Here is a 144,179-nt window from a genome sequence, read left to right as displayed (position 1 = left end):
GTACAGGCTACCAATTATTTGCTTCTCTTGTATTTGGGGTAAGAAAAATCGTTGTTATCTTTTACTAAGTAAATACTGAAAACATTATGAATTTTCTAGAATAAGAGACGTCTTAAGCAGTTGTCTGGCTTGGATTTTGCTTCTTTATGAGCAACCCTACTGTACTATCAGGATTTCCAAAATTGTGTGTGAATCCAATCCCCCAATGTTATTAAGTGAGGTGAAAGATGCCATCTACAGGCTCAAAAATAACAAATCACCTGCCCTTGACGGTATACCTGCGGAACTACTTACATTTGGTTTTGCAATGCTAGAGAAAATATTTTATGATGTGATTGTTGCTATTTAAACAACAGGCCATTTACCAAAAACATGGGCAAAAGCGGCAATAATACCGTTCCATAAGATAGGCCGATTCATTAGCCTCACCAGTCACCCAGATAAAAATTCTAACAAAAATTCTCCTCAACCAAATCGAGCGATCACAGACCACATCATCACTGATTGTCAGACCAGTTTCTGCCGTGGAAGATCTTCCACGGATAAGACTTTTGCAGTGAGACAATTTGGGGGAAAGTATCTCGAGTTCGGAAGAGACATCCAACAATGAATTGATCTAAAGCAGGCCTTTGATTTTTTTTGTGGTAAAACGGGCTATGGCACATTCTGGCACACTATGGTATGACCGAAAATTTAACCAATATTATCCAAAATATGTACAATAACCACCGCAGCTACGTTCGGAAACCAGAAGGCCAAACAAAAGAGTTTGCAACAGTTTCAAGTGTGCTTCAGGGTGACATTCTTTCTCCCCCAATTATTCAAGCTGTTCTTGCACACTATCCTAACCCTATTATAAAACAAAGTAGGCCTGAACATTAGCAGTCTCAATAAAAACCCCAGTTTATGCAGAAAACGTCAATATGCTTGCTAAAATTGTACTAAGATTACAGGGCCAAGCTAATGAACTAGTATCCATAGCAAATAGATTCAGCATGACCATTATTCTGAAGAAGACGAAAGTCGTGTGCACAACGAGAGATCCCATCCCATCTCCCGTTCATGACACAATAAGAGACGAAAATTGAATTAGTCATCCAATTTGTATAACTAGGTAGCCTACTAAAATCGGATAAAGTTGCAATGAAAACACAAAAAGGAAAGACTTGCATTAGGAAGCACACAAGCTCCAATGAGGCTGCCCCGCCTCTTCAAAAATAAACATTTACCAATACAAATAAAGCAACAACTTTCGATTCTTTGATCGTTCCTGTTGCCCTATACGCCTGCGAGACGTGGACTCTGAAACTGAAGGACGAGCGAAAATTTCAGCAATCGAAACAAAATATGTTCGCTGTATAGCCGCTATAACATACCTCGACGTAGTCTCTAACCAAGAACTTTGGGAACAGTCAAAGCAGAAACAGCAATAATCCAGGAGAGTGCGCCTACAACAACTTGGATATCTGGGCCGCGTCCACGAGATGGAGGATTTGCGACTCTCGAAAGTTATTTTTGACTGTAGAGTACACAGCAGCCACCACCCCAGCAGACCAAGTAAGAGATGGCAAGACAACTTGGGAAACAACCTCCAGTAACTTTGAAATCAAGCAGATGACCGCACATCTTACAGAGAGAGAGGTGACCCGTCAACGTGCAAAGAAGATGAACCTAATGCAACTCAAGCAGATGTCCGGGACATAATTTAATTTCTAGCTGTCTGATCTCTTCCGAATATTTCAGCCTGGAAAACTGTAGCGAAAAGTAGGCTGACATATTATACGTGTCTAACACTCTCTAGATTCTATTTAAATTCCATAGCATTTGAACATGATTTCAGGCTCATATTTATACGTTAAATATTTTATAAGAAGTTTAATAATTAAGCCTGGTTCAATCATGTAGCCTACATAATTATAATTAATTAGAAAAGACTTATTGAAACCATAATTATTGTGCTCTATCTACCACTATTCAAGCATCAAAATGAATTTCTTTCAAAAAAAATTGAAACCAACAAAAATATTATTAGCTTACTGGTAAATATAGTGCATCAATAAATTATTTTCTGTAAAAGGTGGAAATATAGCATATTCGGCCCCAAAAGGCAAATAATTGATTTATATGACTTTTTTTTTGAACACAATTCAATACTAGAACATGCATATTGAATACCAAAGACACCACAATCAATTGCAATTAGCCTACCTTAGGCCTATTGCAAGGAGGATGTCAGAAGAAATCATTAACTCAGTTCAGGAACGACGTTTTGGATGTTTTCTTCAAAGAAAAGAGCTTTGCTAAATTTGATATTTATTTGAAACCTTCACTTTTAGAGGTAAAGAATACAAAGCCTAAGAAAGGGCCAAAAAGAGAAGGCATACAAGAACTTGCTTATGCCTGAATGGTAGGCCTACTCTTCAACAACTTATCTTGCACACTTTTAGGTATGGAAGTTCAAAGCACAATTTTTATGTTCTGCAGTAATCAAGAAAATAACACCTTCTATATCTTTTCAATGCCATTTTCCTCTAAAATAATTCTTATTTTTGAACTTAGCATCTGCTATAATCAAAACTCCATAACTGAAAATGGAGGTATTTTTCATTAAAAATTTAATTCATATTTTTTTTCCTAAGTTTTCTAGGGTACATACGATTGCACAAGCCTTCAATTAACGAAGTAAAACAATTGGATTTGAATTTTACTGAGATACTCTAAGGCTTAAAATTTGAACAATGCTCAAGTATGTAAAATATCTAAAATCTAAAATCAATAAAATATCTAAAAATCAATAAATTGCAAGCAGGACACATAATTATCACAGTCGTCATACATGATTTTGTCAACAAGTATAATTTATATTGTGGCAAGCATTATTTTCATTGCAACACATTTTCTTCTGCCAATTACTTTATACCTTGAGTGGATCTTAGAAAGGGAGGCCAAGCAATATCACATTTTTAAAACCTCACCAGTTCTCCTTGACAAAACTTCATGGCAGTAAAAATAAAGCTTTGAATCTGCACCACATTGGTTATCAAGTATGAAGCTCTGAGCATCAGAAAGAACAAAACATTTTGATTCACAAGAAGGTAAAATATCTGTTCTTAGAGTCGGAGAGTATATGCAAAGACAAACTTCTGTGACACGTACAGGAACGGGTGGGGGGGGGGTCTGCATCTGTGTCAGCTTTCAGTTTCATTTCTAAGAAGTTTATCAAAAAAAGAATCAAATTTCCATCAAAATAAATCCTTTTTGAGAAAACATGTACCATACAAAAAGAAAATACAAAAATGAATATGATGAAAAATGTTCAATACAGCAATCCCAAAAACTCGAGATTGCTCCTTATATATGTCTGAAACCTGACTTCCCTTGATCTAACCTCCCTTTAAAACAGCACAATATTTTGCAGCAATTCTGGCTGGCTGGAACAACATTATAAAGAGAAAATTGTTTAGCAAGGGATGATAGTCAACCTTCAACTTCAAGTCATTCACTGAATATCTGTACTATGTTTTAAATCCTTCTGAAGACTCAATAGAAGTAGCAGGTTTATTTGTGGCCTGCAAATCCCTTAAAAATCATATTTTGAGTCCAAATTTTTGAACTTCAGCATCAGTTCTTTTACATATTATTGAGAGGAAGTTTGAACTGCAGTGAGGACTGAACATTTTTTTTACACTAAAAATATATGGCTGACTAGATCCACATTTAAAGAGAAAATTATTTAGCAAGGGATAATAGCACACTTTCAATCATTCTCTGAAAATCTCTATCAGGTTAAGATCCTTCTAAGAACTCAATAGATGTAGCAGGTTTATTTCTAGCCTCCAAATGCCTTAAAACCGTATATTTTTAGCCAACAATTTCTGACTTTAGCAAAAATCCATTCACATATTACTGAGGGAAAACCCCAAATTGCAGGAAGGAAGAATTTACATTCCTTTCCTCTAGGCATGCATTTTTACCGAGTGGAACTTAAAAAAAAACACTCACCTTACAAGGGATGGCAGGCAACCTTCAATTTCCGTAACTTCATTGAAAATCCTTTCCAGGATTCCAGGAGGCAACTGGGTGGCCCATGGACTTTGCTGGCTTAAACGCACTTTTTCAGAGGCTTCTGAAGGCACATTACAAGGAACATGTTTACCTGAACCCTGCAAATCCTTTAAAGACCAATCTTCAAATTCACTTTCACTTGAATCAGGCTTTCTTTTTTTTGCTCTTTTCTTTCTAGATACTCTCTTCTGTTTCTCTTTAACTAGAGGTTTTTTTAGAAAGTCTGGTTTCATCAGACTATAATCAGGATGAGGTCTTGATTTTGGTTCAGTTTTCAGATTAGGTTGATGTTTTGAATTTGTCTCATTGAGGATTACTTGAGGATCAGGTATAGGTGGTATAAAAGATTCACTAGCAGTAGATCTTGATATTTTGAGCTTAATGCCCACCTTATCTGAACACACTTCACTTTTGAAATGTAAACTATTTTCACGCTTTCGTTTCTTTCTGTGCTTCCTTCTTGAAAAATGCTCCTGACAAAGAATACAAGAACATGTTTTAACTCTTTGATTCACATCACCTTCATTTGAGGAAGGAGATAGCATTGCACTAGAAGATTGATCTGTTTTGTTTTCATTTTGCACCAGTTTACTCCTATCACAAGGAACCGATAATAAATCACAGGGAGAAGAACTAGTACTTGGTGGGGTTTGGAATACATCCATTATACAATTAGTAGTAGGTTTTGTTTTGACCGGAAGTTTAGAGCTGTTATGCAATGCTTCCAACTTGCGCTCAACCTCATCAATAGGATCAAGACATGTTGTTACTTTCTCCTCATTTCTGAAAAGCTCTTCAAGTTTTTCGTCCACTGAACACCTTGTTTTAGATAAATCTTCTGGCTCTGAAGGAGAAGGAATTGCATCTTCTGGTTCTACATTTGTCTTTCCTTCAGTAATAGTTTTACCAGGGCTAGTAGCATGCAAAGAACTAAGAGACTCATGAATAATCATATCACACTCAACAGACTTATTGCACTCATCTGTTTTATTGCATTCATCAGGTGTTGTAGAGCAGAAACTGTCATTTAAAGTCTCAGCAGTGAAATTTTCGACTTGTTTGTTGATCAAATGTGTTATATCATCAACCACTGGATCTGCTTCAGATGCTCCAAAATTATCACTAAGATTATTTTCTAGTATTTCTAAGGGAGTTTTGGGATTGTTAGGAATACGAGAGGGACTACTAGAAATATATACTGAACTTCCAGGAGTAGCTGATGAGAAGTCTAACAGTCCCATGTTTGTTTCACACTGAAAATTACTTAATTCAACATTCTTTGTTAACAAGTCTATTGACTTGTCAGTTCCTTCAGAAGGAAGCATATTGTAACTTAATGAACTTTGCAAGCTGAAACTAGTATCTAATGGATGATTAGAGATATTGGGCAGTTCATTAGATCTAGACAATCTGTGAGGACTTCCTATAAGTTTGCCACATAGAATAGGATTCTCTGCTGATTGAGGCATACTGTATGGACTGTCTACTGACTGACTCAATACAGCTTGGCTTTCAGCTGATCTAGGAAAGCTATATGGGCTCTCAGCTGGCTTTGAGAATGGACTTTCAATAGGTCTTGAAAACGGACTTTCAATAGATCTAGAAAATGGACTTTCAATAGGTCTTGAAAAAGGGCTTTCTACCGATTTTGAAAATGGACTTTCAACTGACTTTGAAAAAGGGCTTTCAACTGATTTTGAAAATGAACCCTCAACAGTCTTTGGAAAAGCAGTCTCAGCTGGTTTCCCACACTGGTAAACTGTATCCAATTTATGCATAAGATCAAAACCATAGGGGCTGCTCTTTTGTCCACAATAAGGGCTTCCTACAGGCTTGACTGGATTGTATGGACTTTCTTGAGTCAAAGTGTAAGCATTATTACTAGGAACCCCTATGTTACATGGACTTTCCACTGGCTTTGCTAGTCCATATGGACTCCCAACTGATTTGTTCATGCTATATGGACTTTCCAGTGGTTTATTTAAGCTATAGGGGCTACCAACAGGTTTAGTTACTCCAAAAGAAGGTTCAACTTGCTTCCCTGCACTATATGGGCTTTCTATTGCCTTATATGAGCTGTCAGATTTCACTGATCCATATGGACTTTCTAATTGTTTTGTATATGGGCTTTCAGGAAGTGCTGATATGGGTTGATATGGACTGCTAGTAGGTTGTTGGTAGGGGCTACTCTTCTTTGAATATTGTTGAGTAATGGGTTGGCTTTGGAAGTTATTTAAACTGTAGGGGCTACCAACAGGTTTAGTTGCTCCAAAAGAAGACTCAATTTGCTTCCCTGTACTATAGGGGCTTTCTATTGCTTTATATGAGCTGTCAGACTTCACTGATCCATATGGACTTTCTAATTGTTTTGTATATGGGCTTTCAGGAAGTGCTGCTAGGGGTTGATATGGACTGCTATTAGGCTGCTGGTAGGGACTACTCTTCTTTGAAAAATGCTGAGTTATAGGCTGGCTTTGGAAGTTGTTACCATGTTTAGTGCTAAAACTACCTAAATCTGGTTTAGATGTAAAACCAGCACTTAAACTTAGAATATTAGGACTTGTCAAGCTCAGAGGAGTATCATTTTTGTAAAATCTACCAGATTCTTGGTATTTGCTGAAGGTATTGAATTTTGGCAATTCTTGTGTAAACTGCAATGACAATTCACTCTCCTTGTGAGCCTTGCTTTTCAAGTAGTTTTTTTCAATCTCATCAACAGAGCTATTTAACAACTGACTGTTGTGTTGAAGTGTTGGAGTCACAACTGGTATTTCATTTTGTTCACCAGTATGGTCATCACCAAGAAGCTGTTGAAAATCAAAGTCCCATGTAGATGCATCTTGAGCACCTTCTTCATTGTTAAACTGAGAAGTATCATTGGTTGGATAATCACAACCATTTCCAAAGAACAGATCATGAAATTCTGATGCATCCATCTGTTCAAACCATACCAATCTCTTTGGATACCTAGAAAATAATAAATCTCAACATTAATGTTTATTTTTCCTTTTAATGTTATCATTCTTCCTTGTTTTTTTCTTTTTTAGCCTAAAATATTGTTAAAATGCTAAGGGGTTGGTGACGTCTGACCTAAAAATGTTTCCAGGAGTTTTCTAAAACTTACAACAATCTACAGCCTCCCATCACATGCACACACACATTATATCATCTTCATTTAGAAATGCATATTAATCTTTAACATGATGATTGTTTATCAAACAAAACTGTTTCAAACATTGTCAAACTGCCCTAATATCTAAACTACAATTAAACTACCTAGACTATTAAACCAAATCTGTAAGTTGCAGTTACAATTATCCAAAATCAAAATACTTTCCCTGTGAACAGTTCTGATGTAAATCAAGTGACTAGCATTGAGGTGTTCTGGGGTAAAACAAGTAAATAACTACATAAATAATCTGAGACAAATTCAAATCATTACTCTTCATCGCACAAATGCTGGCAAAATATACATAAAATCTAGTTCTCAGGCAAATAAAAGTAATTATTCCTTCTATAGCATTGATAAAGCACCAGATAATGCTAATGTGTGTTCCTCTTTTTAGAAAAAAAGGATATATGTATATATTGGCAAATGTAGAAATGTAGCAGACACAGACATGGAATGTAGAAACATTTCTTCAGCAAAAGAGTCATCAATCTGTGGAATCAACAGTCTGAGGAAACAGTTTTTGTAACTTCAACCAACACGTTCTAGTCCCACCTTGATAAGGAATGGCTCTGCCAGGAATTCCTTTACAATTGAGAAGCTGCAGAATCCTCCACAAGAGTTTAGATCACCACAAACTACACCAAATGATTTTTTTTATCACTGGAGCATCACAAGGATGGAAAATCCTTCCATGCTGCAATTTAAGGTAACTATTATTCTATATTATATATTCTATATATTATTATTCTATATTATATTATTATTCCATATTATATTATTATTCTATATTATATGAACATTCAGAGCATTTTATATTCAATATTTCCTTTATTTATTAAAGAAATGGATTATAAGAAAGTGTTGTAATGTTGTCCTGTTTTTAAATAAAGGATAGACCAATGGCTTGCTTGAAGTAACTTGAGTCTCACTACATTTAGATACCATTCAAGGCTACATCTATGTGAACATCATGTGTATGCATAGTGTATAGATGTACATCTAAATGTACAAATTTTTGGTAGCTAAAACATACCTGTCATTAAACTTTATACCAGCTCCTGTCTGTTGAGTAAAAATTTGACTTCTATTAATTAAATCAAGCTTGGCATATGATTTGCTAATAAAAACAACAAAGCAGATGTAATTAATCAAATGCTTGGCCAGCCTCTTGAAGACACCCACAGACATTGCAAACACTTAACTTAGCTTTGTTAAGTGATACTAAAAAATAATAAGCCAATGAATACATATTTTCTCTTTCTTTGCTACACTAAATTTAGTATTTGACATGGGCTAAGTGTTGGTTTCCCTTGTCTGAAAACCCACCCTATTAATTCTTTCTGATTATGTTTGCATAATTTTGTCTTTTAATAATGTAAAAAATAATTCCTATTTTTTGATCACCAATTGCATCAAATACATCATGATTCTGGAAAGCCAGTGAATATATTGCTAAAGCTCAATATCAGTTAAACTGGATTTAAAAATGACAACTAAATTTTTCTTGACAGAAATGAGGAATAATATGATTGTTTTTCAGCTGTGTTTTACATGAATAAACTAATGAATGTCTTTATTCTCTTTGATTAAACTACATATCCTTGTCAAAAGATGTATTAGACATCTATGCACTGTGCAAAAAGTGGTTTAGCAATGCTACTAGACAGTTTTCAAATTTATTGGCAGATTTTATCTAAAAATACCATTTGCACATAGGAAAATAATTTATGCTCAAAGAAAAGCTGTCAAAACACTAGTTGTGCAGCTAAAGTGTTGGCAGCTTTTGGAATTCTGCTATGGGCAGCTTTGGAAGTTCTCCATATCTGGTAGCAACATTTTGCTGACTTAAGAACTCTGATATAACTCTTCCATCTTCAGTTTTTTTTTTCTGTGTGAACAGCTGATCAACAATTATTTGGTTTATATGCAACTGTGGATCATGGATACTTTACAAACATGTGAAATTTTACATTGTTAGAAAAAATGCCAACATTATTGATCACTTCAACATTGGTTTGTTATTTTCTATTGGACTTCTTTTTACTTTGGTAGTTTTTATACTCTAATGCTCCTTTCAAAAAGAGTAGTTTTTAAGAGTAAAGTCATTTACTCTTTGGAGGCGTACTGAAAGGTGTTTTAAAATAGTGCCTTCTAGCATTTTATCTAAGACAAAACACATAGCAAATAAAAAATATACCAACCCTTGTCCTGTGGTGGCACAGTGGGTTTGACCTTAGCTTGGTAATACAGGACCCAGAGGTCAAATCATGCTGCAGCAATGCACTGCATGGCCAACACAGGGACCTTAGTAGACAAGAAGCATTGTTAATCTGACACAATACAATATACCAACCATTATGACAACCCATATAATATTTTGCCTTGAAATGTACAGTTTAATTTGACAAACAAGTTTTACAAACAACAATTTTAATTGTTACTTTTATTAACACTGTTTGTCAACAAAAACGTTTGTTGGTCACTGGAACATAACCACTGATCAATGATGTCTTGACTCAACAGGAGAGGTTGTTGATCATCTACACATCCAGAAAACAACTAGTCATAGCATGTCAGCTATCTTAAAGCTACACTCACAATTGAGGAATTATCAAATATATTACACTGGAAGAGTAGTAAATGGCTGGAACCAAACTATCTGAACTCCAAAGGACAAAACTGTGCACTATATTCACCCAGCATTTGAACTGTGCACTATATTCACCCAGCATTTGAAATACAACCTTGACAAGCATTGGGGAAAGAAACAATAGAGAGCTATAACTAGAAGGGACTACAAGCATGGATTACTTTAAAGTTTTCAATTATTAGCATGATTAAGGAAGGTGATTCCAGGTCATCAATGATTCAAAGTCAATCCAATCATTTAATTTCCCATATTCAACATTAAGGCACTTTAGTCATTCAGTATTCAACATAGAACACCATTGAATGCCAATCTGGTTAAACATATTAGATACTTTAAACTTTCTAGAAAGCAATCTTTTTATTACATACTTATAATAAAAATAGAAAGATTCAGTAAAATTATAGTTTATGGCTTCTTGCTATCTAGGAAAGTAGTTGAGGTATGTAAACAAAACTTTCAGGAATAAATTCAGAACTAAAAATATACCCTGAGAAGATATTGTCAAGATACTATGTCTACTCTTCAGTTTTTTCAACATTTTAGAAGATTATATACAAGTTCCATCAGTAAAAAAAACAACTTAATTTTGAATTTTCAAGCTCTTTTTTTCACTTTAGTTTCTTTATTGTGATTGAGTCATTGTAGTAAAATTTTGAGCACAATCAAGACTTTTAACCTATATTTAAGAAATTGAATTTATATAAAGGAAAGTAGCAATATTGGTAACTTTGCAAATTTGGAAGAAGAAGAAGCATGCTGAATATACTAACTGTGTTTATTGTTTTAAATTAAAACTTAAACACAGAGCAAACAAAAGCTGATCCCTATGAGAATAGAAAATTGAATAGCACCAGCTTCAAAGTCCATGTTACTGTTAATGTCAAAAATCTGATTAATGATAACATTCACTGGTGAATGTTCAAAATTCCTTCTCCTCAGCTTGGATTTAATGATCTTTGCAAGTTAGCTTTTCAGTCTTATGCAAGCTATGATGGTAAAAGTTAAAGTCAGATTAGATTAAATTTGGTTCTAAATATCAGAAATGGGTTAAGAATCTAACTTAAGCTAACCTAGCCCAGCCTAACCATACATAATCTAACCTAGCCTGTAATCATCAAAACTTGCATTAAATTGAAAATGTTGACTTGCAATGCTGACAAAATCCAATGAGAAAAAAAAGTATTTTAAAAAGTATTAAAAAAAAATGAAAAAAAAGTAACAGTGAATGTTGACATTCACCAATTTGTAGACATTCACGGTAACATATACACTATCTTTATAACTAACCAATAATTGTGTATGTATTTTTTTTAAATGGCTCCATATTTTTTCAACAAAATTGGCATCTTGAGATATTCTGGACAAAGAATGATCTAGATAGGTCACAATTTTGAGAAAACTTGTTATATTGGTTTAAAACTTACTTATATTACAAATCCACTTTGTTAAGTTACATAATCCATAGGCATTGATTCATATGGATAAAAGAAAATAAGAATTATTTTTCTTATGCTTTTAGTAAAATTCTAGGCTGTTTCTGTAAAATTGTATTATATTAGACGCAATGTCATAAACAGTATTTTGTAATAGAATAAAAAGCCTAACAGAAAAAGAATGCATAACATGGCAAAATTGATTTCAATTTTTTTTTATCTGACTGAATTGTGAAAAACAATGTTTATAGAGGATGTAACTTTGAAAAAATGGATTTATAGTCAAATAGTGTTTAACCATTGCTTTAACCTTTTTCAATGCTCAAAAAAATATTTCATCATCTTCAAGGGCTTAAAATTGGATTTCTAACTAGTGATTTTTAGCCTACATTTGGAAAAAGCATAAAAAAGGCATCCATTGGTATGTTCATCTAATTTGTAGGTCAATAATAGAAAGATCTCTCCCTTTGCCAAAACTACATCACTTTAGACCTTTTATAATACATCAGTTTGAAAATTTGTAGATCAATAACTTGTCAAAAATGACAAGAATAGCTTATGGAGGTATTTCAGCATCTTCAACTTGAGTGCTATCAACTGACTTTACTTAATCAACTCAACTACTTTCTCAGATCAATAGGAGCTTGTTATATAGACCTTTATCAAAGTTGTAAAATATCAAAAAAATAAGAAGTAAGCCTAAGCTAGTTAAGATTAATACAGTAGGCTAAGTTTGATTCTAAAAAGAAATCATTTTAAGGGTTATGTTTGTGGTTTTTTTAAACACAAGGAAAGCATCATCTAGCCAATGGCATGGTGTAGGGGATATTTCAGTATCTTTAACTCAAAGGCTATGTTACCATTAAATAGCCTATCTTTGCTCATTTAATTCATCTAAATTCTAATACAGAAAGAAGTCTCTCATCTGGACCCTTCCTAAACTTAAAGCCTACAAGAGAGCATGCATACACCATTAGCTAGGCTCAACATAGCCTAATTTAGTTTTGTAGCCTATAATGTAGACTAGTGTCTTTCAAAGGTGTTGACTTTTGACCTTGATGTAAACAAAGGAACAAAATTTCTTACATTTCTTTAATAGAAATATAACGTTAACACAGGTAATTGAGTCAAACAAATGTTTCCATGTTTTGTGAGGCCTAGGCAGCATCATACTTGACCAGATGATTTTTTTTATAATTAACATTTTGCAAGTCTAGTGATATATTAGATCACAATACAGGCAATGCACCCAAGCTTTAATATAATTTTTCAAGTTTGACTAACTGTTTTTTGTATTGGACATCATATAGCTTAGAATAAGTGCACTAATGAAGTAAAGCAGTCCAGGACAAATAGAGGAGTCAATGGCCTCAAGAATCATTATTCCTGAAATAAAGAGAGGCAGAACCATTTAGTGTTACAAAGACAATTAATATCTAATATAATTCGAAGTGAATGAATCATACCTACAGTGAGTAAAAAAAAAATCTAAATTAGGTCAAGAAATTTCACATTTCCTCCATTATAACTTTTGATGATAATAGCGAAAGATGAGCGTACCATCTATAAGTTATTGTTATAAAATTTTAATTTACGCTGAGCCTACCCTTTAAACTTTGTAATTTTTGTTTTTCTTTTTCTAATTTGTTTACAAGTTGCGTCGTTGAGGGGAAGGGGGTATTTGCCCCAGATAATTTTGAAAAAATGGTAATTAAGTTTTGTAATTCAGTTAATTTGTTAAGTAGCTTTAAAATTGTTGCTCGTTTTAAGTGTAAAATTTACTCTTTACTTTGAACAGATATGTTTTCTTTAGATTAATCCATGGTCGTTTTTAACATGCGGAAAACAAGAAAAATAGCGGTCCATTACAATTCATAATATGTTCCACATTTATAATTTTGCAAATATACTATCTTTGAAACCTTATCGTCAAGTAAATAAGTGCAACTAGTTAATGGCAAAATTGAATAATGTTCTAAGATTCCTGATTCTGCTCATTTGCTCAGGTCATTTTCCCCTTATATTTAAGGCTTTTAATTCCTAAAATCCATCAGTTCAAGATTAAATTCAACTTGTTTTAAATCTTTTAAAAGTGGAAATGAGTACAAACTCTTCATCTACAAATAGGACAGAAATGAAATTATTGGAGAATGAGAAGGTAGATATACAGTGAATATAATTACCTAAATAAAAAGGAAATAACACTTAGTGCTTTTTATAATAATATTCGTACATTAACTAGATAGGCAAAATCGGTTGTAGTTTGGTCATGGAATTTTGCAGAGGGTGATTCACTCCAAGAACCATTCGATTGTATTAATTTTTATTTCCAGTATTTAATCGAAAATCCAATATACCTCCAAATTCTCTTATTTCTAATTGGAATTCCTAACAAATGCTGATAACTTCCAATTTACAGGTTTCGGATTCACAAAGTAACTCATCAATGCAGAACTCTCTCTATGTATAATACGATGCTGACTTCTTGCTATTTTCGCTTTTCTAAACATTTGTTTTCACCAGCTCAAAAAAGACATGAATTTGTTAAAAAAATATAACTGAAATTATTCGTATTTTGCGCAACGCCATCGTTACTAGTGAGAGATTTATTTCTGCACCAGAATGTTTTACGAAATGTCTGCTGGGAATTTAAACAAAACGTGAACATTCTTCTGACTATTTAGAAACTTGTGTGTATGTATCAGCAGTACTTTTTTACGTAATTTTTTATAGAATTCATTTTTTAAGCAAAGATATAAAGGGGAATGGATAAGTTATCCATTGGGACTGTAGTCCAATGGATAAGTTAATGATTCTAATTTTAGTTTTCGAATAATTTCATATAGTTACAGTCCTTGTTTAAATGTGGGGAATATGTCAGAATATATTGATATACAATCGGTGGTAATACTTTGACTTATTTTGTATGTGTGTATATATTTATTTATAACCCATCATACAAAATAATGAAGTGATGGAGTACATTGAAAAAAAAGGAAAAAAAGAAGAAGGAAACAACATATCATAATTACGTTCTAAAATACAAACACAAATAATTCCACGGCAAAAAACAACATTTTGCCATTCATGGCCGGTTTGCTTATTGCACATTTTGTATATTTACTTCCACAACGCTATTACGCTGCCAATAATTTTTGGATAGGCTTTGTGTTACCCACTTATATGAATGCTATTTATCAATTTAAATCGGCAATCCGCAAATAGATCAATAAATCGCGTATACTAAAAGTTCGGTGCAACAAATTAAATCTTACAGAGTCAAAATCCATTCAAAATTATGAGCAAATGAACAGCCCCATATCCAGGGCTATTAGAATAGAGCTTGGTTCAATTATGATAATGAGTATCTTGTGTTGGTCGTGGAGGAAGTGAAGATGGGACATGTACTGCAGCAAGAGTCATGAATATGAGTGTGTACGACATTCACCTTTGCCCACCCAAAAGCATGTTTATGTTTTATTACTGTCGTCTGCAGCAGGTCATTGCTAACAATTTTAGTAAAAGCCAGTAGATGACTGTAGTTAATATATATATATATATATATATATATATATATATATATATATATATATATATATATATATTGAGGAGGGGCAAAAGGATTTTTCGGTGGGGGTACAAAAAACTGTAAAGACGAATAAGCATTTTGTTTCTTTTCATTTTTGTTGGAATTTTTACAAGTTGAACAAACATTTGGGTGGGGGGGGGCAAACCTTTTATCCCTCCCGGGATACAGCCTTGATTATTTAATATTTTTTAAATTCACTAAGGATTGTGTTTGTTAAATAGTTTCTTTTCCTCCCTTCCAGTTGAATAGCACCTACTTCAAAATTAACCTCTATCCCCCCCCCCAATGAAAATAGTGAAGCCAAGTCACTGTTGTTTACTAAAGATTGGAGCTCACATAGTAGTTTTTGTGTCTTATGGATGCAATTTAAAAACAAAGTTAGACGGTTACTCCTTATTTGTAGAATTTAGAGATACTGCAGAAAATTTTTAAGATTGGTTTTAAAAAGAAGAGAGGATATCTTGGCCAGATATTCACTTTTAGATTAATAATCGAGAAGTGTGTGAGTTATCTAACCCCTTTTGTTCTCAGTTATATAGCTTATGAGCAAGTGTTTGATTCAGTCGATAAAAGAGCTTTAGCAAAGATGCAATCCAAATATGGCATACTAGATGTTTATATTAAGGTGATTAACGGTATATACGAAAACAATATTGCTGCGGTTAAGGGAAGAAAGGAAATTAGTAGCTTGTTTCTGATTGCATAAGGAGCTGATTAAAATTGCCGCTCTCCTTTGGAAAGTAGTAGCAGTGCTAAAATTGCGTGCTAGGTAGCAATTTTTAGTGTCACAGTATAAGAAAGTCTACTTGTCATGGCTTGCGCCGAGACTCGCATATGGTCCGTTTTAGTGTCCTTGGATTAGTTTTGGTTGATTTTTAGTCTTTATGTGTCTGGTTATTTCAACCTTAGTGTCAATCTTCCGACACGAACAGGCCAAAAAGACAGTCTTGGCTATATCAAACTTGGCGCCAATTTTCCGAAACAAATACTGAAAAAAAAAATTGTAGCATGGAAGTGATACAAATTTCTAGCACGAAAGCTTTACTGTTTTTTCTTTCAATTTAGCACGGCTACGGTGCTATGCATGATAAAATAGTGCTAAAATAACGCTTTCATGTTTCATGTTAGGCAAGCCTGAGCATAGCTGGTCGATAAAAACATATTTTAATGAATATGGCACCCGACTAACACGCTGACGAAAACATTTTTCTTTTTTTCTGAAGTGGATATGGATGTATAACAAGTATGCAATTTAGTTATTGTCAAGTAGAAAGAAAAAAAGTATGATATTTTTTTCTAGCTGGGATTGATTCTGCAACAGCTTGTAGTTATTATGGACTAACTGCAACTAGTTGATTCTTATTTGAGCAATTGAAGATCTTTTAGCGGTGGCAACCCGAGCCGTCGTTGAGAAGTGAAGCTGTATTGCTCGTTGCCGGCAGACCAAGAACCATTCGTGCAAGAACTGTCATTACAGGGACGGATGTCTTTGATACTTACAGAATATGCAAGGGTTTTCATTTGAAGACAGCTATTTAATATTCATTTCATTTCATTCATGAATATTTCATTGAAAAACATTCATTTCAATTCAATTCATTTGAAGACAGCTATATTTTTTTTTTAAATCTATTAGCTCTTGAAGCTTTGCTTGTGAAAGTTAGTTACAAGTCACATTATTTTCTAACAGTTTCATTGCATATATAGCCCATCAAATATTGACATAATGGTCCCCTCATATACGTAATAATTTCTTTTTGTTTTAAGGTTTAATGTCTCTCCTTGCTTTCAGTTGAATTCAATATCTAGGGTACAATTTTTATTTCTTTTTCTTTGTTTTTCCAATCTTTTGTCAATATTATATATTGCCAATAACATTTTGTTAAGTTTATATACAACAAACATATACCTCAAATTGTATATTTTCAATCTGTAAAAAAAAGTCGCAACACATAAGATTTTTTTTCATGGCCTGATGGTATTTTTGGAAGCAAAAAAAAGATCTAAGCCTTTGACTCGAAATGCATCTTTCACTATGTATTATGCAGAATTATCAAGTACCAAAAATAGTTTAAAGAGAGGTATTTTTTGGATTTATTTTTATTCTTATCCAGCCAAAGAGGTTGAACTTTTGAGTATTTTTGCCATTCTATTAGTTTTTAAAGAAAAATTACTAAAGTGTTTGATTAGCGGAGAAGTAGGTCGAAAAGTCAAACAAGGATCATTTTAAGCAACACTTTTTCAGGTTGTTTGATCTTTTTATCCAATATGCAGATTATTTCAATTAATGTAATCTACCAATTATTTTTTTCGATCCGCTTAAAGTTACCCCTTAAAGCTCTTCAGGAAAAATAATCTTTATGTATAAAACATATGCTATGGGTAGAGCCCCCCCCCCCAAAAAAAAAATAAGACCAAACTGTAAAAGAGGTTCTGGTTAAGAATGTGGGAAATTTCGTTGCACAATACCTTGAAACAAATTCATGTTCTACTTTATGTTTAGCTGATTAACGCTTTTTAAGTTAGAAATTTAAGAAAAATTTCAATTTGACTGGAAACTGAGGGTTCTCACAGCCTTTTCAAGAGTCAAAAGGGATCTTGGAAAGTTCTGAGTTCTGAGTTCTTTATTTAAAAATAAGTTCATAAATAAAAAAAACTACTTCAACACAATCTCCCCTATAAGGCTCCATGGCCGAGAAAGAACAGGGGAGAAAAAATACCAACATACAAAATTCCAACAAATCCAGTCGCCCACCTTAATAATTGCCAAAATCCCCAAGACCAGCCCCCTTCCTGTTTTTCCTATTTATAAGCTTTTTTAACCTGCAATGACATAGAATGAAAGTTTTGAGAGGTATAGCCTATTGTTCAAAATAGTAAAAGTGTACAGTGCATATATCTTTGAGGGTAAGACAGCCCCCAAAAGTCCTCACAGGGCTAGGTCCGTAAATACTGCTGATTGACTGTTTTTGAAACTTTGGAATGGTATGAGGGGGGCTGTTGAACTACTTCAAGGGTCGTAAACCTGAAAAAAGTAATATATGTCTATTGATTATTGTCTATTGATTATTGAGACATATTTATATTGAGATTGATATTCAGTAAAGGATCAATTCATTACTTTGGAATTAACATTGGGCGATATTGAGTATCGATACTGATGTACCAAATATCAATATCTAAAATTGAAATGTAAATATCGATATCGAAAACGATATTATTTTGGCTTTTTTTGTATTAATTGGTGAACAGCCGGCAGAAAAGATCTAAAAGAGAAAAAATTGTTTCGTAAATGGTCAAAAAGAAGAATAATGTCCGGTATTCGTTTGACTGACTCATATATGCTGATACACAGCATGTACAGAAGTATCTAGAAGTTGGCATAACCCATTTGCAAACTAAGTTTAGAGAGTTTGGACTCTCAAATGTTGCTGAAAACCTCCGAAAGATTTGGCTAGATATAATCAAACAGTTCGTGGTAACGAACTGTAGTAAGGAGCAACCCGGCTCAATAGTAACCAACACTCAAAAAAATGAAATTTTGGTACCAATAGCTACATCAAAAGAATCGCATTTTAATGCTGATTTCAAATATATAAGTTTCATCAAGTTTAGTCTTACCCATCAAAAGTTACGAGCCTGAGAAAATTTGCGTTATTTTAGAAAATAGGGGGAAACACCCCCTAAAAGTCATAGAATCTTAACGAAAATCACACCATCAGATTCAGCGGATCAGAGAACCCTACTGTAGAAGTTTCAAGCTCCTTTCTACAAAAATGTGGAATTTTATATTTTTTGTCAGAAGGCAGATCACGGATGCGTGTTTATTTGTTCGTTTGTTTTGTTTTTTTTTCCCAGGGGTGATCGTATCGACCCAGTTGTCCTAGAATGTTGCGAGAGGACTCATTCTAACGGAAATGAAAAGTTCTAGTGCCCTTTTTGAGTGACCAAAAAATTGGAGGGCACCCAGGCCCCCTCCCACGCTAATTATTTTCCCAAAGTCAACGGATCAAAATTCTGAGATAGCCATTTTATTCAGCGTAGTCGAAAACCCTTATAACTATGTCTTTGGGGACGACTTACGCCCCCACAGTCCCCGTGGGAGGGGTTACAAGTTCAAAACTTTGACCAGTGCTTACATATAGTGATGGTTATTGGAACGTGTACAGGCGTTTTCAGGAGGATTTTTTGGTTGGAGGCAGGGGTTGAGAAGAGGGGGATATGCTGGGGGAACTTTCCATCGAGGAATTTGTCATGGGGGAAGAAAATTTCCATGAAGGGAGCGCAGGATTTACTAGCATTACTTAAAAAAAAACAATGAAAAAATAAATATGAAAAAGTTTTTTTTTTCAGCTGGAAGTAAGCAGCAGCATTAAAACTTAAAACGAACAGAAATTATTACCCATATGAGGGGCTCACCTCCTCCTAATACCTCGCTCTTTACGCTAAAGTATTTTTAGTAATTTCAACTATTTATTCTGCGGCTTTTGTGATTCAGGGGTCATTTTTAATGAATTGGGACAAAATTTAAGCTTTAGTGTAAAGAGCGAGGTACTGACGAGGGGGCGAACCCCCTCATATATGTAATAAAAACATCAGAATACAAAAGTTCTTTACGTAAGCTAATTTATAAGTTACGTTTAAGCGCTTCGGTGTAGACTTGAGAAGATATGTTGGTCCCCATCCTGCACTGGTATCCGGGATCACTGCTTTTCTTGAGGCCAAAATAATTTCAAAGATTTAAAGAACATGAAAATTGGAACTTGGAATGTTACGACGTTAAAAAATGACTATCGCATCGACATTTTGACTGACGAATTCAGACGGTTTGAACTGGATTTATTAGGAGTTTCAGAAACTCATATCCCAGGGGTAGGAAGCATGAAATTAGGTGACATAGAATTTGTTTACTCAGGAAGGAAGGATGGGGTACATAGACAGGGAGTAGGGCTCATGATGAATAAGGAAGCTGCTAAGTCTTGTTTAGGCTGGGAAGGTATTAATAATAGAATACTAATTGCTCATTTTATGACTAAAAAGTTTAGGGTATCAGTTATAGTAGTATATGCCCCCATTGAACCAACTGATGGAGATACTAGTGACTCAGATGAATTTTACTTACAGTTACAGGAGCAAATAGACAGGGTACCAGGTAGAAATATGGTGTTTTTGCTAGGAGATTTTAATGCCCAGGTTGGTAGAAATAGGGATAGATGGTATCCTAGCCTAGGTAATTTTGGTGTAGGAAAAGAAAACAGTAATGGCTATAGGCTTTTGCAATTTTGTAGGTATAACAACCTAGTTATAACCAATACGGTGTTTGGTCACAAAATGGCCCATAAGTTGACATGGTATTCACGTGATGGTAAGACAGCAAACCTTATTGATTATGTTATTGTAAACAGAAGACTAGCAGGATCAATACAAGATACTAGGGTGTATAGGAGTGCCGTTATTGATGTTAAAAGTAAAGATCACCATCTAGTAGTGTCTAAGGTTAATTGAAAGCTGAAATTTCGGAAGAGTAACTCCCTCCCGGGAAGTTATGATGTTGGTAGACTTCAGGATGAAAATTTGAGAAAAAAATTCCAGGAACAGTTGAGTACTAAACTTGAGGGTTTAAAATTTGACAATGTGGAAGATGGATGGAATAATTTCAGAAAAACAATTTGTGAAGTTGCTGATGGTGTCCTAGGGAAGAGTGCTAAGACAGCAACTAGGAATATTAGTGAAAAAGCTTTAGGTTTAATAGAGAGTAGAAGGGGTTTGTATAAGAATTATCTGAGCGATAGGTCGTATGAAAACAAAAGGAATGTAAAGAAAGTGGAGAAAGCATTAAAATATGAACTAAGGAGATGTGAAATGGAGGCGATGGATAAAATTGCTGAGGATCTGGAAGATGCGGCTAGACGGCATAATAGTAAAATATTATACTGGCATGTTAAAAAAATTGAAAGGGAGTAGCCGACCCGGACTAGTCCCAGTTAAAGATAGAAATGGGGTCACAATTAGTGATAAGGAAAAAGTTAAAGAAAGATGGGTGGAACATTTTGAGAATGTGCTAAACCGAGATACAGTTGCAGGAAAAGATATAGATGAAAATGAAAAAGTTTGTGATACCTTGGATGTGAAGGAAGATTTGTTTAGTGAGGAAGAATTAGCGACAGTACTAGAAGGATTAAAAAATAATAAGGCCCCAGGTGCTGATAGTATGATTAATGAGTTCCTTAAATATGGTGGCTCTGAGGTTAGGAATAAGCTACTGAAGATTATGAACATGATTTTTGAAAAAGGGGAAGTACCCAATGATTTTAGGAAAACCTTAATTAAACCACTGTATAAGAAAGGTGACAAGAGTGAATGTCGGAATTATCGAGGCATTAGTCTGGTCTCTGTAGGTAGCAAATTACTGAGTAATATGATACTTTTTAGACTTAGACATGCTGTAGACAAAGTTTTAAGGGAAGAACAATGCGGTTTTAGAAAAGGTAGAGGATGTGTCGACCATGTTTTCACTCTTAGGTTAATAATTGAGAAGTCCCTTCGTTGTCAAACACCTTTGGTCCTTAGTTTTATCGATTATGAGCAAGCTTTCGATTCTGTTGATAGAACAGCGTTAACAAAGGTCTTATCGTTATATGGTATACCAGAAAAATACATTAAAGTGATTTGCGCTATGTACGAGAATAATACTGCTGCGGTTAAGGTAGGAAATGAGGTTAGCAACTGGTTTTGTATTAAATCAGGAGTTAAGCAGGGTTGTGTTCTATCCCCCTTTATATGGATCATTTTGATGGACTTCGTCTTAAGGAGCACAGGAAAGGCAATTGGAGACCATGGAATCAAATGGGGAGGAAGAACGCTCCTGGACTTAGATTATGCTGATGATTTAAGCATATTAGATGAAAGTGTGAGCAAAATGAATGAATTTTTAGAGGTTTTACGAGTTCAGGGTGCTAAAATAGGCTTGAAAATTAATGTTAAGAAGACTAAGTCACTAAGGTTAGGAATAAGTGAAGATGAACAGGTGACCTTAGGTAACGAAAAGATTGATCAGGTTGGGAGCTTCAGTTACCTTGGTAGTATTATTAGTAAAGATGGTGGGAGCAGTGAAGATGTTAAAAGTAGAATAGCTAAAGCTCAGGGTGTTTTTTCACAGTTAAAAAAAGTTTGGAAGAATAGAAAGATAAGCCTACAAACCAAGATTAGAATATTGGAAGCTACAGTGATGACAGTGGTCAAATATGGCTCTGAAGCATGGACACTCCGAAAAGCAGATGAAAATTTACTAGATGTTTTCCAGAGAAATTGCCTACGGATTGTTCTGGGTACCCGGCTGACTGACCGTATTTCAAACAGTAGGTTGTACGAAAAGTGTGGTTCAATCCCGCTTTCTGGGGCTATAATGAAAGAAAGGTTGAGATGGCTAGGCCACGTTCTACGGATGAAGGATGACAGATTACCGAAGATTGTCCTTTTTGGCCAACCGTCTGGGGCTACACGGAAAGCAGGTCGTCCTTGTCTGGGTTGGGAGGATGTCATAAATAAGGATTTAAAGGAAATGGGAACTTCCTGGGAGGGTGTAAAGAGGGAGGCTTTAAATAGATTAGGTTGGAGGAGGAGCGTGCGTAGCTGTGTTGGCCTCAGGCGGCTTGGTGCTGCAGTGAGTTATTATTATTAGTAGTAGTAGTAGTAGTAGTATATCTTTTACTTATAAAAAGATTCGTAAAAAATTAAAAGTTCTAGTTGCCTTTTTTAATTAACCGAAAATCGGAGGGCAACTAGGCTTCCTCCCCCGCTCTTTATTTCTCAAAATCATTCGATCAAAATTATGAGAAAGCCATTTAGCTAAAAAAAAAAAAAAATGCAAATTTCGTTTTAATTATTCCTCTGCGGAGAGCCAAAATCAAAACATGCATTGATTCAAAAGCGTTCAGAAATTAAATAAAAAAAAAACAAGTTTTTTAAATGAAAGTAAGGAGCGACATTAAAACTTAAAACGAACAGAAATTACTCCGTATATGAAAGGGGCTTTTCCTTCTCAACGCCCCGCTCTTTATGCTAAAGTTTTTTACTGTTTCAAAATGTAGAGTTAAGAGAAAGAGTCAAACTTTAGCGTAAAGAGCGGGGCGTTGAGAAGGAAAAGCCCCTTTCATATACAGAGTAATTTCTGTTCGTTTTAAGTTTTAATGTCGCTCCTTACTTTCATTTAAAAAACTTTTTTTTTATTCAATACCTTTTAGGGTTGTAGTCGTTGTTTAGATCACACTCGTCGCGATTGTCACATACTTCAATTCACGTTTGATCTTCTCCAAGTTGAGGGTAAAATAGCAAGAGACATGGATTTGGCCTTACTGGAATCTGTATCAACAAATGCAACTGTCATGGCAGTCCCAATGATTCAGCCACTAGGGAATCAAGTCAGTTTGTGGGATTCCATGACGAAGTTTCACTAGTCAATGTAAGGCGAGTTTTTTCAGCTGCTGCATATGTTATAGATTTTCGAATTTTCAGCAGGGAGTCTTTAGTTCCAAGGAAAACAGATCTACTCAAGTAATGGAAGTCTTTTATAACGGGTCTCAAAAATACCTACGTAACTTTATCATAAGATTAATCTCCATGTCCATGAAATTTAGATTAATCTAAATTTCTCATTATTTTTCAAAGCATACCGAAAATCCCACCAGCGTTTAAAGTTCTTCATGGAAATCTCCCCCGTCCAAATGGAAAGCTTCTGTCTTAGAAAATTCCTCCATAGAGAATGTATCCCGCTTAACCCTCCCATTGAAAAATCCCCTAGAAAATTTTGATCCCGCTGACAATTTCCTATCCCCAGCCCTACAATTCCTCCTGACGGCAAAGTTAATTCCTGATAAACAAATAAAGGTTGACAAAAACTAAAAGAAAGGAAAATAAAATTGTGCCCTAGACATTGAAAAATTCTTTTTGTCTCTTACCCCACTCCCTCCCTCCAAGCTATTATTTACAATTTGAACAGCTGCAGTGACAAATTACATGATAAATAGATAGATATAAAAATCTTGTTTTACTTTGGCACATCAGGGACTGTTCAATACACATAATCTTAATTTACAAATAAATTTTTGAAACACTCAGTTAATTATTATACCATTTGTTATAACATTTTAAAAAAGTTTGTTATGCGACATAATAAAGATTTTATGAATTGGAGAAAACGTAATTAAAGTTGATTTAATGATTTACATTCAGAATTATATTGTGTCTTTAAAATTTTTTTGACAAAATTTTCTTAGAAAAAATACATACACCTAGAGAATTTACTATAAAGCACAAGCCATATAGACACCAGTTGCGCGGAATCGTATCTTGCCCACAGAAGGATTTCAACACATATCTTTAGACTAGGTGTTAGCCCTCGGCACTCTTACAGCGAATCAGCGCGGAAAGATCTTGGCTCTATTCCAGGAGTTAATACAGAAATTTCTGTTGTGACCACCGAGGGTGCAAAGTGTTATCAGAAGAAAGCAGTGAAGGTCTCACAATTATTACAAAAGGAATAAATGTGGAAAAATGCATTATAAAGCGTGGTGTTTGTTGTATTTTCTACGACAGTTATCCAAAACGTCCAGCCATTCTATGGTAATCGACTCAAATACCGGTCATCATACTTACCTAATGATAAATGTGTTGCAGTACTATTATTCAATATACTAATATTCCTATATGTAATAATTTTCTACGAATGTATTCCGAAATATAATATTCAGGACCCTTTCTGATAACTTTTATCATTTGGGATCAGCCAGGAATCGCTAGATCGTTCACAAGTCGAGACGCTGCTTTCTTCATAAAGTCTGTGACAATATTTATCGGTCATCGCAAAAAAATCATATACTTTTCGAAACTTAGGAGTCCATATGATGCATTTTGACGCCGCACATGTTGCCTGCTCGGAATCTAGTTTCCAACTCCGAGAGTGTCTGGTTTTGACGCAGTGCAAATTAATGTCGCGACGATAATTATGTGTCACTCTTGAAAAATGTTGGCGCAACTGATGTCTATATAGGCTGTGCTATATAGACACCAGTAGCGCGAGTCGTATCTTGCCCATAAAAGGATTTCAATACGCATCTTTAGACTAGGCGTTAACCTCCTTCGCTCCCACAGCCAATCAGCGCAGAAAGATCTTGGTTCTATTCCTGGAGTGAAAACAGAAATTTCCTATTCGGAATCCAGTTTCCAACTGCGAGAGTGCCTGGTTTTGACGCAGCGGCAAGTGATGCTGTAACGATCGCTATGTGTTACTTTTGGAAAACGTTTGTGCAACTGGTCTCTATATAGGCTGTGCTATGAAGTCCGTGGAAAGAAAATTATAATACTGTGGCTTTGGTTGCTTGTCAACCATTTTTGGAAAGATTTGAAATACAGGGTCCAATTCCATGAAAGTGCTCCTATTAGTATTATTTTAGTACTGTTATAGTCAATTTTTTACTATAGCACCGAAAATCAATGTGTAGTACGCAAATTTGGGCGATTGGATCACTTTAGGAACTGACTGTGGAGGTAACCCTACTGAAACTGAGGTCCGATTAATCGGACCTCTCTAAATTGGAGTTCAGAAATATTGTCATATAACTAGGCTTCATTCAGTCCATTGAATTAAAGGACATTGTCCCCCCTATAATATGCATTTTTTTTTAGTAAGGAGCTTAATCTTGAGCGAATTTCCTGTTCCAAGAATCCTCTTGTTTCAAACCATATGACTGTAAATTCAATCATTGCTGTGGAAAACATGAAAGGGGAAAACACATTGGAAACATACAATTTAGGAAATATATTTGCTATATAAGAACTGCCTTCGTAACCACTCCATAAGTGAATCTGTCAGTTTTCTGGGCTGCCTTAAGAATGAAAAAGAATGTCAACCGCTGAAAACCTCCCCCGAACAATTTCTCTCGACAGCAATTATTATTGGGAAAACAAATACAGATTGAAAAATAATGGAAAAAAAAATAGAAAACAAGAATTAACAACTGTAGAATATTTGTTATGGAGTTTGAAAAAAGTAAAGTATCTCCTCCTCCTTAGGCCGCTAATGATTCTTGAAGAGCTTAGAAATTGAGGTCTGGTTAATTCTGACCTCTCTAAACCGGAGCTTCGAAGTATAGCTTTAATAAACGGTTTTCGATATTGTGAATATCATCCCTTAATTTATGTTTCCAGCAAAGAGCTTCTCAGTCATAAGCGACTCGAATAAAAAAAAAAGAAGTTTTTTTAACTGAAAGTAAGGAGACATTAAAGCAAACAGAAATTATCACGCATATAAATGGGGTCGCCTCCTCCTCAACACCTCACTCTTTACGCTGAGGCTTTGTTAGTACTTTTGAAAAAATCTTCTTATTGTTTAAACTAAAGACCCTTGTGTTTTAGAAGATGTTCTTAGAGAATTGGATAAAATTCAAAGTTTAACTTAAAGAGGGTGGTGTTGAAGGGGAGGCAATCCCCTTTATATGCTTAATAATGTCTGTTCGTTTTAAGTTTTACTGTTGCTCCTTACTTTCGGTTGAAAAAACTTGTTTTTATTTAATTTCTGGGCGTTTTTAAATAGTCCCAGGCAATCTGCCCCCCCCCTCCACGAAGAAATATTCTCCACACGGGAATATCCTCTAGAGTCTAGACAATTCTATCCCGGTGCAAATTTACCTAGGACAATTACCCTTAACAAATCCACGTGTAAAATTTAGACGGAAAAGAGAAAGAAAGAAATACAAAAAAAATCGTATAGTAATTCTGAAAAAGACCCCCCCCCCATGTATAATTTCCTCTCATAAGTTCAGCCCTTAGACGCTTTCCTCCCCATGGAAAGGTCCCCCGTGAAGAAACGCCCAGCAAAAAATCCGTCTTCAAATGAAATTCGTCTTAAAATGTATGGATGCTTCCCAATAACAAATACTCTGCGAAAATAATGGTCATTTTTTAAATTTAAAGACCTTTACCCCGGAGATCTGAGGGGTGGGGGCGTCATTTTATCTCCAAAGACATAGGTATTGTGCTATTTAACTATGACAAACAAAATGGCTATCTTGAAAGTTTAATCGGACGATTTTTTGGGAAAAACAGGTGGAAGAGGGGGTCAATTTGCCCTCCAATCTTTTTGGTCATTCGAAAAGGGCACTAGAACTTTTAATTTCCGTTCGAATGAGACATCCAACGATTTTCTAGGACCACTGTGTCGATACGATCACCCCTGAAAAAAGAAACTAATACGCATCCGTGATCTTTCTTCATTTCCGTTCGAATGAGACATCCAACGATTTTCTAAGACCACTGTGTCGATACGATCACCCCTGAAAAAAGAAAAATAAACACACATCCGTGATCTTTCTTCAGGCAAAAAAAAAATATAAAATCCCACATTTTTGCGGATAAAAGCTTGAAACTTCTATCAAACGGTTCTCTGATACGCTAAATCTGATGGTACGGTTTTCGGTAAAAATTTTCAAATGTTCTCAGGCTCGTAATCTTTGATGGGTAAGACTATACTTAATAAAATTTATATATTTGATATCAGTATAAAATACAATTCTATCTGATGCATCTGTTGGTATCACAATTCCGTTTTTTAGCAATTACAATTGAGCTGGGTCGCTCCTTATTTACAGTTCTTTACCATAAACTGTCTGATTTCTGTGTTAAGAATATTTTTCTCTCTGTCTTCATAATAAACTGACGGGATAATGTCTCAAACTCGAATTGTTTAGACTTTCTAAGTTTGTAGCCCAAAGAATTGAATTTTAATTTTCAACTACTAAATTTGCTAAAATTAAACTACTGAAGCGAATCTGTCATTTTCCTGGGCCGGGTTAAAAAATGGGAATGCCAGAAAAAAAAGGATACAAGGATTTTTTTTTTGCTTTCATGCTGACGTTTAGTGAACTGCCAAACTCTTCGGCAGTTGCAGAGGGAATGTTTCACACTCCTTGGTGACATTCAGACAAAATGCCAAAACTGTCTTTTTATGCTAATAATTAAATAAAAAAAACAAGTTTTTTAACTGAAAGTAAGGAGCGGCATTAAAACTTAAAACGAACAGAAATTACTTCGTATATGAAAGGGGCTGCTTCCTCAGCAACGCCCCTCTCTTTGCGCTAAAGTTTGACTCTTTCTCTCAACTCTTATTTTTATAAAATTAGAATATTTTAGCGTAAAGAGTGGGGCGTTGATGAGGAAGCAGCCCCTTTCATATACGAAGTAATTTCTGTTCATTTTAAGTTTTAATGTCGCTCCTTACTTTCAGTTAAACAACTTGTTTTTTTTATTTAATTTCTGAACGTTTTTGAATCAATGTATGTTTCTCCGCAGAGGAGTAATTAAAACGAAACTTGCATATTTATTTTTTTGGCTAAATGGCTTTCTCATAGTTTTGATCGAATGATTTTGAGAAAAATAGGAGCGGGGGAGGAAGCCTAGTTGCCCACCGATTTTTTGGTTACTTCAAAAGGCAACTAGAACTTTTAATTTTTTACGAATCTTTTTATTAGCAAAAGATATACGTAACTTATAAATTAGCCTACGTAACGAACTTTTGTATTCTCATGTTTTTATTACATATATGAGGGGTTCACCCCCTCTTCAGTACCTCGCTCTTTACACTAAAGCTTAAATTTTGTCCCAATTCATTAAAAATGACCCCTGAATCACAAAAGCCGTAGATTAAATAGTTGAAATTACTAAAAGTACTTTAGCGTAAAGAGCGAGGTATTAGGAGGAGGTGAGCCCCTCATATACCTAATAATTTCTGTTCGTTTTAAGTTTTAATACTGCTCCTTACTTCCAGTTGAAAAAACTTTTTCATATTTATTTTTTCATTGTTTTTCTTTTTTCAATAGTGCTAGAAAATCCTGCGTTCTCTTCACGGAAATTTCCTTCCCCCATGACAAATTCCTCGATAGAAAGTTCCCCCAACATATCCTCCTCTTCTCAACCCCTCCCCCAATAAAAAAATCCCCCTGAAAACGTCTGTACACTTCCCATTAATCATTGCTATATGTAAGCACTGCTCAAAGTTTGTAACTTCTAGCCCCTCCCACGGGGATTGTAGGGGAGTAAGTCGTCCCCAAAGACATAGTTATAAGGTTTTTCGACTGCTCTGAATAAAATGGCTATCTCAGAATTTTGATCTGTTGACTTTGGGAGAATAATTAGCGTGGGAGGGGGCCTAGGTGCCCTCCAATTTTTTAGTCACTTAAAAAGTGCGCTAGAACTTTTCATTTCCGTTAGAATGAGCCCTCTCTCAATATTCTAGGACCACTGGGTCGATACGATCACCCCTGGAGAAAGAAAAAAAAAATAAACACGCATCCCTGAGCTGCCTTCTGGCAAGAAATACAAAATTCTACATTTTTGTAGAATGGAGCTTGAAACTTCTACAATAGGGTTTTCTGATACGCTGAATGTGACGGTGTGATTTTCGTTAAGATTCTATGACTTTTAGTGGGCGTTTCCCCCTATTTTCTAAAATGAAGCAAATTTTCTCAGGCTCGTAACTTTTGATGTGTATAACTGGTCTTGATGAAACTTATATATTTAAAATCAGTATTAAAATGCGATTCTTTTGATTAACTATTGGTATCAAAATTCAATTTTATAGAGTTTCGTTCACTATTGAGCCGGGTCGCTCCCTTACTGCAGTTCGTTACCACGAACTGTTTGACTAGTTGTTTGATGCATGTCAACCAACTTATCTGGCGGTCTGTAACATAGCTGGATTTCTGGATTGGATATTATGACAAGCGCGTGAAGTAAACTGATTGGTAAAAAGCTGCGAAAAGAAAGGAAAATGCTGACCCTCATGCCAACCATACAGGGTTGCCAAATTGCACACTTTTGGTGTGAAATGTATTCTTTTTTAACTCAGAGGGAAAGCGTAAGAGTAAAAATTACCTTTTTGTGAGTTAGTTTTCATTCACTCTGAATGTCGGAAGTGTAATTAATCCAAGAAACAAGGTTACCAATTTGAACTTTTTTATTTGAACCGTACTCTTTTATACCTCAGAGGTGAGGCGCAAGCTTTGGCCGCCGTGCGCGTGCAAATTTTTTGACTTTACTCTTTTCCAGCAAAAGTAACTGTTTTTGGGCCTTCATTTGGACTCTTTTAGGAGTTCAGTGGTTGGCCACCTTGCAGTCATACCTCCTCTCAGGGGAAATTCTCATTGGAAGATATATACCTTTTAAAATCCACCTTGCTCTATAAGTTTTGTATCAGATTGAAGGCGTTTTAGGATAGATTGAAGATGTGCTCTAGAATATCCTCATTCTCAAACAAGGGCCAAAAGTATTTTCTCAGCGAATTTTAAGTCGAACAACAATAGCAAACATGCAAGTCTGCCATTGTGACGAAAAATTGGAGAAAGGAATTGGTCCTAAAGGTACTAAGAACCTTCTTTCGGGCTAAAATGGTACAAATAAAAAATGATGAAAAGATACGCCTTTGTATTGGAACAAGCCTATTCTCAGCTTTTAGGAGATTGAAATCGGTGCATGATTTTTTTTTTTTTTTTTAAAGACTCAATCTGCCCACATTTCTAGTAAAGAGTTTTGAATTGCAAAGGCTGAGGACAGAGTGTTCAAGGATCTAAGAGCCAGCTTGTGCCTTTATCAATGCAGATTAAAACTACTCGCATCATTTCACTTCAAACTAGGTACAATATACTTAAATTTTTGACAAAAATCAGTTGAGGAGAAAAGAAGGAGGGAGAGTGCATACCCACTGAAAAACGAACGGAACATGGCTTTTCTTATATACAAAGAAAAGAGTAAAAGAGGCTATATAACGGACCAACAGCACACCTCGTGTTTTATACTAATCCCAACTCAATTTTCAATTCGAATTCAATTTAATAACGGGGTTTATTCAAGAAAATACGCAAAAGAAAACACTGAAAACAATACAACGGATCCAAGTAAGCTTTTGCTTACTTGGAGTAACCTTTTGAAAATAGGGATAGAATTTAAAAAAAAAGAAGAAGAGAAAAGAAAGAAAGGGAAAAAAGAAAGTAGATGAAAAAAAAATCTATATTTGCCTAATTTCTGGCCGCAACAACTTTTCCGAACAACAACACATTCCACCTACTAACAAATTAAAAAAAACCTGTTTCTGTAAAAAAAAAAAAAAAAAAAATGAATTTTTATTTGCATTAAACGTTGTTTTTTGGTGGAGATTTGAGAACGAAAAAGTTCAATTTAACTATTCTTCAAAAATCATGCAACTGAAGAGAAAATGTTTAAGATCTTTGCGTAAATGGAACACGTTTGTCGACTTTTTCAAAAGTTCGGGCAAATTGTTCCAGACATTTGGCCTTATATACCGCATTGAAAACAAATATCTAGTTCTAACGACTTTAGGTGTCCTTACTTTATTAGTATATCGTGTAAGATAATCGTGAATTTTTTCACAAGAAGTAAATAAATTTAGGAAGCACTTAGGAACTAATTTGGAATAATAATTATGCATGCACAGGAAATAAAAGAAAAAATAAACGGAATGCTTGATCTAAGGATTATAGAACCATCGAACTCAGATTGCTCAGCGTCAGTCGTATTAGTCAAACAGTTCGTGGTAACGAACTGTAGTAAGGAGCGACCCGGCTCAATAGTAAACGAAACTCTAAAAAACGGAATTTCGATACTAAAAGATATATCAAGAGAATCGGATTTTTATGCTGATTTTAAATATATAAGTTTCATCAAATTTAGTTTTTGTCATCAAAAGTTACGAGCCTGAGAAAATTTGCCTTATTTTCGAAAATAGGGGGTAACACCCCCTAAAAGTCATAGGATCTTAACAAAAATTACACCATCGCATTCAGCGTATCAGAGAACCCAATACACAAAATTCCAAGGTCCAATCTACAAAAATGTGGAATTTCGTATTTTTTGCCAGAAGACAAATCACGGGTGCGTGTTTATTTGTTTTTTGTTTGTTGTGTTTTTTTTTTCCCAGGGGTCATCGTATCGACCAAGTGGTCCTAGAGTGTTGCAAGAGGGCTCATTCTAACGGAAATGAAAAGTTCTAGTGCCCTTTTTAAGTGACCAAAAAAATTGGAGGGCACCTAGGCCCCCTCCTACGCTCATTTTTTCCCAAAGTCAACGGATCAAAATTTTGAGATCTCCATTTTGTTCCGCATAGTCGAAAACCATAATAAACATGTCTTTGGGGATGACTTACCCCCCACAGTCCCTGGGGGAGGGGCTGCAAGTTACAAACTTTGACCAATGTTTACATACAGTAATGGTTACTGTGAAGTGTACCGATGTTATCAGGGGGATTTTTTTGGTTTGGGTGTGGGGTTCAGGGGAGGGGGCTATATGGGAGGATCTTTCCTTGGAAGAGTATTTCATGGGGGAAGAGAAATTCAATGAAAAGGGCGCAGGACTTTCTAGCATTACTATAAAAAAAAACAATGAAAATATAAACATGAAAAAGTTTTTTCAATTGAAAGTAAGGAGAAGTATTAAAACTTAAAACGAGCAGAGATTATTACGCATATGAAGGGTTCTAAAAATACTTTAGCATAAAGAGCGAGGTATTTAGGAGGAGATAAATACTTCGCTCTTTATGCTAAAATTTTTTTTAATAATTTCAACTATTTATTCTACGGCCTTTCTGATTCAGGGGTCATTCTTAAAGAATTGGAATAAAACGTAACGTAAGTTACGTAAGTTATGTACGTTTGTTACGCAAGTTAATTCTTAAGTTACGTTTTTTTTTACTAATAAAAACGTTCGTTAAAAATTAAAAGATCTAGTTGCCTTTTTGAGTAACCGAAAAATTGGAAGGCAACTAGACCTCCTTCCCCACCCCTTATTTCTCAAAATCGTCTGATCAAAACTAAGAGAAAGCCATTTAGCCAAAAAAAGAATTAATATGCAAATTTCATTTTAGTAATTTATGTACGGAGAGCCAAAATCAGACATGCATTAATTCAAAAACTTTCAGAAATTAAATAAAAAAACAAGTTTTTTTTAAATGAAAGTAAGGAGCGACATTAAAACTTAAAACGAACAGAAATTACTCCGTATATGAAAGGGGCTTTTCCTCCTCGACACCCCGCTCCTTGCGCTAAAGTTTGATTCTTTCTCGCAACTCTACTTTTTAAAACAATAAAAAACTTTAGCATAAGGAGCGGGGTGTCGAGGAGAAAAGCCCCTTTCATATACGGAGTAATTTCTGTTCGTTTTAAGTTTTAATGTCGCTCCTTACTTTCATTTAAAAAAACTTGTTTTTTTATTTAATCCCAAAAAAGAATGGCTCCATTCTATTTTGCGTAGACTACAGAAAACCTAATAGTATTTTCGAATCAAAAGCTTATCAAATACCAAGAATAGACGAAACACTGGAGTCAGTAGCATAATCTCCTCAAAATTTTTATTGATTTTTGACTTGAAAAGGGGATATTGGCAAATAAAAATGTATCCAGAAGATTCGGCAAAAACTGCTTTCATTACGCCGTTTGGGTTATACCAGTTTAGGTATATGGCTTTTGGACTAAAAGGGATGCCAGCTAAGTTAAAATTTGACGTGGGATCCCCGTATGAGATGAGTTTTGAACAGGCTCAGGAGAGCGGGATTGACTTTAGATGTGGATAAAATGTAGATTGGTATAGTCACAAACATAGTACCTTGGAAACAAAATATGGAACAGTATTATAACCCCATTATGGGAGAAATTAGAAACGCAAATATGGAAAATTTGGAAACAAAATATTGAACAGTATTATAGCCCCATTATGGGAGATATTAGAAACGCAAACAGAAAAAAATTAGAAACGCAGCGGTCCTAAATACAAAGAGCAAGTTCGGTCATTTTTGGGACTGGCGGGATATTAAAAATTAATACCAAATTTTGCAATGATTGTTAAACCTTGGACGGAGTTAACAAAAAAAGTGTCTTAGATCCATTAAAATTGACTGAAATTGAAAAAATGGAGTTGATACGCATAAAAACACTTTTTGTTTCAAAAGAATACTGAGAAATCCAGATTTTTCATTACCATTTGTGCTTCAAACTGAAAGCTCAGATTACGGACAAGGGGCAGTTTTTATCCCAAGAAATTGAGGATGGGGAACATTCAATCATATTTATATCCAGAAAATTGTCAAAAACAGAGCAAAGTTGTAGTACAATTGAAAGCGAATGGCTTGCAATAGTATATGCGCTTAAAACATTTGACTATTATGTATATGGGCGAAAATTTAAAATAATGACTTTTAAATAATTGGCAACCTTGCAGTCATACCTCTCAAGGGAAATTCTCATTGGAAGATATATACCTTTTAAAATCCACCTTGCCCCAAAAGTTTTTATCAGATTGAAGGTGTTTTAGGATAGATTGAATATGTGCTCTGGAATATCCTCATTCTCAAACAAGGGCCGAAAGTATTTTCTCAGCGAATTTTAAGTTGAACAACAAAAGCAAACATGCAAGTCTGCCATTGTGACGAAAAATTGGAAAAAGGAGTTGGTCCTAAAGGTAGGAATTTCTTATGTACAAAGAAAAGAGTAAAAGAGGCTATATAAGGGACCAACAGAACACCTCGTGTTTTATACTAATCCCAACTCAATTTTCAGTTCGATTTTAATTTAATAACGGATTTTCTTTAAGAAAATTTGAAATGATAACGGATCAAAACCCATAAAGATGATAAAATATTGTGAAACCAGATAACCGACGACTGGCACGGTAGGCCCTGTGCTTACAAGAATATGGTTTCGGAATAAAATCAAGAGCAAAGAAAGATAACGGGAATGTTGACGAGACCAACAAGTCTGAAACCAGCGCAGCAGCACAAGGTCCTCTATAATCCTAATCTATTCAAAGCCTCCCTTTTTCATCCTCCTAGATAGTTCCCATTTTCCTTGAAAGCATCTTAATCTTTTCGTTACCCAGCGTCACCTTTTCATCTTTGCTTATTCCTACCCTTTGCCACTTAATCTTCTTAACATTAATTTTCATTTCTATTCTAGTAACCTGAAATCATAAAAATTAAAAAGTTAATTCGATTCGCTCAAAATTTCATGTAGGATGTTTAAATCATCAGTATAATCAAAGTTTAGGTTCCAACAAGGACTTCTCCGGTACCTTTTCCATCTTTGGGCACATCATGGTTGCACACAGAGGCACGTCAAAATTTTTCGACCAGTTCAAGTTGAATTTCGAAATTAAGAAGAAAACGAACGAGTCCTCAAAGATAGTATAAATCGTTCAGCCTTAAGGTTTATAGGATCAGTAATTAAAAATTGTTTATTTAACACACAAAAAATCGGAAGTTAACTTTCGAAGAAAAGCTATTGGATTTAGGGCTTACTGACTCAAGACTTTGCTCAGTTTAGGAAAATTAAGCGTTAATATTTTTTTTTAACAACCAGCAATTATGCAAAAAGCAATGGTTATAAAAGTTGCATAAGGCCAACAGAATATGAATCATTGGTTTTCAAAGATCTAAATAAATTAATTTTCTTAACTCTGCTTAAGTTATAATTTAATTCTGTTAAAATAAATTTAAATTAAAAATTAAATCAAGCATCGGGGTGAAAATTTGAATAGAACTGTAGAGAGCTTTCCTGTTTTAATTTTGTGTACAAACTGACATAATGTTTAAAAGAAAGGAAAGGGTGATGCCTATTTTGGAGGTTGCAGCAGGAAATTTTCATACAATTCAACTAATCGTAACAAATCAAATTTAGTCTGTATCTCATTTTATTTATTCGACATATGCCCCTCGTTAGCAGGATATTGTCGAAGGGGAGGAAAGGGATGCTCAAACAATCATCTTCCATTATCCGGTTTCAGAGTAGTATCCCCCTAACAATTTAGAATGACACATAGCTGCTACTCTTTTCTTCTTTTACTGATTTAAAATGATGGTGAAGTTTAACGGCGATTCACTCAAGTCTTATGTACATGTTATGTAATAGAGAATTTTTCTACAAGATATATACCTTTGAAAATCCACCTGCTCTAATCCCTTTTGCTGAAATAACTTACCCCATAAGTTTTAATCAGATTAAAGGCGCTTTAGGATAAATTGAAGATGTGCTCTAGGATATCCTCATTCTCAAAGAAGGGCAGAAAGTATTTTCTCAGTGAATTTTAAGTCGAACAACAATAGCAACCATGCAAGTCAGCTATTGTGACGAAAAATTGGAGAAAGGAGTTGGTCCTAAAGGTACTAAGTGCCTTCTTTCGGGATAAAATGGTAAAAATAAAAAAAATGATGAAAAGATACGCCTTTGTGTTGGAAAAAGTCTATTCTCAGCTTTTAGTACATTGAAATCGGTGCACAATTTTTTTTGAAGAGACTCAGTTGTTCAATTTACAAGAAAATGCCTGAAAAATGCCATATGTTCAGTAATTCTTGCCAAAGGGTACCGTTTATCGGCCAATGAGTGTCACATGCTGTGAATTACCCTGGATTAATACGTTCTACAGCTTAAAGTTAATCTAGGAGGTGTTAAAGAATTTTCAGGGGGAGGGGACTGAAATAAATAATTTAATCAAAGAAGCGGGGCAATTTCAGTAAATACTAAATATTTTCACTGAATGAAACTGAATGCAAAAAGTGTGTCTTTTTTCTTTGTTTGCGTGTTTGTATTTTCAAAATGTGATTATGATATTATCGAGATTTAAATTGATGGAATGTAACAAACAGGCGTATCTAATAGAGCAATAAAAACGAAGCATTTTCATTACAACATTTCAGAAATATCTCTTAATGGGGCTTCATTTTACCCCTGATAAAAACCCTCCTCCTCTGGAATTGCTTACTAGGATGAGCTAGCCTTATACTGCCATGATGGCGTGAATATACATAGTTTTGACTCAAAGAAACTTGGCATTTTCATTAAAATCTCTCAGAAATAGCCGAATGCCTAAACTGTATTTCCTTCGTTTGCGTGAAAGAGGCTTCTGCTGTAAAATGCGCAATACTTAAGGATCATTCCAAATGTAGTTCTGCTAGTACAAAGATTCAAATTAATGGAATTTTGCAGGGAGGTGTATCTAATAGTGCAATAGAAACGATTACCTTACCTTACCTTAGACCTTAGATCCTCCCGTGCCTCCAGAGGCGCCCAGGGCATCAACGAGAAACCGCCAGTCATTCTTCATGTGCGCCGCAGCAAGGACATCTTCTCACGCCGGTTGAAAGGAAGCATTTATGTTTCGCAAGTCCATCTGATAGGTGTGCCGCAGTGTACTTCGCAGCCTGCCTCTTCTTCTTCTTCCTTCTGGTTGCCTCTGGAATGTCGCTTTCGGGATCCGGGAATCGTCTATACGAAGTACATGCCCCAAGTATTTCCACCGACGTGTCCTAATGACATCTGCCACTATGGGTTGTCCGGTCATCCGTCTCACCTTCTCATTAGAGATTCATTTTACGATAAAATTTTATGTACAAAAATATGTGTCCTTTAGATTTTTTGTTCCAGGATGAATCATCAATAAGTAATCTTATACACAATGAAATATCTATAGGCAATTATAAGTAACATTTTACTATTCAATAGCTAACTTAGCCTGTCTAGGTCACGTTACAATATTAATAACGCTGTAACAGGCAGGTGCATCTAATACAGTAAATCAATTGTATTGGGATGCTATGCTCTCATGTGGAAGGGTGGGAAACTTGCGAGCCATATAATTATTCTAGTAATCTGGACAGAAGATTCTCATTACTTGCAATAGGTGAATAAGTAGAAAGTATTACCCGGACATTAATTAGAAAGGTTTTCATAATCCAGCAATCTAGCGCTCCATTCCATTGAGGGGAAATCTCTTCTAAATCCTCTTAATAAAACCTCTTAAAGTTTTTTATAACAACCCGCGTGTTCATCGTCATTACGAAACACCCTACTTGTGTGTCCTTCACAGTTACAAGTGGGATCCCCCAAGATCCCCCGATGTCTAGCTTTTCACGCGAGATTGCAGTATCTTTGACATTAGTAAACATTTCCCTATTACATAAAAACCTAAGGAATTCTGAAAAAAGTCTTTAAAAAAATGTCTTGAAATGTCTTTAAATGCCTTGGAAAACTGTCTTAAAAACGTTTTAAAATGTCATGAAACGGCATGAAAAATGCCTTTTCGGTGATACTGGCTGCTAAGGGGGCCCCCTATGGAATTGATTGCTAAGGCCTCCGTTGGAATTGACTTGAATTTGTTGCTAGAGTTTCCCGTTTCCCCTCCCACACCCGTTGAAATTGTCTGCTAGGGTCCCCCGTTGGAATTGGATGCTTGTGTTCTGCTGGAATTGGTTTCTATGGAGTTTGAAAAAATTGGGTGCAAAGATCCCGTTGGAATTAGATATTAGGGCTAATTGGAATTGACTACTAGGGGATCTGATGGAATTGGATGCTAGGGGCCCAGCTCTTCCTGTAAAATTGAATGCTAGGTATCCCCGGTGGTTAGGTTATGTAAGGTTAGGGTCTTGGTGAAATTGGTGATATTGGATGCTGGGGGACCAGGTAGAATTGACTTCTAGGGCCTCCCGTGCGAATCGGTTGCTAGGGTCCCTGTTTGAATTGACTGCTAGGGACCCCTTTGGAATTAGTTGACTAGGACCTCATTGAATTGGATGCCAGAGCCTCTCGTTGGAATTCGTTGCTAGGTTCCCAGTTGAAATTGGATGCTAGCCCACCGCCCTCTGTTTAAAATGACTGCTAGGACCCCTGATGGAATATATTAATAGGCTAGGTTAGGGTCTCTCGGTTCGGTTAAGTTAGGGTTCCTGGAGGAAAAGGTTGCTAAGATTACAGTGGAATCGCTCACCAGAGCTCCGCGTGTTAAGGTCCCCCCACTAGCGAGCCCAGAAGGTTTTTTCTGGTCTCGTAGGTTTTTAATTATAAACTCTCTATTATGTAACAACCAAATCTTATTACTTAACATCCAAAGAGATCTGGATTTGGTGTGACCCTGAAGGTTTCTCCAAACAACTTTAGGTTTTTAAGCAATTAACAAATCCACCGTTTAGAAAATATTCCCAATTACGTAATTAACCCTTGCATATTGTAGAAAAATTATCTATTACATAACAAGCGCCTATGTCTTGAGGAAATCTCCATTAAACTTCACCATCATCTTAAATCATTAAAAGAAGAAAATAGTAGCAATTATGTGTCATTCTAAATTGTTAGGGGGGTACTAATCTTAAACCTGATAATAGAAGATGATTGTTTGAGCATCCCTCCCCCTCCCCTTCGACAATATCCTGCTAAGAAGGGGGATATGTCGAATAAATAAAATGAGATACAGACTAAATTTGATTTAGTTACGATTAGTTGAATTTTATGAAAATTTCCTGCTGCAACTTCCAAAATAGACATCACCCTTTCCTTTCTTTTAAAAATTGTGTCAGTTTGTACACAAAATTAGAACAGGAAAGCTCTCGACGGTTCTACTCAAATTTTCACCCCGATGCTTGAATTATTTTTTAACTTAAATTTATTTTAACAGAATTAAATTATAACTTAAGCAGAGTTAAGAAAATTAATTTATTTAGATTCGTTTTATTCTTTATTTCAAAATCCAACTTGAACTAGTCGAAAATTTTGACGTGACTTTGTGAGCAACCGTGATGGGCCCAAAGATGGAAAAGGTACTGGAGAAGTCCTTGTTGGAACCTAAACTTTGATTATACTGATTATTTAATCATCCTACATGAAAGTTTGAGCGAAATGAATTAACTTTAAAATTTTTATGATTTCAGGTTACTAGAATAGGCATGAAAATTAATGTTAAGAAGATTAAGTGGCAAAGGGTAGGAATAAGTGAAGATGAAAAGGTGACACTGGATAACGAAAAGATTAAGATACTTTCAAGGAAAATGGGAACTATCTAGGAGGATGTAAAAAGGGAGGCTTTGAATAGACTAGGATTATAGAGGACCAAGTGTTGCTGGGCTGGTTTCAGACTTGTTGGTCTTGTCAACATTCCTGTTATTTGTCCCAGCTCTTGATTTTATTCCGGAATCAAATTCTAATAAGCACAGGGCCCACCGTGCCAGTCGTCGGTTATCTGGTTTAATTATATTTTGCCATCTATATGGGTTTTGATCCGTTATTATTTTTAACTTTCTTGAAGAAACCTCGTTATTAAGTTGAAATTGAATTGAATATTGAGTTGGGATTAGTATAAAACACGAGGTGTGCTGTTGGTCCCTCATATAGCCTCTTTTACTCTTTTCTTTGTATATAAGAAAAGCCATGTTCTGTCCTTTTTTCAGTGGTTATGCACCCTCCCTCCTTCTTTTCTCCTCAAATGATTTTTGTTAAAAATTTAAGTATATTTTACCTAGTTTTAAGTGAAATGATGCGAGTACTTTTAATCTGCATTGATAAAGGCACGAGCTTTTTCTTAGATCCTTAAACACCCTGTCCTCAGCCTTTGCAATTCAAAACTCTTTACTAGAAATGTTGCCAGATTGAGTCTCTTCAAAAAAACTCATGCACCAATTTCAATCTCCTAAAAGCTGAGAATAGGCTTTTTCCAATACAAAGGCGTATCTTTTCATCATTTTTTTATTTGTATCATTTTACCCCGAAAGAAGGCCCTTAGTACCTTTAGGACCAACTCCTTTCTCCAATTTTTCGTCACAATAGCAGACTGGCATATCTGCTATTGTTATTATACTTAAAATTTACTGAGAAATTACTTTCGGCCCTTGTTTGAGAATGAGGATATTCTAGAGCACATCTTCAATCTATCCTAAAACGCCTTCAATCTGATTAAAACTTATGTGGCAAGTTATTTCAGCAAAAGGGATTAGAGCTGGTGGATTTTCAAAGGTATCAATATTTTAGAAAAAATATCTATTACATAACATGTACCTAGGTGAATCGCCGTTAAACTGCACTATCATCTTGAATCATTAAAAGAAGAAAGGAGTAGCAGCTATGTGCCATTCTAAATTGTTAGGGGGATACTACTCTGAAACCGGATAACAGAAGATGTTTGTTTGAGCATCCCTCCCCCTCCCGTCGACAATATCCTGCTAAGGAGGGGCATATGTCGAATAAACAAAATGAGATACAGACCAAATTTGATTTAGTTACGATTAGTTGAATTGTATGAAAATTTCCTGCTGCAACTTCCAAACTAGACACCACCCTTTACTTTCTTTTAAACATTATGTCAGTTTTTAAACACCTAGTTGGTGGGGGCGCTTCGCGCCCCCCCCCCAAGCCCCCCGCGCGCGTAAGTTGTTTCACGCCATATTAGTTACGCGCCATTGTAGTTGTGTCCTTGTGTCCCACCTGTGAATATAGATATATATATATATATATATATATATATATATATATATATATATATATATATATATATATATATATATATATATATATATATATATATATATATATATATATATATATATATATATATATATATATATATATATATATATATATATATATATATATATTAACTACGTAAAACTTGCGAATATACAACATTCTTTGCTGTCCCATTCTCTGTCCATATAAATAGATTGGCAGGTTTACCAACTCTTGAACATGCAACATAATAATTGTCCATGGGTAAACAATCCGGATTCATATTTATACCGCATTTTTCTAACGATTGCCCTTGAGCTTTGTTGATGGTGATTGCTAATCGAACATTTCCTGTGTCCCCGTCTTCATTTATATATCCCCCTGTACCCCCGGAGTCCCCGTTGTAGGTGTGTCCCTTTGTCCTGGTTGTCATTTATATTTCCTGTGTCCCGGTCGTCATTTGTGTCCCGGTATCCCAGTCTGTAATTTCTCTTTGAGTGTCCCGGTCGTCATTTATATTCCCTCTGTCCCGATGTCCCGGTCGTCATTTGTGTCCCGGTGTCCCGGTCTGTAATTTCTCTTTAAGTGTCCCGGTCGTCATTTATATTCCCTGTGTCCCGGTCGTCATTTGTGTCCCGGTTTGTAGTGTCATTTTATAATGACGTCATATACAAAGCCTTATATACTCATAATGACGTCAAATGCAAACCCAAAAACAAACTAACATGCATATATACAACTGATTTACATATATATATATATATATATATATATATATATATATATATATATATATACATATATATATATATATATATATATATATATATATATATATATATATATATATAGTTTCTTTTTTAGTTATTTACTGTTTTAGTTTTTTCTTTTCTTAGTTTTTTTCCTTTTTATTTTTAGTTTTTCTTTTTTTAGTTTCTTCTTTTTATTCATTTTCTTCAATTTGTCAATGTTCATTCTAACATTGACATTTGGAAAAATCTTTACGTGCCAAGCATGCTAAAGCTCAACAATTTATAATGAACCTCAAACTTTTGGGTATCTATTTTAAGGTTTTCGAATTACTTTAATCTATTGTCAAAATACATTGAAATATTTGTGCAATTCCCAGTTTTTTTCTAGTGTTTCTTTTTTTTAGTTTTTAGCTTTTTAATAGTTTATTTTTTCTTTTTAGTTTTTGACCTTTTTTTATTTTTTAGGTTTTTTCTTTTTAGGTTTTTTCTTTTTTTAATTTTTTCTATTTTTTAGTTTTTTCTTTTTTAGTTTTTTCTTTCTAGTCTTTTTTTAGTTTTTTACCTTTTTTTCTTTTTTCAGTTTTATTTTTTCAGTTGGTGACATTCTATCCTTTTCAATGTTTTTCAATTTATCAATCTTCATTCTAACATTGACAGTTGGAAAAATCTTCACGTGCCAAGCATGCTAAAGCTCAACAATTCATAATAAACCTCAAATTTTAAGTATCTGTTTTAAGGTTTTCAAATTAATTTAATCTATTGTCAAAATATTTTGAAATATTTATGCAATTCCGAGTTTTTACATTTTTAGTTTCAGTTTTCTTTTTCTTCTTTATTTCTCAGACGTAAATACATATCGCCGAACCTTTGTTCTTTTAACTAAAATCTGGTAGGCATTGATGAACTTATCCAAGTCAAAATCCCAAACCCAATCATCATCGCTATCATTTTCAATTTTGATACGTTTTGACTCTCGCTGACCAGGTTGATCTTCATCTAACAGCGCGGTTTTGCGTTCTTTAGCCGTAAGCCTTTTGGCATTAACTCTTTGAGCAGCTTTCTCGGCTGTTTCTTCCGCCATTGTAGGATTTGGTAACATTCTATCTTTTTCAATGTTTTTCAATTTGTCAATGTTCATTCTAACATTGACAGCTGGAAAATCTTCACGTGCCGAGCATGCTAAAGCTTAACAATTTATAATAAACCTTAAATTTTTTAAGTATCTGTTATAAGGTTTTCGAATTACTTTAATCTATTGTCAAAATATATTGAAATATTTATGCAATTCCCAGTTTTTACATTTTTAGTTTCAGTTTTCTTTTTCTTCTTTATTTCTCAGACGTAAATACATATCGCCGAACCTTTGTTTTTATAACTAAAATCTGGTAGGCATTGATGACCATATCCAAGTCAAAATCCCGAACCCAATCATCATCGCTATCATTTTCAGTTTTGATGCGTTTTGACTCTCGCTGTCCTGGTTGATCTTCATCTAACTGCACGGTTTTGCGTTCTTTAGCCGCAAGCCTTTTGGCTTTAACTCCTTGAGCAGCTTCCTCGGCTGTTTCTTCTGCCATTGTAGGATTTGGTAACAATCTATCTTTTTCAATGTTTTTCAGTTTGTCAGTGTTCATTCTAACATTGACAGTTGGAGAAATCTCCACGTGCCAAGCTTGCGAAAGCTCAAAAATTTATAATAAACCTCAAAATTTTAAGTATCTTTTTTAAGATTTTCAAATTACATTAATCTATTGTCAAAATATTTCGAAATATTTATGCAATTCCCAGTTTTTACATTTAAACCCCCAACACAAAAATTCATACAACTTATATATATATATATATATATATATATATATATATATATATATATATATATATATATATATATATATATATATATATATATATATATATATATATATATATATATATATATATATAGAAGATATAATCTGGCGCAACAGACAAAGTGTAACAGACATAACCCACAGACAAGTTATTTATATATATAGATTAGAACCTAAAGTAGAAAGAGGTCCCCTATTTTTGACGGAACTGCTCCCGTTTCTGTTCCGTTTTTTTTTAATATATATATATATATATATATATATATATATATATATATATATATATACTTATATATATATATATATATATATATATATATATATATATATATATATATATATATATATATATATATATATATATATATATATATATATATATAGAAGATATAATCTGGCGCAACAGACAAAGTGTAACAGACATAACCCACAGACAAGTTATTTATATATATATAGATTAGAACAGGAAAGCTCTCTACAGTTCTATTCAAATTTTCACCCCGATGCTTGAATTATTTTTAATTTAACTTTATTTTAACAGAATTAATTATAACTTAAGCAGAGTTAAGAAAATTAATTTATTTAGATCTTTTAAAACTAATGATTCATGTTCTGTTGGCCTTATGCAACTTTTATAACCATTGCTTTTTGCATAATTGCTGGTTGTTAAAAAAGATGTTAACTGTTATTGAATTACTTGGGTTACGTAAGCGTTTGGCAGATAATGGTGTGGAATGCTGGGTACCTCCTTCCCTACCACCCAGCATCTCTGTTAAAAAGGACAACCTGTTATTAAAGTGCCTTGGTACAATGCTAAGTGTTTGTTGGATTCTTAGATTTTTTGTTGTTGTTGCAGTTGTTAGAATTAGTGAGTGTTTATTTTTTATTGAAAAGATCAATTAAAAATAATAATAACAAAATTTAATAAAAAATAAAACTTGCTATTTTGTCGCAATAATTATGGTTGTGTGATTGTGGGAATTAGTAGCCGTTGTATTTGGTAACTTGTACATGGATTCGTTACGGGTTAACGAAATACGGCCTGTTTCTTTTTGTGTTTGTTTTTTTCTGAGATGGAAAGTGTCATTCTTTTGTTGTTTGTTATATTCTATTTTGTTCTTGTTTAGTTCTTTTTCTTTTCTTTTTTGTTTTGTTGTGGAAATGAGGCCATATTACTTTGTTGTAAAACTGTATGAATATGGTTGATGGTAATCGTTGCACCCTGGGCAACAGCCGTCTTAAAATTTTGGAAGCTTCATTTGTTGATTTTGGTAGTATGTTTACGGAACAGCTCCACCGGAATTATGATATTGGGATTGCTGGTCAATATGTTTCCTGTTATTCAAAGTACCTATTTAAGGATGGTTTGAGGTCCGGGAATGGTGGTGGTGATTCTAAAGATCTCAGAATTTTCCATCTTAACTGCCAGGGTTTGAATTCATCTTTTAATTTTATAAGCGAGATATGTGAACTTTCCATTTTCCGGATTATTGGTCTCACAGAAACATGGCTAAATGAGCATAACTCTGCTCTCTTGGATATTCCAGGGTATACATTGTATCATAGGAATCGTCAATTTCGTCAACATGGAGGTATTGGAGCTTCTATACGGAGCGATATATCGAGGTTTTGGTAAGAAGTGATCTAGTGTTGTTCCACGAGATGTTATTTGAGCCATTGATCCTTCAGCGTGGGCTTAAGCCAAAAGATGTTTATGTTGTTGTACTATATATCGACCACCATCTGGGTCTATACCGGCCTTTTTGGATGTTTTGGAGGAGCAGTTGGATAAACTACCTACTGGTTCGCACCCATTCTTCATGCTTGGGGACATTAATATTGACCTTAACGATATGAATTCGAATACTCCTATGAACTTCCTACAGCTTTGCATGTCATATAGTTTATTTCCCTCTATTAATATTTGTACGCGTGTTACCACTTTAATGGCAAAGCTACTTGATAATAATTTTTCTAATTCTAAATTTTCAGATCCAGGGTTATTGTTACTGATGTTTCTGACCATTTTGGGATTTCGGCAAGTTTTAAAGTTTGTTTCCCGAGGCAGCAAGGTTCTAGACTGAAAATGAGTATGTTACCTGTGCTCAACCTGTGTTCTAGACTGAAAATGAGTATGTTACCTGTGCTCAACCAGGGTAACATAGAAAAGTTTAAACAAGAGATTTCTAATGTTGATTGGAATAATAAAGTTGAAAATCTAGATGATATAAATATAAGTTTTCAAAGATTTTATGATACATTGATCTCTATTTTTAGTAAAACTTGTCTAGTGAATCGGACAAGGTCAAGGAAAAAGATGCCCAAAAAGCCGTGGGTGTCACCTAGTCTTCTGCGGTGCATAAATAAGAAAGACCAGTTATATAGGGATTCAATAAGGAATGAAAACGATCCAGTTTGCACAAGAGTTTATAAAAATTATAGAAATGCTCTTAATAAACTTTTGAGAAACGCGAAGAAAAAATATTTTGAGTGTAAATTTAAAGATGCTTGTGGTAACCCAGCTAAAACTTGGAAAATTATTAAAGTGTTATATCTTCAACAGATCCGGTTCTGCCTGATGAAGTTACTACAAGTGATGGGTTAAAATCGAATGAGCCTGCTGTAATTTGTAATGCCCTTTCGGAACATTTTGCAACTGTTGGGGCTCGTGTTTCTCGTACTACAGTAGCTTCTGATAATGATCCTCCCGCTTGAGACTTTTATGGGTACTTCTGTCGATGTATCAATGTATCTAAGACCTGTTACTCATGATGAAGTTCGTAAGATTATCTTTGAGATGAAAAGTTCTTCGGCTGGGAGTGATTCCATTAACCTTCTTGTTTTAAAAGCCGTGTTTCCAAGCATTTCACATATATTAACGTCCCTTATTAATGCTTGCTTTAAGCAAGGGAAGTTCCCCAATTGTCTTAAAATTGCAAGAATAACTCCTGTGTTTAAGGGTGGCAATAAAAATGATCTGGGGAATTATAGACCAATTTCATTATTACCTGTTGTTTCACGAGTCTTAGAAAAATGTATTAATATTAGAATTTATGAGCATTTGGAGCGTCATAAACTTCTACACACAAATCAGTTTGGTTTCAGGAAGGGCAGAACAACAGAAATGGCGATTTCATTTATTACAACTGCAATTAATGATGCTCTTAATCCCATTAAGACAATCGACGAGCTCAGCGCTATTTCAAACAAAAACTGTTTGAATTAGAGAGGATATTATTTGTAATTCATTTTGGGAGGTGGAGTTCGAGCACAACGTCCATTTTAGAGTTAGGTGGTGTGAACTAATAGTAGGTAAATTACAAACCATGACAAACTGTCAAAAGACAGATGTTTTGGGTAATTCTCCAGCCACTCCAAGCAAAGGCGCCCGGAACCACTACCCCTGTTGCCCCCCCCCCCCAAAAAAAATTGGCATTTTAATGATAAGCTATTGGGGGCAGATAAACAAGTTAAAGTAAGCCTCAACTAAATTATTTGTTTCATAATTTTTACATTGAATATATTTTGTATGCACAATGTTGGTCAATGGGGCGTATTTCATTGGCTTCTCACGAGTATAATAATAATAACATAAAATATATAGAAGGAAAGGGTTTTGAAAATGAGGGATTGGAAAGCAATCTGACGGTTCAGAATTTTTTACGTTTCAAAATCAAACTATATCATGGGAGAATTTTGTAGCACAGTATACGTCTTCTAATCGCTAATATTTGCGAGGTTAATGGGATACCAGTTGACCTCTATTCAACAAACAAATGGAAGATTCAAACGACAAACAACTTGTTTTAACATGATTTTAGTTTGATTTCCAACAGCCGAATTATTTAAAGAGGAAATCTTAAGCCAAGCTAATTTAACATATAGGCTAAAATCGATCAACGGATAAACTTGCTTTTAAAACAGACTGAAAGAGAGGGGTGTCTCCTCTACATCTTTTTTTCGCTGGTATGTACATAGGAATCAGCGCCATCTCTACATCTCTTTTATTTTTGGAAAATAAATCCGATCAACGGATAAACTTGCTTTTAAAACAGACTGAAAGAGAGGGGTGTCTCCTCTACGTCTTTTTTTCGCTGGTATGTACATAGGAATCAGCGCCATATACGAAACTTTTACACGAAATCAGTTGAAGTGGAAAATAATTTGGTTCTACAAGTTAAACAACTCGTATTTTCAGCATTAAATCCGAGAGGACAAAAGTACAAAAAATAAAAAGTTAGTAGTTGGGGCCGAAAGAGACATTTGTATTGCTGCATATAGTTGCATCAACATATATTTACAAATATTTTTGTCCCGGATATTTTGACACATAGCTTATCTATAGAAATACAACATAACCCAAGGCTTTGACATTTTCAAGCAGAAATCAATTGTAGATATACAATGACTTCGCAATTATAACTACCAGGGATCTGGAGATTATGAAATGTCAAAAATGAATATCAGTCATAATTTTAGGGTTTTTCACGTCCTCTAGATAATTGTAGTTCTCGTAGAGCTCCTGTCCCCATTGCTTCTCTTCAGGTGGGTATACGATTGCAGGATAAGCAAATCAAGAAATTTTGTAAAATCTCGGTATTCACTTTTTCCATGAATTTCATAAATTGTACTCCGGTTATTACAGGTTGGCACCAACACTCGCAAATTATTAAAAAGAATATTCTATAATCAAATATTATCTTGCTAGATGTGATGATTCTATTGCGAAAAATTAATTCACTTGTCAAAGATATACAAATTTTTTTGCAAAAAAACTATTTCTGCTTTAATTTGATGTTTTCAGAACTAAGGAATTAGCTTAGCAGCTCCCCCACATCCCTTATGTTGCAAAATAGACGTATTAGTGCTAATTATAAGGTATACATTTTAGTCGGTAAAACACATAACTTTTTTTGCAATGCAAAGCTTCTAAGCATAGCAAATTATTGATTTAATTGCCTTCCATGCAACGCCCCACGGACTTGGTTCCGGAGTTGCAGTCCCACCTCTGGAATTTTGAATTATTATAAGTTTGCTTCCATCAAATTTGAAAAAAGAAGATATGTCCATATTATCGATAAATACTGTCAGGCGATATTATATATACCCCTACCCAATACACACCTTTTTATTGTTTTGAACACAGTAAATGGTATATTCAGTCACCGCAAGTCCATATTGAATCAAATAAAACGTCATACTAAGAAACGCTCTATAATATTCATAAAAATACTCGGTAGCTGAGGCCAGCGTTTTATTTGGAATGAATTGAATTTCAAATCCATCAATTTAGAATTTGTCTTTAATATAGTTCACTTTTTGAACACACCATCTACAACAATCCACAAATGGCGATTATCTCGTCTAGATTCAACTGGCTTTCTTATATATCACTACATCCATGGCTGTAGCAAGAGTGTCATCACAGCTATTATTGTTTTACTAGCTTATTTTGAAGACCTGACATTTGTTTAATCGTAATTTTCGGTACCCTTACACCTGACCACAGGAATAATAATAGAGCCTGGGCGTATAAGGGCAAGGGCTTAGAGCCCCAGCCTTCTACCCAGTTTGAGTATGATCCTATTTTTATAATGCTTTTAGTCACCCTTATTCTTAAATGATAAAACCGCAGGAAAGTAATTCCAAATTTACGTATAGGTTAATTTATAATTGTTCCTATTTTGATATCTGGTCCCAAGGATAAATTTGTTGCTCAAATTAGGTTAGTTTCAATAGGTCTGCACAGTTAGTTGTACAGTCTTTTAGTTGTTGTTATTGTGGGTTAAACCAAGGTGCTTAAAGATAAAACGCACTTGAGAACTAGAAAAATTTCTTCGAAGTGTAGTTTGGCGAAGGCCCAAGTTTACCCTTGGAGAGGCCCTTGCGTATGTCTCTGCTCTTAACGAATTATACTTTTTGTCTTTGTTCACTTTTCGTTTGATTTTGTTTTGTTCACTTTTCTACTTTTAATTTTACTTTTACTGTTGAAAAGGTTATAACATCAACTGCAAAATAACCAAAGAAAGATAAAAAAAAGTTGTTTTTTTTAACAGACATAAAACGAGAGAAGAAAAGTTCTAAGTATCGAAGAAGAAAAAAAGAAGAAGAAAGAAGTAAAGAAGAAAAGTATCGAAGGTGAAAGTGATAAGAAGAGAATATCACTGTATATCAATAAATAACTAGTCGACAAATATAGAAATTAATGATCATAGATCTAACAATAATGGTAAAGCAAATCCCAATGGAACGTGCTTATTAGTAACTGCTTATTAGTTCTATTTTTAATTGCTTGATACCTATAAATCAGGTAAAACTGGTTCATGAAGAAATAATTGAACAAGAAAATGAATTACGCAAAACATCACAGTTTTTTACCTCGTGAAAAATATATGAAACACTTGAAATTAAATGGTTATAAATATTTTGTAAGGTCTGCAGATTTTAAAACATAAATAAGACCTGCGTCATATATTCCCATTATGATACTGGTTTCCTGGGTGAATGATCGGAAGGAAGTCTTTTATTATACTCCAATTTTACATTAAACAAGAATTAAATATTTATTGCTTCAAAATGAACGAAAATATTTTTTGAAATTGCAATTTTACTGGGTGGGTCCGCAGAAAAAACATGTACAGCTCATTATCCTCTTTCAAAGCCATTTACAGAACTGTATGTTTTTCAACAATGCTATAACAGCTTTTCCCGCAAAATACTAGTCCAGGAATCATGCACTAAGTAATATAAACCTATATATCTTTTAACGGTTGAAACAGCGTATTTTTTCTGTTGAACTGACTCTAGTCTCAGGAGTTATGGTTTTTTATGGCACTTAGTATTAACCAAGTGACATATAGCAATCGCCAATTCTGTCGGTCTGTCTGTCTGTCGGTCCCGGTTTTGCTGCTTTAGGTGCTTCCAGGTAAGCTAAGACGATGAAATTTGGCAAGCGTATCAGCGATCGGACCAGGTTAAATTAGAAATGGTCGTTTTCCCGATTTGACCATCTGGGGGGGGGGGGGAGTGGGAGGCCGGTTAATTCGCAAAAAATGGAAAAAATGAAGTATTTTTAACTTATGAGCGGGTGATTGGATCTTCATGAAATTTGATGTTTGGAATGATACTGTATCTCAGAGCTCTTGTTTTAAATTCCGACCGGTTCTGATGACAGTGGGGGGAGTTGGAGGGGGGAACCTAAAGTCCCGGTTTTACTACTTTAGGCACTTCCAGGTAAGCTAGGACGATGAAATTTGGCAAGCGTATATGGGACTGAATCAGATTAAATTAAAATAATCATTTTCCCGAATTTGACCATCTGGGGGGGAGTGGGGGACCGGTTAATTCGAAAAAAATAGAAAAAATGAAGTATTTTTAACTTATGAGCGGGTGATTGGATCTTAATGAAATTTGATGTTTGGAATGATATTGTGTCTCAGAGCTCTTATTTTAAATCCCGACCGGATCTGATGACATTGGAGAGAGTTGGAGGCGGGGGAACCTAAAATCTTGGAAAACACTTAGAGTGGAGGGATCCGGATGAAACTTGATGGGAAAAATAAGCGCAAGTCCCAGTTACATGATTGACATAATCGAAACTGATTCGCTCTTTTGATCAGATCTCAATGAAATTTGATGTTTAGAAGGATATTGCGGCTCAGAGCTCTTATTTTAAATCCCGACAAGATCTGGTGATAGGGGTGGGGAGTTGGGAGGGGGAAACCTAAAACTTGGAAAACACTTAGAGTGGAGGGGTCGGGATGAAACATGGAGGGAAAAATAAACACGAGTCCTAGATAGATGACTGACATAAACGGAACGGATCCGCTCTCTTTGGGATAGTTGGGGGGGGCGGGTATTTCTGAAAAATTAAAAAAAATGAGTATTTTTAACTTACGAACGGGTGATCAGATCTCAATGAAATTTGATATTTAGAAGAATAACGTGCTCAGAGCTCTTATTTTAAACCTTACCGGATCTGGTGACATTGGGGGGGGGGAGTTGGGAGGGGAAACCTAAAATTTGGAAAACACTTAGAGTGGAGGGATCGGGATGAAACTTGGTGAAAAAAAAACACGAGTCCTAGATACATGATTGACATAACCAGAACGGATCCACTCTCTTTGGGGTAGTTGGGGGGGGGGTTAATTCTGAAAAATTAGAAAAAATGAGGTATTTTTAACTTACGAACGGGTGATTGGATCTCCATGAAATTTGTTATTTAGAAGGATATCGTGTCTCAAAGCTCTTATTTTAAATCCTGACTGGATCTGGTGACATTGGGGGAAGTTTGGGGTGGGGAAACCTAAAATGATGGAAAATGCTTAGATTGGAGGGATTGGAATGAAACTTGGTTGGAAAAATAAGCAGAAGTCTTGCTTACGTGATTTAAATAATTGGAACGGGTCCGCTCAATTGGAGGGGTGGGGGGTAATTCTGAAAAATAAGAAAAAATGACGTATTTTTAACTTACGAAGGAGTGATTGGATCTTTATGAAACTTCATATTTAGAAGGACCTCGTAACTCAGATATCTTATTTTAAATCTCAACCGGATCAAGCCGAATTGGGGGGGGGGCAGTTGGGGGGACCGGAAATCTTAGAAAATACTTAAAGCGGTGAGATCAGGATGAAACTGGATGGGAAGAATAGAAACCTGTCTAAGATACGTGACTGACATAACCGGACCGGATCTGCTCTCTTTGGTGGAATTGGGGGGAGGGGTAATTTTGAAAATTGAGGTATTTGTAACTTACGAAAGGGTGACCAGATCTTAATGAAATTTGACATTTAGAAGGATCTTGTACTTTAAAGTTGTAATTTCAAATTCCGATTTGATCCTGTGACGTTCGGGGGAGTTGGAGGGGGAAACCGGAATTCATGGAAAACATGAAAATTGGGGTATTTTTATCTTACGAATAGATGATCGGATCGTAATGAAATTTGATTTTTAGAAGGAATTCATGTCTCAGAGCTCTTATTTCAAAGCCCGACCAGATCTTTTGACATTGGGGGGAGTTGGAGGGGGAAATCTTGGAAACACACTTGGAGTGGAGGAATCGGGATGAAGCTTGGTGGATAGAATAAACAAATGCTCTTGATACATGATTGACAGAATCGTACTGGATTCGCTCTCTTTGGGGGAGTTGGGGGAGGGGTTTAGTGATTTGGCGAGTTCGGTGCTTCTGGACGTGCTAGGGCGATGAAAATTGGTAGGCGTGTCAGGGAGCTGCACATTTTGACTTGATAAAGTCGTTTTCCCAGATTCGACCATCTGGGGGGCAAAAGGGAGAGGAAAAATTTGAAAAAATTAGGGATTTATAATTTACGAGTGGGTGATCGGATCTTAATGAATTTTGATATTTAGAAGGACTTTGTGACTCAGAGCTCTTATTTTAAATCTTGACCGGCATTAAGCATCTTATTTTCCTTTTTAAATCAATCTATTGATTCATAGAATTTTATAAGAGCTCATACCATATGATCTCTTGGTTCTGAGCTCTTTTCGCCTCGTCACAAGTGCCATATGAGCTCTTAGCTCTTGTTATTTATTGTATAGGATAGGATCGTCTCTTAATAGATTACTAGCTGCCGCTACAACCCGGATCAACAAGGTACCTTACCTTAGAAAAGTTTAACGATTATAAGGCTGCAATTAATCCTAAGGCTACTACTTAATTAATATTTCAGTTACTATGAGCTAGCGTTTTTTTTTATTACAAGAATGTGATAAATTCTGAAAAATAAATAGTTTTTCTTAAAAAAAACTATTAGATTTAAATTTTTTAAAATTTGGTTTCAGCTATATACGATAAAAGTTACAAAGTCCCCATTTATAATAAACTAAATCGATCTTCTATATAAATTGCTCTTTAAAGTAAACAGATACATTTAATTTTAATTTTTGGCGTATTTTGGGCTAAAGTTCATTCCTTACTATTAATTTCATCTTTATCCGATGAAACTTGCATTGTTCCCATTTAAAATAGTATGTATATACATTGTTAAAATAATATGCTAAATCTATCCTTTATATAATTATGAACAGAAAAAAAGCCTATGTTTTCTTGTTAGTTGGAATAATAAGAGTCAATCGTTTGTATGGCACCATACCCCTGAAAAGTGATTTTTCAAAAGATTATTGCATTATCTTAATATAAGCTAACAAAGGCTATTAACTATAACATGAGTTATTACAATAAGCTATAACAATTATAATTATAATTATAAGTTATTAAAGTGTTATAGTTAAATACAGTTTTTCATAAGAAAATTGATTATATTTAAAAATCAAAAAATTAGATTTGAGCTATATTCGATGAAACTTAAATAGTCCCCATTTTAATTGAACTACATCAATCCTCCATGTAAATCCCTCATTATAAAAAACAAATCACCTTCCTAATAACCCTATATAGGACACTCAAAATTCCTTTGCATCAACTGCCTCGACGGCATTATTATTTTCCGTTTTCCCTTTTCTGCATATACCAGGGTACTCAAAATCATAAGGATCTTTTATATTCCAGTTATTATGGGCTACATCTCGTTCCTTGCAATTAATTCCAGCTCTATTCAATGGATTTTACATACTTCCAATTTATAATGAACTTTTCAAAAGATGATTGTATTATCTTAACTTCTATTTATTATACGCCGTGCTTTTTTTTCTTTTCTAGGCCTCATTTTTACCCGAAGAAAATTACATTGTTCCCATTTATAATGAACAATATCGATAAGAAAAATTAAGCGTTCAAATAGCCTTGATGGTGACGGCCTTTCTTACCGATTTTTTTGCTTATGACTGTCCTGCTCTACTTAACCATCTACAAATATTTTTACAGTTTTGTTTAGCGCAGTTGCTTGTTCCTGATAGTTTCTTTTGTGGCCCTGTAACGTCTATCCAAAAGCGAGGCAAGGATCCCACGTCTTGTGTAAATTATCGTCCCATTACAGTATCGTATTTTTTAAGTAAGTTCCTTGAACATTTGCTACTGCCAGATATTGAGTCGAATTGCGATTTTACACCTTTTTAATTTGGTTTTCGAAAATAGTTTCGGTTGCTCCCATGCACATCATGTTTTAAGCCGACTCATGAAAGATGCCGTAAAAACTAAAATGTTTTTATACTGTCTTACTGTGGATATTTCTGGAGCTTTCAACAATATTGTGCACTCTCAGGCTCTATTTTCCCTCGCGTCTTCAGATGTTAATCCTTCCGTACTAAGTTGATTATCTTCTTGGTATTCAAAGTCTAAAATTCAAGTTACCTGGAATGGTCAAACATCTGACCCGGTAAAAATTAATAAGGGAGTTCGGCAAGGTGCCGTATTGTCTCCTAGTATATTTAAATGCGTGGTTGCATTGTGTGCCTGCGTCCCCCTAGTCTTTTACAGTAATATTGGTTTGTCTTCTATTGCATAAGCAGATGACGTTCTTCTTGTTACCTGGACTCGCCTTGGATTGCTTTCTAGTTTTACTATATTAACCAATGAACTATCTAAGATTGGACTCTCAGTTAATGCGTCTAAATGCGAGTTCATTTGTTTTAATATCCCTCATGCGGTTGCTCCATTCCTTGCTGGAACTGCAGTTCTACCATGTTCTTCTTTAGCTAGTTGGCTTGTTTTGTGTTTCGGCCCAACACTTTCCACTACCTTTCCATCCCTAGTGAATCAAGCCGTGAAAAACCTACGCGTCGCTTACGGAAAAATATCCCCAAACAAAAGCCGTTACAACCGCAACTGTTTGTGCATGATTTTTAACGCTTATTGCGCCCCTGTGCTTTTGTTTTTATCAGGCATTGCTCATCTGTTTTGTAAGAAAGATCGCCATACTCTACGTGCACGTTATTTCAGATATTGCAAATTCCTCCTCACCGCTACGCTCTTAGAATATTCTTTCAATCACTAAATCAATTATCTTATGCTAGAAACTCTTAATGCTACTACTCCTTGTGGAGTGGTTCAGAAGTATTTATGAAATTTTTCAAGTTTTCATTGCTTAGATAGCTCAGTATTTGTTCAGCACATTCATGTGGTAACTCAGCAAATCTGTTAAAGAGAGAATTGAAACTTCTATTGGCTAGTTCAAGCAGCACTTTCCTTTCTATGCTGTTTCTGAAACGGCTTTTTATTATTGTGTTATACATTGAAAATTTTGTTTCCCAGTTTGATGATTTCAGTAAACCTTTCAAAGAATTTTCATTCATCGTGTATAGTTCTATTGAGCTTATTCCTTTGATAAAAATGTCATAGAACGTTATATTACAAAATATTGTCTCACTCCTCATTTGTTGTAGTTCTCTTACAAATTGATCCTTGAGCTCATTTGCAGGATAACTTGTCTGAGTCTTGTCTGAGAGCCTTATGTTTCTTTCACTTACATATAAATTTGCCACTCTCAGTTTTAATACATGGCTTGCAAAATAAACAGCAGTATCATCAACAGCTACATCAAAAGCTGTAAGGTCATTTTTACAAGTAATATCTATGTCAGATCCATGCTCCAGGAGAGTTGCAACACACTCTTTATCTCCACTCCTACTAGCATAATGAAGCGCTGTCATTCCATGATTGTCCTTAGAGTTAACATAGGCTCCATATTTGAGAAGACATTTACATGTTTGTAAAAATGAAAAATATCCAGAACATGATAAATGCAGTGGACTTGAGAAAGAACATGATAAATGAAGTGGACTTGCACCATCCTCAGTTTTTGCATTAACATCAGCGCCATACTTTAAAAGACATTCAACAGTCTGTGTGTTTCCACTCAAAGCTGCAAAATCAAGCGGACTTGTACCATTCTCATTTTTTACATTAACATCAGCACCAAACTGTAAAAGACATTCAACAGTCTGTGTGTTTCTATTCAAAGCTGCTAAATGAAGTGGACTTGTACCATTCTCATGTTTTACATTAACATCAGCGCCAGACTGTAAAAGACATTCAACTGTCTGTGTGTTTCCATTCATAGCTGCAAAATGAAGTGGTCTTGTACCATTCTCATTTTTTACATTAACATCAGCGCCAAACTGTAAAAGACATTCAACAGTCTGTGTGTTTCCATTCAAAGCTGCAAAATGAAGTAGTCTTGTACCATTCTCATATTTTACATTAACATCAGCGCCAGACTGTAAAAGACATTCAACAGTCTGTGTGTGTCCTTTCCAAGCTGCGAAATGAAGTGGACTTGTACCATTCTCATCTTTTACATTAACATCAGCGCCATACTGTAAAAGATATTCAACAGTCTGTGTGTTTCCATTCAAAGCTGCATTATGAAGTGGAAATCTTTTTGAAGCTGCTAAATAAAGTGATCTTTTGGACATGGTATTTTATTATGTTTCCGTAATTTAAATGGATATGAACCACCCTTCTCATATCATTACTATATATAGGTATGATTACGTCATGATTCCTGTATTCGTATGATGTACATACCCTCCGTAATGATTTTAATTAAAATTACGTCATTAGCCTAGGTTACAGGTAACACAAGAGTAATACATCATACCATTTCAATTGATCAACAAACTATTATTGCTGTATTGAGCACTATTGTCACATATCAGTCTTCTCATTAAAATTCCTATTAGTTTTGATGAATTTGCTAATAATTATGATCTGGAATGTGAGGTTTTCTCATGGAAATACTTTTTCCAAGATATTTAAATTAGGAATTTTGAGATGTTGCATTTGAAATTCACTACTCTGACCGTAGCGACTTTTAAAACCTTGCTTTAGAGTTTGGAACTCAGTTCAATTTAATTTGGAAGTAATCAAAGTCTCTAAATAATCAAGTCACATTGCTTATATTGGGCTAACGGCTCTGATGCTTAAACTTAGTAGATTCGGAAAGGAACAGAAGTTAAACTTTTTTTTTATTTAAATAAAAGCTTTCCGAAAAAGTAGTTTTTGTTCATTTTGAAACCTGAAATGGAGAAATGTTAAAATAATCAATCATAGCAAATATAAAGTTAACTAGTACAAAAATAGATATATAAATGATTCTTAAAACGAATAAAAATTAAATTTGTTAATTAGGTCAAACTTGAATTAAACAAAAGCCACCACAAACAATATTTTGTCTACTTTCTCCTTACCCTTTTCCTATCCATAAAAGTCTTAGGCCTATTGTGTCGCTTGCGTTTCATCTATATATAAAAAAATGTAGTGTCCGTTACACTATCTTTACCGATACACCGTAACACGTTATTCCCATTATGGGAGCTTAAGAAATTGAGACTCTTTTTAAATTTTATTAAATTGCTTAAAATGTAAAAAACTGATGATTGCACAAATATTTCAATATATTTTGACAATGGATTAAAGCAACTCGAAAACCTTAAAACAGAAAACCAAAAGTTTGAAGTTTTGTAGAAATTGTTGAAGTTTAAAATGCTTACTGCTCAAAGAAAATTTGTCAAAGTGTCATTTAACGTCAAACAGAAATCATTATTAAATTGCTTAAAATGTAAAAAACTGATGATTGTACAAATATTTCTATATACTTTGACAATGGATTAAAGCAATTCTAAAACCTTAAAACAGAAAACTAAACCAATTTACTTCATCAATTCGATCAAAAAATGACAGAGCATTGCCAGGACCCAGAACACAAGGGACAATGAGAATCCATATATAGATGCCATGCTGGGGCCCGCAAAGACCGGTGGCAAAGCAGCCGGGACCAAGCACTGTCTGTGGTTAGAGCACAAGGGACAATGAGAATCCATATATAGAAGGCTGCCACGTGCCATTATGGGGTCCGTGGGGACCAGTGGCAAAGCCGCCGGGACCCAGCACTGTCTGTGGTTGGAACACAAGGGACAATGAGTATCCATATATAGAAGCCTGCCACATGCCATGCTTGGGCCCAGCGGCGAAGCCGCTGTGACCCTGCTTGTTAACTATATGTATCTTTAACAGTGTATTTTTTTTTAAATAACGTCGGCAAATAAAACAAATTACTATAAAAATTTAAATAAAGGATGAATTATGACTCAACTATGAACTTGTTTTTCATTCATTCCTAGACAGTTGATCAGCAAAAACGATCTTCATCCTTTATCTGTAGAACCTGTAAACTATTTCTCTGAGACTCCTTTTGTTTCCCGTAACTCTACTCTTCAGAACCATACCTGACCCTAGTTATTACTAATCCTGGTGAGCAAGGATATCTTCGGTATTCATCCAAACTTGATTCAACTGTAAGAAAAGTTTCGATTTTCAAAGGGCAAATGTGAAGTCTATATTAGTGTTAAAAGTTATTTGATTGTAACAAGCTCAAGCTCAAGTTCAAGTTCTAATTATTTTCATAAAATAATATCCCAAAGGGCTCAATGGCCCGTTATTTGGGAAACGGCAAACAATAAATAAAGAATAATAAAACTTGTCATAAACATACTAACCAGCATCTAAATATAAATATACTAGCGGTTGGGGTGGCGCTTCGCGCCACCCCAACACCTAGTTGGTGGGGGTGCTTCGCGCCCCCCAAGCCCCCCCCGCGCGTGTAAGTCGTTACGCGCCATATTAGTTAAGCGCCATTGTAGTTGTGTCCCTGTGTCCCACCTGTGAATATAGATAGAAGAGAAAAGATTTTTCTTTTCGTTATAGATATATACGCGCCATTATTGTGTCCCTGTGTCCCACCTGTGAATACAGATCGATATATATATATATGTTTTTAACTACGTAAAATTTGCGAATATACAACATTCTTCGCTGTTCCATTGTCTGTACATATAAATAGATTGTCAGGTTTACCGACTCATTCAACATATAGTTGTCCATGGGAAAAACAATCCGTATTCAGATCTATACCTCATTATTCTAATGATCGCCCTTGAGCTTTGTTGATGGTGATTGCTAATCAAACATTCCCTGTGTCCCCGTCGTCATTTATATATCCCCCTGTGCCCCCGGCGTCCCCGTTGTAGTTATGTCCCTGTGTCCTGGTCGTCATTTATATTCCCTGTGTCCCGGTCGTCATTTGTGTCCCAGTATCCCAATCTTTTTTCTTTTTTAGTTTTTCTTTTTTTTAGTTTCTTCTTTTTATTGATTTGTTTTCTTCAATTTGTCAATGTTCATTCTAACATTGACACTTGGAAAAATCTTTATGTGCCAAGCATGCTAAAGCTCAACAATTTATAATAAACCTAAAAATTTTGGGTATCTGTTTTAAGGTTCTCGAATTACTTTAATCTATTGTTAAAATATATTGAAATATTTGTGAAATTCTCAGTTTTTTTTAGTTTTTTAGTTTTTTACCTTTTTTAGTTTTTTTTAGGTTTTTTCTTTTTTTAATTTTTTTTCTTTTTTTTTTCTTTTTTTAGTTTTTTTCTTTTTAGTTTTTTTTTAGTTTTTTACCTTTTTTCTTTTTTCAGTTTTATTTTTTCAGTTGGTGATATTCTATCTTTTTCAATGTTTTTCAATTTATCAATGTTCAATCTAACATTGACAGTTGGGAAAGTCTTCACGTGCCAAGCATGCTAAAGCTCAACAAATTATAATAAACCTCAAAATTTTAAGTATATGTTTTAAGGTTTTCAAATTACTTTAATCATTGTCAAAATATTTTGAAATATTTATAAAATTCCCAGTTTTTACATTTTTAGTTTCAGTTTTCTTTTTCTTCTTTATTTTTCTGACGTAAATACATATCGCCGAACCTTTGCTTTTTAACTAAAATCTGGTAGGCATTGATGACCTTATCCAAGTCAAAATCCCAAACCCATTCATCATCGCTATCATTTTCAGTTTTGATGCGTTTTGACTCTTGCTGTCCAGGTTGATCTTCATCTAACTGCACGGTTTTGCGTTCTTTAGCCGCAAGCCTTTTGGCTTTAACTCCTTGAGCAGCTTCCTCGGCTGTTTCTTCTGCCATTGTAGGATTTGGTAACATTCTATCCTTTTCAATGTTTTTCAGTTTGTCAGTGTTCATTCTAACATTGACAGTTGGAGAAATCTCCACGTGCCAAGCTTGCTAAAGCTCAACAATTTATAATAAACCTCAATATTTTAAGTGTCTTTTTTAAGGTTTTCAAATTACATTAATCTATTGTCAAAATATTTCGAAATATTTATGCAATAATTGCTGGTTGTTAAAAAAATGTTAACTGTTATTGAAGTACTTGGGTTACGTAAGCGTTTGGTGGATAATGGTTTGGAATGCTAGGTACCTCCTACCCTACCACCCAACATCTCTGTTAAAAAGGACAACCGTGTTATTAAAGTGCCTTGGTACAATGCTAAGTGTTTGTTGGATTCTTTATTTATTGTTGTTGTTGTTGCAGTTGTTAGAATTAGTGAGTGTTTATTTGTTATTGAAAAGATCAATTAAAAAAAATAATAACAAAATTTAATAAAAAATAAAACTTACTATTTTGTCGCAATAATTATGGTTGTGTGATTGTGGGAATTAGTAGCCGTTGTATTTGGTAACTTGTACATGGATTCGTTACGGGTTAACGAAATAACGAAATATCTTTTCTTTTTTGTTATGGAGATGAGGCCATATTACTTTGTTGTAAAACTGTATGAATATGGTTGATGGTAATCGTGGCACCCCGGGCAACAGCCGTCTTAAAATTTTGGAAGCTTCATTTGTTGATTTTGGTAGTATGTTTACGGAAAAGCTCCACCGGAATTATGATATTGGGATTGCTGGTCAATATGTTTCCTATAATTAAAAGTACCTATTTAAGGATGGTTTGAGGTCCGGGAATGGTGGTGGTGATTCTGAAGATCTCAGAGTTTTCCATCTTAACTGCCGGGGTTTGAATTCATCTTTTAATTTTATAAGCGAGATATGTGAACTTTCCATTTTTCAGGTTATTGGTCTCACAGAAACATGGCTAAATGATCATAACTCTGCTCTCTTGGATATTCCAGGGTATACATTTTATCATAGGAATCGTCAATTTCGTCAACATGGAGGTATTGGAGCTTATATACGGAGCGATATCGAGGTTTTGGTAAGAAGTGATCTAGTGCTGTTTCACGAGATGTCATTTGAGCCACTTATCCTTCAGCTCAGGCTTAAGCCAAAAGATGTTTATGTTGTTGTACTATATAGACCACCATCTGGGTCTATACCGGCGTTTTTGGATATTTTGGAGTAACAGTTGGATAAACTACCTACTGGTTCGCACCCATTCTTCATGCTTGGGGACTTTAATATTTACCTTAACGATATGAATTCGAATATTCCTATAGATTTCCTACAGCTTTGCATGTCATATAGTTTATTTCCCACTATCAATATTTGTACGCGTGTCACCACTTTAACGGCAAAGCTACTTGATAATATTCTTTCTAATTCTAATTTTTCAGATCCAGGGGTTATTGTTACTGATGTTTCTGACCATTTTGGGATTTCGGCGAGTTTTAAAGTTTGTTCCCCGAGGCAGCAAGGTTCTTGACTGAAAATGAGTATGTTACCTGTGCTCAACCTGTGTTCTAGACTGAAAATGAGTATGTTACCTGTGCTCAACCAGGGTAACAAAGAAAAGTTTAAACAAGAGATTTCTAATGTTGATTGGAATAATAAAGTTGAAAATCTAGATGATATAAATACAAGTTTTCAAAGATTTTATGATACATTGATCTCTATTTTGAGTAAAACTTGTCTAGTGAATCGGACAAGGTCAAGAAAAAAGATGCCCAAAAAGCCGTGGGTGTCACCTAGTCTTCTGCGGTGCATAAATAAGAAAGACCAGTTATATAGGGATTCAATAAGGAATGAAAACGATCCAGTTTGCACAAGAGTTTATGAAAATTATAGAAATGCTCTTAATAAACTTTTGAGAAACGCGAAGAAAAAATATTTTGAGTGTAAATTTAAAGATGCTTGTGGTAACCCAGCTAAAACTTGGAAAATTATTAAAGTGTTATATCTTCAACAGGTCCGGTTCTGCCTGATGAAGTTACTACAAGTGATGGGTTAAAATCGAATGAGCCTGCTGTAATTTGTAATGCCCTTTCGGAACATTTTGCAACTGTTGGGGCTCGTGTTTCTCGTACTACAGTAGCTTCTGATAATGATCCTCCCGCTTGAGACTTTTATGGGTACTTCTGTCGATGTATCAATGTATCTAAGACCTGTTACTCATGATGAAGTTCGTAAGATTATCTTTGAGATGAAAAGTTCTTCGGCTGGGAGTGATTCCATTAACCTTCTTGTTTTAAAAGCCGTGTTTCCAAGCATTTCACATATATTAACGTCCCTTATTAATGCTTGCTTTAAGCAAGGGAAGTTCCCCAATTGTCTTAAAATTGCAAGAATAACTCCTGTGTTTAAGGGTGGTAATAAGAATGATCTGGGGAATTATAGACCAATTTCATTATTACCTGTTGTTTCACGAGTCTTAGAAAAATGTATTAATATTAGAATTTATGAGCATTTGGAGCGTCATAAACTTCTACACACAAATCAGTTTGGTTTCAGGAAGGGCAGAACAACAGAAATGGCGATTTCATTTATTACTACTATAATTAATGATGCTCTTGATAAAAAACTTAGGGTAGCTGGTGTTTTTTTGGACTTAGTTAAGGCGTTTGACACTGTTGACCATCGAATATTAGTAAAAAATGTGAATTTTATGGATTAAGGGGTGCTACATTGGGTTTACTTTGCAGTTATCTTCAAAATAGACAGCAGTATGTCAATTTACAAGGATTTTTGTCTAGTAAAAATGTTGTTAATTGGGGGGGTTTCCCAAGGATCCGTACTGGGTCCAACTCTGTTTTTAATTTTTATTAATGATCTACCGCATGTTGTGAAAGCTCTGCCCAGAATTGACGACTTTGTTGACAATGGTCCGAGTAAGACCCAGCTTACTATGCCCTTATTTGCTAATGATACAACCTTGATGTGTGTTGCCCCTACAGAAGAACTGCTCATGTCAACGATAAATGCAGCAATGAGCAGGATATGTACATGGCTTAAAATAAACCACCTTGACCTGAATATAGATAAGTCAAATTTTGTTATTTTCTCTCGATCTCCGAATTTTTACCCTTGGTTTACATAAATAGTTTCGGAGCGGGGAGCTATTAAACGAACAAGATTCACCAAATACCTCGGAATCAATGTTGATGAAACCCTATCATTTAAAGATCATGTAAAGTCAGTTTCGAAAATACTGTCACGTAACTTAGGTATCATTCGCAAATTAAAACATATTTTCCCCCCAAATGTTCTACGATTGTTATATTTTTCCCTGATCCACCCTTACATTTTGTATTGCTCGTCGATTTGGCTTGGTACTTTCCCTTCGATAGTTCGTCCAATCCGTGTGATCCAGAATAATGCTATCCGAGTTTTTTGTGGTGTTGGAAATCAGGAGTCTCTGAGGTCTGTGTATAGAAATTTAAATATAATGCCTGCAGCTGGATTACGTGATTTTTATACGTTGGTTTTTATATATAGGTATTACAGAGGTAGCCTTCCTGATTGTTTTACAGCAATATTTTGTGAGAGGTCTGATGTTCACCACCACATTACTCGGATACGAGGTAATACTGAGGTTCCTCGATCAGTTTCAAGTAGGTCTTCTTTTTCACTTATTTACAGAGCTTCAAAACTTTGGAATAAACTGAGTATTGATATCAAGGAAATAGGTAGCCTTGACCAGTTTAAGTCTGATTTACGTGTGGAGTTGCTCGGTAGGTATGCTTTTGAAACAGATTAACTAAAATAAATTTTACATTGCTTATTCATTTGTAATATTTATGTATTTTTTTGTTTTTTTGTTGTTGTCTTGGGGTCACGCAAGGGAGTGTATTGTTTATGTTTTTTTTTGTTGATTTCGGTATATGGTCTCATTCTCCATATTTTCTTACTCTCCATATTGTCTCTTTATTTTCTTTGAATTTAGCACAGCCTCGCAAGCTTCGCTTATGTTGTGCTATTGATTAAGAAATGTTTATTTCTAATAAAATTGTTCTACTACTACTACTACTACTAACGCTTAATTTTCCTAAACTGAGCAAGGTCTTGAGTCAATAAGTCCTAAATCCAATAGCTTTTTTTCGAAAGTTAACTTACGATTTTTTCTGTGTTAAGAAAACAATTTTTAATTACTGATCCTCTAAACCTTAGGGCTGAACGATTTATACTATCTTTGAGGACTTGTTCACTTTCTTCTTTATTTCAAAATTCAACTTGAACTGGTCGAAAAATTTTGACGTGACTCTGTGTGCAACCATGATGGGCCCAAAGATGGAAAAGGTACCGGAGAAGTCCTTGTTGGAACCTAAACTTTGATTATACTGATGATTTAAACATCCTACATGAAATTTTGAGCGAATCGAATTAACTTTTTAATTTTTATGATTTCAGGTTACTAGAATAGAAATGAAAATTAATGTTAAGAAGATTAAGTAGCAAAGGGTAGGAATAAGTGAAGATGAAAAGATGACGCTGGGTAACGAAAAGATTAAGATACTTTCAAGGAAAATGGGAACTATCTAGGAGGATGAAAAAGGGAGGCTTTGAATAGATTAGGATTATAGAGGACCTTGTGCTGCTGCGCTGGTTTCAGACTTGTTGGTCTCGTCAACATTCCCGTTATCTGTCTTTGCTCTTGATTTTATTCCAAAACTATATACTTGTAAGCACAGGGCCCGCCCTGCCAGTCGTCGGTTATCTGGTTTCATAATATTTTACCGTCTTTATGGGTTTTGATCCGTTATTATTTCAAATTTTCTTAAAGAAAATCCGTTATTAAATTAAAATCGAACTGAAAATTGAGTTGGGATTAGTATAAAACACGAGGTGTTCTGTTGGTCCCTTATACAGCCTCTTTTACTCTTTTCTTTGTACATAAGAAACTCCTACCTTTAGGACCAACTCCTTTTTCCAATTTTTCGTCACAATGGCAGACTTGCATGTTTGCTTTTGTTGTTCAACTTAAAATTCGCTGAGAAAATACTTTCGGCCCTTGTTTGAGAATGAGGATATTCCAGAGCACATATTCAATCTATCCTAAAACACCTTCAATCTGATAAAAACTTATGGGGCAAGGTGGATTTTAAAAGGTATATATCTTCCAATGAGAATTTCCCTTGAGAGGTATGATTGCAAGGTTGCCAATTATTTAAAAGTCATTATTTTAAATTTTCGCCCATATACATAATAGTCAAATGTTTTAAGCGCCATTCTTTTTTGGGACTAATATGACTGACGCTGAGCAATCTGAGTTTGATAGTTCTATAATCCTTAGATCAAGCATTCCGTTAATTTCTTCTTTTATTTCCTGTCTTTGATCATGCATTATTCATGTATAATTATTATTCCAAATTAGTTCCTAAGTGTTTCCTAAATTTATTTACATCTTGTGAAAAAATTCACGATTATCTTACACGATATTCTAATAAAGTAAGGACACCTAAAGTCGTTATAACTAGATCTTTGTTTTCAATGCGGTATATAAGGCCAAATGTCTGGAACAATTTGCCAGAACTTTTGAAAAAGTCGACAAACGTGTTCCATTCCCGCAAAGATCTTAAACATTTTGTCTTCAGTTGTATGATTTTTGAAGAATAGTTAAATTGAACTTGTTCGTTCTCAAATCTCCACAAAAAAAACGTTTAATGCAAATAAAAATTCATTTTTTTTTATAGAAAGAGGTTTTTTTTTGTTTTTTAGTACGTGGAATGTGTTGTTGTTCGGAAAAGTTGTTGCGGCCAGAAATTAGGCAAATATAGATTTTTTTTTTTCATCTACTTTCTTTTTTCCCTTTCTTTCTTTTCTCTTCTTCTTTTTTTTAAATTCTATCCCTATTTTCAAAAGGTTACTCCAAGTAAGCAAAGCTTACTTGGATCCGTTGTATTGTTTTTCAGTGTTTTCTTTGCGTATTTTCTTGAATAAACCCCGTTATTAAATTGAATTCGAATTGAAAATTGAGTTGGGATTAGTATAAAACACGAGGTGTGCTGTTGGTCCGTTATATAGCCTCTTTTACTCTTTTCTTTGTATATAAGAAAAGCCATGTTCCGTTCGTTTTTCAGTGGGTATGCACTCTCCCTCCTTCTTTTCTCCTCAACTGATTTTTGTCAAAAATTTAAGTATATTGTACCTAGTTTGAAGTGAAATGATGCGAGTAGTTTTAATCTGCATTGATAAAGGCACAAGCTGGCTCTTAGATCCTTGAACACTCTGTCCTCAGCCTTTGCAATTCAAAACTCTTTACTAGAAATGTGGCCAGATTGAGTCTTTAAAAAAAAATAAAAATAAAAAAAATCATGCACCGATTTCAATCTCCTAAAAGCTGAGAATAGGCTTGTTCCAATACAAAGGCGTATCTTTTTATCATTTTTTATTTGTACCATTTTAGCCCGAAAGAAGGTTCTTAGTACCTTTAGGACCAACTCCTTTCTTCAATTTTTCGTCACAATGGCAGACTTGCATGTTTGCTATTGTTGTTCGACTTAAAATTCGCTGAGAAAATACTTTTGGCCCTTGTTTGAGAATGAGGATATTCTAGAGCACATCTTCAATCTATCCTAAAATGTCTTCAATCTGATAAAAACTTATAGAGCAAGGTGGATTTTAAAAGGTATATATCTTCCAATGAGAATTTCCCTTGAGAGGTATGACTGCAAGGTTACTAACCACTGAACTCCGAAAAGAGTCCAAATGAAGGCCAAAAAACAGTTATTTTTGCTGGAAAAGAGTTAAGTCAAAAAATTTGCACGCGCACGGCGGCCAAAGCTTGCGCATCACCTCTGAGGTACAAGAGTACGTTTCAAATAAAAAAGTTCAAATTGATAACCTTGTTTCTTGGATTAATTACACTTCTGTCAAAGTTGTCAAAAAATTTCAAAAAAATTTTTGAAAAAAAAAAGTCAAAAAATTTGCACGCGCACGGCGGCCAAAGCTTGCGCATCACCTCTGAGGTACAAGAGTACGTTTCAAATAAAAAAGTTCAAATTGGTAACCTTGTTCCTTGGATTAATTACACTTCTGTCAAAGTTGTCAACTTCCGACATTCAGAGTGAATGAAAACTATCTCACAACAAGGTAATTTTTACTCTTACGCTTTCCCTCTGAGTTAAAAAAGAATACATTTCACAACCAAAAGTGTGCAATTTGGCAACCCTGTGTGGTTGTTATGGGGGTCAGCATTTTCCTTTCTTTTCGCAGCTTTTTACCAATCAGTTTACTTCTCGCGCTTGTCATAATATGCAATCCAGAAGTCCAGCTTTGTTACAGACCACCAGATAAGTTGGTTGACATGCATTAAACAACTAGTAAGAAGACAGTTTTGTAATTTGGTCTGAATGTTACCAAGGAGCCCACTAACAGGCCCTGAAGGTTTTTTTCCTGGTCGTCGTAGGTTTTTAAAGAAAAAACGCTCTATTATGTAACAATCAAAACCCTATTACTTAACATCCAAAGAAATTATGATTTGGCGGGCCGCTGAAGGTTTTTCCCCACACTATTAGATTCTTAAGTAATTAACACATACATTTTTCAGAAAACATTCCCAATTACGTAATTAATGTCTGCATCTCTTCAACACTCCCTATTACTTGACAAGCACCTGGGTCTCGAGGGAATCAACTTCGAACTTCTTCATCATCTTAAATCATTAAAGGAAGAAAAGAGTAGCGGCTATGTGTCATTTAAAAATTGTTGAGGGGATACTACTTACCAGTGGTAGCTAGTAGCCCAGTAAGAGACGATCACGTCCCATACCAAAAAATGTAATAGTTCATGACCCTTAAAAATAGAGGCAGATCGATACAAAAGTAAACTATTAGAACGACCTTGTCCAAAACTCTTGTATAGGAAACTTAGAGCTCATTGGCTGGAACAACAAGGATTTATATTAAGCGTGATTAGGCACATGCTATAATTATGTAAAGTATCCCATGATTTAAATTGAACGAATCGAAACAGCCAAATTCCTAGGCAAATGAAACCAAGACAAGAACGATACAGTTCCATTTAATTAAATATGAAACTATTTTCAGGACAGTACTCGCAATAAACATCATAAGCCAATCAATTGATAAAAGCAGCCAAACATTAAAAATACGAAAGAAAGACAAGAATCATGTGAAAAAAGATAGTAATAAACAAATATAAATGTTTAAACTTCAACATAGGGATCAACTTTTTGGAAAAAAAACATACAAATAGGAAAGAAATCAACTATAAAGAAAAGGAAAAGAATTCAAGTAAATGCAATGCAGGCAGATACTTTCATAGTAAACTTGTCTTCTATTAATCACGCATTAATGTAATGCACTTTTAATGAACTTACACTAAATGGAGATGCGACAAGAACTATGTTCCAACGTTCCAAAACTATCATTAAGATAGCTATTGTATAAGAGCGTTAACATAGCGCAACATGCAGCAATGGCGTTGCTTCAAAAAGTACGCAGTATCAATGCAACAAAATTGCTAAACTCCAACAGAAGATGGCAATGATGGCAACAAAAGATGGTAAGAACGAGAAAAACGTCTAAGAAACGTCGCTCTGGGAAATCCAGCAAATATGTTTGATGGAGAGCGAAATTCGTGAGATCTTCATAGGAAATTTGTGAAAAATAAAGTGTTCTTTTGAATACCAGAATTCTTTAAAAAAACAATGAATTTAAAAAGTGTATCTAGTCTATAAATTCCATTTTTCTAATCAAAACATTTCCCAACTTTCATTTTTGAAAAGAGACCAATCAAATTATCACTCAAGTGATTTTTTTATGAAGCAGTATGAAACCCACCGCCCCACCCAGAAATACGACTTGTACTACTAACAGTTTATGCAAGTAGGGGGGAAAGAAGGGGGCAATGGCGAAATTACCAGGTGACACTGAAAACCCTAATAGAACATACACTAGGCAATTGAGACATTTCCACCCGACTATACTTTTGTTTACAATTTCATAATTAACAAAACTGACACACACACAGTAGTCAGAAATGGTGCTAATTTCCTTTTTTCACGTAAAAACTCAGCATGAATAACCAGAAAAAGAAAAAACAAAAGGCAGCCTAAATAACCAGAAAAAGAAAAAACAAAAGGCAGCCTAAATTTTGGCCAAAAGGCAAAACAAAACCCTCTAGTGTTGGCCTTACAAAACTAATGAATTATAGCGGACAATATAAATGCCAGTCTACTGAAAGGAAGAAAATGACGGTCTTTTGCGCTTTAAAAGCAGTATAAAAGTCAATCAGGTTCCTATCTTTGAATTTTCATCACAAATTTTATCTTCTCAATTCCAAGTATTCTTGCTATTCTAATGGACGTTGATTCAATGTTATTCCAGAAAACTTACACGGTTTATTGAATCCAATCACTTGCTCAGCCTCTTAAATTTCATCCTCCGTCTACTCAGTTTCCAGTTATTCTAAGGCATTCGGCAGTTTTAGTGTTAGTTCAATAGGAGGTAAATATGTTCCATGCTATTACAAACTACACTCTTCTGAAGTAGTAATCTTACTGTTATACCGACTACTGTTACTGTTATATTAATGTTACTGTTATACTTATTATATCCTGGTATTCTAGTGTCTGTTAGATGACATCACACAATCATTTGGCTCAATTCCTTAGCATGGTTAGAAAAATATAATATAGCTGCCATTAGACAATCGACGACCTCAGCGCTATTTCAAACAAAAACTGTTTGAATTAGACAGGATATTATTTGTAATTCATTTTGGGAGGTGGAGTTCGAGCACAACGTCCATTTTAGAGTTAGGTGGTGTGAACCAATAGTAGGTAAAGAACAAACCATGACAAACTGTCAAAAGACAGATGTTTCGGATAATTCTCCAGCCGCAGCCACTCCAAGGCACCCGGAACCACTACCCCAGTTGCCCCCCCCCCAAAAAAAGTCGGCCTTTTAATGATAAGCTATTGGGGGCAGATAAACAAGTTAAAGTAAGCCTCAACTAAATTATTTGTTTCATAATTTTTACATTGAATATATTTTGTATGCACAATGTTGGTCTATGGGGCGTATTTCATTGGCTTCTCACGAGTATAATAATAGTAACATAAAATATATAGAAGGAAATGGTTTTGAAAATGAGGGATTGGAAAGCAATCTGACGGTTCAGAATTTTTTACATTTCAAAATCAAACTATATCATGGGAGAATTTTACAACACAGTATCCGTCGTCTAATCGCTAATATTTGCGAGGTTAATGGAATCCCAGTTGACCTCTATTCAAAAAACAAATGGAAGATTCAAACGACAAACAACTTGTTTTAACATGATTTTTGTTTGATTTCAAACACCCGAATTATTTAAAGAGGAAATCTTAAGCCAAGCTAATTTAACATATAGGCTAAAAATCGATCAACGGATAAACTTGCTTTTAAAACAGACTGAAAGAGAGGGGTGTCTCCTCTACATCTTCTTTTCGCTGGTATGTACATAGGAATCAGCGCCATATACGAAACTTTTACACGAAATCAGTTGAAGTGGAAAATAATTTGGTCCTACAAGTTAAACAACTCGTATTTTCAGCATTAAATCCGAGAGGACAAAAGTACAAAAAAATAAAAAAGTTAGTAGTTGGGGCCGAAAGAGACATTTATATTGCTGCATATAGTTGAATCAACATATATTTACAAATCTTTTTGTCCCGGATATTTTGACACATAGCCTATCTATGGAAATACAACATAACCCAAGACTTTGACATTTTCAAGCAGAAATCAATTGTAGATATACAATGACTTGGCAATTATAACTACCAGGGATCTGGAAATTAATGAAATGTCAAAAATGAATATCAGTCATAATTTTAGGGTTTTCACGTCTTCTAGATAATTGTAGTTTTCGTAATGCTCCTGTCCCCATTGCTTCTCTTCAGGTGGGTATACGATTGCAGGATAAGCAAATCAAGAAATTTCGTAAAATCCCGATATTCACTTTTTCCATGAATTTCATAAATTGTACTCCGGTTATTACAGGTTGGCACCAACACTCGCAAATTATTAAAAAGAATATTCTATAATCAAATATTATCTTGCTAGATGTGATGTTTCTATTGCGAAAAGTTAATTCACTTGTCAAAGATATATAAATTTTATTGCAAAAAAAACTATTTATGCTTTAATGTGATGTTTTCAGGACTAATGAATTAGCTTAGCAGCTCCCCCACATCCCTTATGTTGCAAAATAGACGTATTAGTGCTAATTATAAGGTATACATTTTAGTCAGTAAAAACACATGACTTTTTTTTGCAATGCAAAGCTTCTAAGCATAGCAAATTATTGATTTAATTGCCTTCTATGTAACGCCCCACGGACTTGGTTCCTGAGTTGCAGTCCCACCTCTGGAATTTTGAATTATTATAAGTTTGCTTCCATCAAATTTGAAAAAAGAAGACATGTCCATATTATCGATAAATACTGTCAGGCGATATTATATATACCCCTACCCAATACACACCATTTTATTGTTTTGAACACAGTAAATGGTACATTCAGTCACCACAAGTCCATATTGAATCAAATAAAACGTCATAATAAGAAACGCTCTATAATATTCATAAAAATACTGGGTGGCTGAGGCCAGCGTTTTATAAAACTGCAGCATTCTAGGGATCCAAGATTTGAGAAAAACCTCTAGCATTGAAAATCAATTAGAACTTATGAAGCAAATCATGTGCAATTTGAATTCTAAGGGGCCTCGGACCCTGTGGCCACACTCTTGTGCGTGGTTGTCCAAATTAGGGACAACCACGGACTAAAACTTTTTTACTTCACTTCCTACTAATCTATCAATAAAATTAAAGAGATGTTTCTACAAATACAACCAAAGGACAATGCACGCTGCTCATTTTCAAACGTAATTTTGAAAATCAAATCCAAGAATTTGATTTCACACAGATCCAAGGCCGTATTCAGGAAAGGGTTCCAAAGGGTGTGGTTCTGGGTTTGAAATCAATGAAATTTCAGACCATCAAAAGATATCGCTCTTCTTGGGTTCAGAACATAATCAAGAAAACGGGGCGGAAGTCACCACCATCCCCTATTTTGTGTGCACAAGAGTTAATTTACGGTAAAATCAAGCCAGCAATAAGAGAGCCCTAGCTACCTAGGGAAGATATTGGCAGGTTATGTGAGCTAGTGGGCCAACTGGGGTCAAAACTTTACCTTTTTTTTTACCTTCCCCTACATTTAATGTACCCGAAAAGACAATTATGCAGCAGTTGAGGATCAAATGAAGCCACCAAACACCAGATAGAATAAAAACATTTCAACCCAAACGCTAGTTTCAATTCTTTACTCATACTAATTGAAGTGTACTAAACACTCAGAAGGCCCTTGACCTCCAACGGTGCGAAATATTTATTTACCTAGTTCTAAGCTATATGTTTTGGTCCTATTTGGTTTGAACAACAATTTTCAGAAATGATAAAAAGTGAATATAAGGACCTTTAATTATGTTCCCTTCATTAAAATTTTATTGAGTTTCTATCTGACCATAAGAAAAACATATCATTGTTCAACAGGAACAAGAGACCCCTCCGCCCAAAAACAGAAATGGTACTGTTCATTTCAAGCCAGTAGAACTTTGCCTTGAATCCCCATAGATGGCTTACGAGAAATAAATAAATGAAAATACAACAGAAAATTCGTCTATTTTTGGCAATTTAGATAGTTTATATTAAAATTTAGCCAGGAAAAAAAATTACAACTTGAAAATCCTTATTAGAAATTACCCAGGGGTAATGGAAATTACCCCAAATTTAAGAAAAATCAGCTAAAAGCTTTTAAGCCATGCCCTCCCCCCTCCTCGAAAAACATGAAAGAGGAAAAATTATCGATTATCCTGCTTACATAATTACATCTTCTGCATTAAGAATTGAGTTACTTGGTTTTCCAAATTTTTTGAAACGTATATGGTTGTGTAACTTTCCATTTAACCTATTTAAAAAAAAAAATAAAAGTTAATTTTTATTTTATGGAATAGGCAACAATTATAGAAAATGAAAATATAAGACGGAAAGATGGTGTTAATTCTTATGAAAATAAAAGAAGCAAGGATGTTGTTATTTTTATGAAAATAAAAAAAAGAAATATGGTGTTATTTTATGAAAATAAAGGAAGAAAAGATGGTGTTAATTTCTGCAAGATGGCAGTTCAACTAACATTAAATTTACTAGAAAATCAGACAAAGATCCCTGATCAGCAAGGAAAGGAATTATCTATGACAATATTAAGATGTATAGCTCTTCCTAAATATTCTTAATTCCCTAATATTTAATAGTCCTAAATATTATTAATATTCTAAATAAACTTAGCTCTTCCTACAATATTAAAATGGACAATATTTTAACTTATTTTTTGGAATTTTTTGATCTTGCAATTTATGATCACCATTTTCGAGAAATTGTGGAAATTATTGTACTACTAAGATTCTCCACTTTTATTAGTCTGAATTTGGAATGAATTGAATTTCAAATCCATCAATTTAGAATTTGTCTTTAATATAGTTCACTTTTTGAACACACCATCTACAACAATCCACAAATGGCGATTATCTCGTCTAGATTCAACTGGCTTTCCTATATATCACTACATCCATGGCTGTAGCAAAAGTGTCATCATAGCTATTATTGTTTTACTAGCTTATTTTGAACACCTGACATTTGTTTAATCGTAATTTTCGGTACCCTTACACCTGACTACATGAATAATAATAGAGCCTGGGCGTATAAGGGCAAGGGCTTAGAGCCCCAGCCTTCTACCCAGTTTGAGTATGATCCTATTTTTATAATGCTTTTAGTCACCCTTATTCTTAAATGATAAAACCGCAGGAAAGTAATTCCAAATTTACGTATAGGTTAATTTATAATTGTTCCTATTTTGATATCTGGTCCCAAGGATAAATTTGTTGCTCAAATTAGGTTAGTTTCAATAGGTCTGCACAGTTAGTTGTACAGTCTTTTAGTTGTTGTTATTATGGGTTAAACCAAGGTGCTTAAAGATAAAACGCACTTGAGAACTAGAAAAATTTCTTCGAAGTGTAGTTTGGCGAAGGCCCAAGTTTGCCCTTGGAGAGGCCCTTGCGTATGTCTCTGCTCTTAACGAATTATACTTTTTGTCTTTGTTCACTTTTCGTTTAATTTTGTTTTGTTCACTTTTCTACTTTTAATTTTACTTTTACTGTTGAAAAGATTATAACATCAACTGCAAAATAACCAAAGAAAGATAAAAAAAAGTTGTTTTTTTAACAGACATAATAGGAGAAAAGAAAAGTTCCAAGTATCGAAGAAGAAAAAAAGAAGAAGAAAGAAGTAAAGAAGAAAAGTATCGAAGGTGAAAGTGATAAGAAGAGAATATCACTGCATATCAATAAATAACTAGTCGACAAATATAGAAATTAATGATCATAGATCTAACAATAATGGTAAAGCAAATCCCAATAGAACGTGCAATAATTGACAATAAATTTCGATTCACTTCGGTAATAAAAAAAAATCTATGGAAAAGGAAACAAAAATGGGCCTTGATATAGAAAATCTAAATAGTTATTTAAATTATGACTTAAAAACAAATTAATTAGAATAGAATCAAAATCAATTGATAATTAGATGATTAATTCATTCCTATTAATAAAAAAAGGATTAAATAGTAGGCACTTCAAAACATAAAAAAAAAAAATTAAAAAGGAAAGAATGAAAAAAGGACATAGAGAAAAATGTTTACGAGCTTGCAAAAAAGCAACATGATCCTAAATGAATGTAAGAGGTTGCCTATTTTAAGTTATTTGAAGATGAAACGCTAATTTCGCAGATTAGTGGTAGGCTCACACACCTCTTGTGGACTGCAAAAAGCAGTTTGGAAAAAAAAACCCACCAACGTGACAGCTAAGTAATTATAATATCGATACGATTTTTTCACCTATAACAAGGGCATAACAAGTGTAAGAAATAAGGCACCCTTGCACTTTTAGGCAGTTGAAGCCTGATCAAATACATTTTTTATTTTTTAAATAGATTTTCGCTTATTTGAGTTGTTGTTTCAATTCCTGAAGAAAATTTCAAGCTAGCAATATTCCTATGGTTTTAAAGTGTCAAGAATTCCTGACCAAAAGTAAGTTCATATCAGTAACAGAATATACTTTATTAATAATTTTATGCAGGGACAGCATAGTCTGTTGACTAGATAACATTTTTTAGATTCTACCCTATGTAAACGAGGCACACAATTTTAGAGGTTTTGTATTAACCAAAAGCGTTTCTTTTTGTAAAAAGAAAATACTTTATTAAGAAATATTGAAACCTAATCTGAATGAATCATATCGTCAGCGTCAAGAAATTTACTCTTTCCTTTAAAAATCCATTCGCAATAAACAATTTCTCTATCCTATACTTGTTAACAACTATTTTTATTGACTAAAGATGGTATGATTTAATAATTTGCCTCAGTTTCCAACAAGTTAATAATTTAAAAATCAATTCTGAACTATAGCACAACTTGTAAAAGGCTTTATCATTACCATAAGCTAAAGAGTTATGTGGAAGACAAATGTAATAAAAATATTAAACGCTCAAAATTAAAAGAAATGGTAGAAAAAAGTATGCATAAAATTACCAACCCAAGACCCAAATCCTACGAATTTTCGTCTGCATGTTGTAATTAAATGTTACAACAATCTGACACTCATCTGAGTGTCTGGGTAATAAAAATGTCTTTTTTTAAGTGGCATTCTCAGGGTGATTCTCAGACTAAATAGAAATATATTTTTTATAATGGCATGGTTATATTTTGATTCTGCTTATAGTGTAGTGTGCAGCTTGTAGTGTGCAACACAAAGAACTATCAATCCCATCTAGCGTTTGGCGACACTTGACATTTTTACAAAGACATTATAAGAATAATTAATTTGATTTGTGATTAGTAGACTCAGGGTAGTAATAAGCGTCTGTTCTCAGTTCCGAACAAAAACAAAGCATGATTGCAAAGCTTGAAAAAAGCCAAATGTCTCTTAACACTAGAGGTCGTTGATATTTTTGTGCCTTTACTAGCACCAGTTCACAATCTCATAAGATACCCATGCTGATAAGTTACACACATATATTCGACACTCATCTGATAAATTCGTTGTCACGTAAAAACTAGGGTTCTTCCTCCAATTCATGCCCTTTCCTTAATAACCCAATCATGGAATAAAATAGAAACTCAAATGGCAGTATGAACACTAGGAAAATATAGAGTTGTCACTACCTAAATACAAGCGTTCGCAATAAACTGAAATTACAAATATTAACAGGAGATTAAAATTATAATTAGGAAATCCTAATTATAATTATTTTACTTATATTTCTGTCAATAAGCAAACTAGTAAACTACTCTAAACGGAAACAGTTATAACTTGATAACTTGCCATATCTAACAACACACTTAAAAGAATCTCCTTGCGAAGAGGGGAACGTCTTTTGAGGGTTACCTCATAATTATTCATTACTTACTGATTTTATACACCAGTTATATTAGTATAAATAGCACCAAAGTCACTGGCATTGTTTTTGCTACACATATATTCGACATTCATCTGAACTATTCGTTGTCACGTAGAAACTCGGGTTCTTCCTCCAATTCATGTTGAAGTCGAAGTTCGAGTTCTCTCATCCCAGAAGCAATACCACGATCTTCGTCGTCCTTTTAAATAGAATTGAATAGGATAATAAAATTTGACAATTGATTAGAACGCTTATTTTCAAATTTCTCTTCTAACACTTAATTTTTTTTCAAAATCAATTCGTCAATTACAATGCCTGTACAAAATCTTGGAAGACAGAGCTTTTTAAGCCACAGATACTCATACTTCATGTCCTTTCTTCACATGGAATTTTATACTCTCACCTTGCTACTTTTACCTATTTACATGGTTTGTTGAGGGATTGTGAAGAAATAGAAACATTCTACCCATTTGTCAACCGTAGAACGTGAATTTTTGTATTTACCATCGTCCATTACATCTGATTGCACCCTCACCCCGTCTGCTACTCGCTGATCGTCTCAAATAAAATTCCATAGGAGTTCAATGTATTAATATCTGTTCATGTATCTTTTCCCAGAGGCACGTCATGTTGAAGGGGTGGTCGAATAAGCTTTTGAGGCGACTAAGTCAATTGGATATCGAAAGTTCCAATACCTTTTCCTAATATTTATGCTGATTTTCAACGAGTTGCTACCGAATCAGTTGTTAACAGTGTCTGAAAGAAACTCTTAACCTAGTTTAACGGTGCCCTTGTGTTTCAGCAGTTTTTCGTTTTTTTGGTCCTCCGGAACAAACACGGTCACCTGAGTAAGAATCCAAGTCTGAAGGAGAGAAGCAAGAATTGCAAGGAAATCTTGTTGAAAACAGTACCAATGACTGTCTGTTCCGCTCATGGTCCAGTGCTTAGCTAATCAGTCATCAAAATGTTAAAAACCTCTTTTTTAATTATATTCGATACTTCTATAAATAAATGAAAAATAAAATGTATATTGTATGAGGAATGTGGCTGAATATAGCTACTTAAATACGGAACGCTGTTTGGGTAACATTTCTTAGGTTTAAATGTAGAAAAAACTAACTAATATGATTTTACTCCCAAATAATGGTAAATTAGATATTTTTTCATTTTTTTTTTTACAAAGTGGATTTCCGAAATCAGGCACTGTGCTATTACTGATATATTACCCTTGGCAAAAGATTACCACAGGGGTAAACCCGACAGTTTAAATTTTTGAAACTCTAGATGAAGGGGCATTACCCTTATAAGCCTAGGAAAATCAGAATCATCAAATAATTCCATTAAAAGCTGTAACTGATGCTTAAAAAGAATACTCAACCGGTATTGTAGCTACAGGGCAGCTCTTGACACAAATTCTACCCTGTATATCCTAGGGAGTACCTTATTTTACTGGCTTTATCTTATTTTACCAATTTTACTTACCGAATTTTTATTTTACGGTAATTTTACAGTACTTAAGGGGGGGCAACTGGTCTTCTGTTCAATTTTTATATAAAAATACCAAAACCAAGCATTTTTAAAACCTTGAGGGGGAGGGCTATGAACTTAGTGTACTATAACACAAATCAAAGGAATAACGATTGTTATAAGTGGAATGAGCGTAAAAGAGGAAATCACGTGGAATAATTCTTTTTTTTTTTAATTTAATTTGCTCTGCATAAGCAAATCAATCCCGGCATGCCAATTAAAATATACCCCACTAGGCCTATGCAATTACCGGATATTGTTTTTGCATGCAATCTGCAAACTGCCAATCCTATCTGCGAAATTTTTGCAGATAATCTAGGGATATATCTGGCTTATTAGGACAGAAGAGAAGTAGATTAGTGACTGAAAAGTCTGTGACAGATAGTGACTGAACTATCTGTAAATTAATTTTATTTGAACATTGTGTACCCAATACTAATTGGTAAACTTGTTTATAGTCTCTTAGAATGTCTGCTTTTAAGCCATGATTTAAAAGCAGACAAATGGCTAAACCTATAGTTAACGTTAGTGTATCTATGTTAAGCCACGCTTTCATTGTATCTGGAAAATGACACCTACAGAAAACTATAAAGAAATTGAAAACGTAATTAAACAAAAGGTCGATTATTTACCAGTAAAAAAAAATATACTATTGTTGGTTTAAATTTGAGACATCACAGTTGGTTTGTTTTAAAATGATTTTGATACTTATTGACCACATTCATCACCCTGCGAATGGCATGATTTGCCAAATACCTTGATCCAGGACTGTGTAATCCCATACGCCCATATAGGTTTAGGCCCTGGTAGGTTATACTATAGCCTGTAATAAGCTACAGCCAAGGAATTACTAATTTTGTGACGCCCTTTTATTTCTGTTCCGAGGAGAGAGTAAAACTTAAACATTTTTGGTATACTCGAAACTTCAATAAAAAAAAAGGAGAAAATATTTCACAAGAAAAACCCTCACGACTAGCGTAAGCAAGTTTCAACTGTATTTCCTATTTAAGGTGCTCCAAAAATGTCTTTAGCTTAGTACTCCTTTAAGATCTTTATCCGAGCACATTTCACAGAGATTAGGATATGTTTCTATCAGTTCATCCGTAAATATAAATGTATTAATTATTTAATTTATAAGTTTAGAATGGGCCAACAAATAATACATGTTTTACAGATCAAATTTATAACTGAATTCGCAGAATGTACTTTGCATTAAAATGTCGATTTATTTGTTGATTTATAAGCACTTTGATTAGGCTAACACTAACCATATTGACATAAGTAATGCTAGAAACATTGTATTAAGCACATTGCTCTATCTTTACGACCTGGTATAATTTTATTGAGGGGCGTCAAGTGGGAAGGGGGCATACATTCCTTTAGATTATTTTAATACTATCACAAAATTTTGAAAAAAAATCGAAATTACACATGACTAATTCTCTGACTAATTAAGGTCCATTCCAGAGGTCAATTATCCTTAGTGATTATCGGTTACTTTCATCCTGAAATAGGTAATTTAGTCGTTTATATTTCGTTATAGGTAAAGGTATAGGTCGTCGTTATAGGTAATCGTTTATATTTAGTCATATAGTTAGAAAAAGAGGCAAATAGCCTGCTGTAACATCTTCTTCTTCTTACACGTTATGATAATGAGAATAAGTAAAATTTTTTTTTGCTATGTTGTGTTTCGTAAGAAAAACAATAACAAAAATTAATTATTGAATTATCTCTACTTTGGAAGTTTTTGAAGTTTTATTCTTATTAAAATTAAGTAGATAAGTCTTTGAAGACAGGGGTGGGAGGAGGAATCAAGATTTTGTTTAAAAAACAAAAGAGGCCAGAACCACCACTGAATCAAGTTGGCCACAATTTGAAATTTCAGAAGAATGAAAGCATAGATCGTTGCATCGGTTTCGAAGAAAAAGGCATAGAAAATAAGATGAATAGAAAATAGAAAAATAGAATATAGAAATCGAAGAAAAAGGCATAGAAAATAGCTGTTTCTACTGTTGTTAAACAAACAAAATATAATAAAAATAACCAAGTCAAACTCAAAATACCCAGAAACTACCACAATGAGAAATAAAGCTTACGTCACCCGTGCCTTCAAAGGTCCAGAACATAGATAACTTCGAAGACCACACTGCCTTTCCATGACGAAAGTAAAACAGTAGGGATGATACCTTTTTATTGACAGTGAATATATATAAAATTATTTAACTGGATATTTCGAACACATATACAGTATGCTTTACTGCTGATGATGAACACTGTATATGTGTTCGAAATATCCAGTTAAATAATTTTATATCTATTCACTGTCAATAAAAAGGTATCATCCCTATTTTGAACTGTTTTACTTTCGTCCAGAACATAATTCGCACTTTAATGAAAACAATCTCTATTCTGAGCCAGGTTTTTACTCTTCTCATAACACACATACAAACATCCAAAAAAAAGTTTACATTTCAATTCAGTTTGTGATTTGATGAACCCCCCCCCCCCTCTTGCCGTGGAAAAAAGTTCTATCATTAGGTTCCTGTGACATGATTGCGAGATCAGCGCTTGGATCAACGCTTGTTTGAAAAGCATTTGAGGACACTTAATTTAACTGCCTAAGTCTTTGGGAATTCTCTAGAGTGTTTGATGTCACCCGAGCTTACAAGGTATTTTGTAGCTGGTCATCTTGTAAATCGCTAAAGCTTCAAAAAGTGTGCGCGTCAATACCTGCTTCTTTTTCAGTAACAGAGCGAATTTCTTGAGATGACTGCAATCGCAGACATATCTTAGGGTTAACAGCTATTAGAGAAGTGTTTGAACAGTATAAAAGTTTTGGATGATATTAATCAGTTACATTATTCAAGGGAAGACAGCAGTCAACTATGGACAAATTTTTTTTTGCTTTGAAAGCTAGGCAAGTGGTAGATCTACGTCTAACTGAAGATAGAAATATTGAGAATTTCAATGCTGATAGTGATTCCAGCACTATGATGAATGGTGAAATTGTGGCTAATTCGTCAACATCAATTGAAGTGTGCAGCCCCAAGTCTAACATAAACATCGAAAATCTAAGCACTTTCATCGAAAATGGTATCGGAAGCTATATGGATAGAATTGAAAAACTATGATCCACGATATCAATTGCTTCAGAACCCTTGGATTCCACCATCTAACTATAGTTTCCCCTATTCAGTGCAAAGGAAGCAGGGCAGGGACGAAAGAGTTTTTCAATCATATTCCTTCGGAAGAAATCTATGTACTATACTCTCAAATATGGTGAGGGGTTTGTTACGTAAATATTGTGTTTTTTTTCCACGTCCGAGGGGATGGAGGCTTCAATCAATGGCTAAAGTTTGCAAAGAAGCGTCTAAGATAACTGGAAAAGACGGCGAATTGATGTCTCACGAAAATAAACAGTACAGTCGCGATTCAGTTGACGTAAGCTAACATTTCTTTCTAAAATATAACAGCCCTGCAACCAGCATTTTAAGTCTAGTAAAGGAAAAACGAAGCCAAAATGGATTTAGGAAGACAGAGCGAGATTGAAGCCAATTGTATAATAAATTATTTTCTTGTGTTCTCGTGGCCATAGAGATTATGGAGAATTGTTGGCAGAGAAAGACCCATTGACCAACAAAGGGAACTTTAGAGAACTTTTAAGGTACCGTGTAAATAGCGGTGTCACCCCTTTAAAACAGTAATCGGAAAGTTCACGTGCAAATACTACTTATAAAGCAAAATAATGCAGAATGAATCAATTGAACGTTGTGCCAAAGAGATTATTATAGAAATTCTTGCACGAGTTTACCCTGCCAAGTTCTACAAAGTGGTTGTTGACGAAAGACCAGATGTGTCAAAAAAGTTGCAAGCAATTAATACCTTTGCTACAATAACAATCGCACAAGACGTTAGGATTTCATTGTTTTTTTTTCGTACCCAGATGAAGCATGTTACTTGGCCGAAACTTGGACCCGAATATTAAAGGGCTTGGAAACATTGTGTTGGATTTTTTCCGATCTTTTGGGCTAGACTTGGAAAATTTTGTGGGCATAGGCCTGGATGGTTTGAGAACATTGTGGTGCAGTGCAGTGCATGTGGTGCAGACAGTTTCAGAACATTGTGGTGCAGTATAAAATTTTTCAAAATATAGCAAAGAATATCCTGCGTTGCCCCTGTTTCAATCATGCTCTAAATCTTTCTAAGTCAAAAAATTCTTCTGTCCAGACTATTAGAAATCCCATGAGAGTAATAAAGGAACATTGTTTTTTCTTCTGCAAAGCGCAATTATGTTTTAACAATGAAAGCACCGCTATCTGGTAAGCGCGAAACACGCTGGATGGAAAAACAAAAGGAGAGGGAGCAACTCCGCCAATCCTTAATTGGGGGTGCTATTTTCATTATGATCCCTTCTTTGCAACAACTTCCATTTTCTTCTATAAAAACTTTTTGGTGTCTGTTCAAGAGCATAACATAAACTCTTCGAAATAACTAGATGATTTAATTTCAAAACACGAAAATAACTTTAAGAAATCAATAAAAACTGGAAACACTGCAATTTGACAAATTCTGTTTTCCCCTTTTGGATCTTTATTTGAGTCTAAAACGATAAAAAAACGACGGTTAAAAATGCCAGAATAATTTTTATCTTAAATTCCGTGTTTCTTAAGATCTGTTACGGCAGCAAAATAGGAGCCTGAAAATTACTTACATCGTCCGAGCTAGTAAGATTTCTCATTTCAAAATCGGTCATGGTACCAAAAGACCAGCTCCTTGCGATACTGGTACGGCTAGCTGCAGAATCGTCCGTCCGGCGTTTTCTTAGAGATGTTGCAGAATTAAGCCACGTCTCTAGTTGAATTAAATCTTGATTCAACTGTTCTCTTTCCACATTTACTGTAGGATCTTGTATGCCTTGACCGGTGGCGGCAACTGCTTTTAAATCATCTAGCTGCCGCTTAATATTATCTAGTTTTTGCCTTACTTGTACAGGTTCAAAATAACTGTAACCAAGATAAAAATTAGATGGACGACCAATAAACGAGCATTTCTATTACTATACTTTTAGTATTTTACTCTATTTACTACTATAATTTAGTATTTTTTAGTATTTACGCTAGCATTTTTAGTACTAGTATATTCGGTACTTCATATTTATTTCATTAGTATTTCATATATATTTATCAAATATTACATGTTCATTCAATTTTCTAATGATAATAGAACCACAAAACTCCAAACAGTCACAAGTTAAAAGGGTTTCCTCTCACTTATAAATTATTGATGATGTGCAGATTAACAGGAGACGGGAGGGGAAGGGTGAGAAAAAACGTTCATTTTTAAGAATTTTTTTTAGAAAGATTCTTTCAACGGGTTGGTTTTTTGTAGCCAGAAGATTTTTTACAATAATAATAAGCACAAGCTAATAATAACAAGAGCTCAAGCAAAAAAGGTAAAAAACTAAAAAGAAAAAAAACTAAAAAAAGCTAAACAACTAAAAAAAGAAAACACTAAAAAAAACTGGGAATTGCACAAATATTTCAATATATTTTGACAAAAGATTAAGGTAATTCGAAAACCTTAAAACAGATACCCAAAAATTTGAGGTTTATTATAAATTGTTGGAGCTTTAGCTTGCTTGGCACGTAAAGATTTTTCCAAGTGTCAATGTTAGAATGAACATTGACAAACTGAAGAAAACAAATCAAAAAAAAAAGAAGAAACTTAAAAAAGAAAAGCTAAAAAAGAAAAAAAAAATTAAGAAAAGAAAAAACTAAAAAAGAAAAAAAAAACTGAAATGAAACTGTATCTATATATCTATATAAATGACGACCGGGACACTCAAAGAGAAATTACAGACTGGGATACCGGGACACAAATGACGACCGGGACACAGGGAATATAAATGGCGACCTGGACACAGGGACACAACTACAACGGGGACGCCGGGGGCACAGGGGGATATATAAATGACGACGGGGACACAGGGAATGTTCGATTAGCAATCACCATCAACAAAGCTCAAGGGCAATCGTTAGAAAAATGCGGTATAGATATGAATACGGATTGTGAGCGCCACCCCAACACACACACACATATATATATATATATATATACCCTACACATATATATATACCCCAACCCCCTACACATATATATACCCCAACACACACACATATATATATATATATATATATATATATATATATATATATATATATATATATATATATATATATATATATATATATATATATATATATATATATATATATATATATATATATATATATATATATACATATATAAAATTAATGAATTCCAGTAAGGATCACTTTAATATAAAATTCCTCCCCCACACCCTCCCCTATTTCTTTAATCTTATCATACAGAGCATCTGCTTTTTGCGGTTCTTTTTGAAGTGATTTCAAATATATAAAAAACATGAAGTTTAGTGTTAATCATCAAAAGCTACAAGCCTGAGAAGATTTAACTGTATTCCGGAAAAGAGGAGATATCCTCCCAAAAAAGCTAGGTGATCTAACTGAGAATCAAAACATCGGTTTTTGCATATCATAGAAACCTACTGTAGAAGTTTCAAGTTTTATCAACTAATGTGGCATTCTGTATTTTTGCCACAAGAAAGAGCACGGGCTAAAAGAGCAAGGTTTCCACGGGAAAGACTTTCCTTAATGGGAGGGTGGGAACTCTCAAGGGAGAATTTCCCAAGGGAAATTCTACACAGGGGGAGTGTGGATTTCTGGTATGATTAGAAAAATAGTCATAAATTAAAGATTAAGTGAAAGTAGGGAGCACTATTACAACTTAAAACAAACAGAAATTATTCGGTATATAAGGGACTGCCTCTTCCTAATCCCTCGCTCTTTCCGCTAAGGCATGACCATTTTTCTCAAGTTCTTTAAGACGACTTCTGAACACTAGGGCCGTTGAATCTGAGTGATAAGTATTTTAAAACATCTTTTAATCTTTGGCACAAAGAGCGACTGTTGAGGAAGGAGCAGCCCCCCCCCATTCATATATGAAATATTTTTTCTCATTTTAAGCGGTATTGCTGTATCTGAGGTGGGAAGCGCTCACCCCATGTTTGGTGAATAGAAACAACGCGAGCTAAAATTTTTAGGTTTAGGTCAAAATCTAAGTATACTGTACTGAGAAAAAAAAAGAAAAAAGAAAATCAGAAACGTGTTGTTGTTATTACTTTCCCTAGCCTGGAAAGCCCATATTCAGAACTATTAGTTAGGGTCGATTTAGAATTGTTAGAGCGAAGAAGGTTCAGCATACATTTGAAAATAAATGGCTAGATTCCCATAAGCACAGAATATTCTTCCCTCAAATTTTATCTCTGAAAGACCTCCAAGGGTTGTCGTGGGGCTATTCCCCAAAATAAATAAACAATAAACATATGGGATGTTAAGAAACATTCGTCCCAGTTTCGTCCAAGAATAACATGTTACCCTTTAATAATTTGTTTATTTTCGTCACCTATTTGTTATGTTGACTGATAATAAATATGTACACCATAATTTGGCAATCACCATGAACATAGTTTTCTAGAATAAAATGGTTTGATTTATAGTGCCCTTGTGCCTTCTAACTGCCATATATGGAAACATACTCAAGATCTTACGAAAAAAAAACAGAAAGAAATAAATAAAAAGAAGACAAATACATACGGATCAGAAGACACGTGATGTAACGGAGTTTGTTGTTGATGAGGTCTAACAAATACCGACGGTTCTGGTCGGCAAAAGTATCCAGGAATTGGAGGATATTCTAAAAAGAAGAATATTCATAAGGATAATATCCTTCCAGATACAAAGCCAAAAATACACAAAATGAATGAAAATTTCCAAAAAATATCTTACTTTACACCAAGCAGTTTGGTACCTTGGTATGATAGCTTCACTCTGGTTACCATACAGACGAAAAAAAGAATTATAAGCAACAAAAAATAAAAATAAATCGCATAGGATGTTCTACATCAGTTTTGGAATCTAGTTAAAATAATCCAGAATCCTTTTTTTTTTCACTTACTTTCTTTTTAAAGGAAAAGAGAAGTCTTACTTTCCCTTTGGCTGTTCAATTTTGAACATCCGACTAATATAGACTATTAAATCTAGAAGATTTTAAACCTTGATTTTAATCACGATTTATCGTTTTAAGATTTCAATTTTTTTTGCTTCATTTTCAACTTTTTTTAAGATTTCATTTTTTGGCTTCATGCTTTTTTTGTGGCCAACAAGTTTCCTGGGAATGATAAAACCATGAATGTGCATCAAAAAGCATTTGTTTTTGGTGTCGAGATTTTCCAGAATTTCTGGGGGATTTGTTTTAATTACGCTAGTAAAAACCATTTCCTAACCTTCTGAATCAATCGACTTGTTTTTTTTTCCACTAAGAGTGTTTTCTCGACACTTGCTATTGGAAATATCTGAGGATTATTTCTCTCCGAAAATAAAACTGCAGATGAGAGACGGCCCAATAGCGAGGAGAAGTGTTTATTCCCCTTTTACGGATAATTTCATTACAGTATTCTAATAGCCATCAAACAATTATTTTAATTGATGCCAAAAAAGTAGGCCAGTAAAAAAAAAAAAAAAAAAAAAAAAAAAAAAAAAAAAAAAAAAAAAAAAAATTCCGTCCAACCTTGACTTTTCAGCATCTGCTCATAGTGCAAGAAACCAATGAATTCTCACTGATCTTTCTTATTTAGAAAATACCCCTTACGGAGAGGTAAAATTAAAATTAAATATTTTCTTGTGTTTTAGTTATTGAAATAATTAATAATCAACCTATTAATTTATTATGGTTTTCACGTTAGTTTGTAACAGGATAAGAATCATATTATAATTCAACATTAATAACCTAACTTCTAAAATGACACTAAGAGAATAGTCACAATTTTAACGGAAGATATTTACTTTATAATATGACACCTAATTATCAGGTTCAATCAACTTTTTTTTTGTTAGGACGTTTGTAACGAAACTTAAAATTTATTCGACAAGATATGATGAGGGGAATGCTACAGAGCTTTATTACAGTTCACGGCAGTCCAGGATTTTTTTTTTTTTGGGGGGGGTGGGGTATTTTTTTTTGTATTCTTGTTGCATCTCAACCTTCAGTTCCGTTTCATAAAACAGATCTAAGATCATTGGGTTATGTCTGCTCGTAAATTGACCATGTTCTCTTTTAAACCTTTGATCTTTACTTTCCAGAAACTGTAAAAAAATAATTCAAAAATAGAATAAAATCTTTTCAACGTGAACTTTTCGACAACCAGCGTACTTCAGTATGCAAGGGCCGATCGTTTGGAGTCTTCATAATTTTCATCGCACAATTGCATAAATAAATGCGTATTCAATGCACTGCTCTTTATTTAAAATCCCACTATGAAGCGATTGGTGCGATCTATCACTCAATTTTTTTGCTACTGCTAGTTTTCAGTGTATGACACAGTGAGTTACGGTTACTGTTTCTACGAGTAACAGTCACTGAAATTTTTAAGGTAATATCGGTATGGAATGATAGGTGACGTCAAGCCAACATTTTTATTCTTTATTAACAACTAGCTGTTAGGGTGGCGCTTCGCGCCCCCCAAGCCCCCCCCCCCTGCGCGTAAGTCGTTACGCGCCATTGTAGTTGTGTCCCTGTGTCCCACCTGTGAATATAGATATATATATATATATATATAAATATATATATATATATATATATATATATATATATATATATATATATATATATATATATATATATATATATATATATATATATATATATATATATATGTTTTTAACTACGTAAAACTTGCGAATATATAACATTCTTCACTGTCCCATTGTCTGTGGACATAAATAGATTGTCAGGTTTACCGACTCTTGAACATGCAATATATAATTGTCTATGGGAAAAACAATCCGTATTCAGATCTATACCTCTTTATTCTAATGATTGCCCTTGAGCTTTGTTGATGGTGATCGCTAATCGAACATTCCCTGTGTCCCCGTCGTCATTTATATATCCCCCTATGCCCCCGGCGTCCCCGTTGTAGTTGTGTCCCTTTGTCCCCATCGTCATTTGAGTCCCGGTGTTTTTTCTTTTTAGTTTTTTACCTTTTTTATTCTTTCCTTTTTTAAGTTTTTTCTTTTTAGGTATTTTCTTTTTTTAGCTTTTTTTCGCGCCATATTAGTTACGCGCCATTGTAGTTGTGTCCCTGTGTCCCACCTGTGAATATAGATTGATATATTATGTTTTTAACTATGTAAAACTTGCGAATATACAACATGTAATTGTCCATGGGAAAAACAATCCGTATTCAGATCTATACCTCATTATTATAATGATTGCCCTTGAGCTTTCTTGATGGTGAATGCAAATCGAACATTCCCTGTGTCCCAGTCGTCATTTATATATCCCCCCTGTGCCCCCGGCGTCCCCGTTGTAGTTGTGTCCCTGTGTCCCGGTCGTCATTTATATTCCCTGTGTCCCGGTCGTTATTTGTGTCCCAGTCTGTAATTTCTCTTTGAGTGTCCCGGTCTGTAATTTCATCAGTCGACAAACATGACGTCAGTCGACAAACAACTTCATGACGGCATAATGCTCAATCCTTATAATAACGTCAGTCGACACACAAACATGACCTCAGTCAACAGACAAACAACTTATTTTTATATATATAGATAGATAGATAGATAACAGATAAGTTTTCTGTACCAGCGTTGACAGTACTTTGAGACAAATTATGTCGGTAAAGCGACCAAACTTGTACCAGAAAAGATTCCATACGGTAAAGTTTTTTTTTTTAATTTTTGGACCTTTCTTTGACGTATTCCATTTATATTCGACAAAAATTTCCTGTATTTTCTTTATATCTAAAAATCAATGTAAAGATCGTTCAGTAAAATACATCAAAAACTTTCGCAAACGCAAACAAAAATTTCATATGTACTGCATTGGATCCCCGTTTACGAATTGTGTACTCCCTTTTTTTGTCACGCCAACGTAGACCCTTGCCAAGTCTCATGTGGACCCCTGTGGGTTAGCCTTTGCTTTTACCAGAGTAATAGCTAATTGAGGTAATATTTGGATTATCTTTGTAAGTATAATTTTCCATAAGATCCTTTGATCCTCACTAATACTAGTACATATACCATACTAATACTCCTATCTTCCCTTTGCTTTTACCAGAGTAATTGCTAATTGAGGTAATATTTGGATTATCTTTGTAAGGATACTTTTCGCCTATTTTAGAAAGAGGATTAGGTACAAATGAACAGGAGGCACGATGAAGCTAGGCACTACTATCTAATACAATGTTCGGGGTACCAAGGGAGAACCAAAAAAACTTCATGCTGCTTTTTCGAACTACTTGTCTTTTATATTTTTGAGTGTGTCATGCTGCTGTATTAGCTGTTTCAGCATCTATTTCAGTACTGATAACTTTAAAAGACACAAGAGGCATCAGACATACCTCTCTTGATACTTTTCTTTTTATACCAATGAAGAAATTATAACCAAATAAATTATAATTTGCTGACTCATAGATGATAAGAAAGTAAAAATCAACTTCTTCCATGGAAAGTCACTCACTCGTATTATCCACACCGTGCCACGTCATCAGCTGAGACATGCTTCTTGAAGAGGTCATTGGTGTCTGAGGTATTCGTGAAATTGGCCCATATCGGCTAATTAAAGGCTCTCCAAACGGCACAACTGTATCATCTTCAGCTTTCCGCCTTGGCGATAGCCCATTTACTTTACCCGTGCTAGCCCATTTCACAAACAAATCCCTTGGATAAGCTTCTATGTTCGGCAGGGTTGGCTAAAATGAAAAATGAATATTAACGATCATACTGACTGAAGAAAGGGCAGCACTGACGATGAGTACAGGGCGCTCCGGCCATCCTTTATTTAAAAAGGAAAAAAGTATATTCGAGGACAGGATTCAGCAGCTATGGAAAAAGTCATAGCTCATATACAGTAAGACGAAAAAAGAATCAATGCTTTCACCTAATTTTCCCATTTTGATAGAGGTCCAAGGCCGTGTCCACGGGGAGGGGTTTGAGCCCCCCTCCCCCCGAAAATGTTGTATCACTCGTAAAAACTTTACAAAATGCATATAAACCAATTTTTGATGTGTTTTTAAAGTTATTTTTTTGTAACCACAACCCCCAGAAACAATTCTGGATACGTCATTGCAGGGGTAGAAAATCTGTCCCAACTACAATAAAATCAGTTTGTGCGTTGCAAACAAAGTAGGGAAGAAAAGAACAATTTGATCCCCTCCCCTCTTTCACCTTGCCAAAAATAAAATTTCAACTTTTTACAGGTTTTAACCGTCTTTACAAATGGTTCAATAATTCGTCTATTTTTACCTATTAGAACGAAAAGCCTCAGGTTCATACAGGTTTGGCCTCTGGCACAACAAGAGATCGGTTTTTTTTTGCGGATTAGACTAAAGCACCCAAAATTTAGTTTTTCGGGGGATACGTCGACAAAAAGTATGATTTTTATTATTATAGACTCGGCGATCCCCCTAAACTGGATAATGCCTCCAAGCGGCCTACCACAACTAATATCCAAACGAAAATGGAACATTTAAAACACTTGATCATAAAAAAACATCCAAAAAAATTACCAATTATCCAACTATAATCATTTTTTTTGGCAGTTTATCTGTTGTTTTTTTTTGGCAGTATTTTTATTTAGGAATTTACAATTATTTTAACTTTCAATGAGCTTAACACACCAATATAAGCCTTACAGAAACCATTCAGATATCCACATCTGAAAATATTACCAATTTTCAAAATACAATTATTTTTTTGACAGTTTATTTGACTTTTTTTGGCAATATTTTCACTTGACAATTTACAATTATATTGACTTTCAATGAGCTTATCACACCAATATATGCTTTTCAGAAACCATTCAGATATTCACATCTGAACATATTACCAGTTATCCAATTACATTTTTTTTGACAGTTTATTTATTTGACTTTTTTGGTAATATTTTCATTTGGCATTTTCCAATTAAATAGTACAGCTATTTAGACTTTTGATGAAATTAAAACACCAATACAAGCCTTTCAGAAACCCTTCATATATCAACATCCGAAAATATTACCAATTATTCATTTTAAATTATTCTTTTGGCAGTTTATCTATGCAATTTTAACTGACTAAGCTGACTAAATCCAATTTTGGTCTCATGACAGTAATATAATATATAATATAATATTATCAATATAACCCATCGATATTCGTGGATGTCTAAAATACCTTTTTTTTCTTGGATTTAGTCAGCGCTGCCAGTCACCCTTTTCAATTTAATGTAAGTTTGGATGATGGCAGTTTAGGTTAGATTAGGTTAGTTTAAGTTGGGTTAGCATTGGTTTTTAACCTATTTCTTATATTTATAACCAAACTTAACTTTATCTAAACTAACAGTTAACCTAACTTTAACTTTACCATCATAGCTTGCACAAGCCTGAAAACTCTGACTCTGTAAAGTTAAAGTAATCTAAGGAGAGAAAATGGAATTTCGGACATTCACCGGCGAATATAAACTTTAAACACATTTCGGAAATTCGCGGTAACATAAATTAATATATATATATATATATATATATATATATATATATATATATATATATATATATATATATATATATATATATATCAATATATATATTAGCGGCTTCCACACCGGGCCCCGACACTCGGCACGTGGCAGGCTTCTATATATGGGTTGTCACTGTCGCTTGTCTTCTAACTGCAGACAATTTGAGCATTTTCTTGATTTTATGACGTCACCATAGGTTCGATACAGACACCCTGTGAAAAATACGAATTCTTTCTTAAAGCCCTGTTTTTTTGCCTATTTAGATCGTTTTTTTTTTACCAGTTTTCGCTGTTCCTTGTTTTCCAACCGTAGTTTTCATTGTCTATTTTTGTTCGTCTTCATCTCAGAAAGTTTTTTCCACGCTTTTTGCTTTAGCAATTTAGATTCGAGAATCCTCTCATTTAATTTCTAAAGACGCTATAGATAACAAATACATCTTTTCCAGTTTCCAACCACAGATAACTGTTCAAAATTTCGCTTACAATTAAATGTGATTCACGCTGTCATTTGTTCCATGCCTTTTCTCTGGCTGTTGCGATTCTTTTTTACTAAGACATAGAAAGCACTGATGACCTTATCCAAGTCAAAATCCCAAACCCAATCATCATAACAATCATTTTTAATTTTTGGCAGGTTTTGATTCTTGCTGTCGCTTATCATCTAAAACTATTTTTCTTCCTTCTTTACTTTGAATTTTCCTAACTTCAGACAATTTGCCAATGCCCTTTGCTTTATCTGCCCTTATTGGTATAGTTTTAAATGATGGTCTAGGGCGTAGATTTGTTAATTGTTCAGTTGATGGAGCGAAAACTTTTTCTTCCAATAAATTATCATTTATAACACTTGTAAAATTTCAGTTTTTCGAGTCTTGTCTCGTCTGGTAGTCCAGGTTATTGATTTTCAAACATTGAGAATTTAATTTTTTCTGGCTGTTCTCTTGGTCTTATCACATTTGATAGTTCAAGTGGTTCCAAAGAATCATCATTTGTATTCTCATTTCTATCGTTTTAAGTTTTTACATGTTTTGATTTTCGCTGTCACTTATTTTCTAACCCCATTTTTCTTTATTATTCATTGTGGTTTTTCATTACTTCAGACAATTTGCCAATGCCCTCTGCTTAAGCTACCCTTATTGGTCCAGTCTTGCATGATGGTCCAGGTTGTAGATTTGTTAATTGTTCAGGTGGTGGGACAAAAATTTATTTTTCTTCCGACAAATTATAACACTTAAAATATTAACAACACTCATAAATTTTCGTTTTTTGAGTCTAGCTCAAGATAAGTTTTCATGCTAATATACTTTCTTATTATTAAAGCAAGTCTGATTTCTAACACCGATTGTCTACTAAGCTTCAAACTCTTGGTTTTCTCGTAATATATTATTTCAAGTCTTCGGGATTAAGTTTTACCTTTCAAGAAAGATTTATTTCAAAGGGTAAACTTAAGGGAACACAAATTTTAGGGGAAGGTGGGGAGGATTTTTATTTCTCTGGTCCTCAAAAGCCGGTTTCCGCTAAACTCTTTTCCTTTTACAGCTGTGCCCCGACAGGCTCTTTGGGTAGTATTCATAATAAACGAATAAACTTATTACTTACAGCAATGGGTCGGGTATTGGCCGGGTCAATTGCAAAATGAGCTTTTGATGTTTCCTGAAAGCGCTGGTCAGACACAGGTGCTGTAGCGGCATACATGGCAGTCTTTGGTATGTTGAGACATTCGGTTGATAAATTATATGGTAGGCTTGGGTTGCCATAGGCTGGCATACAATAATTCCCAACATCAGATGCTGAAAATGTTTTGGGAACAGGAGAAGGAAAAACACTTCCATTGGGTGGCGGCGTGGCATTTCTTTCATCTGAATCATGAGACTCGTAAAAATGGGCTCTTTTCCCAAATGAGTCTTTTCGGCCTCTTCTTAAAAAAAAAATAAGAAGGATCAAGAGAAAATTTTTTTGAGCATGTGATAGACAAGGAGAAATACAAGAATAAGAAAATATCTAAGAACTCTCGTTTTTTTAAGACTGTATAATAAAAATACCCCCAAAAAAGGTGTTGTTCAAAATCTAACACATGCCTCCCTGCCCCTCGCAAATATTGATACAATTGAGAGTGACTTGTATGACTCACCCACTCTCAGTTGCATTAATTATTGATTGATGTGAGTGAGTGAGTGAGAGAGAGAGAGAGAGAGAGAGAGAGAGAGAGAGAGAGAGAGAGAGAGAGAGAGAGAGAGAGAGAGAGAGAGAGAGAGAGAGAGAGAGAGAGAGAGAGAGAGAGAGAGAGAGAGAGAGAGAGAGAGAAAGAGAGAATAGTTATCTTGAATAGGTATTTTCAAGACAGTCTGTGATTATCCACTGTTTTTATCGTTCACCATGGAAAGCTCCGTTCTGGAAATTGTTATCTTATTTATAAGATGAGCCTATTGTTTATAAGCCTTGTTGCATACGGGTCTGAGCCTTGAGGGCTCTCTGAAAAGCTTACTTCAGAGGGGGATGAGGGGACGAGTCTAAAATGCATAGAAAATTAAAGATACATCTTAAGCAAAATGCTTTGTCTTTGGTTTTTAAAACAGGAGGTAAGTCATAACACAGAAGTACGAGCTTTGCGAAACATTTATGTTGGAATCAGATAGATCGGGGATGTTCCTGAATCAAAGTCAGAGCCGTGAAACATTTTCTGGTTCCCAAAACGGTTCAGCCATTGAATTTAGTTTGAGATAGAAGATCTGTTTTATTTCAAGTTCTAATTTATTATTAAGATGTTGTAACTAGTTTAAATGCGTGTAAATCGTGTGAATGAAGATACCCTAATTTTTGTTACAGCATTACTATTTCATTACTGCTGTTTATTGTGTGTGATTCAAAAGCAGTGTGGTCTTCATCGTTTTTTTTTATGTATTACCTACTGTCATACTCATCTTAAAAATGAAAACGGACAATAAAATGAGATGGGGGAGGGGACTATGGTTATTTCACTTTTTGTAAGTAGTTTTATTAACTGATAATCCCTAACTGATATATCTTTTCTATTTCGAAATTATCGAAGAAGTTCCCTTAGTCTTCCATTATTCGAAGGGACATAATTGGATTAAGCATTAACGATGGTGCTGAGGGAGGGGGGGGTTATTGTAGAGAATTCCCAGTATAAAATGTTGACTTCATCTTAAGTTGCACAAAACAAGAGGCCTTTTCTAGGTTTTTATTTGTAAATAACAGCCAAAAACTACACACTTTATACTATTACGTGTACAAATATTTTATATTTTTTCAATTTTGGGGTGCGACTTCAAAATTTTGTAAACACTTATTCAAATCCTTACAAGCATAATAGAAACAGTTGTTTTTAGATATTATCTAAGAAATTTCTCCCTTTAAGTATAGTCCACCCCTTCCGTTCTCCCCCATTATTTACATAGCGGATTTTAGAGAAAGCAGTGAGAACAGCTTCTAAAGGGACGGCGATACCGCTCTTATAATGGAAAAATTTGAGGATAATACAGAACTCAATTAATTCAAAGATGCAATAAATCATTTTATGTTGTATTAGACACCAAGAAGCCGAAAAGGAATCTAGTGGACAAGTTTCATCATATTATTTTTTTCGAGCTTGTCTAAGCAGCTTGTCTCAGCAACAGATTTTCTATCATTTTCTTAATAGTTTTCTTTCTGTAATTAATCTTACCTGTATTTGTCAAGCTCGTCTTCAGAATGAGCAAAGGTGCAAGCAGAAGCTCTTGGACAAGATCCTTTTGTCAAAAAGTCCCGACACAATAGAGTTTTGTACTTCCCACCAGCGCCAGTATGGCCATTCCCAGTCGGGTGATGCTCTAATATCTGAATGAAAAATAAAGTTTAATCATATGAATTGAAAATCCATAAGTGAAAAATAAGTTTTTTCTTATTACTTGTTTTATAGTTTTCAATTGTGGATATTTTAAATCGACTTCATCATATGAATTGAAAATCCTCAGTGAAAAATAAGTGAAAAGTTTTTTCATATGATTTATTTTCGAGTTTTCAATTGTGGATAATTTAAATCAACTTCTATGACTATGACGACTAAGATTCTATGAATTTTAGGGGATGTTTCCCCATTTTTCGAAAATATTGCAAATTTTCTCAGGATCGTAACTTGTGATGGGTAGCACTAAACTTGATAAGACTTACATATTTGAAACAAGCACAAAAATCTGATTCTTTTAATGCATCTATTGGTACCAAAATTCGTTTTTTTAGAGTTTCGGTTTCTATTGAGCCGGGTCACTCCTTACTTTACCTAATCCAAGCCTTGTTTTATACTTTTCAATTGTGGATATTTTAAAAACAATCTCACTGCTGTGAGATTGTTATATTATACTAAGTTTCGGAAATACTTCACTTTTTTTTTCTCGCCGGTAATATATTAAAAAAGAAAAAAAATCCAAAATTGTTCCTACTTTATTTATCTTTTCCACCTAGTTCACTGCCTTTTCATTGAAGTTTGAAAATTGAAACGGAATACTATATCCTGTTTTTCTGTTCTACTAAGCCAATTTTGGAGATTTTTTTTCTTTTTCTTACTTTATATCACAAACAAAACTTGTGAACAGATAAATAATAAGAGAAAACTATTTATAAAAAAGATACCACATAATTTTTTTTTTTTATCAAAATAGGCGTTGATAATACGATACTAAGAACAAAAACAGCAGCAAACTGAAAATACGTTTTTTTTTATTACAGCTCGTGTAAAATTCAGCATTTTTTTCAAATTCAGAATATTTTCATTTACAAATACAAATTTCTGAATTTTCGAATGGTATCTCATTTGTGGTTTGTTTTTTGATAGTTTCTGTTATGATATGAGCTACTTCAAAAGATTGCAATCTTGACCAATATCATTAGAGAAGCATCAAGTACTCTCACCTGCAAGACTATAAGACATTCAACGAATTTCAGATACAGGCAATTATGCCTAGTAATAGATGGCTAATAATTGATAAACCTTATGCGTAAAGAAAGATAACTGAATTAGTTTTTAAAAGGCTTATATTTTATTCAAAAAAGGAAATTACTAAAATTCAAAGGAAAACTAGCAGGGATATTCCTAGACTTTCAGCATGTACAAGGATGTAGGTCAATAGTAATTCCTAATAGTGTGTATAATTTCATAAATAATAAAAACAAAAGTATAATAAACAAGACCTAAGAGCTCATATGGCACTTGTGACGAGGCAAGAAGAGCTACGAGCCAAAAGCTCATATGGTATGAGCTATAAAAAAAATTCTAAGAATCAATAGATTGATTTAAAAGGAAAATCAGAGGCTTAATGCCGGTCAGGATTTAAAATAAGAGCTCTGAGTCACGATGTCCTTCTAAATATCAAAATTCATTAGGATCCGATCACCCACTCGTAAGTTATAAATACCTAATTTTTCCTCTCCTTTTAGCCCCCCAGATGGTCAAATCTGGTAAAACGACTTTATGAAGTCAATTTGTGCAGCTCCCTGACACGCCTACCAATTTTCATCGTCCTAACACGTCAAGAAACACCAAACTCACCAAATCACTGAAACCCTCCCCCCAACTCCCCCAAAGAGAGCGAATCCAGTGCGGTTACGTCAATCACGTATCAAGGATATTTGCTTATTCTATCCACCAAGCTTCATCCCGATTCCTCCACTCCAAGTGTTTTCCAAGATTTCCCCCTCCAACTCCCCCAATGTCAAAAGATCTGGTCGAAATTTGAAATAAGAGCTCTGGGACATGAATTCCTTCTAAATATCAAAATTCATTAAGATCAGATTACCTATTCATAAGATAAAAATGCCCGAATTTTCACGTTTTCCAAGAATCCCGGTTCCCCCTCCAACTCCCCCCAATGTCACAAGATCTGGTCGGAATTTAAAATTAGAACTTTAAAGCACAAGATCCTTCTAAATATCAAATTTCATTAAGATCTGGTCACCCTTTCGTAAGTTACAAATACCTCAATTTTCAAAATTACCCCCCCCCCCCCCCTCAACTCCACCAAAGAGAACAGATCCGGTCCGGTTATGTCAGTCACGTATCTTAGCCATGTTTTTATTCTTCCCATCCAGTTTCATCGTGATCTCTCCGCTTTAAGTATTTTCTAAGATTTCTGCCCCCCCCAACTGCCCCCCACAATGACACTGGATCCAATTGATATTTAAAATAAGAGATCTCAGTTACGAGGTCCTTCTAAATATGAACATGAAGATCCGATCACTTCTTCGTAAGTTAAAAATACGTCATTTTTTTCTAATTTTTCGTAATCAGCCCCCCCCCCAATTGAGCGGATCCGTTCCAATTATGTAAATCACGTATCTAAGACTTCTGCTTATTTTTCCCACCAAGTTTCATCCCGATCCCTCCACTCTAAGTGTTTTCCAAGATTTTAGGTTCCCCTCCCAACTCCCCCCAATGTCACCAGATCCGGTCGGAATTTAAAATAAGAGCTCTGAGACACGATATCCTTCTAAATATCAAATTTCATTGTGATCCGATCACCCGTTCGTAAGTTAAAAATGCCTAATTTTTTCTATTTTTTTATAATTACCACCCCCCCCCCCCAACTACCCCAAAGAGATCGAATCCGTTCCAATTATGTCAATCATGTGTCAAGGACTTGTGCTTATTTTTTCCGCCAAGTTTCATCCCGATCCCTCCACTGTAAGTGTTTTCCAAGATTTTAGGTTTCCCCCTCCTAACTCCCCCCCAACGTCACCAGATCCGGTCGGTATTTAAAATAACAGCTCTGAGACACGATATCCTTCCAAACATCAAATTTCATTAAGATCTGATCAACCTTTCGTAGGTTAAAAATACTTCAATTTTTTTATTTTTTCCGAATTAACGGGCCCCCCACTCCCCCCCAGATGGTCAAACCGGGAAAACGACTGTTTCTAATTTAATCTGGTCCGGTCCCTGATACGCCTGCCAAATTTCATCGTCCTAGCTTACCTGGAAGTGCCTAAAGTAGCAAAACCGGGACCGACAGACCGGCAGAATTTGCGATTGCTATATGTCACTTGGTTAATCCCAAGTGCCATAAAAACTCGTTTTATGTTTTTTAGTCGGAAAGAAAGTCCAGTTGATTTATGTGGAAAAATATTTCTTTGTAATAGACCATAGAAACAATTAGCTGTAACGAGATGCCTTGGTTTCCAGCTTGATCAAAATCCGAGTTGGAAAGCACATATTGATCAGGTGGCAACTAAGGTATTTAGAGGGCTTGGTCTGATTCGGCGTCTGAGAAATCAGTTGCCTCGTTCTGCCCTTTTAACTCTTTATCATTCTTTTTTCATGCCTTATATTTCTTATGGTTGTGTGATATGGCCTAGTGAATTTTATAAATATTTTAAACGTGTTCAGGTTTTACAAAATAAAGTTCTAAGACTATTAGTCCATGGTGAAAATGATACAGTTAATTGTTATAGGAAACTCATGATTCTTAATATTAGCTAACTTCATGATTATAAACTTGCTATTTTTGTACTTCAGAGCATTTATGGTTTGCCCCCGGAATTTTTCGTCAAATATTTACAAGGAATTCTTCCTACCACAGTTACTAGACTAGAAATATGGATGATTTGGTATACGAGTGTCGCAGCTCTCAGAAGGCCAATTTTAGTCTCAGGTTAGCTGGACCAGTAGTATGGAATTCTTTACCAACAAGAATAAGGTTATCAGTAAATAATTTAAATGGGAAGGCTTATTGTCTTGTTTTTAAGCAAGATTTTTTTCTTCCCTCTCTCTCCCCTTTTTTCTTTATTTTTCTTTTGTTTTCTTTTCCCACTTTTTTGTCTCATTTCATTTTTTTGTTTTGTTTATGTTGTCGATATTTTTGTTCATTGAATATTCACTGCTAATCAGCCACTATTAATGAGTCTTTGACTTTCTAAAGTGGCTGATGTGGTTCTTTTGTATATTGATGATATGTATAATAAAAGTGTCTCTCTCAAGTAAGTGGTGACATAAATAATAAGATATAATAATAATAATAGATAAATACTAATAAGAAAGATGTTGTAATAATAATTGCGCCGCAATAGAATAATAGCAATATCCCTTTTGTCTATCAAGAATTTCTTGGATATTGAGTTAATAACCTCACTTTTCTATATATATATATATATATCATAATAAACTTACTTTTTGATGATGACCTCCAGATCGTGCTCCATGAGCAGCAATAAAATCGACGAGCCCTTTGACAACTGTATGCACTGCTTCAAGTGTTTCTTTTAATTCGGAATACGTTGGAGCAGAAGCATCTATAAATAAACACAAACTTATGTACATATATATTATGTACACAATACATATGTCAGTGAAGGTATTTGAAAATAATTTCCAAACCTCAAAACAGAGTTACTACTACCGCTATACCGCTACCGCTACGCTAAAAACGTGTATCACTACCAAACCCCCTGAGGCCCCTCCTCTATCTAAGCCTATCAGAGTTTCACTGTTTATCCATTTCTATTAAAGTCCGATTTATTTCAAAACCTCCCTTGAAAGGCCAAATCAAGTGGAGTTAGAGGTTTGAATCCCCCCCCCTCAAAGAAAATATTTATATGTCTCATAAAAACGTAGCAAAATGAATATAAAGACATTTGTTACGTGTTTTTGAGTTTTTTTTGTGTACCCCCGCTAAGTAAATCGTGGATACTTCCCTGTTTCCTCGTAACCCCTTCCCATCCTCTTCGAGAACAACCTAATTTTTTCGGCCCCAAATAGATCGCCACAAAGCATAATATTTGTCAATATGTCATCCTTTGTCCATAAGAAAAGATCGATCCATCTTAACTTTTTTTGGTACGTAAGTGTAGAATCCGGAAGAAGGATCAAATTAACAGTTATGGATTTATATGCAGTCAGTCAAACAAGTACCTACCTATTCTTAGACAATTACCACGGCTTGAAATATTCAAATCCACCATCTTTACCAACAATACTAGCCAGTTAAATGAATCTATTTACTTAATATGCTTTCTGGTTACCTAACACCACCTCTTCCACCCTCATTTATTCTTAGTCTAATCAATTTAGTTGTCTTATTATTCATTTTCAAACCTATTCGTGCAACCTGGGATGTCAAAACCTTCAAAAACATATTCAATTTCATGAACATATTATCTAGATCAAATCGTTTAAATATAGATCAAATCATTACTCACAGTCAAGGCTTAGCTTCGCGCTTGCACGTGGCCTTTGCCATGTTTCCTAGGACAGAAGCCCTTCAGAATCATTTTTTTAACATGGATCCTACTTAAGACAACCCTATTTACAGCTCCCAACTGAAAGGCAAAAGGTAACAACGGTTATTTATATTGAAATTAAAAGTTAGTTATAAAAACAATTTTTCCGAAATTTCTTAAAATACCTTGAACCGCTGATGAATTTCTGTTTTTATTCTTTTTATTCCTCCAGTGCTAGCTGGGGACCGACACATTATAAAAGCTTAGTTTGAGAGCTATTGCTTACATTCATATAGTCAGCACAAATTTTTCTTCACATCTGCATCGCAGTTGCAATTTGACATATCAAACAAAAAACATAGGACTTTATAAGATATTTACCATTGGAAAACATGAGACTGTATAAGACCTATTATAAGTCTAAACAAAAAACATAGGACTTTATAGTTTACCGTTGGAATTTCCACGGTCAAAAATACTTAACCGGACGCTTAAGATCTTGAATTCTCCCCTCGAAGTTTCCTTAGTAAATAAGTGTAAGTATTTAAACAAATGAATTTAAAAGAAGGCTTAGAAAAATACTTGCATTCAAATTCAATGCTTATTCTGGAATACTCACAAAAAATATTTAAACTAAAATACATGTTCAGGAATTTTAAAAAGAGAGTGGAACATTGATGTGCCTTTTTTTATTCTTTTTTTTTTTCAATCGCTAGCGGGGCAAAGAAATACCGTATAAAAACTTAAATATGTAGCGCTGCTAAGTTATCATAAATAGGACTTTTTTCCCCTTCTCCTCACCCGTTAAGACGTGCACGATTCAGTCACTGGTTCTGAAATTACATAGACCCTTTACTTGGGGGTAGGGGAGGCACTGCTCTCTTGGATCTAGAGAATTTTCTTGTTTTAACCGAGTGTCCTATATAATAACATGATTTTCATGATCAGTTCTCCTAAATATTAAATTTCGAGAAACTACCGAGAAACTAGCGAGATTTTGCGAGCAATTGTGAAAACTAGTCCTTTACTGAAAACTGAGCTCACTTGAGCTGTTAAAAGAATTAAAACGAACACACACACTTAAAATTTCATGACGGGTATTTCAAAACCTCTTTTTCCTATCCATTTGTTTTATAGACTCAGCAGTTTCAAAATAATTCAAATTGATTTTTCAATTTCTTAAAAAAGTGAAGATGACTTAACCACCCAGCTACCAAACACGTTCAAAAACTTTTGTGCTTGCAGTTGGAGTAAGAGCATTGTTCAATTAAAAGAAGCATAACAATTTGATATGAATGTTAGAAATAAAATAAAAAAACATTATTCATGTTATCAAACAGTTCGTGGTAACGAACTGTAGTAAGGAGCAATCCGGCTCAATAGTAACCAAAACTCTAAAAAATTGAATTTTGATATCAATAGCTACATCAAAAGAATCGCATTTTAATGCTGATTTTAAATATATAAGTTTCATCAAGTTTAGTCTTAGCCATCAAAAGTTACGAGCCTGAGAAAATTTGCCTTATTTAGGAAAATAGGGGGAAACGCCCCCTAAAAGTCGTAGGATCTTAACGAAAATGACACCATCAGATTCAGCGTATCAGAGAACCCTACTGTAGAAGTTTCAAGCTCCTATCTACAAAAATGTGGAATTTTGCATTTTTTGCCAGAAGACAAATCACGGGTGCGTGTTTATTTTTTTTTTTCCCAGGGATCATCGTATCGACCAAGTGGTCCTAGAATGTCGCAAGAGGGCTCATTCTAACGGAAATGAAAAGTTCTAGTGCCCTTTTTAAGGGACCAAAAAAATTGGAGGGCATCTAGGCCCCCTCCCACGCTCATTTTTTTCCCAAAGTCAACGGATCAAAATTTTGAGATAGCCATTTTGTTTAGCATAGTCGAAAATCATAATAACTATGTTTTTGGGGATGACTTACTCCCCCACAGTCCCTGGGGGAGGGGTTGCAAGTTACAAACTTCAACCAGTGTTTACATATAATAATGGTTATTGGGAAGTGTACAGACGTTTTCAGGGGGATTTTTTTGGTTTTGGGGGTAGGGTTGAGGGAGGGGGCTATGTGGGAGGATCTTTCCTTGGAGAAATATGCCAAGGGGGAAAAAATTCAATGAAAAGGGCGCAGGATTTTCTAGCATTACTAAAAAAAAAACAATGCAAAAATAAACATGAAAACGTTTTTTCAAATGAAAGTAAGGAATAGCATTGAAATTTAAAACGAACAGAGATTATTACGCATATGAGGGGTTCTAAAAATACTTTAGCATAAAGAGCGAGGTATTTAGGAGGAGATAAATACCTCGCTCTTTATGCTATGGAAAGGGCGCACATATAATAATGGTTATTGGGAAGTGTACAGACGTTTTCAGGGGGATTTTTTGGTTTTGGGGGTAGGGTTAAGGGAGGGGGCTATGTGGGAGGATCTTTCCTTGGAGAAATATGCCATGGGGGAAAAAATTCAATGAAAAGGGCGCAGGATTTTCTAGCATTACTATAAAAAAAACAATGAAAAAATAAACATGAAAACGTTTTTTTAAATGAAAGTAAGGAATAGCATTGAAATTTAAAACGAACAGAGATTATTACGCATATGAGGGGTTCTAAAAATACTTTAGCATAAAGAGCGAGGTATTTAGGAGGAGATAAATACCTCGCTCTTTATGCTATGGAAAGGGCGCACATATAATAATGGTTATTGGGAAGTGTACAGACGTTTTCAGGGGGATTTTTTGGTTTTGGGGGTAGGGTTAAGGGAGGGGGCTATGTGGGAGGATCTTTCCTTGGAGAAATATGCCATGGGGGAAAAAATTCAATGAAAAGGGCGCAGGATTTTCTAGCATTACTATAAAAAAAACAATGAAAAAATAAACATGAAAACGTTTTTTCAAATGAAAGTAAGGAATAGCATTGAAATTTAAAACGAACAGAGATTATTACACATATGAGGGGTTCTAAAAATACTTTAGCATAAAGAGCGAGGTATTTAGGAGGAGATAAATACCTCGCTCTTTATGCTAAAATATTTTTAGTGATTTCAACTATTTATTCTACGGCCTTTTTGATTCAGGGGTCATTCTTAAAGAATTGGGACAAAACTTACGATTTAGTGTAAAGAGCGAGGTATTAACGAGGGTACAAACCCCCTCGTACACATAATAAAAATATAAGAATATAAAAGTTTGTTACGTAAGTTAATTCTTAAGTTACGTATATTTTTTACTAATAAAAACGTTCGTTGAATATTAAAAGTTCTAGTAGCCTTTTTAAGTAACCGAAAAATTGGAGGGCAGCTAGGCCTCCTTCCCCACCCCTTATTTCTCAAAATCGTCTGATCAAAACTAAGAGAAAGCCATTTAGCCAAAAAAAAATTAATATACTAATTTCATTTCAATAATTTATGTGCGGAGAGCCAAAATCAAACATGCATTAATTCAAAAACGTTCAGAAATTAAATAAAAAAAACTAGTTTTTTAACTAGTTTAAAAGACATTAATTGTTTTAAAAAGTAGGATTGTGGCAAAGAGTCAAACTTTAGCGTAAAGAGCGAGGGACTGCGGAGGGGACAACCCATTTCATATACGGAGTGATTTCTGTTCGTTTTAAGTTTTAATGTCGCTCCTTACTTTCAGTTAAAAAAACTAGTTTTTTTTTATTTAATATAAGAGAAGGGCTGCTGCCCCAAAACTCGAACATATTCCTCCACAGATTGGAGCTAATAATCCTCAGAAAATATTAATTAATTTAAATTAGTCTAAGTTTATTCAATTCTTTTGATTTTAGCTGGTTGTAACCCCTCTCCCCTACCCCCCAAAGAAAGATTTTCAATATTCTTCATTATCCTTACATCTTCGAAATAACAGTTACAAGAAACAGAGCGAATGCCAAGTGCTGATGGCGAGGGATCAAGACATACATACTCAACTTACTCGATTGAAAATTAGATATAACAGATCAGACACGATGTTCCAGATGTCAGACCCTTCATTGTCTGATATCACCACCCCTGGAGGATAACCTCTAAATCGTCGATAATAAAACTTTCTTTACCCCCTTCTGTCAATGCTCTATGGACTTCCGGGAAGCCGAAGAGGGTTTTGTCACAAAAAATTCTGAAAATTAGTCTTGACTTGGCCATCCTAACCTTGTGGGAGCTGAGTATACAAGTACATTACCAGTGCATATTTTATGTCACAGATTTCAAGTTCAAGTTCTATTTATTTTCATAAAATAACAATAACAAAAATCACAGATTTAATTTCTGTTAGTGAAAACATATAGCACTAAGAATCAGTAATTCATAATTTTCGGTTTGTTATGCCCACACTCCTAAAGTATCAATTTGTAAGCAGTTTAAAATTGTAAGTATAATCTTGGAAAGATGATAAAATAAAAAAAGTACAAGAAGAAAGTTTAAAGACAGAAATATGAAAAGAGGAAGTGTGAAACCTAGGTCTTGGGTATAAAAAGCTGGATATTCGGGCAATGTAAGAGTATTCCACATATGAAAAGAAATAAATCAATTCACATGATTATTGTATATACTTTATTAAAAAACATTAAACAGAAAAACTAAACAAACAACTTTTATCTACTCAAAAATATATTTTTAATGATTTTTTTCGGAACGAACTTAGCGAAATTGATTCCTTTATATAGTTGGGCAACATGTTCCACATCTCTACACCAATATGACAGTGCACCTCTATGGCTGTATGAAGTAAATTATTTTCCGATGAGGTTGTTGGGCATGAATGATATTCTGAAGCCGTTTGAAACATATTAAGTTGTCATAGTCCAACTGGTTCTAAAGAATTAATCATGTGATTGGTTTACACGAGTAAACCAAATTTGCAACTTGCAGTACAGATATTTTAGAAACGTTCAGAGCTTTTACCAGGTGGAATAAAGTACTTGTAGAGTATACATGAAAATATGCATTACTTAGATTTCACGTGCATTACAATTAAACAAATTAGACAGAAGAGCATATTCATACTCTAAATATGAAGAAACGAGAGAATAATATAAAGTTTTAAGAGCTTCAGAAGGAATAAAGTGCTTTAGTCTTTCTAATTCGAAACGAGAGGCATGTGCAGAAGGTACATTCACAGAATGTACAATATATAAATGTAAACATCCCTAACACAGGTAATAAAACTCATAGGGCTAGGCATTATTAACGAAATCAATGACAGTAATAGTAGAAAAAACGAAATTAAATAAAATGATCAATAAAAAGCACAACATCAATAAAGGAAAATGTTATACCAGGTCTTGGGCCAGTACTAGCCAGAAGCATTGGAGCTAGTCTTAAATAAGAAGAAAATATTACAGAGGGATTAGCCAAAAGCTACTAGCCAAAAGTACCAACGTCAGTGTTAAACAAATAGACAAATTGACAAATTGATAAAAATAAGTAAAAAAAATAAATGTCACAGCTGAATTAGGACCAAAACCAACGAGTAAGAGGTTCTAAGAGACCCTTTGAGAAAAGGAATGGAATAGAATTATTTCTATTGTTAAAAGGAAATAACTAAATGGGAAAGATAAAATATCTTACCTGGACTAGGATCAATACTAGCCAACAGCTCTAGGGCAGGTCTTAAGCATGCCAAGTCTCCAGGATCGCCAGTCCTTTGCAAAGCTATGACTAGCTCTTGAACGGCTTGAGAGAATGCAGCTGGCGTCTGCAGCTTATCGATAATACTTTGCATGTGCGACTTGTGACACGAATCACCATACAAAAGGGATGACCACTGATCGGGAGCAATTCTAAGTCCAGCCTCTATAGCAATTTGAACTATTTGGGCATCATGTTCTCTTCTTAGAGCGTCGTAAGTTCGAAATTCGTCTTTTAGCTGCATTAAAGAAGAATCACCTTCCCGCTTCGAAACTATGACAAAAAAAAGGATCAAATATAAAAACTTAAATTTGCCTTTTTCGTAAATGAAAAATCTACAGTGGAGGAGGAGGAGGAATCTTGACATTATTTTTCAATAAAAATATAAAAAAGACGTTTTTCAATGAAAATACCCCAAAATGTAATTTTCAAAATCGAGAGAGAGAGAGGTATATCCCCAAAATTGATGCCATCGCAGCTCCTATGATACTACGCGATACTACACTATGCTAGGAGACAAATTTCTCTCCTCACTCCATATTTATTTGGAGCACCTCATACCGAAAGTTAGAAAAAATCATGCACAAGAATGTAGCTTTTTGTACCAGTCATGTCACATATAGAGAGTAGGCTTAGAGCACAATTTCTTATAACCAACTATTTAAACTTTATCTAATCTCTAAAACAGATTAGAAACTTTACCTAATCTCTAAAACAGATAAATCCCCAAATTTTACACTGAGAATACACTAAAAAAAACTATGGGGTTTATAGTCCAAGCCTTTAGTGACTTTCTTATATACCCTCAAAAAAATTTATAAATTAGGCCATAAGAGTTAGTCGACTGCTTGAATACAGTTATCTAAAATATCAATATAAAGAGGAGCATCCTATACGAAGCTTAAAGACTTACAAGACGCGCAAGTCCATGAAATTCAGGAAACGGGCAGACGTTTAATGAAATATTCATAAAAATCACGAAATTCACACTACCTCTAAACAGGGTTGCCACCCCTAGTGATTCATCACTATTTCTGCTGATTTTTATATTGCGTAAACAAACAAAAAAAAAATCACTATATTAGTACGTAAATCACTCGATTACAGAAAAAGATCGCTAAATGAACAATAGAATCACGAAAATCTAGTGATTTTCTTTTTACCGGATAAACATCCTGCCTTCAAATCACAATTTGTTTCAAATGGGTCATGTAATTTAGACTCAAATTGCTGGATAAACATTCACCGGATAAACATCCTGCCTTCAAATCACAATATGTTTCAAATGGGTCATGTAATTTAGACTCAAATTGCTGGATAAACATTCACCGGATAAACATCCTGCCTTCAAATCACAATATGTTTCAAATGGGTCATGTAATTTAGACTCAAATTGCTGGATAAACATTCACCGGATAAACATCCTGCCTTCAAATCACAATATGTTTCAAATGGGTCATGTAATTTAGACTCAAATTGCTGGATAAACATTCACCGGATAAACATCCTGCCTTCAAATCACAATATGTTTCGAATGGGTCATGTAATTTAGACTCAAATTGCTGGATAAACATTCACCGGATAAACATCCTGCCTTCAAATCACAATATGTTTCAAATGGGTCATGTAATTTAGATTCAAATTGCTGGATAAACATTCACCGGATAAACATCCTGCCTTTCAATCACAATATGTTTCAAATGGGTCATGTAATTTAGACTCAAATTGCTGGATAAACATTCACCGGATAAACATCCTGCCTTCAAATCACAATATGTTTCAAATGGGTCATGTAATTTAGACTCAAATTGCTGGATAAACATTCACCGGATAAACATCCTGCCTTCAAATCACAATATGTTTCAAATGGGTCATGTAATTTAGACTCAAATTGCTGGATAAACATTCACCGGATAAACATCCTGCCTTCAAATCACAATATGTTTCAAATGGGTCATGTAATTTAGACGCAAATTGCTTCGAAATATCTCAAATGAATCGTAAGAGACAAAAACGAAGGCTTATGATTCCTAGTTCTAAAAAAATCCGAATGTTGGAAAGGAGCCTGCTTTAACAGAATTATTTTAGGCTAATAATAAGAAAAATGTGATGAAAAATGTGAGAAAAATGGTGAGAAATGTGAGAAAAATGGTGAAAGATGGCAAAAAATTACAACAAAATGATTTTTACACCAAAATGTTCAGAAAAACCGGAAAACAACATATTAAAAGTACACTAAAACCCAAACCTGCGAAATACCCAACCAGCATGGATACTGCAATTGCTACAAATTAGTCAAGAGCGAGCTCTGGTCCAAAGTAACAAAAAGTTCACAGCGAAAATCCAAGTACAGAACTTCAAAGAAGACCCTAGAAGTCCCGTGATAAGAAAGTACTTCATTAGTAGCATAGCATTAATTACCGCAGAAGTTACACAACTAGAGTTACATCCGAGGCTCTAAAGATAGAGGCAATACTCAAGGCATAACAGCCTGATGATCGAACGACCTACTTACATGAGCATAGTACAAGATATAGATCATTAGCATAATCCAGCCGGCATCTCATTTTCAAATACCTGTCTGAACATGACAAACAAAGGAAGTTGAAATACGTATTTTGACGGATTAGTTTTTTATTTGAATGAAATGGAATCTGATCCTATCAATTGCTTGGGTAGAGTAAACTGGCGAAGTTATGTTCCCCAATGAATTAATCGCAATGACATTTTTTAATAGAGGGAACTTCTGATCATCTACGCCCACCTCCAAGGGACTTCCAATACACCCCCCCCCAGCTATTTGTCCCTCCCCTTTTTTCTTAGAATTTTTTTGAACTTTGAATTTTTGGACTGGTGAACATGGTTTTTGTATTTTTTTTTTATGCGGCTGCCTCCGTGGTACTCTATAGCTGGTCATGACACTACCTAGTTTACTGTTTGTTAATAATCAGTAATTTTGTACATTGGAATAATAAACACTTGTATTGTATTTAAAAACGGAAAGATGAAATATTCCAAGAAAGTATGTGCACGTTATAAAGTTATCGTTGCGTTGAATGCTGGGAAAGACACATATTTAAACTATGAAATAAGTACTAGTGATAACACTATTGAAAATGTATGCATGCCTTGTCATGACAGTAAGAGACAAGATTTCTTTGGACTACCCAAAACTTCAACTTTTATGATGGCGGATATGCGAGAAGAGCATTTCCAGAGAAGTTAGTGCTCGAAGACAATGCAAGACTGAAACTAGTTGACGATGAGGGTCAAATTCTTGCTAATGGTTCAGGTAACAAGTCACATGTTGATAGATCCTATCGCCATGTTTCTGGTATTAGTATTCAAATGAAAGCAAAAGGAAAAAGAAAGACCTACTGCAATGCATATCTTGTCTATGTGCCAAAACTGCAAACTATGTAAAACAATGTGGTAATAGAGTGAAATCAAAAAGCAGAATAAAATGACATTGGAAGACACTATTACACCGGGGTATAAGGATGAATGAATGAAAAACAGAGCACGTCTGAACTTTGTTGCTACCATTGATGGTACACGAACAGATATACTTAATGAACCCAATAATACCAAGGATGAAATGTGTGATGCGATTGTAGCAGAAACTATGTTAAAACTCGTGCATGACCCCAAAACGGAATAATTTAAATGTCAAGAGGAAACATTATGAAGTCTTTTATGGATTGGATTCAAAGCCTTCATTTTTATTTCTATAATGATATACTACATGTCGTGATTTCAATAAAAATATTTTGTGCATTACTTTGGCATGTTTCCATTATTTTTAGGGTACGCACGAAAGTCGAACTTTAAGAATGTTTATTATAAAGCCAGATATAAGAAAAGGAATTTTCAGAGACATATTTAAAACTAGCGGGCTCAAATGCAGTATATTAGAATCTAAGATAGGTTAACAGGGCTTTTACCAAAGTCTGAGAGAGAAGAGCAGAAATTTTCTTTACAAAATGCACACAGACAAGCAAACACCCACTCAGACACATAGACACACAAAGAAAGAGGGAGAGAGAGGGCTATTCTTTCCTAAAATGCTATCCTTCCATATGACTATCTTTTGGGCCTTTTCTAGAGTGAAAAGGCTCAGAATAGCAAATAGAGTACTATTATAAGAGTACTTCATAGCCAAAATCTTTAACTGGAGCACCCCCCACCTCCCCCTCCCATCTTCTCCTACCTTGGTAAGCGAAACTAAAAATGTGAAAACAACCTAAGAATAATAAGGCATTTATTTACATCCACTTTATTAGAACAATTTAATTTTTATGAGCTAATTTTAAATGATAGCGATAATGACACATCCCAGACTACTTACGTGCAAAGTTGCACATATACGATATATATGCAAAAATTTTAAAGATGTCAAAAGTTAGCTTTAATGACATATTCGTCAGACTCTTTATTTACGGAAATTGCACATAATTTATAGGAAGATTTAAAGGACTCCAAAAGTAAAATCTATATTTAATGTCGTAAAAAAAATTATGTTGAATTCCTTAGTTTCATTGCTCAAGTTCATTTACAAAGTTTATTAGTGCAATTCCAAAAAATAAGTGATTAGTGATTTTTTTTTTATATGAAGTATTTCTTGCGGAAGTAAAGGGCGAAGTTGATTTAATTTTTTTTTCTTTTAGGTGTATTTTAGGCGAAACTGAACCCTATGACAATTTTAATGGCAATAATTCTTTTCAGATAGTTGGAATACACAAGGCCCGGTTTATTAAGAAACCTCCATTCCGATTTATTTCTCACTTTCTACATTTTATTAAGAACGATGTTAAGTTAACTAAAAAAGAATACACAAACATTTCATGTTTTATTAAGGAAAGAATCCTTCCCTGTTAAACTAATTTAAGGAACGATAAGTTCCTTATAAAGATATATAAATCTCCATTCCGATTTATTTCTCACTTTCTACATTCTATTAAGGAAAGATGTTACGATGAATACACAAACATTTCATGTTTTATTAAGGAACGAATCCTTCTCTGTTAAACCAAGTTAAGGAGACAATAAGATATATAACAAAAATATATATATATATATATATATATATATATATATATATCATGAAAAGAGAAATCACCAATGCAACAGCACAAAAACATAAAAAAAAAAGAAAAAAAAAAAGAAAAAAAAGACAGAAGTAGAAAAGGAAGACTGTTTTCCTAAATTAGTGAATAATATAGACCAGCACTTGAATGAGGCCTTAACCCTACTCATCCATACAATCACATAGGTCAAACAGCATAGCCAAACACAATCAACCATAAAGAATAATCCATGGACAGGCAGTCATGTCGTCAATAAGTATAAGTCGTCATTTACCAAACAATAGAAAAAATAATAAAGACAAATAAATCAGAGGCAACAACCCAACACAAGGGCTCATCAGGAGAATACACTGGCCTATAGGGTTTCGCCACTTTAAATTCTCTACCCAGCCAAGTGTTGTGGCTACCATAGAATATCCATGGCATCCCCGTGTCAGGTATCACCCCCAAAATACATGCCTATGAAAAAAAACCCAGCAAATGTAAAACAACCAAGTAACACCAAAACAAGCTTATCCTGCTAATATATAACTCTTTTTAGCAACAATAGGTAAACTAAATATGGTAAAATTTACCAAATCACAAGTAATAACACATTGCAAAAAAAAAAAAAAAAAAAAAAAAAAAAAAAAAAAAAAAAAAAGATAATGAACTAAACATTATTATTTCAAATAATATACTGAGCTTGGGAAAGGTAAGTAACAGTAACTGGCAATATGAAAGATGGACAAATCTCTGCCTAGGATGGAGAGATACATAGGCATTTTGTTTGGGAAATTCCCATTATCTATCACTACGCGTCAATTAAACATCAGGGGGAATCTAAGAAATTTCTTGCGGGAAAAAGTTAAGTGGAAAGTAGTACCCGCCTTTGTCTTCCCCACTAAGCTTGCTCTGAAAATCCATTCCCTAGTTTCCCTTGGTTCAAGATGTTTGGCCCGTACATTTCAGGCAATCTCTAAAACGGAAAAGAGGAATAAATTCATTTTGAAAAATTGACCAGCGACAAGCTTTGTATCTAAATTCCATCCCAAGGACAGGCAAGAACAATCTTTATGTGGATTACCCGATAATTATACTTCCCAAAATGTACTATCATGTTCATCAATCTGGTTAAAACTTCACGTAATAAACAGAGACATTACATAATTATCGCTGTCTTAAAATGAGTCGAAATCGACATAATAGGTATAAAAGGACAAAACCGAACTCCGTTTGGAAACAACACCAATGCAACTATAGAGTTTAGCAACATTTGGAAAGACATACAATTATATTTTGCAATGGATATTTTTAACTGAACAACCCTTCCCCTACCCCTCTTAGCCTAAATAATTAAATGAAGAAAATACCTTTGAAACAGGAAGCTCTATACAGCAACTGAACAACATGACCAATTGACGTTTTGGAAGCATGAGGAAAATGGGGTTCTAATCTTTGGACAACAAAAAGGACTAGAGTTTTTCGTGACAAGGATGAGCCTTCGTCAAGAGCCAAAAGCACCAATTTCAAAACCTCTTCTTGCATAGCTGGACCTAAAAACTGACAACCCCGGGCTCTAACTGCAGCCCATAAATTTGTTGATAGCTGTTGTGGATTCTGGTGTTGAAGCAGCAGCTCTGTTACAGTCCTATCTCCGAGTGATCGCACCTTAAAGAGATTAAAGATATTAAGAATCTTGATGCTGAAGCAGTAGTTCTGTTACAGTGCTATCTCCGAGTGATCGCACCTTAAAGAGATCAAAGATATTAAGGATTCTGGTGTTGAAGAAGCCAGCAGCTCTGTAATAGTCCTATCTCCGAGTGATCTCACCTTAAAGATAGTAACAAATAATGTTTATTGTAATGACAATTATCTTATTTTACTTCACTAAGATTTTACAATAAAAACACGACATTCTCGTCATATTATTAACATAAAATAAAGACTAATGATTTTTAGGATTGTATTAGTAGGTTACACTCAACACAAACCATAAACTAGTTATTGTAGATTATGATATAGCACTGCAACTGTCACTTTGTCACGGCCCTGTCTTCAAGTGATCTCATCTTTGAGACTTTTTAATTAATTATTTTAATTAAAATAGCTGTTAGAATGAAAAACATTATTTTGATCAAAATTTGACATTTTTACTAAACTTCAATTAAAGTCAGTATACTATTAAAAAGACCCATCTATTTGGGGAAAAAAGAAGCGTCGGATGTTTTGCCCCCAGCCCCCTATAGGACTCTCAGCCGAAGTCGGAGAATCAGGAGATCAATGAATGCGCCATGCGGACCATCGGTCAAGCCACCAAAAAAGGATTTTTGAAGTTCTTTTATAGTTACCATTTTATACTTGAATAAGATGCCGAATTAAAAAGAATAATTGAAATTCAAGAATGAATATAAATTAAAATAGTGGTCACAATAGCTGTAGTAGTAAAAGTAATATTAGCATTAATAGCAAAAGTAGTATCAGTAGTACTTGTAGCAGGAGTACTAGGCACATATCGCCTTTTGGTCACTTGAAAATTCTCTCATTATGTCCTGGAAGTTTCAACTTAATATTCTAATCTGTTCCTAAAATATTGATGAAAGAGTCTTTTGACAATTTGAATGCACATAGTGCGTTATAATTAGTTCAAATTACCCCTCAACTTCCTGAAATTTTCACCTACCCTTAGCCTTAGTAGTAGTCACAATAGAAGTAGCATTTATAGTAGCGTAAAAATATTGGCTTTTTTCTAACAACTGATCATCCCCCTCTCAATTCCCTTAAAGTTATGGCTTAATATCCTAAGCCATTCCTTAAATATGCCCTTTTGACAACTTTTATGCACAGACAGCGTTATGATTTGGTTCAACTTCCCCCTCATAGATACCTGAAATTTCCACCTTCAAACATTTAGCCTCAGTGGTAATATGAGTAATAATAATAATAGTAGTATTAGTAATTTTAGCAGTACACAACTATTGCCTTTTGGTCAGATGTACATCTCCCTCATAGTACCCTGGAAGTATCAACTTAATACCCTCAGCCGTTCCTAAGATATTATGGATACACCCTTTTGACAGCCGGTATGCACATAGTGTGTTTTGACTTAGTTCAACTTCCCCTTCAACATTTCCTACAATTCTCACCTTAATATTCTCAACCTTAGTAGTAGCCGCAATAAGCAGTAGTTGTGGTAGTAGTATTAGTAGCAATGTTAGAAGCAGCAGTAGAAGCGATAGTAGTAGTAATAGTGTTAGCGTGCACATGTTGCCTTTTGGTCAACACATCATCCCCCTTGTCAGTCCTTGACAGTTCCTAATTAATACTCAAAATCATTCCTGAGATTCACACTTTTTACAACCAAAATACACATAGTGTGTTTTTATTTATGTCAAAACTCCTCTGGAAAATTCCCTGAAAGCTTCACCTGAATGACCTTAGTTTTTTTTTACTCTAATTGTTAAAAATGCCCCCCTTTCCTGATAATAAATACTAGCCTTATATACAACAATTGGCGAATTGTTTAACTTACAGCCCTTGCTCCAAGGACTGGGGGAAAGGTCATCATTCCCGAGAGGCTTCAACTATGCTGGACAAGATGACTATGTCAAAATTTTACTGGATGTTTTTGGGGGGAAAGGTGGGACAAAGGGGTCGGATGCCCTTCAATCACTTTTTACTATTTAAAGGGGCACTAAAACTCTCAGCTTCCCTTCGAATGAACCCTTCCGAAGTTCCTACGACAAATCCTTCCATACGAAGTGATGGCCAATTAAGTAAATAAATAATACATTGTACCCGCTGCACTCCTTACTTACACAGCATTAGCTATGATTTTCTATGTTAAATGGGAAGTAACTTGAATAGATGCTTAGCAGAGTTGTGTTCTATGAAGGACACGACTCTTATAAAATTGGATGAAATTTTTGTTACTTTTCTCTGATATTAACCCCCATCCTCCCTCTTCAAGCCATTGGGTTAGTTGTTAGGACCTATCATACAATTGCGGTTATTATTATTTTTCACAGATAACTTCAAACAACAAGCTGCAAACAAAACATCAAAAAGAGGAAGTATTCGGAAAGAAATGAAAGAGGATGTCATCACAAATTCAATATTACAAGTATCAGAGACTCTGAAAAACATACACAGAATAGACTGAGAAGTTGCATTAAAAGAAACCATTCGTCTGATGTTTGTCAGATTTCCCTCCAAACTCCATCAATCTCTTCACTTACTTCCAACGAGTCAGTGAGACCCTTGAAGAGGCTACCTCCTTTGATGAAGAATTGTTTTGTATGAGCTCCTGAAATAATTATGAGACAAGCGTATGCCTTTACATTGAGCCTGCTAGTGGCAATATGTGCAATCAATAGTCTTCTAGAGATCGTTCACTGTGAAGCACAAATAGGCTACCAGAAGTATTTTCAACGATTCTCCTGGCACGAAATAAACGGTGAAAATGTTTTTCAGAGAAGTAAAAATGTCTACCAGAAACAACATATAGTATTATCATCTAAAGTCTGGAAGGTCACTATCAGGAGTCCTATACCATCAAAAATAAATTTACAGTCTACTTCAGAAACTTCTTCAAGTCACCAATTCCACCAGGGATCTCAATTCTTACGTGTTTCCAATCAAGCAACCTTACACAACTCTCCCAAAGATACCCTTTGCAATAAGTTCTTAATCTTTTTCTGAATATTAAAATACAAGGGTTCAAGTATATTTGCATGTCTTTCTTATTGTCTGGATGATGTTTGATATTCCCAGTCTAAAAGTAAACAAGAAACACTTTATGGAACAACCTTCTACTAAATGTCGTAAAGTTAAGGCTACAATTCATCTTCTGACATGACTCCCCTTGCTTGACTACTTTATAGTTTTGGTCTTATAAACCCAAAGAGGAATCCATGTTGATGAGTGACCCTTCTTAAGTACTTTATATTTCTCAGTGGGACACAGAGGGTAATGGTATTTTCCTTCATTAGATAATGATAGCTACTTTTTCTCTATATAATGTTAGCCTTGGAAATCGATCTAACCCAAACAACCTTTATTTCCTTGGAATATTTCTTATCCCTTTGCAGCAGATGTGTAGCACCAGACATGAAATTGTTACGGTAATTACGTTACGGTAATTTTTCCGATGTCGGCTAAGGATATAGTTAGGGTCCAAAAATAAGAAAGAAAAATGCCTGCCATTCGATTTACTATTCAATACTATTTTCAAACATGATAATTACGGTTATAATAATATCCCCAGATCTAATATGACCAAAAATGTCCCTAGATTAGCCTATCTACAAAGTTTTTTTTTTCAATCTGTATTAGGAATTATGAACCAACTGTTGAAGAGGAATAAGCACGAAAAAAAGCCTACAAAAACCAGATAACTTCGTATAGCCTTCGGCTAAATTTTTAGGGTAAGAGGATGAAAATACCCGATCTATCAAACAGTTCGTGGTAACGAACTGTAGTAAGGAGCGACCCGGCTCAATAGTAAACGAAACTCTAAAAAACGGAATTTTGATGCTAAAAGATATATCAAAAGAATCTAATTTTCACGCTAATTCTAAATATATAAGTTTCAATTAATTTAGTCTTTTTCATCAAAAGTTACGAGCCTGAGAAAATTTGCCTCATTTGGGAAAATAGGAAGAAACATCCCCTAAAAGTCATATAATCTTAACGAAAATCACACCATCGCATTCGGCGTATCAGAAAACCCTATAGTAAAAATTTCAAGCTCCTATCTAAAAAAATGTGGAATTCCGTATTTTTTGCCAGAAGACAAATCACGGGTGCGTGTTTATTTGTTTGTTTTTTGTTTTTTTTTTCTTTTTCCCAGGGGTCATCGTATCGACCAAGTGGTCCTAGAGTGTCGCAAGAGGGCTCATTCTTACGGAAATGAAAAGTTCTAGTGCCCTTTTTAAGTGATCAAAAAATTGGAGGGCACCTAGGCCCCCTCCCACGCTCATTTTTTTCCAAAAGTCAACGGATTAAAATTTTGAGATAGCCATTTTGTTCCGCATAGTCGAAAACCATAAGAACTATGTCTTTGGGAATGACTTACTCCGCCACAATCCCTGGGGGAAGGGCTGCAAGTTAAAAACTTTGACCAGTGTTTACATATAGTAATGGTTATTGGGAAGTGTACAGACGTTTTCAGGGGGATTTTTTTGGTTTGGGGGGTGGGGTTGATGGGAGGGGGCTATGTGGGAGGATATTTCTTGGAGGAAGAAAAATTCAATGAAAAGGGCGCAGGATTTTCTAGCATTACTAAAAAAAAATGAAAAAAATAAACATGAAAACGTTTTTTTAATTGAAAGTAAGGAATAGCATTGAAATTTAAAACGAACAGAGATTATTACGCATATGAGGGGTTCTAAAAATACTTTAGCATAAAGAGCGAGGTATTTAGGATGAGATAAATACCTCGCTCTTTATGCTAAAGTATTTTTAGTAATTTCAACTATTTATTCTACGGCCTTTTTGATTCAGGGGTCATTCTTAAAGAATTGGGACAAAACTTACGATTTAGTGTAAAGAGCGAGGGATTAACGAGGATACAAACACTCGTACACATAATAAAAATATAAGAATATAAAAGTTTGTTACGTAAGTTAATTCTTAAGTTACGCATATTTTTTACTAATAAAAACGTTCATTAAAAATTAAAAGTTCTAGTAGCCTTTTTAAGTAACCAAAAAATTAGAGGGCAGCTAGGCCTCCTTCCCCACCCTTTATTTCTCAAAATCGTCTGATCAAAACTAAGAGAAAGCTATTTAGCCAAAAAAAATTAATATACAAATTTCATTTCAATAATTTAGTTGCGGAGAGCCAAAATCAAACATGGATTAATTCAAAAACGTTCAGAAATTAAATAAAAAAAACTAGTTTTTGTTTAACTGAAAGTAAGGAGCGACATTAAAACTTAAAACGAACAGAAATTACTCCGTATACGAAGTGGGTTGTCCCCTCCGCAATCCCTCGCTCTTTACACAAAAGTTTGACTCTTTGCCACAATTCTACTTTTTAAAACAATTAAAAGCTTTAGCGTAAAGAGCGAGGGATTGCGGAGGGGACAACCCATTTCGTATACGGAGTAATTTCTGTTCGTTTTAAGTTTTAATGTCGCTCCTTACTTTCAGTTAAAAAAAACTAGTTTTTTTATTTAATTAACTTCAGAACTGAGTATTATCGATGTATCAAGTTGACAAAATGAGGCAAATCAAAGCGTTATGAGTCGGCAAAAATTTATTTTTAGTCTCAGTTTCTTCTTTAAATTGTATAAGATTAATTTTTCATTTTTCTGTTTCTGATTTTACTCACTTATATACTTTACTGAGGAGATATTATGAAAGCAGAAAAAACTTACAGCTCGATAGGCTCTAGATTTCCCTTCCAATTCCGCAATCTGACAAGTTACGAGTGTTACGAGCTTCCTCTGCATTGGCCGTGATAATGTCGGGGCCGATACATTCACGCCACTTAAAGGTCTAAGGAAACCTGCCAACTTTTCGATCACCCGTCGACATTGAGTATAGCTAGACACTTCGTCGAGACTGAGCAATTCGAACACACCCGATCGGCTGTCTTCAGAATCGGTTTCCGACTGACTCAAAGTTACACCAATGAGACGCAGCAATGCTGTATTTGCAGGCAAAAATTCGGCTTCAACACTTAGTAATGTCTAAAATATAAATAGAGTGTTTACATTTAAAATACAGTTTTTGATGAAAGATCTTAGTGGTCATAATCTAATGGTACCAAACTTGCCAAAGCTACTCTTTCAGATATTATTAAATTTTGTTTTAGTAGAGTCAGAAGAATGGTAAAAATTTCATATTATGGGAATAAATTTTCGGAGAGGAAATGTGTCAGTGGTAATATCTAAATGTTTCATTATTTTAAGGAATTTTTAGATGATTATAGTAAATTGCACCAGTGTTATCGTTCTTGGAAACATGAGTTATCGTTAACAATAGAAAAATAAGTATCTCCTAAAGACCAGAAACAAATTTGTACTGTACTGAAAACAATGTTTATTTCGAATTAAGTGTTTTTATTTCTCATAACATAAATAATTTTTTTTTTATAATAACCTAAGATTACTGAAATGTTAATCGAATTTGGTTTGAAAGTTTGTTACATTCATCCCTGAAAGTCTTCATAATTTTGGACTTGATCGTGTTATAAAAGAGAAGAAAAAAGTATTTTATTTTCCGTAAATTGCGAATTATGTTCTGGTCTTTAGAAGGCAAAATTTATCTTTGTGATTATTTTTTCTTCTTTTGTGTTTGGCTTGGTTACTAAGCGTGCTTTCTGTTTTTTTGGGTTTCATTTATTTAATAATAGCGATTTATGGTAGTTTTATGCTTGAAAAATTTCTTGATTTTATTTTTGCTTATATTGATTTTAACGTAAATTAAACTTCTTTTGCGGAAGATGTTGTTGAAAAAATTTCTATTCATGCTTAATTGACACGGTCTTTTTCTTTCGATAAAAAAAGACATTTCTAAATCTGTTCAGTTTCTCTCTATAAAAATCCGGACTAATCCGGACTATCCTTACTATTTAAATGTCGAAAAAAAAATCTTGCGATAATTTTTAATAACAGTTATACTATAATAACTTGTATTGATGGGTACGGGAAAAAATATTCCAACATATGGGCTCAAAAACTGCATAATCTTTGGGGATCTTATGGGCTAACAAAATTCTAATTCCCATCATGTTACAACATAGAATATAAACAAATATTAATCGACTATCCCATTCCACAAGTGCTGAAAATTTTAAGTTCATGTTTCGTTAGATATCACAGATACTGCTTTAAAAACCTTTGGATGATCGCTGTCCATTTTGATTTAGTTCAATTTCCCACACAATATACCACTAAAATTTTGACTTAATACCATTAGCTTTTCCTGAAATACCACATTTATGCCGTGGGGACAAAATTGGATGTACATTATGTCTTTTGATTTAGTTTAATATCCCCTAAAACATAAGCACTGAAGTTCCAATGTAACACCTTGAGTTTTTCATGGAGTATTGCAAAGACGCCCTTTAGACAATCTGGATACACATAGTTTATGCTATTTAGCTTTATACCCCCATCCCATCCAAATAAACTTAAAGTTTCAACTTAATACCCTAGCCTGTTCATAACATATTGCATCTGTCCCATTTTGACAACCTGGATGCACTTAATACTTTTTTGGTTTGGTTCAGTAGTAGCAAAAGTAGTAGTATTAGCAGTGGTAGTATTAGAATTAACAGTGGTAGAAGAACGAGTTGCAATTACAAGTAGTCACAGTAATATGTAGTCGCAGTTCTAAGCAGTCTAAGGAGCAGTCACAAGTATTCGCAGTCATACTCCCAAGTAGTCGCAGTCGTAAGGAGCTGCGGTCACAAGTAATGGTTGCAATCGAAGTCACACGTTGTTGCATTCACAGTCACAAGGACTCAGAGCCACTGTGGCATGTACTCGCAGTCACAATCCAAAGTAATTTCAGTCGCAATCTTAAGTAGCTTTGGACGAAGTAGTTTTTGCAGTCAATTTCACATGTAGTCGCGATCAAAAGTCGCAAGTAGTTGGAGTGACAGTCGGAAATAATCATAACACAAGCTGTCAGAGTCGTATATAGTCACAATAGTAGCAGTAGTAGTAAGAAAAGTACTAACAGTAGTAGAAGAGGCAGGAATAGTAGTTGCAATATCCCTAAAAGATTCAATTTAATACCCTCAGCCGTTCCTGAGATATTGTTGAAACACCCCTTTGAAAGCCTTTCATGCATATAGTATGCTTTGATTTTTTTTTTTTTTTTTTTTTTTTTTTTTTTTTTTTTTTTTTTTACAAAAATCTCCAGAATGTATAAACTGAATGCTATTAACCATTCCAGATATATTGCAGATAAGCCCTTTTAACATTATATTTAGTTAAAAATACCCTCCCCATCCCAATATGATCTGAAAATTTCAACGTAATAGCTTTATCCGTTCTTAAGATATAACAGAAATGTCCTTGTAACAAACTTGGATAGACATATTGGCATTTGACTTATTTCAACATCCCCAAAAACACGCTCTGAAAGTTCCAACAGAACCCCCCTAACTCTTCCTGGGATATTGCACATACACACTTTTGACAATCTGGATACAAATAGCACCATTTGATTTACTTTTAAAACCCCAACCCCAACTTTCCCTACAAAATGAGACTTAATAGCATGTTCCGTTTCTGAAACTTTGTATCTGTGTCATTTTGACAACATTGATGTGCGTTAAACTTTTTTATTTAGTTCAATAGTTGCAAAAGCATTAGTAGAAGCATTAGCAATAGAACTAACCCAGAAAGTTGCATCTTATTGACCTCAGTTGTTAATGAGATATTGCTGATACGTCCTTTTGACAATCAGCATGCGCATAGTGCCTTTGGTTTAGTTTTATAGAAACATAAACTTCCCTGAAAGCTTCTTCTCTATACCTTTTTTCAGTCCTATAATATCCTATTTATGCTATTTTTATTAATGGATGCACTGAAATTGGTTCAATGGTAGCAGTAGTAAAAGTAGAAGCAAAAGTGGTAGTATTATCTGGAACCCTGAAGGTTCGAGCTTAATAACCCATGGTATTTCTACGATACTGCTGATACACCTCTTTGATAACCCGCGCATATATACTACATTTTGATTTAGTCCAATATCCCCTAAAAATCCCTGACAGGTTTAACAGAACACTCTATGCCGTGCCTGAGATAGTGATAATACACTCTTTCGACAACTGACATAAATACAGTGTTCCGATTTAGATCGACACTGCCCTCACCATTCTCTGAAAGTTTCACTTTTAGTACCCATAGCATTGGCACAACTAGTCGAGGTCGTAGGAGAAGGGGGAGTAGCAGCAGTGATAACAGCGACAATGTTAGAGGTAGTAACAGTAGTAGTATTCTCATAGTGCCTTTTGATTAGTTTCAGCATTCCCTCAAAATGCCCTGATAGTTTCTACATAATGCTCTAAGCTGTTTCTGGTATATTTCTGAACCGTTCAATTAATAACATTCAAAAGCATATTGTGTTTTTATTAGCCTAAACTCCCTCAACAATCCCTGAAAGTTTTATCTTAATACTATTAGCCATAGTCATAGCAGTAGACTAATAGCAGAAGTGGCAGTAGTAGCACAAATACTAGCAGTAGTAGTACGCGCAGTACCTGTACCTGTTTATTAGTTAAAAATCCCCTCAACACGCCCTGATAGTTTCAAGTCAACACTCTGAACCATTTCTAATATAGTACTGATGCGCCCTTTTGATTTACTGTGTCTGGATTTAGTTCACCCCCTCCCCCAACAATCCCTGAAATTTCACATTAGCAATATTATTCTTACTAAAATATCACTCTTGGCTCCAATTACAGAGTTGATAGGCTATGAAACGAAACAAAATTGGTGTAATAATCTCCATGGTCGAATTTCAGTGACTGAAGGTTTACAACTCCCACACTTGAACACTCCCCCCTCCCAGCTCTCTTAGTAATCGAAAATTAAAAGAACTAGTTCGGAACAAAACAGCCCAATGAAAAAAAACTTTAACCTTGATTTTGAACATGAACTGTTATTTGTGTCTATCTGAACTGTAAATAATCAAGAGAAATGTTTTTAGAAATTTCAGAACAGAGCTTTAAACGTTGATGTGGCCTTTTTTATTGTATTTATGTGTTCAGCACTAGCAGGGAACCGAAATACCACAAAAAGCTTTGTAAGAGCTCATTTGAAAGCTAATATCTACAGCCCTATGCTCATTATAAGCTTTTTTTTTTACAGCAGCATTGTAATGTGGTATACAAAAAGGACTTTAAGTGTCGTGTAACAATGAAATCCTTTTGACAAAATCTCTAGTCAAATACTTATATCCCCCTCTTTTCAGTTCCCTTTGTAGCATAAGTAAAAAAAAAGTATGCACAGCAAAAGGTGAAGTAATAAAACGCAATTTATCATATAATAAACGCTTATTTAATATAATACGTCTAATTTATATTACTTATATCTGCTTCGCTATCGATTTTCTGGGACATCATAGAAGCGTTGAGACATGCAACTACATGAGACTATCCCAGTTAAGGTTTTATTTCCCCCTCCCTGTCAAGGTTGGAATAAACTGATGACATGAAGTATGACTTAAAATCCCCTTGTCCTTCTCCTTCCTAAACTGAAAGCTTCTTCTCGGTCTGTCCAGCTATTACCAAGATATTATAGATACGCGATTTTGATAGCCTGGATATAAAAAGTTTAAACCAAGTGGTTAAAGCAAAATTTGTTGGCCCAGTTTCAGTTGTGATACATCAATACAACTAAGCTTTAAAATGCTCCGACTTTGTTGAGGTTTACCAAGCCCTTACTACACGTCCTGAAAGTCTGAAACCTTTCAAAAATAGATCTAATTATCTTTCTAACCCAAATGTGTAATCCATTCCTGATTTCTTATGAGAATGTATCTAAAGACGAACATATTTTTTTTTTTATTATGAACAAAAAAAAAGTACAATACAAACCTGATCAAAAGGACATTGTTTTCTGTGTAGCTTGGTAAGGCATTGCCTACACAGTGTATGGCCACAGGCTAAACTTATTGGGAAACGCAGGATTCCATCAAAACTATGGCGGCAGATAGGACATGACAAAAAGTCAGTCCACTGTGGGGCTTGTATTGGCATTTTGAAACAGTCACCAAGCGTTCACGATCACTAGTTAATACTCGCTGAAGAAATATAAAATTCACTAGGTTCACAATCATTAAAGACATGTACTAATTTGTCCACAGGGATGGGGGAGGCTTTTAAAATGCGTCTTATAAATCCAGTTGGCCTCCCTCCCACCCCAAATTATATGACCACCATCCCAGATCTGAAAAAAAGAAGAAAAACAATGATAAATCGTTAAAACAATGAAAAAAGCGCAGAGTATATGATTAAAAACACCAATGATAACAAGCTGAGATAATGTTAAACAAATACAATTTGTTATCATTTGTTATGACTTTCAAAATACCAAAAAAATAAATACTTGAATCAGCTGTATTTAAAGGAGAATAATTCTGCTATTTCTTGCGTTGATTCATTTGTGTATCTAGGAGCACAGTTTGCCTGTACGTTACGTCAGACAAGAGAACCAATATGTCGTCAAATAGTGGAAATTTTCCTGTCTAGTTATGGTTCTATTGTACCAAATCGGGGTAGATTTGGCCAGAAAGATCTTGGAAAGATTTGCTTTCGGTTTTTTTTTCGACTATCCTAAACTGTCATACCGTGTCATGGGTGGAATAAGTAAGAAACAACCTTTTGCTAGGATTTGTTCGAAGAGCCCTCTGAAAGAGCCAGAGGACCGTATGCCGAAGGAGTTTTTTTTCTACTATACCCCCCCTTCTCTCTCCTCATAGCAAAAGATGTGTGTACAGTAATGAAGAGTCATAGTAGTGTATAGCCCTCTAGAACCGACTAACGGAGACTGTAGTGACTCAGGTGACTTACTTAAGAGTTACATAACGAATAAACAGGGTTCTCGTTAGAATTATAGGTATAAGAACCTAGCTATACCCGATATAGCTTTATTAATCAAATGGCACAAACATTGAAATGGCTCTTACAAGATGGTAAGACTCGTTATTGCAAATCAAAGACTAGCAGGATCAAGAAAAGATAATAGGGTTACACAGAACTTCTGTTATTGATGTTTAAAAGTAAAGTTCACCGTCTAGTAGTGTCTACAATTATTTTGAAGCTGAAATTCCGGAAGGGTAACTACTTTCCGGTAAGTTAGGACGATAGTAGATGCCATGATAATAATTTGAGAGAACTTTCTGGGAACTATTGAATATGAAGCTCGAGAGTCTAACAATTGTCAATGCAGAGATGAATGGAATAATTTGTCAAATAACTTGTGATATAGCAGATGGTACCTTAAGAAAGTTGGAGAAAAAGCTAATAGTGGTAAAAAACGCTTAAAGCTTGGTAAAAACACTAGAAGCTTGGCAGAAAAGAGGAGAGATTTGCACAAGAAGTATTTGAGAGATGGCTCAGATGAGAATAAGAAGAATGTAAGGAAAGTAGAGAAAGTGTCAAAGTGCGAATTATAGAGGTTTGAAGTAGAAGACATAGATAAAAATGCCGAAGTTCTGGAAGACTATTATACTGGACAACATAATAGGGCATGTTAATTAATTCAGAAAAGAGTTGTTAGTCTGGACGTGTCCCAGTTAAAGATAGAAAAAGGGCCTCAAACAGAGACAAAGGAAGTGTTAGAAAGAGATGGGCAGAACATTTTTAAAAGAACAAGGATCTTGTCAATGTTCATAAAGTTTCATAAGTAGTCCAGGAAGTAAAGACTTGTTAATAACAATCTCAATAGGAGAGCCGGGTCTAATTTTTTCTCGGGGTGGGGAGGGGGGCAAAGGTAGGTTGTTCCACCCCTGCCGCACCATCAATGCTTTAAATACCATAATTTTTGATTAGACTGAAAGTTGAACGTATTTCATGCGAAAATAATTATACCGGTATGTATTTATTGCACATGGTACATGCTATCAAACAGTTCGTGGTAACGAACTGTAGTAAGGAGCGACCCGGCTCAATAGTAACCAAAACTCTAAAAAATGGAATTTTGATACCAATAGCTACATCAAAAGAATCGCATTTTAATGCTGGTTTTAAATATATAAGTTTCATCAAGTTTAGTCTTACCCATCAAAAGTTACGAGCCTGAGAAAATTTGCGTTATTTTAGAAAATAGGGGGAAACGCCCCCTAAAAGTCATAGAATCTTAACGAAAATCACACCATCTGATTCAGCGTATCAGAGAACCCTACTGTAGAAGTTTCGAGCTCCTATCTACAAAAATGTGGAATTTTGCATTTTTTGCCAGAAGGCAGATCACGGATGCGTGTTTATTTGTTTTTTTGTTTTTTTTTTTCTTTTCCCCAGGGGTGATCGTATCGACCCAGTTGTCCTAGAATGTTGCAAGAGGGCTCATTCTAACGGAAATGAAAAGTTCTAGTGCCCTTTTTAAGTGACCAAAAAAATTGGAGGGCACCTAGGCCCCCTCCCACGCTAATTATTTTCCCAAAGTCAACGGATCAAAATTCTGAGATAGCCATTTTATTCAGCGGAGTCAAAAAACCTTATAACTATGTCTTTGGGGACGACTTACTCCCCCACAGTCCCCGTGGGAGGGGCAACAAGTTACAAACTTTGACCTGTGCTTACATATAGTAATGGTTATTGGGAAGTATACAGGCGTTTTCAGGAGGATTTTTTTGGTTTGGGGGAGGGGTTGAGAAGAGGGGGATATGCTGGGGGAACTTTCCTTCGAGAATTTGTAATGGGAGAAGAAAATTTTCATGAAGGGAGAGCAGGATTTACTAGCATTATTAAAAAAAAAAACAATTAAAGATAAAAGTGAAAAAGCTTTTTCAGCTGGAAGTAAGGAACAGCAATAAAACTTAAAACAAACAGAAATTATTACCCATATGAGGGGCTCACCTCCTTCTAATACCTCGCTCTTTACGCTAAAGTATTTTCGGTAATTTCAACTACTTATTCTACGGCTTTTGTGATTCAGGGGGTCATTCTTAATGAATTGGGATAAAATTTAAGCTTTCGTGTAAAGAGCGAGGTACTGACGATGGGGCGAATCCCCTCATATCTATATATATAAAAATAAGTTGTCTGTCTGTGGATGTGTGGATGGATGTGTGGATGGATGTGTCAGGTGACGTCACCTGAAAAAACTGGATTAGGTGACGTCAAAACTGAAAAAACTAAAAAAAGGCAAAAACTACAAAAAAAACTAAAAACTAATAAAAAAAATAAAAAAGCTAAAAAACTAAAAAAACTATAAAGGTAAAAACCAATAAAAAACTAAAAAAAAAACTGAAAAAACTAAAAAAAGGCAAAAACTACAAAAAAAAACTAAAAACTAATAAAAAAAGTAAAAAAGCTAAAAAACTAAAAAAACTAAAAAAACTAAAAAAAGGTAAAAAACTAAAAAAAATAAAAAATAAAAAAAAACTAAAAAAAAGGAAAAAACTGAAAAATAAGCTAAAATAAAGGTAAAAACCAATAAAAAACTAAAAAAAAAGGGAAAAAACTAATAAATGACGACACTCAAAGAGAAAGCGACCAGGACAAAAAACTAAAAAAAAAGGCAAAAACTACAAAAAAACTAAAAACTAATAAAAAAAATAAAAAAGCTAAAAAACTAAAAAAAATAAAAAAAGGTAAAAAACTAAAAAAACTAAAAACTAAAAAAAAACTAAAAAAGGTAAAAACTAAAAGAACTAAAAAAGAAAAAAATAAATGACGACACTCAAAGAGAAAGCGACCAGGACAAAAGGAATGTTCGATTAGCAATCAACAAAGCACCGGGACACAGGGAGTATAAATGACGACCAGGACACAAGTAAAAAAAAAAATTAACAAAACTAAAAAGAAGGTAAAAACTACAAAAAAACTAAAAAGAAAAAAAAACTAAAAACTAATAAAAAAACTAAAAAATCTAAAAATCTAAATAAACTAAAAAAGAAAAAAAAAGGAAAAAAATAAAGGAGAAAAACAAAACTAAAAAACGAATGTATATACAGACCGGTACACCGGGATACAAATGACGACCGGGACACAGGGAATATAAATAACGACCGGGACACAGGGACACAACTACAACGGGGACACCGGGGGAAACAGGGGGATATAAATGACGACCGGGACAAAAAAACTAAAAAGAAATAAAAACTAAAAACTAATAAAAAAAACTAAAAAATCTAAAAATCTAAATAAGCTAAAAAAGAAAAAAAAAGGAAAAAAATAAAGGAGAAAAACAAAACTAAAAAACGAATGTATATACAGACCGGGACACCGGGATACAAATGATGACCGGGACCCGGGACATCATCAACGCTTCGCTCTTTACGCTAAAGTTTTTTACTGTTTTAGAAAGAAGAATTGAGAGAAAGAGTCAAACTTTAGCGTAAAGAGCGGGGCGTTGATGAGGAAGCAGCCTCTTTCATATACGAAGTAATTTATCAAAGATACTAGTTTTAATAACTCACAATTTATTTCCACTACTTTTGAAAGATGCGCAATATCATTGATTTAAAGAGCTTCACTCTCTTAAATATAGCCTAAAGCCTCCTTATTTTCCAGGGGAGATTTTTCCGTTGGGAAGGATGTTTTCTGGTGAATTTTCCAGGTAAAATATTACATAGGGGGATTTGTCAGAATTCAAATACGGAGTTTGTTGAATTTATCTTACTTTCTATTTGGCAAGTCAATTTTATATATGGGAGTGTTACTGGAGAACTGTCCAGGGGAAATCTTCTGCAGGGTGGGAATTGTCTAAAGGGATTTTTCACAGGAGAAAACTTTCCACTGTGGAGGAGCCAGGAAAAAGGGGGATTGGGGTCGTGTTTCCCGGGAAAACTTTTCAAGGAGGAAGGGATTTCAGGCATATATTTCGTATAGGAGGGTTTCCACAGAAGGGGAGAGGCAGATTTCCTAGGATCATTTGAAAAACGATTAGAAATGAAATAAAAACAATTTCTTAACTGAAATTAACGAGCAACATCAAATCAAAAAAAAACAAACAGATATTATTCGATATATGAGCGGGGCTGTTCTCTCCTCAATCCCTTGCTCTTTACGCTAAAGTTTGACTTTTAGCCCTAATTCTTTAGGTCTGACTCGTGAAACACAAGGTCCGTTTAATTAGAATAATATGCTTTCTTAAAATACTAAAAAATTTTGGCGTAAAAAGTGAAGGGGTTGAAGCACGTGACAGTCCTTTTATACACAGAATGATTCTTTTCGTTTTAAGTTTTAACATTGATCCTTACTCTCAGTTTAAAAAAATATGTTTCTTTACTTAAAAACATGAATCAGAAATACCAAGATTTGAAAAGCGTTTTTTTTTCTGTTTTACAAATCTAGTGCTCGTTTCAGGAATTGATATGGATACAAAAAACTTTATTTACAATACTGTAATTTTTTACAGTAAGAAAAATGCAAGAGAAAATTTATTACGCATGTAAACCCCCGGCGGTTATCAAAACATGTACAGCCTTATATTTCTACTAGCGCTGCATATTATGTTGCAAATTTTACCAATTCCTCAATTTGCCTTCCACTTTTGATCATAATTTCAATGCACAAAATAAGGTGAATTGCCATACCATGAATTGTGCAACAACAGACACAAGACATTTTAAGAAGTCACAGGACATCTTAAGGCTTCTTTGGAAGCTTAGACACAAATTACAGAGAACAGATCAAGTCTTGTCTTAATTCATTTGTAAGATGTTTGGAAGAATGCAAAGTCATGCCCATCCCTCCCTAGCATTCAAATTGCCTCTCTTTTTATTATTTCTCTTTCCTTTTTGTATTTTCTCTCCTTTCCTCGTAAGACAATCCGAAAAGATTAGCCCTGTAAATGGGAATCAATTCAAATCTAAGATAAATTATGGTTACAGCAATAACAACCAAACTCAGTGAGAAAATAAAACTGTGTTCTAGTTGAGCTTTATTAGCGACATGGGAATCACTTCAAATCTAAGATAAATTATGGTTACAGCAATAACAACCAAACTCAGTGAGAAAAATAAAACTGTGTTCTAGTTGAGCTTTATTAGCGACATGGGAATCACTTCAAATCTAAGATAAATTATGGTTACAGCAATAACAACCAAACTCAGTGAAAAAAATAAAACTGTGTTCTAGTTGAGCTTTATTAGCGACATACGCCTCATAAAAGTTAATGCCCAAAAATAAAGCATCCTTAATACCGTTATCCTTTGATTAAGACTAACTACCATACCAATTATGGCGGGCTTTTAGCTACTAGGAAACTTTTACTCGGCTCTTTCACCGGTACTGAATTGTTTAAGCGCTAAATGAAAAAAAAAATGTAGGCAAAGCTTTTATTCCAACTTTTATTTCAAAACTGTTTGAACATGGAGTAATGAAGCTAGTAAGACTTTCGTGGCAACTGATTAGACAAAATAAAGATGTCACTGTGCCATTAGACATGTGTTAAGGAAAAATTTCATGAATTTCAAAAATACAATCTTTTTGTGCCTTCATTAAAAAACATTAGATCTGTTGTCTCGCTTTATTTTCGTGAATTGCTGTCCCTGAAAAATCTTAAAATTATTATCAGGGTGACCTACTTAGTATACCTACCTAGCTGGGTAACAGACCAGTGTCAAAACCTCACTCAAGCCCATTACATTGTTCTATTGCCTCAATGCAAAAATGACCCCTTAAAGCAAAAAAGGAGGGAAAGGCCAGAAAAATACTAAAAACGTATAACTGTACTCGACACAACACTTGGGTATTTTAATTTAGATAATTTCAAACGTTGAATTAGTTCTTCTTTTGGGAAGTGTTTCTTTATAATCTATTTTTTTTTTAGTTTTTTCACCCTCCCCCCTGATGCGCTTTTTCTCTTTAGCCCCCGGGGCACTTGCCCCCCTCTAGCCTCCCCTATATCCAGCCATGTCCAATAATCTTTCAGTGACCGTTATATTGATAATTTTGAAATAAAGTCAAAGAAACTCAAGCCAGCTCAGTTTCAGTAAAATACTAATTTCAATAATTCCACAGATATGGAAACATCCTGAGTCGCTTTATTCAACGAGGTTTTTTAGATATCTTTTGCGTAATCTATGAAGCAATAATTTCTGTTCATTTTAAATTTCAGCTTCACTCTTTCGTTCCATAAGAAAAAAAAAGTTCAATTAATTTAATTAATTAACCAATATCTATAACTACAATCAATAACTTAAGATTCCCTATCTTACACACATTTTGCAAATTAGGTTATTGGCTCACAAGCATTCGTTACAAGAGCATTACAAAATAAAATTGCTTTTTTACCCCCAATACTTTTTCACAATATAATAATATTTTTTTTCTGTTTATTCTCTCAGATGGTAATTTAAACTATTTTGCGCCTTGAATGCGTTTTGAGTTTTGACAATCAGGTAATATAAAAATTCCTTAAAGCAGCACTAGGCCCTATATATGCCAATTTCCTTTCAAATAAGCCTCTATTAATATATAATCACCGCTGGTTCGAGGCAAATATACCTGGATTAAAGCAGGCATCACTATTTCCCATGTAAAACCAAAAATAAATAATCTTCATTGTTGTTCAAGGTGGAAAACTGCAATTCTCTTGTGTAGGGTTTTCAACCATGGTGATTCTAATGGTGAACTTTTTAGTTAAACCTGATATCATTTCCAAGGAGCTACAGTCTTTTTTTCAAAATCCCTGTAAATTTAGTTGCCCAATAAACTTTTCATGATAAAACAAACCAAAATAATAGTTAACTGTTAACCAGTTAACTGATAGCAATAGTTAACCAATAATAATAAAAGTTCACAAAAAGATAATAATAGTTCACTCTTCAAAGAGTGAAGAGCTAAACCAGTTTTAACTGAATCAGATATAGTCCTTGCTGAAAATTTGATGAACTTGCACGAATAAACAAGCACATATTATAAACGCGAGTACTTTTGGGGCGGCAAATGGGAACATTTTGTTGTTGAAATTTGTTACCTGTAATGCCCCCCCCCCATTGTGACTGAAGATCATAAAATGGCAAATACAAACCGTCTGATCTTGTCCTAGCTTCATTTCAGGGATACCCCTTATGGCCATGAGTAGTTATTAAAACTACCAAAGATAAGAAAAATCAAGCCAGAAATCTAGTCTTTTGTTATGGTACCCACTCTGAGCATAATATAGCTGAAGCACATATCCGCAACTGGAATGACCACTTTAGAGAAGCTTGTGCGATGACAGATTAAGATGTAAATAAGGCTTTTGAAGAGCAGCACTCATCCCCTGATATTTTCAAGACTCTAAGTAAAACCTACTTGTCACTACCCACTAAAACTAAGGGAAAATCTAGCCTAGTACCATTATCTCCAACTTCTGCCAGCAGCATCAACTTTAAAAGAAATAATAAATGAAACTCAAGAGGAAGTAATGAACACTAAGTCCAACCTAACAAATCGCATTTCTTGTTGCCTATCAAATACAATGAAAGATCACCAAGCTTTGGAAATTATCAGTGAAGACATTGTGAACAAAGTTTATAATTCGATTTCCCTTGAATATAATGCCAAATTAAAAAAAAAAATCGAAAAAACCCTTCAAAAACTTTATAATGCAGTGAACTTGCTTGAAAATAAAATTTCGAAATTAGAAGACAGGTTTGATCAACTAGAGCAGGATACCTTACTTGATACCTTAATTTTCTACAGTGTGAAACCAAATCCCAATGTGGAACTGATAGAAAATCTGAATGGAGTGATAACACAAATAATGGGCTTGCAAGATTTCCAAAAAATGGACCTCTTGAAGGCTAATTGATTCCACACACCTGCTACTCAAACTGAGAATGTGAAAATTGCCCTAGTTCTGGTAAACATTTTCAAGCTTAGATATTGCTTGTAAAGTGTTTGCAGCAAAAAGTAAGTTGGCAAAGTCAGGTGTATTTGTTTTGGAAAACCTAACTAAAAAGCGTCTGGATCTATTAAACGTGGCTGGTAGTACCTTTGGCCCAAGATGTGTTTGGTCTGACCATGGACAAGTTCTAGCCAAAGGTCCAGGTGAAACTCATTTACACAAAAAATTATTTACATGAATGTATTAGTATGTGACTGGTTAATATTTTCTTGATGCATATGCTTTCCTCAGGTCATTTTTTTACAATTTCTTTTTCTTTTTTTTAACCTTATTTACTTTTTTTCCTTCTATACTCATGGTTCATCCTGATACTACCTGCTGTGCTATTTATTATTTATGTGTTTTTAATCCTTTGACAGGTTTTTCTTTTGTAATAGATTTAGTAAATATTTCTTTTTTGTTCATCTGGTGATTTGAATGGACTCCAAGTAAAACCTGCTTTTGTCAATATTTTAAGTCATGAGAGACACCTTTGCGAGCTTGAAAATAATCCTTTTGATCTAATTAGTATTGTTAATAATTCTGTGGGTCAGGTTAACCAAAACCTGAGTATTATAAACCCTGTTTGTAACAGTAAATATGTTTTGGATTTGGGGGGAGAGGAGGTTACCAAAGGAAATTATTCTAGAACTGAATAAATTAAGATAAATTGTTTCAGATGGACAGCCTGATGTTGTTGGTTTGTGCAAGACATTTTTGGATTCTGGGAATGAAATGCCATTGGATATCCATGGCTACAAAATGGAACATAACAACCACTGCAAGATGGCTAAAGGAGGTCTTGCCATGTATATATCTTGTAATTTGCATTACTGATTGCAAGATGACTTATTGAGGAATTCTGAAGGTATTTTTGAATCTCAATTTATAGAAATTAGAGTTAATGGTATTAATCTAATCACAGGCAATATTTATTGTTCTCCTAGTAGTGTGGTTTTGTTGTTTCTTTGGAATCTTGAGGAAATATTTGACATAATATTGAAATGCCTGTGTCAGTTAATCATAATGGGTGACTTTAATATAAATTTGATGGATTCAAATTCTTCAACTTCAGTTGTTTTTCTTTCAACCATGCTTTCTGCAGGAACTCGAGCTTTCTGTTTCAATGAATTTAAAATATTCTAAAATTTTTTGAATTTTATAAAATTATCATTCAAATGATCCTTGAAATAATTCACATAAAACTGGTTTTTTGGCTTTATTGAAACTAGAAGGGTTTTTGTTATCCATGGTTTCTAAGGAAAATTTCTATTAAGGTTGATTCTTTGTAAGGGACATCTGATTAACCAACAGAATTCAAGCATCTGCAGAAATGGGTCAGTTTCTTTACTCTATCTTGCCTTTATGGTACTATATGGCTCATTTTTTAGATTTATTTGGAAAACTGGCTCCAAGCTTGCATGGATGGTGACACAATTATTACACTGAATCAGCATATTATCTGCAAGCGCAGTCTAAAAGAAAACTGACCTTGAATGCAAGAATAAGTAAATACATACAAGATTCTATAACTGAGGCATGGATAAGGTGATCCTACTATCCAATACTTTTTTTTATGTTCTTTCTAATTCTAATAATCATTTCACTTGTAAATCTAATCTAAAACCCTTTAATGAACCTTAAGGTGATATTTAATTCATTATTTATGGCATAAGCACCAATCTTTTCTAATTCATATTTTCAGTAGGCATTGATTAAAAACATTCAATCAACTTAACAATTAATCAATCTTATAGTACCCCCATTTTGGCAAATATTTAACACTGCTTTGCTTTCTTTTTTAATGGATTTTTCAACCCATCAAAACCATTAGTCCAAAAGCCTATCTGATTGTAAAAGCATTTAAAATCAGTTGAATTTTGAATAGGCAATTTTTCAAAAAACAATTCATGGTAGGCCTAAAATCCTAGTTTAGCTACTTTTGGGTGTCTTGGAAAGGGGTTAGGCTAGGAAAATCAAACTTTTAGGGTTGGGTCTACAGGCTAAAATATGTCACAGGAAGGTATTTTGAATTAACCACATCCATTCCTACTCTCTCTAGAGGCTCCTGAAATCTACCTGCATGACAGGTCTATACCATTTGAAATTTTGACAATACAACATTTTATCTTAATTTCCAGCTATCACTTTCTTTTTCTTTGATTTGGAAAATGCAATTCCTGTTATTTGATTATAATTTTAAGCCATATCAATGTTTTTTTTTTAAGTAAAATTCTAGTTGATTGACTTTTGGCTATCTCAGAAAGGGGTTGGGTTAGGAAAATGAAACTTTATGAGATGAGTCTGAAGGCTAAAGTATGTCCCAGGAAGGTATCTTGAAGTGCTTATCTCCACTCCTTCTCCCTCTAGAGGGTCCAGAAATTTGCCTACATGACAGGTATATGACAACTACATGACAAGGTTTTTTATTGCTGTTCAAAAAATCAATAATACCTATTGAAAAATTTGACAAAACACATTTACCTTAAATTTTACCTTAATTTTCAGTTATCAGTTGCTTTTTGTCCACCTTTAGTTCTGAAAATGTAACTATAATTCTGAGCCGTATCAATGTTTTTTTTTTTAATTTAGGAAATTTATTTGTATATCTTTAAAACCTTGTAAATAGGGATTGAGCAAAGTAGTGAAGCTGAAAAAATTTTTTTTTTTACTTCATTCAAGCAAAAGATGTATTTTGCAAGGTTTCACTTTTATAACACACATATTTTTAAAGGTCATCAAAGGTCAGGGCCCTCTAGAGAGAGATGGAGTGGAGGTGGGTACTTCAAAATGCCATCCTGGGACATATTTTAGCCTATAGACTCATCCCTCAAAGTTTCATTTTCCTTATCTAACCCCTTACCAAGATAGCCAAAAGTAAGTCAACTAGAATTTTACCATTTCTTTTTCTTCAAATTTAGAAAATTTATTTGTATATCTGTAAAACCTTATAAATTGGGATTGAGCAAAGTTGTAAAGCTGAAATTTTTGTTGTTGTAGATAACTTCATTTACACAGAAGATCTATTTTGCAAGGTTTCATTTTCAATACACACAGGATTTTAAAGGCCCTTAAGGGTTAGAACAAAAGAGTAGGAGTGGATGTAGGTAGCTTACTTCAAAATAACTTCTTGGGACATAATTTAGCCTGTACACCTATCCCTGAATGTTTCTTTTCTTAACCTAAGCCTTTCCAAGATAGCCAAAAGTAGAATTTTACCAACTTTATGAATGCAGATAACAGTGAATGTTATACTAGCCTATGTCTATAGCCTACCATGATTAAAACATGGTGCATATTATAAAGGAAGAATTGTTCTATTTTAGCAATTTCTTACTCTTGTAATGGCCTAATTAAGGAGTGGGGACTCCCTACTCCTTCAAGGCTGGAGTCAACAGGGACTGCGAGAGGGCTGAGTGGAGGCTGGACTGGGAAGCTAAGCCAGCATAATTACATCACTCACCACCAGCAAGAACCAACAGGAGGATCTACCACCTTATATTGCTGGCAAATCCGATTTATGGTAAATTTAAGGTAATTCAATTCACAAAACTAAACAACTTGTCAAGAAAACTAGATGCCTCTAAACTAGCCTACATTTTCACCTTTCATGTTTTAATAGTGCATACCTAGCATATTTTGACATACGACGAAGTTTTACTCAAGCCTGAGGATGGCTTTTTGGGTGCTAATCTATGGTCTAACATTCTTCTTAACCCTTCTGGACTCTTTAATGTCCATGAATGAGCTTGGAAAAAAAACTGATATTTTTGTCTTCCAGGCTGAAAGGTTCAGTCCCCCGCAATCTTTGCTTAAAGCTACTTCTGAATACTTTAACCAGGGTCAATACTACCATTAAATAGGAACAGAGTTGCTTTCCATCTTTGACTTGCAAATTTTGTTATTTTTTTTTTCTTTTTACTTGGAACAAACAAATAATTGCACAACTTAGCAGCAACAATAAAGCAGTGCTACAAGATCTATACCCGGGATGTGTTATTGTGCTTTAAAATCGAAAAAATGGCGTTTTATGTCACATATGTTGGGTTTCAGGAAACTTGTGTTCAAATGCAGATGCCCCTGTTAAAAAATACTTTAATTTAAAAGGATGTTTGTCTCTGGTTCATCAGCCTTCGGCCACCATGACATTCAATTACCAATTGCTCAATCAGATCCAACGTCCGAGCGTTGCTTGTAGCTATTCCTCGAAGCAGCACCGAAAACCAGCAGCATACCACCGAAAATAATTAAGCGCTCTGCAACTGCAAAGGCTTTGGCACATCGCAGAAATTTCTAGCACCGAATTGTTTTCTGAGATTACTGAGCCATAAATGTAAGACAAAATCCACTATATGATTACAAGAAAAGATTAGTAAACACCTTTATTGGTCATTAGCAGAAGCAACTTCCCGAAAATTTTGTCTTTTAATGTATTTTTTTTACAAGTGAGGATTGAACTGCTGCCTAAAGAGAGGAGCTCAACAAGTACGAATGACCCAATGCATGTGTAATATATTCTAAAACCCTTTAAAGCTGATGGATACTGTAATATAAACGCAATATCCTTGCATCCATCACCAATGGGTTGCAACAAATCTATTTTTGTACACGAGTTACTCAACTCGTTTTGTTTCAAGGTTTTGGTCTCGAGTCCCTTGAATGACCAAAGACCAGTATTTTTTGGCTTTGGTATGCTTACAGCTGCTAAAAGGTATGACAGTTTTTGGTTTTGATTTTTATTGAACTGCAACAATTCAAAGAACCTTGTTTCCGCCATTATTGCTTACATCACCATTTTTTTTTCTATTCCCATAGCACTCATCTTAGCTTTGAAAGCTAGATTAATACCACTGGCGATGGCAAACTCTCTGAAGGTGTCTTTATAAAAATCTGGTGAGAAAAAGCTCGGAAAGTGTTTCTCGAAACCAGCTAGGATAGCGTTTAGAAGAATCTTTGAATTTTTCCGAAAACTGCATCGTTTAATCTTTCCCAAATTGTTTTTTATTTGGATCAGAGGAAACAACTCTCTACTGTAAATACAATTGTTTTTCCCTTGCAATATGTCTAAGGTTTTTTAAAGAGGCTACGAAACTTTCAAAAATTCAACAAATAGCTCAGTTTCTATATTTTTAAATATTGACGTCAATAGAGCTCGGAAAGTAATTCATAAAACCAGCTAGGATAGCGTCCAGAAGAATTTTCGAATTTTTCAAAGAACTGCAAGTTTTAACCTACTTGGGCTAGGTAACTGAACACAAACCTCTAAGTAGATTTGTTATGACAATTTGGTTTATTCCCTATGTTTGTTTGTTTTGTTTTGTTTTTTTACTCCACCTATTTAACGGTTGATTTTAGAGTTATCCTATTTATCATTTAAGATATATTTTATCCAGTTAAATTTTTATATTTGGTTATATGAGACTGGTTTTAATGTGTGAAATTGTATTATTTATTATAATTGTGTTGTATATGTATTTTAATTGCTGTTTGACAGTGCATAGTTGCAGTATTTTGATTCCTGTTTTTCGACGCAGGCAGTTGCTTCAGGCGAATAACCCCCCTCCATTAGCAAGTCAAGTGATACTGTTCTGGTTCAGTGAATACTGACTGAAGTGACACCCAAGCAAGCTAGTGACTATAGAAGGCACAGAACAACTGAGTGATACGAACGCATATGAGCTATTGGTCGAACGTGTCAAAGCCAAAACAACAACAACAATCTTTCCCAAATTGTTTTTTTAGTTAGATCAGAGCAAACAATCCCACACTGTAAAACAATCGGTTTTCTCTTCCAATATATCTAAAGCTTTTTTAAAGAGACTATGTGACTTTCAAAAACTCAGCTTATAGCTCAGTTTCCATATTTTCAAGTATTGACACCCATAGCTCATCACATGTACTGATCAGTTCATTTGGCTCCTAGATGGCTATGACTCGTGTTGCAGCGTACAGCGTACACCACTTTGTAAATGGTGCTTTACTAAGCCTATTGTACGGTTCACACGTGAGAGCCCTTTGAGTGAATGTATTTGCTACTTAGATCACAATGTGTATGCAGCAGCGTAGAGGGTCTGGTAAGTCATAGCCATCCTCCAAGTCAGTATGAGTAGTACCATTGACGAAGATCCGACTCACCGACCATATATTGACTGCTTTAGTAACACCTACTTCACCATACTACTGCTCAATAGTGATAGTGTGCTCTTTTTTGAAGTTATGCTTTTATTTTATTATCACTGTTTTAAAATAGACTAATTTAGGTATATCAGAGTGATTGAATTTATTATAAGTTATATAAAATTCTTGCTCTTCCAGGCAATTTTATAAGTTTTTGCTTAATCACGTCTGAAAACGTTGATGAGGATGAATTACAAAAGTCAATGATGAGTAAAATTAGATCCTTAGATTCGGTTAAATTAGCCTACGCTGTGTTATATTATGTTTAAATTTGACTAATACAGGGTGAGTTGACGCCAAAACAGACCTGGCTATAATCCTTGAACAGGAAGTATCATGTTGTCGAAGTCAACGTAGGAGCTGTAGAATTTTGAAAAAAGCTGTAATTCTCGAAATATTAAATATTTATTTATTAAAAAGATTAAAATTTAATGGGTTTTAGGGAAGAAAACACAAAATTTGTGAAAAATTTTCAGAACGTGAAGTAGGCTATTTTGTGGTTAAAATTTTGTATGAGAACTCTTGAATATGATGAAGAAACGTGCTGTTCTTGAAATATGGACAGTTTAGCTATAAAATTAAGAATTAAGAGGAAGAAATCATTATTTTTCTTGAAATGGAAAATGTTTTTTTTTTGAAGTCATGACGCTAACTCAGCATAGAAAAAAAAAGCATGATCCTTGATGTGAAAGGCTTAGTTATAAAATATAGAAATTTACTGGGTTACAAGGAACAAATTTCATTTTTTAATATTCTTGAATTGGGAAATACTTTGATATCCAAAATTGGCATAAGAATTCTAGAATTTTGAAAAAAGAGCTCTGATTCTGGCAATGTTGAGGGATTTCTCATAAAAAATATGGAATTTGAATGCCTTGAATATAATTGTTATATAAAAATATCAGTAAAAAAAATTAATCAGCCTTTGTGAAAGGGGTAATGTTTAAATATGTTAAGGTTATTAGCAGCACGAATTAAGTAAAATTCACCTAGAAAAGAATAGAATTCTAAATTACATGAAATAAATTGGGCGAGGGGATCTATACTGGGAAGAACACTGTAAGCAATTCTAGGTAAATAGAATATGTTAAAACGTAAGAAATTATTGACCTATAAAAATTTTATCTAGCGCACGGGGATTTCATTTCAAATATCAAAAATGAAATTTGCAAAAAGATATAATTGAAAATGGGCATAGAAAGTTTAAATAATAAAACCTTTTACCAACCCCAAGGAAGAAATAAGGTATCGGTAATTGAAAATCAATAATAAATGGTGTCCTGTTTTTCTGGTGTGAGCTAATCATCATCGACCATTTTAATGTATAAAAGAAAAGAAAATCTGAAAAACAAAAAATCATAATATACTAAATAAATAATAGGTGATTAGATTGTTGCGGGAGTGTGTGCAAATATTTCGTGCTGAGGCTGCTTGATATTATTTTCATTAGTGATTAACAAAACCAGACTTGAAAGAGAGATAAAATTAGGCTTGAAAAAAAAACTCAAAATAGGTGAGATATTATTTGATTGTAGGAAGGGTGTACTTAGATCTTTTGCTCATGTTTCTAGCTTTGCCATTCATAACTGTTTAAATTAAGCTAGTTTAGTAACATACTACATTAACCAACTAAAAATAGGAACGGTAAATGTGGAAGTTGTCAGGTAGGCCAATGTGGCTGAGAAACCACAAAATAAGGAGTGTGGTAGAGTGTACTATAATCCAATATTGAAAATACCCCTAACTTGTAGCCACTTACCTCGGGAGAATTAAAACTGTTGCGTTTTGTTGAAGGAATATTAGGAATTTCAGCATTTGATTGAGCCTGAGTTAGAATTTTCTGCTACCTTGTTTTTAATTATGTTCATCACCCTTTTCCTGTTTTGAAAATCTGGTCGCATTATATCTTATTTTAGATACTCTAGATTATTTTAATAGATTGTATTAATTTCTCAGTCTAGAATTATTAATTGCGTTGTTCTTTTTATTTTTTTTTTACTGAAAACACACACACAAAAAAAAATTCCAATGGAGCCACCAAAAAAATAGTCCAGATCAAGAGGAAAAGGGTAAAAAATATCTAGGCGGTGAATTCTCCAGCATACTCCCTCTTCACATCTGGTATAACTGCTTATACTATCTTCTGATTTAGTTTAATATCTCCCTTAACACTCTCCACAAGTTTCAACAAAATACCCCTAATTAACCCTTATATGCTATTGATTTAAGTTTTTGACAACTACTGGTACTTGTAAGACTACTAGAAAATCACCGCAAAACCAAGCCACCTGAGGTCAACACAGCTAAAAACACTCCACCTCCATCTTAGTCTATTCAAGACCTCCTTCTTTACATTCTCACTGGAATTTCCATTTCCATTAGATCTCTCTTCACTAAATCCCCCACCACAACCGTGGATGACCAGCTTTTCCCTTAATCTTAAACTTTTGACCATAAGGGATCTTTTTGGTAATCTATCATCCTTGATACTGCAGAACCTGGCCTAGCCATCTCATCCTTTCTCTCATTATAGCCATATAAAGAGGGATTGAAATAAACTTTTCGCATAGCCCGCTGTTTGAAAAACAGCCAGTCAGTTGGATACCCAAAACAATTCACAAAGAATTTCTCTCGAATCATCCTCTATCTTCAGAGCGCCCATATTTTAGAGCCATAGCACCAATAACTTTGACCATTCTACTTTTAACACCTTCACGACACCCACCGTCTCTACTAGAAATACTACAAAGGTAAGTGAAGCTCTCAACTTAATTGACCTCTTTGTTATTCAATGTCACCTTTTCACGTGCACTTATTCCTAGCCTTATTGACTTAGACTTCTTAGCATTAATATTCAAACCTATTCTAGCACCTTGAACCTACAAAACCTCTATAAGCTCATAAGTTTTGCTCATACTTTCATAAAGAATACTTAAATAATCAATATGATCTAAATCTTACATAGCGACGAAGACGACACTACCTTTCTGTCATAAACAACAAGTAGAACAATAGGGACATTCCATTCAACTGTTTTATATAAAAAAAATTCCCTATTGTTCTACTTGTTGTTTATAATCTAAGTCAAGAAAAGTTTTCTTCCCCATTTGATTCTGTGTTTTCCTACTCCCCATTCCTTTGCTCCGTAAGACAAAGTCCATCAAAATGATGCATATAAATGAAGATAGAACACAACCTTGCTTAATTCATGATTAAATAATAATCCAGCAACTAACCAGATGTCCTATATTAGTCACAGCAATTTTATTCTTAATACATTGGACTAATCAAATTGTTTGTCTGGTATACTAAACAAGGATAAAACCTTTGCAAAAGCTCTTCTATCAGCTGAATTAAACACTTGCTTATCATCTATAAGACTGAGGAGTAAAGTCATTTAATGACTCAGGTACTTCTCAATTATTAAACGAAGAGTCAGAAGTTGATAAACATATCCTCTATCCTTTCTAAAACCGCACTTTTCTTCTCTTAAACTTTGTCTATAGTATCTCTAAGCGTAAAAAGTATCATATTGGATATCGGATAGTGGATAGGGAATTATTAATAATGGAATTAATTACAAATTGGACTACTAGGTCAATTTGCACAGCTGGTAGTTAATATGTATGGAAGTACAAAAGCAGTCGTTAGAGTGTTTGGTAAAAGAGTTTCAAGGATATTTGAAGAGACAAGAGGTGGGAAACAAGGAAGCGCCCTGTCACATCGGGTATTTGGAATATGCGTAAACGATATTGTAGAATTCTTGAAGAAAAGATGGGCCAAAACCTTTAAGCTCGGCAACAGAACGATTTTGGCTCTGCTGTTCGCCGACGACATGGCAGTAGTAGCGAAAACAGCTCGTGAACTACAAATTTTAATTGACCTGATGGCAGAATACCTTGAATCGTAGAAACTACGTCCAAACCTCAGGAAGACGGCGATAATGATCTTCAATAAAGGAGGAAGAAGGGATTTAGTTGAGAATGAGAAATTGCGGTTCAAAGGACAAGAGGTTAAGGTAGTGGAAAATGTGAAATATCTGGAATTTACCCTGAGACCTAACTGCAGTTGAAAGGAACATTTGAGTGAAATGTCAAAGCGAGGGAAAGCGGCAGCGGGTGCAATATTAAGT

The 144,179-nt window shown here is 34.5% G+C and overlaps 3 protein-coding genes and 1 long non-coding RNA gene across 6 annotated transcripts in view; all 4 read right to left on the bottom strand.

Annotated features, from left to right (window-relative positions):
* Positions 1 to 12,875, bottom strand: part of LOC136041352 (uncharacterized) — a 96,709-nt gene extending 83,834 nt beyond the window's left edge. The window contains exons 1-2 of one of the 2 annotated variants that reach the window (XM_065725996.1): positions 12,791 to 12,875; positions 4,003 to 7,032 (exon numbers count right to left, since the gene is read on the bottom strand). In XM_065725996.1, the coding sequence (XP_065582068.1) occupies positions 4,003 to 7,001 (2,999 nt within the window). In that variant the 5' untranslated portion in view covers positions 7,002 to 7,032; positions 12,791 to 12,875. Of the gene's footprint in view, positions 1 to 4,002; positions 7,033 to 12,786 lie in introns of both variants that reach the window. The other variant, XM_065725995.1, reaches the window with a different exon arrangement.
* Positions 12,876 to 55,772: 42,897 nt separating this feature from the next.
* Positions 55,773 to 57,158, bottom strand: LOC136041351 (putative ankyrin repeat protein RF_0381). The gene has a single exon (XM_065725994.1). The coding sequence runs from the start codon at positions 57,156 to 57,158 to the stop codon at positions 55,773 to 55,775; it is 1,386 nt and encodes a 461-aa protein (XP_065582066.1).
* A 12,537-nt stretch (positions 57,159 to 69,695) lies between these two features.
* Positions 69,696 to 70,087, bottom strand: LOC136041358 (uncharacterized). Its single transcript, XR_010621007.1, has 2 exons — positions 69,877 to 70,087; positions 69,696 to 69,841 (listed from the first exon to the last, which is right to left on the bottom strand). It is a non-coding gene; the product is annotated as an uncharacterized LOC136041358 (long non-coding RNA).
* A 5,838-nt stretch (positions 70,088 to 75,925) lies between these two features.
* Positions 75,926 to 137,830, bottom strand: LOC136041356 (roquin-1-like). 2 transcript variants are annotated; one of them, XM_065726005.1, is made up of 12 exons: positions 137,724 to 137,830; positions 124,924 to 125,275; positions 119,744 to 120,058; positions 113,736 to 114,033; positions 107,237 to 107,569; positions 100,612 to 100,733; positions 96,139 to 96,290; positions 94,053 to 94,371; positions 90,421 to 90,652; positions 86,502 to 86,601; positions 83,519 to 83,810; positions 75,926 to 77,479 (listed from the first exon to the last, which is right to left on the bottom strand). In XM_065726005.1, the coding sequence occupies exons 2-12, from the start codon at positions 125,083 to 125,085 to the stop codon at positions 77,378 to 77,380; spliced, it is 2,427 nt and encodes an 808-aa protein (XP_065582077.1). In that variant the 5' UTR covers positions 125,086 to 125,275; positions 137,724 to 137,830; the 3' UTR covers positions 75,926 to 77,377. The 2 variants fall into 2 exon arrangements, with proteins under 2 accessions (XP_065582077.1, XP_065582078.1); XM_065726006.1 differs by having other exon boundaries at positions 76,518 to 77,479; positions 94,053 to 94,368.
* Between the last annotated feature and the right edge of the window lie 6,349 nt (positions 137,831 to 144,179).

The sequence above is a fragment of the Artemia franciscana genome, unplaced genomic scaffold (assembly GCF_032884065.1).
Source record: "Artemia franciscana unplaced genomic scaffold, ASM3288406v1 PGA_scaffold_168, whole genome shotgun sequence".
Classification (NCBI taxonomy): Eukaryota; Metazoa; Arthropoda; class Branchiopoda; order Anostraca; family Artemiidae; genus Artemia; species Artemia franciscana.
The sequence above is the reverse complement of the archived record's forward strand: the minus strand, read 5'-3'. Positions and strand labels throughout refer to the sequence as shown.

Coding starts and splice junctions, on each gene's coding strand:
- LOC136041356 (XM_065726005.1), bottom strand. CDS start 125,085: ATGCCAATACAAGCCCCACAGTGGACTGACTTTTTGTCATGTCCTATC. Junction 120,059..124,923: donor AACAATGTCCTTTTGATCAG/GTTTGTATTGTA, acceptor TTTATATTTTAG/ACATTACTAAGTGTTGAAGC. Junction 94,372..96,138: donor GACGAGCTTGACAAATACAG/GTAAGATTAATT, acceptor TTTTTTTTTAAG/AAGAGGCCGAAAAGACTCAT.
- LOC136041351 (XM_065725994.1), bottom strand. CDS start 57,158: ATGTCCAAAAGATCACTTTATTTAGCAGCTTCAAAAAGATTTCCACTT.